The following is a 137,300-nucleotide window of genomic DNA, read 5'->3' as shown; positions in this document are numbered from 1 at the left end:
GATGTGTCCTGCATGCGGAGAGTCCTTCAGGGTCAGCTGATACACATTATATAAGAGCTCAATGGGAAAGTCAGGAGTGTGATATTTGATCATACTCTGAAAATCTTGAGACTGTGTTAATAAAATTGATTAAAAACTCATGGAGCACGGCCTTTTCTGTCTCTCCTCCCTAAGAGGCAGCTTCTGCCTTGCTCCATTCTGCCCACTACTCCTCTTCCCCCTTCTGTTTCTCTCTCTCCCTGCCTCTCTGCTCTTCTCCTCTTTCCCCTTCGCTTCCCTACCCACTAAATATCCAACCTCACTCTGTAAGGTGTGCCTATCCATCTGTCTCAACAAACTGAAATGAAGGGAAGAAAAGGGAAAAAAAACACAGGGAGTGGAGCAAGCAACGAGTTGACAAGAATTAGCCAAGGAAGAACAAAGTAGCCGGCAATAGAAAGAGGAATGCACAGGAAGGTGTAGGGAGGCACTTAGCGATTCACGGTCTTTTTGGTTTGGGATGAGTTAGAGATGCTTCTCTTGCTGGGTCTCTGTCCAAACAGGAAAGTAGACTGGTTGCTTCTTGGCCTCTCTGAGCTAGCAAGTCATCACCCAACATCTGACTCCCAAGTCTTTATTGGTAAATAGAACAAAGGAGGCTTCATTAAAACTTACACTTGGTGACTGTGGCCAAGCTGGTACCGGCGGCACCAGAAATCCCGCTAGGCCTCAGCCTATGTGGTGAGGTGTTGACTGTCAGGCCCTGGGGAGAAGATAGTAATTAAAATACACGTAGATTCAGGTTAGGCCATTAAACTGACATAAAAAAACAAGAAAAGTCTCATAAAGGTGAGCACTTGGCTTTTTTTTTTTTTATTGTTTTGTCAGGATGGGGTTCTCTGTTTAACAATCATGGCTGTCCCTGAACTCGCTCTGTAGACCAGGCTGGCCTCAAAGTCACAGAGGTTCAGCTGCCTCTGCCTCCCGATTGCTGGAATTAAAGGCATGCACCACTGTGGCCGGGCACATGGCAATTATTAAAGCTAGGAAAGTTGAGGCAGGAGGACCAGCAGTTCAGGTCATCGTTGGCTACACAGTGGCCTTGAGGCCAGCCTGTGCTACAGGAGACCCTCTCTCACCAAACCAAAAAGCAAAAGCAAACAGAAGAGCAAGGACTGCTTTTTGTCTTGCACATGATTGAGGGCCCTAGTGCTTCAAAAGTAACCTTGGCTGTGAGACACAGGGCATGGACACAAGTGTGTCCGTGAGTGTGACATCAACACCTGCGGCGGGGAGGCGGCGACCAGGCTTTTCGTGTTCTTGAAGCTATGCTGCTGTAACCTCGCCTAAGTAATCAACAGATTTACACTTTAAATGGGCCTCACAGGACACACCTAGAACCAGCTATGGGGCAAAGCCAAAGAAACTGGATGGAAGTTTACGAGAGTTCCAGCAGGACGTTCGTTCTCTGTCAATAGAACGTTCACACCCCTAAGGCATCGCATGTGCACACATTACACACTTAGTTACTGGCTGCTAGCAACTCTCTGCGAGGTCGACGCCAGCCTGGTCTACAAACCAAGTTCCATAAGAGCCAGAGTCACACTGAGAGGATCCCTGTCTGGAAAAATGAAGAGAAGATGAGATGAAAGAGTTTCCCTCTAGCCCAGGCTTGTGATAATCAGATAAAGACAGTCCTTGTCAACAAAATGCCTCCGTTTTTCCAAAGGGAGGGTATTTGGGGTGGGTCTCTGGAGTGCTGGGCAGAACATCCCAGCACTAGGTAGTTTTGTTCCAGAACATGTTCCTTGAGGTCTTTGGCCAGCAGAACTGATCCTTTGCTTCCAAATGATTATTGCCCCCACCCCCGTGCCTGATAACACACGAGCTTTAGTACTGCAATCGCCCTGCCCCCTGATAGAAAATGAAAACGTCCCGCGTAAGGCCACTTTCAGGCACACAGAAGGACAGAAGATGGTGGAGGGACCTGGTGTGCTATGTCCCACCAAGGGAAGTTCCTCTCTTCCTCAAAGAACAGGTTCTTTTAGACTTTCACTTTTTCTGTTCTTGAATCCCCTGTTCCATCATTAGCCTCACAAATGGGATCTAACTCTTACCTCTGGCCCTCTCCAGCCCTGACTTTGAACTGCCAGGAAGATCCTAAGATAACCAATTTGGAGGAGGCTTTCTGCTAGAGCACAGGCAGACATCCATCTGTGCCCTTCCTTAGGACACCATCCAGTGTGCCTGTCAGTCCTCTGGACAGGAGTCCACGTGACTTGGCCTGGACTCAAAAAGTAACTGGCTGAGTGAAAAAGTTAGAACACCAAGGGACTTGGAAGAAGTGGGCAGCAGGCGGTGAGATCGGGGGAATGTGGTCAATGCTTTCCATGTGCGTGTAGGTCAATGTCACTGTGAGAATACTCATGTTGTAGAGTCAATGTAAACAAATGTTTTAAAATGGTGAACGAAGGAATGAACCCAGAGAAAATATTAAAACTAAAGATTAAAATAGAGTAAACATCTAATTGATGCAGATAATAAAAGTTGCCCCAAATTATACCGCAGACTGAGGAAGAGAAAAAGGAAGAAAGGGTTCTGTTCAATCCTAGAAACCCAAACCTCTAAACCCCAAATCTGTGACCTTAGAAGGATACTCACTGTGTTCAGATTCAACAGCTCATATACAAACACCACGTACAACTAGTCACTTCTATCTAAATCACTACTGTTTCAACTGAAGATCAGCCTCTGCACTGTAAGGAGAGGAGGCAGCCTCAGCCAGAGCAGTTAGGCAACAGGGTTCTGTCATTGTGAGGTCAGAGCAAGAAATGGACCAATGATGGCTTGGCTTAGATCACTGGTTTTCCTCCCTTCTCTTCTCAGGACAGGGAAGGCTGCTCTGGTCAGTGGGGAGCAGCGCTGCTTACACTCAAATGACTGTCCCTAGTGTTGCCCAGTGCCCCGATTTTTCCTGCTAGGCCCACTCTCCAAGGTCCACAATTTTCCCCAAATGGTGTCACGTGGTGGGAACACTGTCCAAACACTTGATTCTTTGTGGAACCTTGACACCCCCAAACCTTAACAAGGACCCTGTCCACTTTAACAATAAAACAAGCAATCATAGGTATCACAATGAACTCCAGAGCACTGGCCCTCCCAGTTACGAGCTCTGATACTCTCTCCTTAGTAGGCAGATAGTGTTTTGCTTTTCACTTGGTCCCTAGCCAAACTTCTGTGACAAGTTGGTAAGAACTCATCATGTCTACACACAAAGTGTTCAATTTATTTTTCTTTCAACTTAGTTTGATGTTTCCTTTAGGATGGCAGCTCCTTACTACATCGAGATGCTGCGACAAAATACTGTTTTCCATGGCACCCTATGGCCTGGGACTAACATCTGTGGGGCCGAGAGCAAGATGACATCATTCATCACATGATCACTATCATTTCTGACACCTCTTACCCAAGTCCAATGTACCCGAATTCAGTAGTCTGATCAGTTTGTTCAAAATGATCAAGAAAATACTTGTCAGCCAGAACCCCACAGACAACATTTGTAGGTCATGGAGCCATATCCTGGCACCCTGGGCCCCTCTGCTCTCAAACAAAAGGTCTCAGTTGTGTCACTTACAAACAACAGAAATTGGTCGCTTGCATATCTGGACATTGGCAAGGTGAGATCAAGACGCCAAGAGACTGAGTGTGGAACAGGGCTGCTTTCTAACTCGAATTGGTACTTTGTATGTATTCCTACATGGTCAAGGAAAGGCATGAGCTCACTCTATCAAGTTCTTTTCTAAAGGCCACCTGTTCTGCTGTGTGGCAAATCCCTAGTGCTTAGGAGTCCCCAAATGTTAATACTGTTTTTTGGGTTTGAAGTTTTGACATGGACTTTGCAGGACACAGACATAGACACATACTTACATACATATTACAGTCACTCACTCACTCACTCACTCACTCACTCAGACACACACACACAAAATCAAACACGCACAACTAGATGTGTCCTGCATGCGGAGAGTCCTTCAGGGTCAGCTGATACACATTATATAAGAGCTCAATGGGAAAGTCAGGAGTGTGATATTTGATCATACTCTGAAAATCTTGAGACTGTGTTAATAAAATTGATTAAAAACTCATGGAGCGCAGCCTTTTCTGTCTCTGCTCCCTAAGAGGCAGCTTCTGCCTTGCTCCATTCTGCCCACTACTCCTCTTCCCCCTTCTGTTTCTCTCTCTCCCTGCCTCTCTGCTCTTCTCCTCTTTCCCCTTCACCTCCCTACCCACTAAATAAATATCCAACCTCACTCTGTAAGGTGTGCCTATCCATCTGTCTCAACAAACTGAAATGAAGGGAAGAAAAGGGAAAAAAAACACAGGGAGTGGAGCAGGCAACGAGATGACAAGAATTAGCCAAGGAAGAACAAAGTAGCCGGCAATAGGAAGAGAGGAATGCACAGGAAGGTGTAGGGAGGCACTTAGCGATTCACGGTCTTTTTGGTTTGGGATGAGTTAGAGATGCTTCTCTTGCTGGGTCTCTGTCCAAACAGGAAAGTAGACTGGTTGCTTCTTGGCCTCTCTGAGCTAGCAAGTCATCACCCAACATCTGACTCCCAAGTCTTTATTGGTAAATAGAACAAAGGAGGCTTCATTAAAACTTACACTTGGTGACTGTGGCCAAGCTGGTACCGGCGGCACCAGAAATCCCGCTAGGCCTCAGCCTATGTGGTGAGGTGTTGACTGTCAGGCCCTGGGGAGAAGATAGTAATTAAAATACACGTAGATTCAGGTTAGGCCATTAAACTGACATAAAAAAACAAGAAAAGTCTCATAAAGGTGAGCACTTGGCTTTTTTTTTTTTATTGTTTTGTCAGGATGGGGTTCTCTGTTTAACAATCATGGCTGTCCCTGAACTCGCTCTGTAGACCAGGCTGGCCTCAAAGTCACAGAGGTTCAGCTGCCTCTGCCTCCTGATTGCTGGAATTAAAGGCATGCACCACTGTGGCCCGGCACATGGCAATTATTAAAGCTAGGAAAGTTGAGGCAGGAGGACCAGCAGTTCAGGTCATCGTTGGCTACACAGTGGCCTTGAGGCCAGCCTGTGCTACAGGAGACCCTCTCTCACCAAACCAAAAAGCAAAAGCAAACAGAAGAGCAAGGACTGCTTTTTGTCTTGCACATGATTGAGGGCCCCAGTGCTTCAAAAGTAACCTTGGCTGTGAGACACAGGGCATGGACACAAGTGTGTCCGTGAGTGTGACATCAACACCTGCGGCGGGGAGGCGGCGACCAGCCTTTTCGTGTTCTTGAAGCTATGCTGCTGTAACCTCGCCTAAGTAATCAACAGATTTACACTTTAAATGGGCCTCACAGGACACACCTAGAACCAGCTATGGGGCAAAGCCAAAGAAACTGGATGGAAGTTTACGAGAGTTCCAGCAGGACGTTCGTTCTCTGTCAATAGAACGTTCACACCCCTAAGGCATCGCATGTGCACACATTACACACTTTGTTACTGGCGGCTAGCAACTCTCTGCGAGGTCGACGCCAGCCTGGTCTACAAACCAAGTTCCATAAGAGCCAGAGTCACACTGAGAGGATCCCTGTCTGGAAAAATGAAGAGAAGATGAGATGAAAGAGTTTCCCTCTAGCCCAGGCTTGTGATAATCAGATAAAGACAGTCCTTGTCAACAAAATGCCTCCGTTTTTCCAAAAGGAGGGTATTTGGGGTGGGTCTCTGGAGTGCTGGGCAGAACATCCCAGCACTAGGTAGTTTTGTTCCAGAACATGTTCCTTGAGGTCTTTGGCCAGCAGAACTGATCCTTTGCTTCCAAATGATTATTGCCCCCACCCCCGTGCCTGATAACACACGAGCTTTAGTACTGCAATCGCCCTGCCCCCTGATAGAAAATGAAAACGTCCCACGTAAGGCCACTTTCAGGCACACAGAAGGACAGAAGATGGTGGAGGGACCTGGTGTGCTATGTCCCACCAAGGGAAGTTCCTCTCTTCCTCAAAGAACAGGTTCTTTTAGACTTTCACTTTTTCTGTTCTTGAATCCCCTGTTCCATCATTAGCCTCACAAATGGGATCTAACTCTTACCTCTGGCCCTCTCCAGCCCTGACTTTGAACTGCCAGGAAGATCCTAAGATAACCAATTTGGAGGAGGCTTTCTGCTAGAGCACAGGCAGACATCCATCTGTGCCCTTCCTTAGGACACCATCCAGTGTGCCTGTCAGTCCTCTGGACAGGAGTCCACGTGACTTGGCCTGGACTCAAAAAGTAACTGGCTGAGTGAAAAAGTTAGAACACCAAGGGACTTGGAAGAAGTGGGCAGCAGGCGGTGAGATCGGGGGAATGTGGTCAATGCTTTCCATGTGCGTGTAGGTCAATGTCACTGTGAGAATACTCATGTTGTAGAGTCAATGTAAACAAATGTTTTAAAATGGTGAACGAAGGAATGAACCCAGAGAAAATATTAAAACTAAAGATTAAAATAGAGTAAACATCTAATTGATGCAGATAATAAAAGTTGCCCCAAATTATACCGCAGACTGAGGAAGAGAAAAAGGAAGAAAGGGTTCTGTTCAATCCTAGAAACCCAAACCTCTAAACCCCAAATCTGTGACCTTAGAAGGATACTCACTGTGTTCAGATTCAACAGCTCATATACAAACACCACGTACAACTAGTCACTTCTATCTAAATCACTACTGTTTCAACTGAAGATCAGCCTCTGCACTGTAAGGAGAGGAGGCAGCCTCAGCCAGAGCAGTTAGGCAACAGGGTTCTGTCATTGTGAGGTCAGAGCAAGAAATGGACCAATGATGGCTAGGCTTAGATCACTGGTTTTCCTCCCTTCTCTTCTCAGGACAGGGAAGGCTGCTCTGGTCAGTGGGGAGCAGCGCTGCTTACACTCAAATGACTGTCCCTAGTGTTGCCCAGTGCCCCGATTTTTCCTGCTAGGCCCACTCTCCAAGGTCCACAATTTTCCCCAAATGGTGTCACGTGGTGGGAACACTGTCCAAACACTTGATTCTTTGTGGAACCTTGACACCCCCAAACCTTAACAAGGACCCTGTCCACTTTAACAATAAAACAAGCAATCATAGGTATCACAATGAACTCCAGAGCACTGGCCCTCCCAGTTACGAGCTCTGATACTCTCTCCTTAGTAGGCAGATAGTGTTTTGCTTTTCACTTGGTCCCTAGCCAAACTTCTGTGACAAGTTGGTAAGAACTCATCATGTCTACACGCAAAGTGTTCAATTTATTTTTCTTTCAACTTAGTTTGATGTTTCCTTTAGGATGGCAGCTCCTTACTACATCGAGATGCTGCGACAAAATACTGTTTTCCATGGCACCCTATGGCCTGGGACTAACATCTGTGGGGCCGAGAGCAAGATGACATCATTCATCACATGATCACTATCATTTCTGACACCTCTTACCCAAGTCCAATGTACCCGAATTCAGTAGTCTGATCAGTTTGTTCAAAATGATCAAGAAAATACTTGTCAGCCAGAACCCCACAGACAACATTTGTAGGTCATGGAGCCATATCCTGGCACCCTGGGCCCCTCTGCTCTCAAACAAAAGGTCTCAGTTGTGTCACTTACAAACAACAGAAATTGGTCGCTTGCATATCTGGACATTGGCAAGGTGAGATCAAGACGCCAAGAGACTGAGTGTGGAACAGGGCTGCTTTCTAACTCGAATTGGTACTTTGTATGTATTCCTACATGGTCAAGGAAAGGCATGAGCTCACTCTATCAAGTTCTTTTCTAAAGGCCACCTGTTCTGCTGTGTGGCAAATCCCTAGTGCTTAGGAGTCCCCAAATGTTAATACTGTTTTTTGGGTTTGAAGTTTTGACATGGACTTTGCAGGACACAGACATAGACACATACTTACATACATATTACAGTCACTCACTCACTCACTCACTCACTCACTCACTCACTCACTCAGACACACACACACAAAATCAAACACGCACAACTAGATGTGTCCTGCATGCGGAGAGTCCTTCAGGGTCAGCTGATACACATTATATAAGAGCTCAATGGGAAAGTCAGGAGTGTGATATTTGATCATACTCTGAAAATCTTGAGACTGTGTTAATAAAATTGATTAAAAACTCATGGAGCGCAGCCTTTTCTGTCTCTGCTCCCTAAGAGGCAGCTTCTGCCTTGCTCCATTCTGCCCACTACTCCTCTTCCCCCTTCTGTTTCTCTCTCTCCCTGCCTCTCTGCTCTTCTCCTCTTTCCCCTTCGCTTCCCTACCCACTAAATAAATATCCAACCTCACTCTGTAAGGTGTGCCTATCCATCTGTCTCAACAAACTGAAATGAAGGGAAGAAAAGGGAAAAAAAACACAGGGAGTGGAGCAAGCAACGAGTTGACAAGAATTAGCCAAGGAAGAACAAAGTAGCCAGCAATAGGAAGAGAGGAATGCACAGGAAGGTGTAGGGAGGCACTTAGCGATTCACGGTCTTTTTGGTTTGGGATGAGTTAGAGATGCTTCTCTTGCTGGGTCTCTGTCCAAACAGGAAAGTAGACTGGTTGCTTCTTGGCCTCTCTGAGCTAGCAAGTCATCACCCAACATCTGACTCCCAAGTCTTTATTGGTAAATAGAACAAAGGAGGCTTCATTAAAACTTACACTTGGTGACTGTGGCCAAGCTGGTACCGGCGGCACCAGAAATCCCGCTAGGCCTCAGCCTATGTGGTGAGGTGTTGACTGTCAGGCCCTGGGGAGAAGATAGTAATTAAAATACACGTAGATTCAGGTTAGGCCATTAAACTGACATAAAAAAACAAGAAAAGTCTCATAAAGGTGAGCACTTGGCTTTTTTTTTTTTATTGTTTTGTCAGGATGGGGTTCTCTGTTTAACAATCATGGCTGTCCCTGAACTCGCTCTGTAGACCAGGCTGGCCTCAAAGTCACAGAGGTTCAGCTGCCTCTGCCTCCTGATTGCTGGAATTAAAGGCATGCACCACTGTGGCCCGGCACATGGCAATTATTAAAGCTAGGAAAGTTGAGGCAGGAGGACCAGCAGTTCAGGTCATCGTTGGCTACACAGTGGCCTTGAGGCCAGCCTGTGCTACAGGAGACCCTCTCTCACCAAACCAAAAAGCAAAAGCAAACAGAAGAGCAAGGACTGCTTTTTGTCTTGCACATGATTGAGGGCCCCAGTGCTTCAAAAGTAACCTTGGCTGTGAGACACAGGGCATGGACACAAGTGTGTCCGTGAGTGTGACATCAACACCTGCGGCGGGGAGGCGGCGACCAGCCTTTTCGTGTTCTTGAAGCTATGCTGCTGTAACCTCGCCTAAGTAATCAACAGATTTACACTTTAAATGGGCCTCACAGGACACACCTAGAACCAGCTATGGGGCAAAGCCAAAGAAACTGGATGGAAGTTTACGAGAGTTCCAGCAGGACGTTCGTTCTCTGTCAATAGAACGTTCACACCCCTAAGGCATCGCATGTGCACACATTACACACTTTGTTACTGGCGGCTAGCAACTCTCTGCGAGGTCGACGCCAGCCTGGTCTACAAACCAAGTTCCATAAGAGCCAGAGTCACACTGAGAGGATCCCTGTCTGGAAAAATGAAGAGAAGATGAGATGAAAGAGTTTCCCTCTAGCCCAGGCTTGTGATAATCAGATAAAGACAGTCCTTGTCAACAAAATGCCTCCGTTTTTCCAAAGGGAGGGTATTTGGGGTGGGTCTCTGGAGTGCTGGGCAGAACATCCCAGCACTAGGTAGTTTTGTTCCAGAACATGTTCCTTGAGGTCTTTGGCCAGCAGAACTGATCCTTTGCTTCCAAATGATTATTGCCCCCACCCCCGTGCCTGATAACACACGAGCTTTAGTACTGCAATCGCCCTGCCCCCTGATAGAAAATGAAAACGTCCCGCGTAAGGCCACTTTCAGGCACACAGAAGGACAGAAGATGGTGGAGGGACCTGGTGTGCTATGTCCCACCAAGGGAAGTTCCTCTCTTCCTCAAAGAACAGGTTCTTTTAGACTTTCACTTTTTCTGTTCTTGAATCCCCTGTTCCATCATTAGCCTCACAAATGGGATCTAACTCTTACCTCTGGCCCTCTCCAGCCCTGACTTTGAACTGCCAGGAAGATCCTAAGATAACCAATTTGGAGGAGGCTTTCTGCTAGAGCACAGGCAGACATCCATCTGTGCCCTTCCTTAGGACACCATCCAGTGTGCCTGTCAGTCCTCTGGACAGGAGTCCACGTGACTTGGCCTGGACTCAAAAAGTAACTGGCTGAGTGAAAAAGTTAGAACACCAAGGGACTTGGAAGAAGTGGGCAGCAGGCGGTGAGATCGGGGGAATGTGGTCAATGCTTTCCATGTGCGTGTAGGTCAATGTCACTGTGAGAATACTCATGTTGTAGAGTCAATGTAAACAAATGTTTTAAAATGGTGAACGAAGGAATGAACCCAGAGAAAATATTAAAACTAAAGATTAAAATAGAGTAAACATCTAATTGATGCAGATAATAAAAGTTGCCCCAAATTATACCGCAGACTGAAGAAGAGAAAAAGGAAGAAAGGGTTCTGTTCAATCCTAGAAACCCAAACCTCTAAACCCCAAATCTGTGACCTTAGAAGGATACTCACTGTGTTCAGATTCAACAGCTCATATACAAACACCACGTACAACTAGTCACTTCTATCTAAATCACTACTGTTTCAACTGAAGATCAGCCTCTGCACTGTAAGGAGAGGAGGCAGCCTCAGCCAGAGCAGTTAGGCAACAGGGTTCTGTCATTGTGAGGTCAGAGCAAGAAATGGACCAATGATGGCTAGGCTTAGATCACTGGTTTTCCTCCCTTCTCTTCTCAGGACAGGGAAGGCTGCTCTGGTCAGTGGGGAGCAGCGCTGCTTACACTCAAATGACTGTCCCTAGTGTTGCCCAGTGCCCCGATTTTTCCTGCTAGGCCCACTCTCCAAGGTCCACAATTTTCCCCAAATGGTGTCACGTGGTGGGAACACTGTCCAAACACTTGATTCTTTGTGGAACCTTGACACCCCCAAACCTTAACAAGGACCCTGTCCACTTTAACAATAAAACAAGCAATCATAGGTATCACAATGAACTCCAGAGCACTGGCCCTCCCAGTTACGAGCTCTGATACTCTCTCCTTAGTAGGCAGATAGTGTTTTGCTTTTCACTTGGTCCCTAGCCAAACTTCTGTGACAAGTTGGTAAGAACTCATCATGTCTACACGCAAAGTGTTCAATTTATTTTTCTTTCAACTTAGTTTGATGTTTCCTTTAGGATGGCAGCTCCTTACTACATCGAGATGCTGCGACAAAATACTGTTTTCCATGGCACCCTATGGCCTGGGACTAACATCTGTGGGGCCGAGAGCAAGATGACATCATTCATCACATGATCACTATCATTTCTGACACCTCTTACCCAAGTCCAATGTACCCGAATTCAGTAGTCTGATCAGTTTGTTCAAAATGATCAAGAAAATACTTGTCAGCCAGAACCCCACAGACAACATTTGTAGGTCATGGAGCCATATCCTGGCACCCTGGGCCCCTCTGCTCTCAAACAAAAGGTCTCAGTTGTGTCACTTACAAACAACAGAAATTGGTCGCTTGCATATCTGGACATTGGCAAGGTGAGATCAAGACGCCAAGAGACTGAGTGTGGAACAGGGCTGCTTTCTAACTCGAATTGGTACTTTGTATGTATTCCTACATGGTCAAGGAAAGGCATGAGCTCACTCTATCAAGTTCTTTTCTAAAGGCCACCTGTTCTGCTGTGTGGCAAATCCCTAGTGCTTAGGAGTCCCCAAATGTTAATACTGTTTTTTGGGTTTGAAGTTTTGACATGGACTTTGCAGGACACAGACATAGACACATACTTACATACATATTACAGTCACTCACTCACTCACTCACTCACTCACTCAGACACACACACACAAAATCAAACATGCACAACTAGATGTGTCCTGCATGCGGAGAGTCCTTCAGGGTCAGCTGATACACATTATATAAGAGCTCAATGGGAAAGTCAGGAGTGTGATATTTGATCATACTCTGAAAATCTTGAGACTGTGTTAATAAAATTGATTAAAAACTCATGGAGCGCGGCCTTTTCTGTCTCTCCTCCCTAAGAGGCAGCTTCTGCCTTGCTCCATTCTGCCCACTACTCCTCTTCCCCCTTCTGTTTCTCTCTCTCCCTGCCTCTCTGCTCTTCTCCTCTTTCCCCTTCACCTCCCTACCCACTAAATAAATATCCAACCTCACTCTGTAAGGTGTGCCTATCCATCTGTCTCAACAAACTGAAATGAAGGGAAGAAAAGGGAAAAAAAACACAGGGAGTGGAGCAAGCAACGAGTTGACAAGAATTAGCCAAGGAAGAACAAAGTAGCCAGCAATAGGAAGAGAGGAATGCACAGGAAGGTGTAGGGAGGCACTTAGCGATTCACGGTCTTTTTGGTTTGGGATGAGTTAGAGATGCTTCTCTTGCTGGGTCTCTGTCCAAACAGGAAAGTAGACTGGTTGCTTCTTGGCCTCTCTGAGCTAGCAAGTCATCACCCAACATCTGACTCCCAAGTCTTTATTGGTAAATAGAACAAAGGAGGCTTCATTAAAACTTACACTTGGTGACTGTGGCCAAGCTGGTACCGGCGGCACCAGAAATCCCGCTAGGCCTCAGCCTATGTGGTGAGGTGTTGACTGTCAGGCCCTGGGGAGAAGATAGTAATTAAAATACACGTAGATTCAGGTTAGGCCATTAAACTGACATAAAAAAACAAGAAAAGTCTCATAAAGGTGAGCACTTGGCTTTTTTTTTTTTATTGTTTTGTCAGGATGGGGTTCTCTGTTTAACAATCATGGCTGTCCCTGAACTCGCTCTGTAGATCAGGCTGGCCTCAAAGTCACAGAGGTTCAGCTGCCTCTGCCTCCTGATTGCTGGAATTAAAGGCATGCACCACTGTGGCCCGGCACATGGCAATTATTAAAGCTAGGAAAGTTGAGGCAGGAGGACCAGCAGTTCAGGTCATCGTTGGCTACACAGTGGCCTTGAGGCCAGCCTGTGCTACAGGAGACCCTCTCTCACCAAACCAAAAAGCAAAAGCAAACAGAAGAGCAAGGACTGCTTTTTGTCTTGCACATGATTGAGGGCCCCAGTGCTTCAAAAGTAACCTTGGCTGTGAGACACAGGGCATGGACACAAGTGTGTCCGTGAGTGTGACATCAACACCTGCGGCGGGGAGGCGGCGACCAGCCTTTTCGTGTTCTTGAAGCTATGCTGCTGTAACCTCGCCTAAGTAATCAACAGATTTACACTTTAAATGGGCCTCACAGGACACACCTAGAACCAGCTATGGGGCAAAGCCAAAGAAACTGGATGGAAGTTTACGAGAGTTCCAGCAGGACGTTCGTTCTCTGTCAATAGAACGTTCACACCCCTAAGGCATCGCATGTGCACACATTACACACTTTGTTACTGGCAGCTAGCAACTCTCTGCGAGGTCGACGCCAGCCTGGTCTACAAACCAAGTTCCATAAGAGCCAGAGTCACCCTGAGAGGATCCCTGTCTGGAAAAATGAAGAGAAGATGAGATGAAAGAGTTTCCCTCTAGCCCAGGCTTGTGATAATCAGATAAAGACAGTCCTTGTCAACAAAATGCCTCCGTTTTTCCAAAAGGAGGGTATTTGGGGTGGGTCTCTGGAGTGCTGGGCAGAACATCCCAGCACTAGGTAGTTTTGTTCCAGAACATGTTCCTTGAGGTCTTTGGCCAGCAGAACTGATCCTTTGCTTCCAAATGATTATTGCCCCCACCCCCGTGCCTGATAACACACGAGCTTTAGTACTGCAATCGCCCTGCCCCCTGATAGAAAATGAAAACGTCCCGCGTAAGGCCACTTTCAGGCACACAGAAGGACAGAAGATGGTGGAGGGACCTGGTGTGCTATGTCCCACCAAGGGAAGTTCCTCTCTTCCTCAAAGAACAGGTTCTTTTAGACTTTCACTTTTTCTGTTCTTGAATCTCCTGTTCCATCATTAGCCTCACAAATGGGATCTAACTCTTACCTCTGGCCCTCTCCAGCCCTGACTTTGAACTGCCAGGAAGATCCTAAGATAACCAATTTGGAGGAGGCTTTCTGCTAGAGCACAGGCAGACATCCATCTGTGCCCTTCCTTAGGACACCATCCAGTGTGCCTGTCAGTCCTCTGGACAGGAGTCCACATGACTTGGCCTGGACTCAAAAAGTAACTGGCTGAGTGAAAAAGTTAGAACACCAAGGGACTTGGAAGAAGTGGGCAGCAGGCGGTGAGATCGGGGGGATGTGGTCAATGCTTTCCATGTGCGTGTAGGTCAATGTCACTGTGAGAATACTCATGTTGTAGAGTCAATGTAAACAAATGTTTTAAAATGGTGAACGAAGGAATGAACCCAGAGAAAATACTAAAACTAAAGATTAAAATAGAGTAAACATCTAATTGATGCAGATAATAAAAGTTGCCCCAAATTATACCGCAGACTGAGGAAGAGAAAAAGGAAGAAAGGGTTCTGTTCAATCCTAGAAACCCAAACCTCTAAACCCCAAATCTGTGACCTTAGAAGGATACTCACTGTGTTCAGATTCAACAGCTCATATACAAACACCACGTACAACTAGTCACTTCTATCTAAATCACTACTGTTTCAACTGAAGATCAGCCTCTGCACTGTAAGGAGAGGAGGCAGCCTCAGCCAGAGCAGTTAGGCAACAGGGTTCTGTCATTGTGAGGTCAGAGCAAGAAATGGACCAATGATGGCTTGGCTTAGATCACTGGTTTTCTTCACATTCTGTCCCTAAGTACAGGAAGGCTGCCCTGGTCAGTAGGCAGGTAGAGGCCTGGGGAGGCTGGTTACACCCAGTTAGAATTCACGATATATCCCCTTTTTGTTGATCGTGTCTGTTCTTTTCATTCTTTTCTTCTTTTGTGGACCTGACACCCAGCTTCCAATTAAATTATACACAGTAGCTTCTTCTTACTTACTATGCCTAGCCTTAGCTTGGCTTGTTCCTTTCCAGCTTTTCTTATCTCTTATCATTATCCTATCCTCCTTTTCCTCTGGCTCTGGGCTTTTTCCTTTTTTCCCCTCTGTTTAACTTACTTTGATTATTACTCAGTGGCTGGGTAACTGGATAGCTTCCCCTAGCATCCCCCTCTCCTTGTTCTCTTGCTCTTTCTCTGTTCCTTCCTCTACGATTTCTCCTTCCATTTATACTCTGTGTGTGACTGACCAACCTATCCTTTCTCCTGCCTTACGTTTGGGCATTAAAATCTTCATTAGCCCACCAGGTGTTTTAGACAGGCAAAGCATCACAGCTTCACAGAGTTCAACAAGTGCAACCTAAACAGAAGTCACACACCTTAAAATAATATTCTAGGCGGGCAGTGGTGGCTCATGCCTTTAATCCCAGCACTCGGGAGGCAGAGGCAGGTAGATCTCTGTTAGTTCAAGGCCAGCCTGGTCTTCAAGAGCTAGTTCCAGGACAGGAACCAAAAGCTACAGAGAAACCCTGTCTTGAAATTCCAAAATAATAATAATAATAATAATAGTATTCTATAACACCCCATAACCTACCTTTTTCTTCAGGGCTTATTTATCAGGTTTCCACAACTTTGAAATATGGCCACATGCTAGGGGTCAGTACCGAAACACAGGATCCAAACACATCCAAACCCTAATAGAAACCCTGTCCACTTTAATAATCACAGTAGGTGGAATCATGTGAATTATAACAGGCTCTGGATGATGTCCTTCACCGGGTATGGACACTGTATACTTGCTTTCTCTTTCTGTGAAGAAACATCATGACCTAAAACAACTGGAGGAAGGAAGGTTTACTTCCCTTTCACTTTCCTATCAGAAGCTACCATGAGTGGAAGTCAGGGCCGGAAGTCAAGACCAGAACCTCGAGGCAGGAACCAAAGAGGGTACCATGGAGTAAAGCCACTTACTGACTTGCTCTCCTTGACTCTCTAAGCCAGCTTATTTTATATATACAGTCATGACCTCCAGCCCAGGGACATCAGTCACTAATTGAAGTTCCCCATAGACTTACCTATTAGATATTTAAGTTCCTTCTTCCTCAGATTACTCCAACTTGTGTCAAGTTGACAAAATCCAACTGGCACACACTGACACCCATCTATTAGTGGATGGGGAGCATGGTCCACTTCTCACAGACCCTAACATACTGTCATGACTTTTGGCTCATGGAACCCATCACATCCATCCTCAAAGCAATCAATTCCTTTTGTAGTAGACTCAGATTGATCAGAGTAGCATGGTAGCCTCTGACTGACTCTGGGATGCTGTGGCAATGCTTTGTTTCCCAGGACACTCCAGGGCAAGTGACTAACTTCTACGGGGCTGAGAAGAATAGACTTTATCACATTTTCTCCATAAGCTCCTCATCCAATTTCCTACCAGACAGAAAACTAGGACCCCAGCAGGCAGTGTGTTGATATGTTCAAAGTGATCAGAGGAAAAAAAATCCATCAGTGGTCCTCGAATCCGCATCCCTGAAGGAGGAGGCACATGTGGTTTCTTTAATGAAACCTGATCTTCTGGGCCAAAATTATAGGGAAAGTAGAGGGGGAAATCCTCCCAAAATAAACCAAATAACCACCAAAATAGTTGAGAATGCAAATGAAAAATTTAGAGCAGACCTAGGAGCTAGGGCAACTCCCAAGTAGCTTGTCTGAGTGTTTTTAGACTCCTTTAGCTCTCATGGCCCCTTTGACGATTTTAGTTCTGTTTTGTGTCTCTGTCTATGTGGATTCTAAACCCTGGAACAGTTAGTGTTGTTCTAATTCCAGGCCTTTAAGATCTCATGCCTCAGAAATACCATTCATTGCCACCTGCATTGAGCCTTCTGCTACTGCTAAGGCTCTCGTTGTCACCGTCTGACCTCCAGTCCCTCACAGCCACACCCCCACCTTCTCCAAATATCTCCACTGCCTGTTTGTCCTGCAGTCGAACCCAAGACCAAACCACAAGATCAGCTATCCACTCCCAGCTCTACTTTTTTCAATCATTTATCGTTTTTAGTGAGATATAATTTTCTCCCCTCCCCTCCCATCATCCCCCTCCCCTCTACCCTCTCCTATGACCCCCATGCTCACAGTTTACTCAGGAGTTGTCTTTTCCTACTTGCCATGTCCATTAGATCCCTGTGTGTCACTCTTAGGGTCCTCTTTGTTGTCCAGGTTCTCTGGTTTGTGAATGATTGGCTGGATTTTCTTTGCTTTATGTCCACTCATGAGGGAGTGCTTATGATATTTGTCTTTCTGGGTCTGGGTTACCTCCTTCAATATGATGCTTTTTACATCCATCCATTTGCCTGCAAATTTCAAGATGTCATTATTTTTTTCTGCTGTGTAGTACTCCATTGTGTAAATGCACCACATTTTCCTTATCCATTCATCAGTCAAGGGGCATTTAGGTTGTTTCCAGGTTCTGACTATGACAAACAATACTGTTATGAACATAGTTGAGCACATGCCCTTGTGGTATGATTGATCATCCTTTGGAGATATATATATATATCCAAAAGTGGTATTGCTGGGTCTTGAGGAAGGTTGTTTCCTAATTTTTGGAAAAATCACCATACTGATGCTCAAAGTGGCTGTATCAGCTTTCATTCCTACCAGCAATGCAGGAGTGTACCATTTACCCCACCATATATCCTCTCCAGAATATGCTGTCATTGGTGTTTTGATCTTGGCCGTTCTGACAGGTGTAAGATATTAGCTCAGAGTTATTTTCATTTGCATTTCTCGGAAGGCTAAGGATGGTGAGCATTTCCTTAAGTGTCTTGCAGCCATTTTAGATTCATCTGTTGAGATTTCTCTGTTTAGGTCTGCATCACATTTTTTACTGGAATATTTGTTCCTTTGATGACCAATTTCTTGAGTTCTCTGTATATTTTGGAAACAGCACTCTGTCTGATGTGGGGGGAGGGGGGGGTTGGTGAAGATCGTTCCCAAATCTGTAGCTTGCCATTTTGTCTTGTTGACCATGCATGTTCTCTGCTTTACAGAAGCTTCTCAGTTTCAGGAGGTCCCGTTTATTAACTGTTGCTCTCGATGTTTGTGCTACTGAGGTTCTATTTAGGAAGTGGTCTCCTGTGTCAATCTGTTCAAGTGTATTTCCCACTTTCTCTTCCATGAGGTTCAGTGTGGTTGGTGTCATGTTGAGATCTTTGATCCTTTTGTATTTGAGCTTTGTGCATGGCGATAGATATGGATCTATTTTCATTCCTCGACATATTGATATTCAGTTATGCCAGCACCACTTGTTGAATTTGCTTTCTTTTTTCCATTTTATATTTTTACTTCTTTGTCAAAAATCAGGTGTTTGTAGGTGTGTGGATTGATATCCATTCTTTGATTCAGTTCCATTGGTCCTCCTGTGTGTTCTTATGCCAATACCAGGCTGTTTTCAGGATGGTAGCTCTGTAGTAAAGTTTGAGTCAGGGATTGTGAGGCCTTCAGAAGTTCCTTTATTGTACAGGATTCTTTTGGTTATCGTGGACTTTTTGCTTTTCCATATGAGGTTGAGTATTGTTCTTTTGAGGTCTGTGAAGAATTTTGCTGGGATTTTGATAGACATTGCTTTGAATCTGTAGATTGCTTTTGTTAAGATTGCCATTTTTACTACGTTAATTCTGCCTACCCGAGAGCGTGGGACATCTTTCCATCTTCTAGTGTCTTCTTCAAATTCTTTCTTCAAAGATTTAAAGTTCTTGACTCACTAGCCACCGCTCAACCTGGAGACAGCGGCCAAAGGGGAAACTTTGTGGACCGCCTATCGATGAGCACCTGAACAGGAGCTGCTGTCCTTGGATCCGGAAGAGATCGGGAAGCGCCTGGAACTTACTGAGTGCCAGTTCAGTAACCGCCGCCATGATATTGATCCGGGGTCTTCCGGGGGACGTGACCAACCAGGAAGTACGCGATCGCGATCTTCTGAGCGACTACGAACTCAAGGACTTTTGGTGGACAAATTCAAAGGGACAGCTTTCGTGACCCTGCTGAACGGGGAGCAGGGTGAAGCTGCCGTCAAGACCTTCCACCAGAGCTGGCTTCGAGAGCCGGAGCTGTCGGTTCAGCTGCAGCCTACAGATGCTCTGTTGTGTGTGGCCAAGCTGCCGCCCAGCCTGACCCAGGCACAGTGTGAGGAGCTGGTGCGGCCCTTTGGCAGCCTGGAGCGCTGCTTCGTAGTGTACAGCGAGCACACAGGCCACTCTAAGGGCTATGGCTTTGCAGAGTACATGCCGCCGCCCCCCCACACACACTGTATGTGCATCGCACAGATGCTGGGCAGCTGTCCCCTGCCTTGTTGCACTCCCGGTGCCTCTGTGTGGACCACCTGCCACCTGGCTTCAATGATGTGGATGCCCTGCGCCAGGCACTGTCCGCGGTCGATATGCCCACTTTCTGTCAGCTGCCATGTGGCCAGGGTGGGCAGCTGAAGGGCTTTGCAGTACTGGAGTATGAGACAGCAGAGATGGCAGAGGCTGCAGAACAGAGGGCAGGTAGCCTGGCCCTGGGTGGCACTCACCTTCGTGTGTCCTTCTGTGCTCCAGGTCCTCCTGGCCGCAGCATGCTGGCAGCACTCATTGCTGCCCAGGCCACGTCTCTCAATCGAGGCAAGGGACTCCCGCCTGAGCCAAACATCCTGCAGCTGTTGGACAATCTGGGCCCATCTGCCTCCCTCCAGCTGCTGCTCAATCCTCTGCTGCATGAGGTGCTAGTGGCCAGCAGGGCCTTTTGGGTGCGCCCCCTCCATGCTACGGCTCATCGGACCTGCCCTATCCACTGCACTGCTCCTGTTAGCCCTGCACATCCAGAGCCAGAAGAGGCCTGGGATCCTGGGAGACTTCCCTCTGGGTACCCTCCAGACTGGGGCCCAACCTGTCAATTCCCTCCTTTGGGAGCTGTCTGCAGGGGGTGGGGCTGACTCTGGAACTGAAACCCGCTGAGGGAAGCCACAACCCTTACTACCACCACTGCTGGGCCCTTCTGGGGTGACCAGGAGCCCATGAGTCTGTATCCCCCAGCATCCCAGCTCACTCCACCCCCAGCCCCTGTGGGGCTCTGAGGCTCCAGTCTTAGTTAGAGGCCTCCCGAAGGACAGTGTGCCCCTGCCAACGACCCCTGGGATGTCACTGTTGGGGGAGCCCCCAAAGGACTACCGCATCTCCCTGAACCCCTACCTGAATCTACATAGCCTGCTTTCATCCAGCAACCTGGCAGGCAAGGAGACCCGGGGCTGGTGAGCATTGTTTAATTTCCATGTGTTTGTGGGCTTTCTGGAATTAGCATTGTTGTTGAATTCTAATTTTAAGCCATGGAGATCCAATAAGATGCATGGGGTATGTTAAATTTTTTGTATCTGTTGAGGTTTGCTTTGTTACCTAGTATGTGCTCAATTGTTGAGAAGGTTCCATGAGGTGCTGAGAAGAAGGTATTTTCTTTTCTGTTTGGATGGAATGTTCTATAGATGTCTGTTAAGTCCATTTGAGTTATCTGTTAGAGACACTCGCAGCTCTAAATCTGCTCTAGAAGGTGACCTTTGACTCTTGTCAGTGCTTTGACCCTGCTTATCTGTCAGGGGTGACGTGGACAGCCTTCTGGGTTGGATGGCTGGGAACAAGCCTGCTTTGGTCTCAAGGTAGAGTGGCCTCACAGCAAAACCTGCCTTCAGTCAGGACCAGAAGGGGTTAATCTTAACAAGCCTGGCTGGAATCTTCTAGGGTGGTTGCACCACAGTAGAGAATTAGACCCTCAGGAAATACTGGTCTTTATTGTGATAGTCAATGGGAGGCTCCCTCAAGGGACTGAAAAAGATGAGGGATCTAGTCTCATTTTGGGTCTTTCCTAGTTAGGTTTCCACTGCTGTGATAAACGCCATGACTGATACCAACTCGGGGAGACTGGGGTTTGTTCTTTACTACACTTCACCATCCATCAATGAGGAAAGCCGAGGTTCAAACCTAGATGCAGGAATTGAAGCAGAGACCATGGATGAAGGCTGCTTACTGGCTTTGTCTCTCTGCCTTTCTACCTTCCTTTACAACAAAACCACCTGTCCCAGGATCACATTATCCACCATAATGAGACTAGGCTCCCCTGCATGAGTTAACAATTAAGAACACACCCTGTAGTCATGTCTGCAGCCCAATCTGGTGAAGGCAACTCTTTGAGGTTCTGTCTTCCCAGGTGTGTCTACTTAATAACTGAGGCTACTACTGCAAGGTTTTATTCATTTTTGAGAGAAGGTTTCTTGTAGCCCAAACTGGCCTCAAATTCAATATTTAACTGAGGATGACCTTGAACTTCTGATCTTCCTGTCTCTGTCTCTCAAGTGTTGGAGTTACAGGTATGTGCCACCAAACCAGGCTTAGAAATTTTTATTTATCTTCCCAGATACATATTATTCCATAATGTAGGGGATCCCATGGTGCATTTAACTGTCCCTACTTTAAATTTTTACTTTTATTTACTTATCTATTTATTTTTGCAGTGGTGAGATCATATGTGCAGGACCTTGGAAAGAACTCAAGGATAGGCATGTGCCACCATCCTAGCTTGTGTGTGTGTGTGTGTGTGTAGGTGTATGTACATGTGTGGTCATGTGTGTGAACATGCACTCAACTAGTGTGTGATGCCTTTACCTCCTTCTCCCTCAATCAATCCTTGATTTTGTTTTTTGTCATTGTTTTGAGACAGGGTCTATCTGTAGTCCTGAAACTCCATATATACACTGGCCTTGAACCCACAGGGATCCTCTTGGTTCTGCCTCCTGAGTGCTGGGATTAAAGGCATGTACTGCCATATTCAACTAATCCTTGTTGTTTTGTTTTGTGGAGCCAGGATCTTACTATACAGTCCAGGCTGACATAGAACTTGGTATGTAACTCAGGCTGGCTTTGAATTTATAATCCTTCTGTCTGTCTCCCAGCTGGTGAGATTACAGGCATAGGGCATCACACGGGTTCTAGGTCCACTTGTTTGTTACTTACGACCATGTCTCATATAACCCAGGCTAGCCTCCAACTGGGAATTGTTGAGCCAAGGCTGGCCTGAGAGTTCTGATCCTTCTCCTTCAACTTAGAAGAATCAGAAGTACAAGGTCTAAGTAGTGTAAGGATCATGTTTAAGTGCTGGGGTTATAGCTACGTGTCGCCATGCCAAGCTTGGTACTGGTTTCTTTTATCGTCATTTTATTATGTGCTTATTTATTTATGAGTGAATATTTGTGGCATGGAGCATATGTGGAAGCCAGAGGACAACCCAAGGGAGTCTGTTCTCATCCTCCACAATGGACGTCTAGAGGACTGAACTCATCAGGCTTGGTAGCAAGCGCCTTCCCCCACTGAGCCCTTCAAAGTTTCTGTATAAAGCCGGATGTGGTAGCACATGGGTGCAATCCTACCACTCAAGAGACAGTGTGCCGCTATCTTGTGTGGGCTAAATTTGGAGCTTTTTTATTTTATTTTATCTATCTACTTATTTATTTTTGCTTTTTCAAGACAGGAATTCTCAGTAGCGATGGAAGCAGTTAGGACTCATTCTGTAGACCAGGCTGGCCTTGAACTCACAAAAATCTGCCTGCCTCCCAAGACCTGGGGTTTAAGGCTGTGCCACCATTGCCCAGTTATACAGTTCATTTTTAAAACACTTTCTTATTGAGAAGCAACTTCAGACTTTGCAAAGGTTGGAAAGAGGGGCGTGGGAGAAGCCTCGGTCAGTAAAATGCCTGTTGTGTAAGCATGAAGACTGGAGTTCAGATTCCTTCCATCATGTAAAAGCTGGGGACAGTTGGGACAGGCGGATCCCTGAAGCTCCTCCCCAGCAGCCTAGCCAGTCTGTGAGCTCCAGGTTCAGTGAGAGTCCTTGTCTCAAATGTAAGCTGTGGAGAAAAGAGAAAGACACCCCAAAAATTCCCTCACTTTCACACACACATGAACACACACCTACACACAAGCTAGGCTGCTGCCACATGTCTGAACTCAAAATACTGAGGAAATGGACACAAGAAAATCAAGACCAGCCTCATTCCATAGTGAGTTCAAGGCCAGCCTTGACAACATGAAATTCCAAAAAACAAAAGAAAGAAGAAAGAATGAACTGAAAGGCAGAATAGAGAAGCCCTGCATGTACAAAAGTCATTTACATTTCCCTAATTATTTACATTTCTAATCACTTCTTTTATATTCCCTGAAACATTCAAACATACATTATAGACATGGTTCTTCATGACAGGAATATTGTCTGCAGAGCAGTTTATCAGCCCAATGGGCACAAAGACCACTCTTACCCTGTAGTTTCTGCTCTGCTGGGGCTCAAACCCAGGGCTGTGGGCTTGCAACACAAGCATTCTGCTGTTGAATTCCACCTCCGGCTTTTGTTTTGAGACGGCTCTTAGGCTGCCATTGAGTTTGTGATCCTCCTGTTTGGGCTCCACAGAGCTGGGGTTATAGGCATTTATACCTGGCTAGTGCTTTCCTGTTGCTCTGAGAGTCCAAGGGATCATCAGGAAAGGCATGAAAAGGTCTTTCTTCCTAGACCTCCTCTCCAAATCACAGAGATCCACCTGCCTCTGCCTCTCAAGTGCTGCGATTAAAGGCATGAGCCACACCCACCTGGCTCTTTCTTTTTTATGTGGAGACAGAAAAATCTCACAAATCCTAGACTTGTTGAGCTTGCTATTTAGCCAAGGATAACGTCCAATAAATCTCCCTCCCTCCACTTCCCAAGTACTAGGACTAGAGCGCACACCATCTCACTTGGCAAAACTGTCTCTCTTTTCTATTTACAGGCGGTAACAGCCAGTTTTATTTTACTTTTTTTTTTTTTTTGGAGACCGAGTCTTACTATGTAGACCTGGCACTCACAGAGAGCTGCCTGCCACTGCCTCCTGAATGCTGGGATTAAAAGGATGCACCCCCATGCCCAGCCCTCCTTTTGGATTTTTTTTGAGACATAATTTTGTAGCTAATGGTGAAAGACCCTCAACAAGGACCTTTTTTCCAGGAGGAGACCTCCCCAACGCCAAGGAACAGGCTGAGACCGCAGGGATGCAAATCGCAAGAGGTTTATTGAGTAGACACAGGTACCTGCGGGTGGCAAGATCTCTCGGAAGACTTGCGCGCCTGCCAACTGGAGGGCGGGCTTTTTATAGGGAAGAGCAAAAAGCAAGTTTACAGAAGCAAAAGCGTGGTTATCGGAATGAGGCGGGGGGCATGAATGGTTTCCTCTCTCAGCATGGATGTCTGGCAACAGTCATCCTGTTCCTATCTTATAGATATCCTGTTTTGCAGTCAACCTGCTTTGTTGATGTCCTATCTTATCGATATCCTGCCTTGCAGTCTTCCTATCTCATAGACATTCTGCTCTCTCCAGCACATGGGATGTTCTTATGAGAGCAGGCTGGCTGCTGATCCGGAGAATGTTTTTTAAGCAAACAGGACGTTCCCCCGGGAGCATGCTAGCTGCGGGTTTTGAGGAGGGGGTCTGTAGGGTCTTTCAATGGTGCTTAGAACTAAAGATTACCCTGGAGCCTGTGGATTAGCTCAGTGGGCATGGTAGTTTGAAAGAGAAATGTCTTCTATAAATTCATGAATGTAAGTGCTTGGTCCCCAATTGGTGGTGCAATTGAGGAGATTCTGGAACTTTTAGCACAGTAGCCTCTTAGGGGAAGTAGGTCACTGTGGGTGGGCTTAGAGAACCTAAAGCCTTGCCCCACTTACAGATGACTCTCCCTCTCTGCTTCCTGTGTGTGATAGAGATGTGACTTCTCAGCTTCCAGCTCTGTCACCATACCTTTCCTAGCATGATAGACAAGTAGCCCAAGTAAACTTTTCCTTAAGTTGCTTGTGGTCATCATACTTTACCACACCAACAGCAAAGAGATCAGTATTGACTCGGGACCCCAAGACCAAGTTCTTAGCACAAAGGAGATTTGCCCCAGAGGAACAGAGGGCAGGGAATAAGAGACAAAGATGGGAGATGGAGAATGGAGGACAAGAGAAAAGAATCAGGGAAGAGGGGTAGGGGTAATTGTCCTGGGGGACAAAGGACTGTCTCTGGATTGAGAGGAGACTGATGTAGCCCACAGGAAGATGGCGGTTTATAAAGGGAAAAGGGGAAACCCCATGTTAGGATGAGGTGTTTAATTTTAATTGGGCATGTAAATTAGATGAGCCAAAGAGGGCTTTTGTTTGTTGGGCTTCACTGCTTTGATAACTGGACCTTGGTTGTCAGCCTCAAGAGGAGGAAGTGGCCAAATAAGGGAATAAACCTTGGGGGCTGGCTTTAGGAATGCTAACAGGTTTTAGCAAGGCAAAGGGAATGCTGGAGAAAGGCAAGGCCTGCCAGAGCCCTGCTAGCCCTGCTTGAGCTGGCCAGAGTCCCTTCAAACAGAAAAGTATCTCATAAATACCGTGGGTAAAGGCACCTGTCACCAAGCCTGACGACCTGAGGTTGGCCACCAGGATCCCACATAGTGTAAGGAGAGAACAGACTCCTAGAAACTGACTTCTACCCATGTGCCATGGCACGTATGTGATAACACACATGCGCACACACTAAAATAATTAAAATGTAAAAACATAAATAAATTGATTCAAAACTAAAGTTTCTTTTGCCTCAGCCTCCTGGGTGGAAGTAGAGGCATTTATCACTGCAGCACTGTGCCTGGGTGCCTTTGATGTTTTTAAACAGCGGTTTATTATTGTGTGTGCAGAAGAGTGTGAGGTGTGTGCACCCATGGTGCACAACTTAAAGGAGTTGTGTGCATTTGGGGATCAAGCTTTGGCCTCCAGGCTTGGAAGCAGCTGCATCTACAGCTGAGTCACTTCTTCAGTCCCGTTTTGATTTTTAAACTTTTTTCTTGCTACATTTGTTTGGTGTATGTGTGTGTATGCAAGTCACAAGTCTGGAGGGAGAGGGCAATTTGTAGGTATCAGTTCTCTGTTTCCATTGTGTGAATTCTGGAGACAGATGTCAGGCAGTCACACTTAACATCGGGCACCTTGACTATCAGGAGCCATTTCAGGCTTCCCCTTTCTCACATCTCACAGGGCCTTGAAGTAAAAATCTTGAGACAAGAAAACTTAAAGTTAGCCAAAACATTACGTGCTGACCGTGCTGACCGTGGAGACTCAAGCTCTGGAAAGCACCACAGAGCATCTTCAAGGCTTGCTGCTTATCACTAACAGCAGGTGTTCTAGCCACTGACCTTGCAACTGCCCTGCTTAGCTTTCAAACTGCCCCACCTAGGTGCCTAGCTACCGAGCCCCTCCTTCCCTTTCCCCCTTCCCCCTTCCTCATTTCCCCCTGCCCCGAGCTTCTCACTGAGGAGTATATAAGACATAAAACTTGCTTCAATAAACGGGATGCCTTGACAAGGAATACTGCTTGGCGTCCGTTTCTCTCCCCCCCCCATGTCTTTCAGATAGTGCCTCTTCAAGACCCTGGAGTAACTTAGGACCTGCTGGGCGGGTCACTTGACCCCCCCAAAACATAAATGTAAAAGCATTTATATAAATTGGGGCTGGAGAGGTGGCTCAGAGGATAAGAACACTGACTGCTCTTCCAGAGGTCCTGAGTTCGATTCCCAGCAACCACATGGTGGCTCACAGCCATCTGTAATGAGATCTAGTGTTTTCTACTGGCCTATAGGATATATGTAGGCAGAATACTGTATACATAATAAATAAATATTTTAAAAAATTGTATAAATTAATTAAAGTAAAAAACAGGCCCAATTTTATGTTTGATTGACACATAATAATTACACATATTTATGGGGCATATTTGGTGCTTTTTTATGAGTATAAACTGTGTGGCGATTTAATTAATTAGCATATTCATTAAATATTCATTTGGAATAAGACCATTCAAAATCTTGTAACCATTTTGAAATATATACATATTCATATATATATATATTAAGATTTATTTATTATGTATACAACATTCTGCCTACATGTATGCCTGCAGGCCCGAAGAGGGTGACAGATCTCATTACAGATGGTTGAGAGCCACCATATGGTTGCTGGGAATTGAACTCAGGACCTCTGGAAGAGCAGCCAGTGCTCTTATCCTCTGAGCCATCTCTCCAGCAGCCCCCCCCCTTTTTTTTTTAAATGAGGTCTCACTTCGTAGCTCTGGCTGGCCTGAAACCCACAGAGATCTGTCTGTTTATTCTTCCAGAGTGCTGATGTTCAGGGTGTACTACACATGGCCTAACATATTCCATGCTTTATGGTGCTGGAGAGGTGGTTCAGCACTTAAGAGTACTTGTTGCTTTTGTGGGAGGACCCAGCAGTCATGATGACTCACAACCACCTGTAAGTCAGGTTCCAGGGGCTCTGATGTCCTCTGCTCACCTCCCAGGCACCCGGCATGTGTATAAGTATGCATGCAAATAAAAAATAAAGAAGTCATTAAAAGTTTCTAAAGAGTGCTTAGCGGGGCACACCTTGAGCCCTACCAGCACTGTGGAGGCACCAGCAGATCTCTGTGCGTTCCAGGCCAGCCAGATCTACATAGCAGACTTTGTCTCAAGAACAGCAAAAAGAAATATTTTGTTAACTATACTCACTAAAATGTGTTCTTCTTCTCTGACAGTAACATTGCCACCAATATTTTTACTTGATTTTGTTGGGTTTTTTTTCTCATGTTATTATTTTTAGGGGGAGGGTTTCAAGGTTGGGTTTCTCTGTTGTAGCCTTGGCTGTCCTAGAACTCACTCGATAGACCAGGCTGGCCTGGATCTCAGAGATCTATCTGCCTGTCTCTGCCTTCCAAGTGCTGGGATTAAAGGCTTGTGCCACCACCACCCGGATTTTTTCTTATATTGTTATGTAGAATTGCTGATTTTATTAGCATTAAAAACAAACACCAAGGCTGGGATCTTGGGAGCTCAGTCCATAAAGTGCTTCCCTTACAAACACAGGGATCTGGGGCTGAAGAGATGGCTCAGAGGTTAAGAGCACGGGCTACTCTTCCAGAGGTCCTGAGTTCAACTCCCAGCAACTATATGGTGGCTCACAACATCTGTAATTCAATCAGGATCCCTCTTCTAGCATGCAGACCGAATACTGTATACATAATAAATAAACAAATAAATAAATATTTTTAAAAAAAGAGAGAGCAGCCGGGCGGTGGTGGCGCACGCCTTTAATCCCAGCACTCGGGAGGCAGAGGCAGGCGGATCTCTGTGAGTTCGAGACCAGCCTGGTCTACAGAGCTAGTTCCAGGACAGGCTCCAAAACCACAGAGAAACCCTGTCTCGAAAAACCAAAAAAAAAAAAAAAAAAAAAAAAAAGAGAGAGAGAGCAATCATTAAAAAAAAACAAAAACAAAAAACCCCCACAGGGATCTGAGTTCAATTCGGGGAACCCGGTGTTCAGAAAGCCGGTCATGGTGGCACGTTTATAATCCCATGCTGGAGAAGTGGAGATAACAGACCTCTGGCATTTGGTGGCAACCCACCCCTGGTGACCAGGCCAGTGAGAAGTCCTGTCTCTAAACAAATCATGTCTCATGGTTCCAGAGACAGGACACCTAAGCTGTCTTATGTTTTGTTTTGTTTTGTTTTGTTTTGGTTTGGTTTGGTTTTTCGAGACAGGGTTTCTCTGTGGCTTTGGAGCCTGTCCTGGAACTAGCTCTGTAGACCAGGCTGGTCTCGAACTCACAGAGATCCGCCTGCCTCTGCCTCCCGAGTGCTGGGATTAAAGGCGTGCGCCACCATCGCCCGGCAATATTTATTTATTTATTATGTATACAATATTCTTTCTGCGTGTATGCCTGAAGGCCAGAAGAGGGCACCAGACCTCATTTCAGATGGTTGTGAGCCACCATGTGGTTGCTGGGAATTGAACTCAGGACCTTTGGAAGAGCAGGCAATGCTCTTAACCGCTGAGCCATCTCTCCAGCCCCCTGTTTTGTTTTTTTGAGACAAGGTTTCCCATCCAGTCCTTGCTGCAGCCCAGCCAGCCCTCAACCTCTTTCATTCAGTTTTCACCAGACTTTTTTTTAAACATTTATTTATTTATTATGTATACAATGTTCTGTCTGTGTGTATGCCTGCAGGCCAGAAGAGGGCACCAGACCTCATTACAGATGGTTGTGAGCCACCATGTGGTTGCTGGGAATTGAACTCAGGACCTTTGGAAGAGCAGGCAATGATCTTAACCGCTGAGCCATCTCTCCAGCCCCCTCACCAGACTTTTTTAACATTGCCCTTCTAAAAAAAGGACCCAGAGCGGGGTGATAGTGGTGCACGCCTTTAATCCTAGCACTCGGGAGGCAGAGGCAGGCGGCTCTCTGAGTTCAAGGCCAGCCTGGTCTACAAGAGCTAGTTTCAGGACTGGTTCCAAAGCTACAGAGAAACCCTGTCTAGAAAAAACAAACAAACAAACAAAAAAACAAAAAAAGTATCCAGAGTTACACTCTGTCGTTGTTACTTCTCTCCAATTTCCTCAGTCCTTCATATTAGAAAAAATTACACATCTGTTCATTTTCTATGTGTGCACAAACCCCATGGAGTGCATAGAGCTTCTGTCATGTTGGCCCAGGGGATTGAACTCGGGTCATCAAGTTTAGTGGCTATTGCTTTTACCCAAAGTCATCTTGCTGACCTCAGTTTTTTACATTTTAAGAACTACAGGCAGGGGGGCTGGAGAGATGGCTCAGTGGTTAAGAGCACTGACTGCTCTTCCAAAGGTCCTGAGTTTAATTCCCAGCACCCACATGGTGGTTCACAACCATCTGTAATGAGATTTGGTGCCCTCTTCTGGCCTGCAAGCAGATGTGCAGGCAAAACATTGTATACATAATAAATAGATAAATCTTAAAAAAAAAAAAAAAGGACTACAGGCAGTTATCCAGATGACTTTTGTAATTTTACTGAATTATAATTGTTTTCTGCATATATTTTACCTTGATTGTTTCCCTTTTTAGTTTTTTGTTGTTATTTTTGGAATTTTGTTATGTTTTAATTTGTTGTTTTTCTTTGTTAGCTTTTTACATTTTTTAAAATTATTTTTGAGACAGGTTCTCACAGTGTAGCCATGGCTGGCCTGGAACTCATAATGTAGATCAGGCTAACCTTGAGCCCACAGAGATTGGCCTACCTCAGCCTCCATTATACCCAGCTTAGTTTATTATTAAAAAAAAATTTTTGCATTTTTCAAAAAATGTATTTTAGCTGAGCGGTGGTGGCACATATCCTTTAATCCCAGCACTCGGGAGGCAGAAACACGCTGATTTCTGTGAGTTTGAAACCAGCCTGGTCTACAAGAGCTAGTTCCAGGACAGGCTCCAAAGCTACAGAGAAACCCTGTCTCGAAAAACCAAAAAAAAAAAAAAAGAAAAGAAAGAAAAGAAAGAAAGAAAGAAAGAAAGAAAGAAAGAAAGAAAGAAAGAGTTAGTTTTAGTTTTAAGGCTAGCCTGGGATACATACAAAGATTTTGTTTGTTTTAAGTTGAAAAGAAGCAGAGAGGTTTGAGAAAACCCAACAGGGTCCTCTGGAGTCATGAGTGCCAAGAAAATGAGTCAGAGAAGAAAGGACCCCAGACAAACACAATAAGAAGTTTCTCTCTCGGTAGCAATTTTATTTGGTTTCAAGACTCACTGGCCATGGGATCATTCTCAAACAGATCTATTGTCGTGGGATTCTTCTTCTGCCTCTTACAAGGACAAGAAAGCTATGGGTCACATCATGTGTGTCAGGGCAGGGAGAACCCTGACACTGTGTCAGGCTGCAGTTTGGCTAGGAGGGAAACATGCCACATGCAGAGAGGAGCTGGATAAGGACCAGTTCTGAGGCTTGAGCTTAAGAGTAGACTTAGGTCAGGGTCAGCGCTCTGGATGAGGGCTCAGTAGCTGTGAACAGAAGACTTATCCAGTTCACTGTGCTGTTCCTTCTGGGACTCTGTCACCACCTGCTGGGGGCAAAGCATGCAAGGGGAAAATTCAGCAGCACCTTCCTTGGGATCAGCTTGCTGAGGTTACAGCTTATCTCCTCCTCCTCCTCCTCTTCCTCTTCTTGACTTTTCCAGACAGGGTTTCTGTGTGTCCCTGGCTGTCCTAAAACTCACTCTGTAGAGCAAGCTGCCCTTGAACTCAGAGATCTGCTTCCCTCCCCTCTGCCTCCCGAGGGTTGGGACCAAATGTATGTGCCACCACCACCACCTGGGTATCTACTCGTCTTCTATCTGGCGTCCCTCCCTGACTCAGCAGGTAGAGGAACTTGGCATGAAAACCTTACCACCTGAGTTTGATCCCTAAATCTCACAGTAAAGGGAGAGAACTAACTCCTGAAAACACCCTCTGATCTCCACATGAGCATATGACACAGGTGTGCCTGTACACACACACCCAGACACGCACACCTTCTATCTCCTGTCCCTCACAAGAACCATGTACTCTCAGCATCCTAAGATCTGTAGCCCATCCAGATCAGGGCTCAGAAACATTAAAAACGTGGGGTTCCGGATCAAGGGTTTTAACTCACCTCCCCATCCCGGGTCTCAATAGTCCTAATCAGAACCATCTTCCGGCTGTGGCTGTCCTGGGGAGCCTCCACCTCAGGCACTGGAGAAAGAAGGAGACAGGACATGGTTAGGATTCTCCCCTTTCAGGCTCCCACTCCCACCCCTGATGGCCAGAAATCTCACTGCATGAGGAATAGGAGTCAGTCTAGGATGAGCGTGGCCAGAGTAATCAGGGCAGAAGGTAGAGAGGATGGAAGCCAGACGTGGAGGACTCACCAGTGGTCTTTAAACTTAGGGAAGCAAAGGAATGAACTGGCACTGAGATCCTGTGGGCAAGGCACACAGCCTGATTATTCCCTTCGCTGGGCCCAATGCCCTACCCTACCATCCCTGCCCTATCCCAGTAGTCTCTCCATTCACCGGCTCTCCTCCCCTTCCAGCAGCTTCCTGTAGGTGGCGATCTCGATATCCAGGGCCATCTTGACATTGAGGAGCTCCTGGTATTCTCGCAGGTGCCGCGCCATCTCTTCCTTCAGTTGTCGGAGTTCTTCCTCCAGACGCGCAGCGCCGGCTTGGTAGCCTCCAGCCTCCAGGGCGAACTGCTCCTCCAGCTCCCGCAGCTGTCTGAGCAGCGCCTCGTTCTGGGGTAGGAGAGGAAGAAAGGGACAGTCGGGAAGCCCTTCAGCCTTCGCCCACCGGCCCAGGCAGCAGCGGAGTACTCACCGTGCCACGCAACCCGTCCACCTCACATGTCAGACTCTGGATTTGACGTCGGGACTCGTTCATCTCCTGCTTGGCCTGGCGTAGGGCCTCGTGGTTGCGGTTGGCGGCGTCGGACAGGTCAGCATACTGCTGATTGGCAGACGGGTCCAGCTGGGATGCGAGCCATTCCCAGAGTCTCCCACCCCAGGAGCCCCCAGAGTCCTCCCCCACTCTCGCACTTTGGACTTATACCACTCCTCTGCCTCCTGCAGATTCTTCGCTGCGATGTTCTCATACTGCATACGGATGTCCCTCAGCGCCGCAGTCAGCTCTGGCTTCACTGTCGCCTCCACCTCCACCTGCTGAACCTGCTGGCTCTCCATGCTCACCTGCAGATCCCGAAGTTCCTACAGGCCAGGAAAGGCGGAGGTTGTGAATAGAAAAGAATGCCTAGCTTGTAATCTCAGCTTTTGAGAGGTTGAGACGGAAAACTCACTAGTTCAAGACCTGTCTGGGCTTTGAAACCCTGTCTCTAAAGAGAGGGAGGGAGGGAGGGAGGGAGGGAGGGAGGGAGGGAGGGAGGGAGGGAGGGAGGGAGGGAGGGAGGGAGGGAGGGAGGGAGGGAGGGAGGGAGGGAGGGAGGGAGGGAGGCACTAGGCACTTGCATGAACAGAAGGGGCGCTAGGGAGTGCACGCGCACCGGATTCTGAGATCTGAGCCCAGGATGCTCTTAGGCCGGTTGTCAGGTTCAGGGTGTAGATACCTCGACCGCCAACAGGTGGCGCATGGGTGGGAGTCAAGCCACCTGTAGCCCGGGTAAAGGGTGGGGTTGTCATCACGCAGCATCCCTGTCGTCTCCGCAGCTTCAGCGAGGCCTTCTCCCAAGCCTTCCCAGACACCCCGACCACTCACCTCTTCGTGTAGCTTCTTGAGGAACTCAATTTCATCCATCAGAGACTCAATCTTGCGCTCTAGTTCTAGGCGGGACAGGGTGGCGTCGTCCACATCCTTTGTGAATGGGAATGGGTGTGCAAGAGAAAGGAGAGCTCTTCAGGCAGAGGAAGGGCCAGGCCTTCCCTTTCAGCCTCTGAGCTATGAAGTTGCCTCCCCTAACCCACCGATGCCACCCTGAAGACGCTGCTAGGGGTTCAGACGGGCTTGTGGGACTCGACGTGGCCCCCACTCACCTTACGGAAGAGCACCAGGTTGTGCTCCGCATCCTCCCGCTTGCGGGATTCTTCTTCTAACCTAACAGGCAGAGTGGGGAGACACTGAGCTGCCCAGTCACTTCCCAGCCCTCCCGCCACATCTAGCACCCCGCCCCCACCTGCTCTTGCATCTGTCCTGGGTCCAAAGCGAGGAATTCAGCCTGCCCGTCTAACGGGCTGGAAACAGAGCGGGGGGGGGGGGTCCCCTTAATAATCGGCCAGTTCCACTAGGTGCTCGAGGCATAGTGCTGAGAGGGGGCAGACCAGGATGTTACAGGCACCGGCTGGGGTTGACCAGAGGAGCCACGCCCTAGGGCTGTTGGATCCGAGGGGAAGAAAGGGAGAAGCGGAGGGAGCAACTGGAAGGCCCTCTGACCTCTGCTTGAGCGCCGCCAGGTCCTCCGCCAGCGCGTCGCGCTCCACCTGCACCCGGTCGCGCTCCCGGCCCAGCAGCTCCAGTTCGCGCCGCAGCTCCCGCAGCTCCTGCTGGCACAGCTGGTCGGCGCGCGCCGGCTCCTGGCCCCGGGCCTGGCTCAGCTCTCCGCGCAGGGCTGCGTTCTGCTGCTCCAGGAAGCGCACCTTCTCGATGAAGTTGGCGAAGCGGTCGTTGAGCTCCTGTAGCTCTTGCTTCTCGTTGCTCCTTGTAGCCAGGAACTCCTGGTTGAGGGCTTCGGCCATGGAGAAGTCGAGGCGCTCCGAGGGCAAGCGCAGGGCCCCTGCTCGAGGGGCACGGAAGCTACCCAGTCGCGCAGACGAGCTCGGGGACGCCGAGCCCAGCAGGCGGCTGCTGGAGAAGCGAGAGCTGGAAGAGTAGGAATAGGCCCCGGGGGACAGCGAGGGCGGTGGTCCGAAGGTCCGGCGGTACGAGGTGGAGCTGATGCCGGACCGGAGGCCCGACGAGTGATGGCTCATGGTGGCGGAAGATGGCATTCAGCGCTTGGCAAAGCTAGGCCGGGCGGGAAGGAGCTGCAGACCGATGCGGGGCAGCTTTATAGTCCTGCGGTCTCACGGGTGTCGGGGGTGGGGGGGCACGACAGCTCCTCCCACTGGCCTGACTACAGACGGGCTGTGTGGGGAGGGGGATGCCCCACCCTGCAGAGCGAGGACACCACCCCTTCCCTCTCCCGGTTCCTGGCACCCTGCCTACCTGCTTCCCCCTTGTTGCTGACAGAGATCAGGGATGCGACAGCGGGATGGAGATAGGCTAGGGGTCAGAGCTTCTGAGCATGACTCCAACGCCGGAGCCTAGGGTGGGAGGACATGACTTGCCCCAGGATGCCCCCTCAGAAGAGGAGGTAAGAATTAGGGAATAGGAAACTGAGGTTAAAGGGCAAGCTTTAGACTATGAGAAGGGAGATAGGTGGAGGGAGAGCTAACTTGGCCTAAACCGGGGAGTTTGCGCATCCCCCTGCCTCCTGAAGCTAGGGTTCTTTTTTCACCTGTTGTCAGCTGCCCCCACTACAACCAAGAGAAATAGGGGACAGAAGGGCTGGGGCCGAGGGGGTTGGGGCAGGGCTTATCTCCTGCTCCCCAGGGCACGGTAAAGGGCTAGTGGTTGGCGCCAGCTCTGCGGCTAATGGACTGACTGACCAGCTCCCCTCCCCCTGCTCTTGTCGGGCAGAAGTTGCCTGCTGATGTTTCCACCTTAAAGACACAGCCCCCAAATTTGGATTTAACACCTTCAGCAAGGTGGGCACTTCACAGGGGGTTGAAGGTGTCAGACTCCAAGGTGTATGCCATGGCCTGTAGTGTACTGTCTGGCCTTTACTGGATTCTCTCCCCCTCCACACTGACTGCTGCTCAGTCACCAGCCTTACGGGAACTAGAAGAATTTCCTGAAGTAGGAAGGGGAGGGGGCTGGAGGGTAGCAGCTGCCAGGGCTGAAAGACAGACAGACTGGCAGGAACCAGTCTCCAGGGCTGAGGAGGTGCATTTGCCCAGAAGGGAGAAATGATGGGAAAGCTACCCACCCAACTCCTAGGGCAGGTTCACAGACAGATGCCTTTTCCCCACTGAGCCATCTTGTAGATCCTTCCAACATGTATTGTGTAGCCTGCTCCAGATACCTGGTGTATACAGACTTTACACAAACACCCAACTACACCCCTTAACACACACACACACACACCAGGTAGCAGGAATCTAACTGACCTTTGTGTGTAACCCAGCTTTCAGAGTGCAGACACAGGCTGTCCAGGAGTGGACAGCGGCAGTCTGGGTGCTCTGCAGGAGAAAGGATGCTGAAGTCTCTCGGGTTTATTTGGAGCCCTGTGTCTGCTGGGGACTCAGGGACTCTGGACTCTCAAGCAGGACAGGTCTACCTCTGATGCCCTGAGAACGAAACAGGTGTGAGGTGGAAGAAGCAGGTTTGGGACTCAAGGCTAGATGCCTGGCTGGGATAAGGAGGGCGGCTCCTTGCTGGCCAGCTCCTTCATACTGCAGGGCAGAGAACTCCCCCACCCTCTGTGTGTCCTCTGAGATGAGCCAGAGCCAACACCCAGCCATCCTCTTCTCTCCAGGCCCCTCCTTCCTTCCGGGCTATTAGTCTCTCTCCGCTCAGCTGCCAGGCCCTGCTCCCTGATGGATCTAGTTTGGTTGCTAAGGGAAAGAGAAAAAGGATGTTGGGAAAGACGAGCAGGGTGAATAAACCAGGGCCTGCCCACCCCAGTTCCTGGGGTGGAGAGAGGTAAGGTCCCGTCTGGGCTAGGGAAAAAGGGTTGGCAGAGATGAGGTTGTGGGAACCTGGTGCCTTGGCATTTTCTATTGCAGTCCTGGGCTCTGAGCAATTGCTGCCATTGGTGCAGAGCTCCATCCGACCCAGACTCCAATAGCAAATGATGAGTCCTGGAGACACGGAGAGGGCAAGCCAGGCCACTGGAGGACCAGAACTGCCCTGTCTGCATTGGGAGCCCGCGGTAGGCCTGTGCCTTTGAGACTAGAGTTCCTGAAGTAGAGGCTGAGCAAAGCAGAGGAAGTCCTGGGCCCAGGGAGCTGCAGATGGAGTTTTGTTCAGCTCTGCCCCTCCCTTGCGTACATCTCCAGCTCACTACTCAGAGGAGAGGGACCAGAAAACCTCCCAGAAGGGCTGTGCTATGGTCGGGTGTGGAAGGGCCAGCCCGTGTGGGGGACACAGTAAAGAAAAGGCAGAGAAGGATTCGTGCCTAGTGGCAAGCAGCCAGGCCTGGGTGCTCTTGGAAGAGAAACACTGAGGATAAAAAGCCACAGGTACGATTACTCTAGCTGCCATCCTTCCCACCCCTACCGTAGAAAGTCAGCCCCCTCGCTGACCTTCCTTTGCTCTCGGTAAAACGGGAAATACAGCCTCAAAGCGCTGGAGGACTAAATCAGTGGTTCTCAACCGTCCTAACGCTGCGACCCTTTGATAGGACTCCTCGTGTTGTGGTGACCCCAACCATAAAATGATTTTGTGGCCATTTCATAACTGTAATTTTTGGGGTTTTGTTTTGGTTTGGTTTTTTGTTTGTTTCTGTTTTTCGAGACAGGGTTTCTATGTAGCTTTGGAGCCTACCCTGAAACTAGCTCTCGTAGATCAGGCTGGCCTCAAACTCACAGAGATCCACCTGCCTTTGCCTCCAGAGTGCTGGGATTAAAGGTGTGCACCACCACCGCCAGGCTAATTGTAATTTTGTTACTGTTATAAATTGGAACATAAATATCTGATACACAACCACTAGACTAAATGAATAAATAAATATACGTACACACTTAACACGTACACTGTAAAAGCTGAGAAAGTAAGTTGGTTTTACTGTTTTTGTTGCTACTCTCGTGTTGTCAGCCTCCAGGGTCAGAAGGATCTGGGCTGCCTTTGGATTGCCCTTACTGGTGGCTAAGAGCAGTGCTGGACCCCAAATAGAAGGAGCCAAGTACCCCTTAACCGATGGATGGAGGGGAAGGTGAACACGTCCTTCCTTAGTGTGTTGGGGCTCAGTATATGACTGTTCAATCTAATGTGCAGTCTGCTTTGGGGTTTCTTGAAGGGTTCACCCCATTTTCTTTATTCCACAAATAGGAATGCTAATAATAGCAGCTAATTCATATCATTGAGTGGATTCGGTGAGCTATAAAATGCGAAGCACTTAGTGCTTGGCCCGTGTCTTTATTACCTTCTCTGCTGCTGTGGCTGACCTGCCGGTTTATAGAGAAATGGCTGGATGCACACACGGAGTCACACAAAAGGTGAGTATCGACACGTACGTACCCACGAGAGTATCAGCCAGCTCTGTGCTGTGGACCCTGTCCTGGGTTAGGAGAGGAGTGTGAGGCAAGTGAAGGTGGAAAGTAGATGAGGGGAGAGTCTGCTGCTGGACCCTGGCGAGACCAGACGGTAGGTGGCGCACCAAGGAATTGCCGAGGCTAAGGTGGGGTTAAGGGAGTGGTCCTGCAGAAGAGTTCAGGCCACCAGCACAGACATCGACCGGCTGCCATGTTCTCCTCTGGAGGACAGAGCTGGTGACAGTCTCTGGTGGCACCAGAGCAGGTGTTCAACAATGTTGCTCACATTCTTCAGCCACAGGACAGATGAACAGAAACACAGGAGCAATGGCATATGTCTAATTCCTAGTAACCAAGTATTAGCTGGAGGCCTTTCCGGTGCAGATCCAGGGCTGGGGGACATCTTCATTCTATGTCCCCAAGACAGGCCAGGGTCCTTAGTGAGCCTCTGCTAGTCAAGTTCCTTGGCTCACATCTAAGGTCCCAGCAGCAGTTGAAGAGGGCGAAACAGTTGATCTTAGAGATTCAAAGTCAACTTGGAAAAGCAGGTTGTGTGATATTTTGCTCGTGTTCTGACAAATAAAGCTTGCCTGGAGATCAGAGGTCATAGCTAGTCACTAGGCAACCATAGAGGCCAGGCAGTGGTGGCACATATCTTTAACCCTAGCATTTGGGAAGAGGAAGCAGGAAGATCATGAGTTCAGGATGATTTTTTTCCTAGTTCCATTCATTTGCATGCAAATTTTAAGATGTCATTTTTTTTTTTTTAGCCACTGAGTACTCCATAGTGTAAATGTACCACAATTTCTTTGTCCATTCTCTGGTTGAGGGGCATCTAGGTTGTTTCTAGGTTGAAGAATGGGAAGAGTGAGAACATGATCAAAAAGGTCAAGACCCACTGAAACAGCTTACCTGAGCTAATGGGAGCTCACCAACTCCTGCTGGGCGGGGAAGGAACCATCACACGACAAAGCTAGACCCTCTGTAGGTGACAGTTGCATGGCTGGGGCAGACTGCAGGGTCCCTGGCAGTGGCACCAGGATTTGTCCCCGCTGTTTGTACTGGTATTTTGGAACCCATTCTCTTTGGAGGGATACCTTGCTCAGCCTGGATATAGAGGGGACAGCCTTGGACCTTCCCCAAAGCAATGGGCCTTACCCTCTCTGAGGAGTGGATGGCGGTGGGGTGGGAGGGAAGGTGGAAGGAATGGGAAGAGGGGAAGGAGTGGGAACTGGGATTGGTTTGTAAAATGGAAAAGGATAGTTTGTTTTCTTTCTTTTTTTTTTTAGATTTATTTATTTATTATGTATACAACATTCCTTCTGTGTGTGCCTGCAGGCCAGAAGAGGGCACCAGATCTCATTATAGATGGCTGTGAGCCACCATGTGGTTGCTGGGAATTGAACTCAGGACCTCTGGAAGAGCAGCCAGTGCTCTTACACTGAGCCATCTCTCCAGCCCGTTTTCTTTAAAAAAAAAAAAAATTTAAATCTTTAACAAGTTTTTAAAAAAAGGCTAATTAGGGTCAGGCTACACATGTGGGTACCCCGCCTTCACGCTTCGTCTCCTCAAGTCCCCAAGTGCCTGCTTCCCTTACTATTCAGGTCACATGACTCCAAAGGCGTCCTTTCCTCATCGCTTAAGTAGGACCTGAAGCTCAGCGGGACCAAGAGTCTGCAGATGTAGTAGGAGTCTGTGTGTGGACGGGCACAGGCAGGACTTACAAGGTCCTGCTGGTGCTCTGGGCTCTAGCATCTGGGACCAAAGAGACCTCAAATAGAAATGGGATCCATGATCCCACTTTCCAGGGGAGTCTCCTCCAGTCAGACTACAGGGTTCCAAGCCGGACGGTGGTGGCGCACGCCTGTAATCCCAGCAGTCAGGAGGCAGAGGCAGGCGAATCTCTGTGAGTTCGAGGCCAGCCTGGTCTACAAAGGGAGTTCCAGGACAGGCTCCAAAGCTACAGAGAAACCCTGTCTCGGAAAAAAAAAAAAAAAAAACAGACTACAGGGTTCCCATCTACACAGTTCCCCCAAGACTGAACTCTTCCCTCTGTATCTCTGCTCCAGGGCTCCACCCCTCCAGCTAGGGAATATCCCAAGTCATCCTCCCACCCACCCCCACCCCCACCCCAGCTGCTTCTCTCGGCATGCTTTATTAGCACTAACATCTAGTCTTTGACAAGCATTTGACACATTCCATCCCATCCTATCGTCACAATATCCTACCGGATAGCTGTAGTTATTGTTCTCAGGTTACAAAATAAATTGTGTGTAGGGGGCTGGAGAGATGGCTCAGTGGTTAAGAGCACTGGCTGCTCGTCCTGAGTTCAATTCCCAGCACCCACATGGTGGCTCCCAGCCATCTGTAATGAGGTCTGAATCTCTCTCTGGTCTGCAGGCAGAACCCTGCATACATAATAAATAAATCTTTAAAAGATTAAATGAATAAAATGTGGGTGAGGCTGATGAGAAGGCTCAGCAGTTAAGAGCGCTGGCTGCTCTTCAGGAAGACCTGTTCTCTTCCCAGCACCCGTACAGTGGCTCACATCTAACTCAAGAGAATCCAACGCCCTCTTCTGGTGTCTGTGGGCACTGCATGCATGTGGTCCACAGACATGGGCAAAACACTAGCACATAAAGTAAAAAATGAATAAAATTTCAAAAAATTAAATAACATGAAGGTAAACAGATAAAGCGACTTGCTCATGCCACACAGCTACAAAACCCATGTATTTTAGGTCTGACTCCCTCATGCCGAGATCCATCCTGAGAGCATATGTCAGACTTTACTTTGTGTTTGGGTTGTCTAGCTTCGGACCTATAGGTCAACAGAATGCCTATAAGGTACTTGAGATTCTCTCCTTCCCCTCTTTCCTCTCCTCTGGGCCCAATTGTTTGGTTGTTCTGAAAAATAAAGGTGTTGCTGCCACCGTCTGGTCAGAAGTCAGAATGGCATGTCTACAGTCTGAGTTTGTTAATCCTTTGGGATTGTGGGATTGAGGTTACTTCAAAAGCTCCTTTTTCACAGAAGAGAATTGCCCAGGGAAGTATAAAACGGAGTCATAACAGTATTAGATTTAGGAGCTTTTAGCCCTGGATCCATTCTTCCCTGGGTTCTGGCCACTACTTATTCTTATTACCCCAGCAGCCAAGGGCAGGGTAGATGCAGCGAGAGCTTTAATCTCAGCACTTGGGAGGTATATCTATAGCAATGAGTTCAAGGCAAGTCTGCTCTACATAGAAAGCTTCAGAATTCTGGGACAGCCAGAGCTACATAGTGAAACCCTTTTCTTTCTTTCTTTCTTTCTTTTCTTTTTTTTTTTTTTTTTTTGGTTTTTCGAGACAGGGTTTCTCTGTGGTTTTGGAGCCTGTCCTGGAACTAACTCTGTAGACCAGGCTGGTCTCAAATGAAGAGTCCAAAAATAAGAATATAGAAACGTAGATTCCAGAAATAAAAATGAAGAAATAAAGAAATATAAAGTTGTAAGCCTAGGAGAATGAGAGCAGGCTGTCAGCAGCTTAAGGGTTAACTATTAACAGTGGGTTACTCTGCTTTACAACCCAGAGCTCTGTTTGGAGGCTGAAGCTGCCCTCTGCAAACTTAGGGTCACTCTGCAAACTGAAGATCAGCTTTTAGACAACCCCCTGGCCACTCATGACCAGCAACTGATGTGAGCTGAGGTAACTTTAAATGATGGGATGGACGTGACTTTTGACTTTTTTGTTTTATATTTTCCCATACCCTTGCCTGCTATATGAAACTGGCAGTGTCAGGGGAGGTGCAGAGCCTTGGTAAACTCTATCAAGAAATGCCAGGGGAAAACAATGGGCTAAATGCAAACACGAAATAAAAACAACTAAATACAAACACTAGCTTAACTGGAAAACTCTGTTAATGGAAGTTGCAAAAGAAAGGGCAATTTGTATCTGAGTTTTACCTTGAGATTATAGAAATTTTGATTTTTTTGTTGTTGTTGTTGTTTTTCGAGACAGGGTTTCTCTGTGGTTTTGGAGCCTGTCCTGGAACTAGCTCTTGTAGACCAGGCTGGTCTCGAACTCACAGAGATCCACCTGCCTCTGCCTCCCGAGTGCTGGGATTAAAGGCGTGCGCCACCACCGCCCGGCGAGATTATAGAAATTTTGGAGGGGGCTGAAAAGATGGCTCAGAGGATAAGAACACTAGCTGCTCTTCCAGAGGTCATGAGTTCAATTCCCAGCAACCACATGGTGGCTCACAACCATGTGTAATGAGATCTGGTGCCCTCTTCTGGCCTACAGGCATACATGGAGGTAGAATGGTGCATAAATAAATAAATAAATGAACATGTAAAGTAAATAAGTATATAAATAAAGTAAACCACAGATGTCAGGAGCCAATTTCCTCCTAAAATCATTGCAGGAACCGTCACCCTGGGGAGTCTGCAGAGAACCCCACACCCCTAATTGTGTTAGGAATCATTCTATTGACAGAGCCTACCCCACACCCAAATTGGCTGTTAATGAGAGTTATCTGTTAGCAGAACCCACCCCACATTCCAAACTATCTAGGGAGCTAGGTGTGTCAACTCGTGACTTCCTGGCCTACAGTGACCTGACCAAAGATAACCTCCTGCCTACGTGACCAACGAGGACCATATGACCAACGTGAACCACGTGGCAAGAGCCCAGGCCCCTGTGCCCATCCCCCAACTCTTTACCATATATAAGCTGTACCCCATCTGTAATAAACGGAGGCTTTGACAGGAACCCCAGCTTAGCCTCCTTCTTGTCTCCTAGCTCATATCTTCCAGATAGTGCCTCTCCGGGACCCTGGAATAACTGACTGCAGGGTGGGTTACAACCCCTAGACTGAGTAGTCCACCCAAAGGCAATCAACACACAGACAATCCTATGGAAGAAAATAAAATAAAAATTCTTTTGTTATTGCCTAACGCTTGCTATAAAAGGAGGAGTTGGGAAACTGGCCTTTGCAGCCTTACTAGACAACTCTGGCTGTGGTTTCAGCTTTTTGTGTCCCATGGAGATTTATTTTTTTAATTTTTTTCATGGAATAATGTTTTCTTCTGGTTTACTAGACTTTGGTGGTTTATCTGAAAAACCCTACAGACCCCCTCCTCAAAACCCGCAGCTAGCATGCTCCCGGGGGAACGTCCTGTTTGCTTTAAAAAAAATTCTCCGGATCAGCAGCCAGCCTGTTCTCATAAGAACATCCCATGTGCTTGAGAGAGCAGGATGTCTATGAGATAGGAAGACTGCAAGGCAGGATATCAATAAGATAGGACATCAACAAAGCAGGTTGACTGCAAAACAGGATATCTGTAAAGATAGGAACAGGATGACTATTGCCAGACATCCATGCTGAGAGAGGAAACCATTCATGCCCCCCCCCCCCGCCTCATTCCGATAACCATGCTTTTGCTTCTGTAAACTTGCTTTTTGCTCTTCCCTATAAAAAGACCTCCCCCCAGTCTGCAGGCGTGCAAGTCCTCCGAAAGACTTGCTGCCCGCAGGTACCTGTGTTTACTCAATAAACCTCTTGCTAATTGCATCCTGTGGTCTGGACTCGGAGTGTCCTGGTTCTGGGGACTTCATTGGAGGAAAAGGTCCTCTCTGAGGGTCTTTCAATCTCCATCTTTGCGCGACCCCCCTGGACCCCAGAAAACTCACAGAGATCCGCCTGTTTCTGCCTCCTGAGTGCTTGGGATTCAAGGCGTGTGCCACCACCGCCCGGCTATGCCCCACACTCTTAACTCTCAAGAGTCGAGTAGGACTATCTAGAAGTGCAGGCTGTGTGTCCACTGGCAATCTCCCTCCCTTCCTCACACAGCTCCGCTGAGCTCTTCTGCCTAGAACTCCAGGCTAAAATGGGAGGGGACCCGAAATGGAAGCCCTGCACTGGCCGTGCCTGAGATGAGGCAGGGCAGGGGCTCATGCCCCCCAGCCCAGTCCCCCCACCCTGCCCTTTGCCAGCGGCAGAGCCTGCCGACAGCTGGAGGCCATTTCAGGAATCTTGACATCTCCTAGGTAGAGGGGTCTGATTGTCAGTGTGTTCAAGTTTGGATCAAGACCATCCCCCAGAGTCTCCTGTGTTGAACTCTTAGCCTCTAGCTGGAGGCAAGAGGAACTTTAGGAGGCAAGGCCTAAGGCCTACAGAGAGATGGCTCAGTGGTTAAAAACTTGTGCTGATCTTGAACACTTGAGTTTGATGCCCAGCACCCATGTTGAGGAGCTTGCAGCTGTCTGTAAATGTAGCTCCAGAGACCCAACACCTCTGGTCTCCAAGGATGCCTGCACTCTTGTTGCACATCCCCCCTCCCCCACAAACACACACATTTGTATTTTACTCTTTAAGAGGGAGGAGGGAGTGAAGGGTCTCCAGGAAGTAGGTCACTTGAAGTCCTATCTGAGGGAAGATCTTGCTCCCAGGCTTCTCTATTGTTTGACTTCCAGCAGCCTAAGAGGAGGATGGGGAATAGAGGGGAGAGAGAAATGGAACAGGAGGAGGTGAAGGTGGTAAAGACAGACTACAGGAAACAGATGTGCCAAGTGAGATGACACCAGCCTGTCCCTCTCAAGAGCCCACAGTCCCCAAATGAAAGTACACCCCACTGAGGATTCTTTTGTTGTTGTTGTTGTTGTTGTTGTTGTTGTTGTTGTTTTTTAGTTTTTCGAAACAGGGTTTCTCTGTGGTTTTGGAGCCTGTCCTGGAACTAGCTCTTGTAGACCAGGCTGGTCTCGAACTCACAGAGATCCGCCTGCCTCTGTCTCCCGAGTGCTGGGATTAAAGGCGTGCGCCATCACCGCCCGGCTCTTTTTTTTTAATTTATTTATTTATTAAAGATTTCTGGCCGGGCAATGGTGGCACATGCCTTTAATCCCAGCACTCGGGAGGCAGAGGCAGGCGGATCTCTGTGAGTTTGAGACCACCCTGGTCTACAGAGCTAGTTCCAGGACAGGCTCCAAAGCCACAGAGAAACAAACCCTGTCTCGAAAAAGCAAAAAAAAAAAAAAAAAATTTCTGTCTCTTCCCCGCCACCGCCTCCCATTTCCCTCCCCCTCCCCCAATCAAGTTCTCCTCCCTCCGATTTCCCTCACCCTCCCCCAATCAAGTTCTCCTCCCTCATCAGGCCAAAGAGGGATCAGGGTTCCCTGCCCTGTGGGAAGTCCAAGGACCACCCACCTCCATCCAGGTCTAGTAAGGTGAGCATCCAAACTGCCTAGGCTCCCACAAAGCCAGAACATGCAGTAGGATCAAAAACCCATTGCCATTGATCTTGAGTTCTCAGTAGTCCTCATTGTCCACTATGTTCAGCGAGTCCGGTTTTATCCCAGGCTTTTTCAGACCCGGGCCAGCTGGCCTGGGTGAGTTCCCGATAGAACATCCCCATTCTCTCAGTGTGTGGGTGCACCCCTCGCGGTCCTGAGTTCCTTGCTCATGCTCTCTCTCCTTCTGCTCCTGATTTGGACCTTGATATTTCTGTCCAGTGCTCCAATGTGGATCTCTGTCTCCTTTCATCGCCTGATGAAGGTTAATATTCAGGAGGATGCCTATATGTTTTTCTTTGGGTTCTCCTTATTTAGCTTCTCTAGGATCACTAATTATAGGCTCAATGTCCTTTGTTTATAGCTAGAAACCAAATATGAGTGAGTACATCCCATGTTCCTCTTTTTGGGTCTGGCTTGTCTCACTCAGGATAGTGTTTTCTATTTCCATCCATATGCATGCAAAATTCACAAAGTCCTTGTTTTTTTACTGCTGAGTAGTACTCTAATATGTATATATTCCATACTTTCTTCATCCATTCTTCCATTGAAGGGCATCTAGGTTGTTTCCAGGTTCTGGCTATCACAAACAATGCTGCTATGAACATTGTAGAGCATATACTTTTGTTGTATGATAAGGCCTCTCTTGGGTATATTCCCAAGAGTGGTATTGCTGGGTCCAGGGGTAGGTTGATCCCGAATTTCCTGAGAAACTGCCACACTGCTTTCCAAAGTGGTTGCACAAGTTTGCATTCCCACCAGCAATGGATGAGTGTACCCCTTTCTCCACAACCTCTCCAGCAAAGGCTATCATTGGTATTTTTTATTTTAGCCATTCTGACAGGTGTAAGATGGTATCTTAAAGTTGTCTTGATTTGCATTTCCCTGATCGCTAAGGAAGTTGAGCATGACCTTAAGTGTCTTTTGGCCATTTGAACTTCTTTTGTTGAGAATTCTCTGTTCAGCTCAGTGCCCCCCCACTGAGGATTCTTATCCCAGGCTCTCAGCTCCTGGCCTGTAAGTCCCCCTGCATCACCTCTAGTCTAAAGGAGAACTCAGCGGAGTCTGAGAGCTGAGAAAATGGGACGCTCAACTCAGAAAGATTTGGGACCACCCTGGGCTCAGGCTCACTTTGGTAAGAGGAAACAGTTCCTTTGGACCAGGCCTTCTTGGTTTACTACGCACCTTGGTCTTAGAGCTGGGCTATGTACTTTGGTATGGGGAAGAGGAAGAAGGTGGCACATTCCAGATGCCCGCGGATGTTCTCTGTGTTCTTTGATTTATAGTTTGAGTTGGACCAAGGCTCACAGGAAGACTGGAAGGAACAGGTCAGTCTGTCTTACCAGGAACCATAGTTGAAGGCACCTAAAAAGAGAGGAAGGGAAGCTGACAACGGGATCAGTATTCTCCCGGGGCAATGCTAGAAGCAAGATGGGTTTGTGTTTGCAAGGGCCTCTGGCCCCTGGAGTGGAGGGTAGGGTGTGGTTGGTACATGCCCCAGCACCAGTCTCCACACACACACAAAACACACACACACAACTGGTCAGATAACTTGACCTGAGTTCAATCTCTGAGACCCATTTGGTGGAGGAAAACCAATTCCCACAAGTTGACCTCTCTCTGACCTTCATACCAACTCACACATAAATAAGTATTAAAAAAAAGGTAAAAATTTCTATGAATGGTCATGTAGGATTTTTATGTGGGAATACCTTTGGCCAGAAAGAGAATCTCCCTCAACAAGAAATCAGAGGCAGAGTGTTACAGGACCCGGGGAGTCAGGGGTTCGAAATACTACCAGGAATCAATTACCTTTTTATTTTCCTGCTGTGTCATGGTTAAGATGTTAGCTTCCGTTTGTTCCCTTTTGGTCACAAGATAGTTGCAGCAGCAGCAAGCAGCTTGCACAAGTATCGTACACCCATGCACTGTCCAAAGGTGCATGCAAGAGAACCCTTCCCCTGGCTCCTTTCCAAGAACAAGATTCCTCCCGCCCCTCCCCCACGCCAGTAGACATTACCTCATCTCTCATTTCCATAATGATGTCACTTGCTGGTTCCTTAACCAATCCCCAGCAATGGGACTAAAATTACCTTGATTAGTTTAAACAAAGGTTCACCCTGGTGGTGGGAGGCCCTGCCTCTGGCCCACAGAAAGTCTAGAACCTTAACAGAACCAGTTGTGTTAGTAAGAGCAATGCCCTGGAGCCGGGCCAGTTAGCCCAAGTCTATAATCCAGACACTCCAGAGACTGAGGCAGGAGGATTGCTGTGAATTCAAGGCCAGCCTAGGCTACTGTGATACTCTATCTAAACCTAAAACCAAACTGTGTGCGTGCACACTCAAGTGTGTGTTCTCACACTTCTGTAGTGGATTCTGCTACACAGTGTGTAATGTTTGGGGCTTTGTCATTGCTTTTCGAGACAGGATTTCTCTGTGTAGTCCTGGTTGTCCTGGAACTTCCTCTGTGGACCAGGCTGGCCTCGAACTCACCAAGATCCGCCTGCCTCTGCCTCCCAAGTGCTGGGATCAAAGCTGTGAGCCACCCGGCCTGGCTGCCCTGGACTTTCTATGTACAACAGTCCAGTGCCCTGTTTCCAGAGGGCTTGGACTGCAGGCATATGGCCATATGGCACCACTTCTTTTTTGAACTTTTTAAAATTAATTTTACTTATTTGTGCTTTTTTATTTTTTAGGTATGAGTGCACTGTCTGCAAAATGCCAGAAGAGGGCATCAGATCCCATTATAGGTTATTATGAGCTGCCATGTGGTCGCTGGGATTTGAACTCAGGACCTCTGGAAGAGCAGCTAGTGCTCTTAACTGCGGAGTCACTCCCCAGCCCCCGTGGCACCACTTCTGGCCCTCAAGTTTATTTAATTTCTTATAAGATAGGATGTTATTCTAGTCCAGGCTGGCCTGAAGTTCACAGCAATCCTCCTGCTTCAGTCTTCCAAGTGTGTGAGCCACCTTGCTTGCTGTCTGTCCTAGTTTTAAGAAGAAATCTTCTGGAGGCATGTGAGGTGGCTCCCAGGAACCAGTTGTCCTGACTGCCACATATTTGCCATCGGCACAGGTGCCCACACACTTACATCATGCATCCATACACATAATTAAAAGAAACAGCCGGGCTAGGGGTATAGTTAGTGCTAAAATGATTGTCTAGTTGTGTGTGTGAGGCCTGGAGTTCTACATCCAGTGCTATAAAAACAAGGAAAAAGGGGGAGAGGAGGGCAGTGGGGATGGGGAGGAAGGAAGGAAAGAAACTGGTAGTGGGATAAGTCTCTCGAAGTACTTTCCGTCTGTCTTAATGAGATGTGTCCAAGGGCCAGAGAGATGGCTCAGTGGTTGACTCATTCGAGATCTCCTAGAGCATCCGAGTTCGGTTCCCAGCACCCACAACCCACACAGGGTGGTCCACAACCACTTGTTACTCCAGCACCAGGAGACCATCCGCCCTTTTCTGGCCCCCATGGGCATACACAGAACCCCCCACACACACACACACACGCACACATAAATAATTCTTTAAAGAGATGCTGTAAGGTGGTAGATTCCCTGCCTCACCAAAAAGAAACATGTCCAGTTCTGCCAGATGTTGGCTTGTGACACTTCTCTCCAGCTGCAGATTTCCAGAGCACAGGAGGAGGAATGAACCATTTTCCCCAAACCTGCACAGGGTTGACCAACTCTGAACACAAGTTCCCGAAATGAACGGGGTGGTGACAGATTGAGAAGGGACCAACCTTCTCCACATGCTGCCCACAAGCAAACAAGGTCTTCAGCTTCCGCTGCCAGGTCTCCTGGACGTGCCCCAAGCACCATCTGCCAAGGTCATCCCAAGGTGCCCCATCTGGTGACCCCGGCTAGGGCGATATTCCAGACCTGAGTTCACCTCAGGGTGTCTGCCGCTATTTCGGCAGCAGGCGTTCAGGTGGGTGTCAGAATCCTCTCGCGAGAACACCATCTCTCCCTGAGATCTGAGAATTTACAAAGATTCAGAGACTAAGAAAGCAAGGCAGAGGTCTGAAGACTAGACTCTTCAGGCTGAATTTTTAATTTGAATTTTACGTGTATGAGTGTTTGTGTGTCTGGAGCCCACGGTGGCCAGGAGCCACCTCTGGAACTGGAGTTAGAAATGATTGTGAGCTGCCATGACAGTGTAGGGAACCAAACCCTGGTCCTCTTCAGGAACAGCAAGTGTCTTTAACAGATTTCCATTGGTGTACAGACGTTAGCTAGCAGCTTCCTGCACACTTGAGGTGTATAAGCTCACAGGCAGGCTCTCCCCACTCTTCCTCTGCTTCTTCTCACAGAGTTTTGTCTCGGCCCACTTGCCCCTCGGAGCCATCATGAAAACCCTGGTCCAGACAGTGAGGATGTGAGCACAGCCCACCTCAGAAGCCATTCATCTGTCCATTTATCCCATCAGACCTCCAATGCTGAGACCAGACTTTCTATTCGTGCTCAAGGGCACTGTGGCAGACCTTGGGGTATATTTGTTCTTGCTGCAGGCTAACTTCTGGGCACTTTCCCACCAGCACAGGGGGGGAAATTATCATTACAAGGACAGATTCCTCCCCGACCAGGGCACTTTGCTCTTCAATTCCCCAGCCTCTCCTCTGAAACATTTTTTCCTCAGCAAAGCTATCTTTCCCTCACCTTTCTTCACCCCACGGCCTCTGGCAGCTGAAAAGTTTCCCAGCTCCTTACATCTTGGCTCATGTATAAAACTCATCCAAAGGCTTACTGAGGGAACTAGCAAAGGCTGCTTCTGGCTAGGGGTCACTGCTGGGGGTGAGGGTGGGGGCTTCAGGCTCCACCAGGTCCTTCCTAATGCTGAGGGGACCACAGAAGGGCCTTTCAGAATCCTCCAGGCACTTTTAATGGGAAAGGCAGACTTGGATAATGAACCTTTTAGGTAGGCTGGGGCTACCCTAAAATTGATTTATCTGCTCCTCTTACTGACTCTCCCATTCTCTCCAGTACAAACAACTAGCTGTCATCGTAGCTAGCTCACCCACCTGTGCCCCAAGTTTCAGTCTGATAGGTGATGCTCAGCTCAGCAGCAGGCACACAAACCACAGATGCTGCTCATAGGGTCACCGCAAAAATGGCTCAGGCAATGCTAGAGAGATGGCTCAGAGGTAAAGAACCTGCTCTTCCAAAGGTCCTGAGTTCAATTCCCAGCAACCACATGGTGGCTCATAACATCTGTAATGGGGTCTGGTACCCTCTTCTGGCCTGCAGGCATACACACAGACAGAATATCATATACATAATAAATAAGAACTTAGAAAAAAGGAATTTGACAATTGCTTAATTCAAAACATACCAACATGACTGGTCCCTGAATTATAACCAGGTCATAGGACCCATACCCTCTTCATGCTGGGCATGTGTTTCTAGACTATCAGACTTTTCAAACAACGAACCCCAAAGAATTAAATTTCTGCCATACTATGAAAAGGGCTAATCTGATGCCCTGGTGCACTTCTCACAACTTATAGGACCACCTTGATAGCAGATGAGAGCTGGAACAATGTTGACCAGTCAATAATGGGTCAATCAGTTAGTAGCAGGGCGGTGGTGGCACACTTTTAATCCCAGCACTCTGGAGGCAGAGGCAGGTGGATCTGAGTTTGAGGCTAGCCTGGTCTACAAGAGCTAGTTCCAGGGCTGGAGAGATGGCTCAGAGGTTAAGAGCATTGCCTGCTCTTCCAAAGGTCCTGAGTTCAATTCCCAGCAACCACATGGTGGCTCACAACCATCTGTAATGAGGTCTGGTGCCCTCTTCTGGATTGCAGGCATACACACAGACAGAATATTGTATACATAATAAATATTAAAAAAAAAAAAAGAGCTAATTCCAGGACAGGCTCCAAAGCTACATAGGAAACCCTGTCTCGAAAAACACCATATTTTGATGGGTAAGCCAGTTAGTAATGCTTCTATTTAAGCCTAACCCCAGGGGCTCAGCCATCACTGAGCTCCTCTTCCCAATGTCGGCACATTGAATGTTTTGACTAGTCATCTTCTAAGGCAACATCTCCCGCATTTAAGCTGGCTTCAAATGACCTTGAGTTTATTGCCAGGCCTCCACCTCCACCTCCACAGTGCTGGGTTACAGACCTGGGGCTTTGCATACTGTCTGACCCCAACCATATTAACTGGTGTAGCAGGACTTCCAGCTGAGCCTACATTGTCTGGGTCCAGGGTGTGGTCTCTAGCAACCCCACATTTCCAAGACAGGATTCCTGTAGTCCTGCAATCCAGAACACTACCTCTGCCTGTTGGGTGCTAGAATTAAAGGCACGTGCCCCCACCATCTGACCTCTACTAACATTTTTCTTCTTGCTACAGGGGCTTGAGTTAGAGAGTTCAAATTATGACTATTCACAAACACTAGTCTCGAACTCACAGAGATCCGCCTACCTCTGCCTCCCGAGTGCTGGGATTAAAGGCCTGTGCCACCATCGCCCGGCTCCGATTCCCTTCAAACATCCACAATCTATTAGGAAGGTCAAGCACCACAGCCTACCAACCCATAAAGATCTCAGCCAAGCCTACTTCCCCAGCCAGCAATTACACTCAGTACATTTGTACTCCTGGGTTCTGGCACATGGAATAAAAATCTGCCAAAAAAAAAAAAAATGGATCGCGGTGGCGCAAGCCTTTAATCTTAGCACTTGTGAAGCAAAGGCAGCAGGCTCTAAAGATACAGAGACCCTGTCTTGAACTCCCAAAACCAAACAAACTAGTAAAACAAAGCCCCACTCCAGAGTCAGTCATTCTGCACAAAACATCTGTGATACCATAGCTGCCCTTGAGTTCAACTGGCAGAGACTCTGACCTTTGACCTAAAATCAGATTTATGTTAAGCACAGAACACTAGTAAGCATAAAAACAATCGGCGGGCCGGGCGGTGGTAGTGCACGCCTTTAATCCCAGCACTCGGGAGGCAGAGGCAGGCGGATCTCTGTGAGTTAGAGGCCAGCCTGGTCTACAAGAGCTAGTGCCAGGACAGGCTCCAAAGCTACAGAGAAACCCTGTCTCGAAAAAACTAAAAAAAAAAAAAAAAATCAGCGAATCACTAACCTCAAATGGACCCACTAAAAGGGGTCACTCGTGGAGGCAGAGGAGCAAGCCAGCTTGGACTATCTAGCAAGATGCTATCAAGGGGGAGGGAGAAGAAACTGAAGCAAAAGCCAGTTTCCCACTTGCACTGGAAACATTTTTATTGACAATTTAGGACAGTTACACACAGACAACAAAGAAAAGACAATGAAGGGTAGACAATGCACCACGGGGCTAATATTCTTCACCCTCATCATCTCCTTCAGCACTATCGGCCCCAACCTCTTCATAATCCTTCTCCAGGGCAGCCATGTCTTCACGGGCCTCAGAGAACTCCCCCTCCTCCATACCCTCACCCACATACCAGTGCACAAAGGCACGCTTGGCATACATCAGATCAAACTTGTGATCTAGGCGAGCCCAGGCCTCAGCGATGGCTGTGGTGTTGCTCAGCATGCACACAGCTCTCTGGACCTTGGCCAGGTCTCCACCAGGTACCACAGTGGGAGGCTGGTAATTAATGCCAACCTTGAAGCCAGTGGGGCACCAGTCCACAAACTGGATGGTACGCTTGGTCTTAATGGTGGCAATGGCAGCATTGACATCTTTGGGAACCACATCACCACGGTACAGCAGGCAGCAAGCCATGTATTTACCGTGGCGAGGGTCACATTTCACCATCTGGTTGGCTGGCTCAAAGCAGGCATTGGTGATCTCTGCTACTGTAAGCTGCTCATGGTAGGCTTTCTCAGCAGAGATGACAGGGGCATATGTGGCCAGAGGGAAGTGGATGCGAGGGTAGGGCACCAGGTTGGTCTGGAATTCTGTCAGGTCGACATTCAGGGCTCCATCAAATCTGAGGGAAGCAGTGATGGAAGACACAACCTGGCTAATGAGGCGGTTAAGGTTAGTGTAGGTGGGGCGTTCAATGTCGAGGTTCCTGCGACAGATGTCATAGATGGCCTCGTTGTCCACCATGAAGGCACAATCAGAGTGCTCCAGGGTGGTGTGGGTGGTGAGGATGGAGTTGTAGGGCTCAACCACAGCAGTGGAAACCTGGGGGGCTGGGTAGATGGAGAACTCCAGCTTGGACTTCTTCCCGTAATCAACGGAGAGCCTCTCCATCAGCAGGGAGGTGAACCCAGAGCCAGTTCCCCCGCCAAAGCTGTGGAAGACCAAGAAGCCCTGAAGACCTGTGCACTGGTCGGCCTGTAAGAAAGAATAAAGTTCATTTAATGTTGAGAGACGTCTTGTGAAAGTTGCAATGGGTATTTCCAGAGTCTGTGACTAACTACTGATAAAGTTCTGGAAGAGTAGCCGGCCAGAGTAGTAAGGAACTGCTCAGTGACTCAGAGGGACTTCTGGGGTCTGAGGACATTTCCTAACTGATTTTAAAATCAACTACTTCCATCTTCATTAGGACATCAGATCTGAACACACAGCCGACTTTAGTTGCTGGGAGACCAGGCTCTGGTGACCAAGCTGTGGGTCAGACCACAAGGGCACCTTGAAATCAGCTGGAATTTCCAGAGGGCTGGATTCAGACCTCTCATGTGTTGCCAAATCTGTGAGTGAAACATCTAAGCTGAAACACAGGACGGCCAAGTTTCACTACCCAGGGTAGTGTCAGGCCATAGGTGGGTGGGTCCCACCTCACGTGGGACAAATTAATTTCTCTATCTCACTTATTAAAATAGTGACCTAGCGCAGGTTGCAAATTAAATGAGTACCTGGACTAATGCTTGGCACAGTAGACACTCAGTATGTCGGGGTGTCTATTCATTCCGGGCAAGGTGAGTCCCTTTCTATCAGCACTCCACTAGATACCTCAGGTCACCAGGGCTCCCCGCTCCACTCAACTGGTCTACCTACTACTAGCAAATTGTTCCACAAGAGCAGGCCAAATCTGACCTCCGCGTACTTTTTTCTGGTCGTGGAGACAGAACCTGGTACACACTAGACAAGTACTCTGCTGCTTGGCTCCCTCCCTGTGACCTTGCAGATAGAGCAGGCCACTGAAACTCTTAAGTTTGCAGACTTTACTGATCCAGAGTTCAGGCATCCTATGGTCTAATGTCATGCCCATCCTGCAGACAGAGGCACCAAGGTCAAAGGCAATTCTAGTAGTGATCATCTCAGCAGGGTAGTGGCTTTTACTAGGTTTCTGTGCCCCTCAATACTCAGTGTAGCTCAAACGTCATTTGCATTGGAACAATTAACCCAATCCCAAAGGGAAGTCAAGAAAAGCATAAAGTTATGAGGCAAGCCCTGGCTTTAGGAGACCAGCTGTGGTTGGACTTAGCATGTGGTTTCCCCAGTAAACAGCTTGCTGGCCTATGGGCCTGCATGTTAATCACTGACAAGCCTGGCAAAGGGTGGTCATCTGATTAGGTGGCTCAATAAAACACATTTACCAGCTTTCCCGATAGGACTAGAGTTGCTTAGGTCCTTTCAGCCAGAGCCAGTTGGCTGCCCTGAATGCTAGGCAATTACTTCTCTGGGATTTCTGATCTTGGACCTTCAGGTTCCAACAATTACCTGCTTCCCCAATAAGGAATCTCTTGACTCCACCTCGAGCTTTGTTGGAAGACTCTTCTGCAAGCTCTAATTTTACTTCATGTGTGTGGTACCCACAGAGACAAGAGCGCACGGGACTCGAGTTAGACAACTGTGAGCCACTATATGGGTGCTGGGAATCAAACCTAGATCCTCTAGACAAGCAAGCTAGTGCTTTTTGCTTAACTGTTACGCCATCTCTCCAGCTGTTTCTAAGTGGCTCACATGGACTTCTTGGACCTGAAACCTTGTTCCTTTGGTGATGAGGACTGAAACCAGGGCCCTGTAAATGCTGGGTGACCACACTATGAAAGAGCCGCAGCCATGGCTGAGCCTTCACTGCTAGCTAACATGAGAGCCTACAGATTTCCAAATGAGCTTTATCAATTAGTCACATGCAAGTGTCAGCCACCTACTCAGTGTGACTAAGAGGATCAAAAGAGGGGTGTGAACGTCTGAGCTGGAAACAGAAGCTTAACATAGTCTTCACTGTCGGGGGAATGAGAAACTTGCTGGTTTTCACCTGGACAGCTGAGTGTCCTCGTTGAATTACCATAATGCCCAAAATTTTGGTAAAACCATCCATAGAACTTCTTCCCCATAACACTGCACTTACCAGCTTGCGAATTCTGTCCAAAACAAGGTCAATGATCTCCTTGCCAATGGTGTAGTGACCACGGGCATAGTTATTGGCAGCATCTTCCTTGCCTGTGATGAGCTGCTCAGGGTGGAAGAGCTGGCGGTAGGTACCAGTGCGAACCTCATCTGGAAAAGAAGGACAAGTCAGCCACCCGCCACCAACACTGGCTCACTCATCCTTCAGCGTCTGAAGAGAGGTCTGAGGATGTGACCAGGGCAGAATGCCTCAGGGAAGCCCCTGGTCCACTTACCAATAACCGTGGGCTCCAGGTCTACGAACACTGCCCGGGGCACGTGCTTGCCAGCGCCTGTCTCACTGAAGAAGGTGTTGAATGAGTCGTCTCCTCCCCCAATGGTCTTGTCACTTGGCATCTGGCCATCAGGCTGGATGCCGTGTTCCAAGCAGTAGAGTTCCCAGCAGGCATTGCCCATCTGGACACCAGCCTGGCCGACGTGGATGGAGATGCACTCACGCTGTGGAAAGGGGGAAGAAAATGTCAGAACAGGACAAGTGAGGAATTAGGGATGGCTCACATCTAAATGACAAACCTTCAAAGACATCATTGCCCCTGTATAGAACATTTCACAATCAAAAGATCTAACTCAGGGGAAAATGCTTTCAGGTAGGCATTAATGCTATTGACCTACTAAGCAAGGCCAGGCCCGTCCACCGACTGGATCCCTAATAGTTCAGGCTCAGTTCCCGCTACTGTAAAATGGCACACAAGATGATGCTAGAATCCCCAGCTCCTGAAGCAGGCTGCTGAGTCCTTAACCTAGACAAAATCCTCCCTTCCAGGGCTGAGTCACTTGACTAGTCACTCTGAGCTCATTGTGGTTCCTCTTTAATCCAGTTCTTTAGGAGACAAAACTTCCTCTCCCCTGTAAAACCAGCCTAAGCCAGTCCCATGATTCAGAGAAAATGCTAGGTAAGCAGTTGACTCTAGTGTGGCCAGAGGCAGCCTTTCCAACAGTGAAGACTCTAATCTGTAAGGAAAGCATTTTCCCTCCACTGTCAACCCATCTGCTGGGAGGAAAGGATGCTGTGAGGGCCAGACAGCTCCCGAAACTTCACCACACTAAGAAATGAAGCTGGAGAGTGGGGAGAGAAAGGAGAAATTAGTCGTTCCCCAGGGGATGATATTGTACGTTTCTGGCACTACGAAAAATTGAGAGAATCTAACGGTGGGGGAATATTTTTCATTCCTTCCTGATCACAGTAATTCTGAAGCTACCAAACCCATGTTCGATTAGTCAGTGAAGCAGCCCTGAGAAGGAGGAACCCATGCTCACAATTCCTAACAGAGGAGACTTAGAATCTGGCAGAAAGCCTCATCGTTCCTACTTTCTTGCTTGCATTTATTTATCTTGGTTCTTTAGAGACAGGGCTTGTGTAGCTCTTCCTGTCCTGGAACTTGTTCTGTAGGCCAGGCTGCCCTTGAACTCAGATCCATGGGACTCTGCCTCCGGAGTGCTGGGATTATTTAAAGGCGTGCGCCACCACTGCCAGGCCTCTGGGTACTTCTATGAAGCCATTTCCGGAAGGCCACCCTGGGTGGGTAGCCCTGTTCTAAGAGCTAAATTCCAAATTAAATAAAACATGCAAAGCACCTGTGTCAGCTCCCGGGCAGGAAACGATAAGTTTCACAGCCCAGGATAGTGAAATAAGACAGGACCAACAACCTTTGACCTGGCCTTTCCTTCTGTGCTTCCCATAAAACAATCAAAGGTTCTGACCACAGTGAGTTCAGTGTCTCCTGCCCTGAGGACTGTGGAGGAGGTGCAACTCTTGTTCAAATGACCTTCACCTGGACTTTTGGAACCTCCAACAGTCCCGGAAGCTAGAGAACTGCCTACAGGTCCAGGAAGCCACCTCGTTCCTACATCTTCCTGCCTCAACTCTCAAGTTTAGAAATCAAAAACTATTTGTTGAGCAGGGCGGTGGTGGCACACGCCTTTATCCCAGCACTCAGGAGGCAGAGGCAGGCAGGTCTCTATGAGTTCGGGGCCAACCTGGTCTACAAGAGCTAGTTCCAGCCAGACGGTGGTGATGCACGCCTTTAATCTCAGCACTCGGGAGGCAGAAGCAGGCAGATCTGAGTTCGAGGCCAACCTAGACTACAAGAGCTACTTCCAGGACAGGCTCCAAAACTACAAAGAAACCTGTCTCAAAAAACCAAACAAATAAATACTTTGCTCTATCTTTATAAAAAAAAAAACTAATTTAGCTTAATATACCCCTGAGCTAGAAATAGGCTGGATTAGGGGATATTGGACGGCTGATTGTTCCCTTTCACGGAGGAGCTCGCCTTCCCAGGTGCACAGCTGGTAGGTCCCGGGATTGGTCACAGGTGACTCAGCAGCGAGTCACAGGGCTGGGGACGGTGCCCGGAAGTGTTTGCTCAGTCCGTCCGGAGCGCACGAGGTCCTCCGGGGTACCCCAGCTGGGAAAGGGACATCATTTGAGAAAAAAAAGATACCCTTTAGTCTCTCCACTCTCGTGGTCAATGTGAAAGCTCCCTGCCTTTCCAGGGGCGGCCAGCGAAACAGACGGGATGTTCTCCTCCCAGTGCCGTCAAGAGGGAAGAACGCGATTCCAGACCAAAGCGATTCAGTCTGGTGGACTAGGCTTTCCCACCCCGGTCGTCAGAAACCAGCCGAACTGGAGGCGGCCGTCGCGGGGCTGTCGCAGGCACAGATCCCCGGGCAGCCCGCAGTTCCTGCGGTCCCTTTAGACCTTCCCATCCCGGCCCCACAGCCACACTCACCATATTTAGTCCTTGAAGTGATCCGCGAAAACTGAGTCGGAGAGGGTGATTAGGACCTCCCTCTAGAAGACTACCAAGGAGTCCGAGGGAGCAGCAGTGAGAGGTCCGCCTCCGGGAGAGGTCTTATATACCCTGGCCCAGACCCGGCGTCGGGAGGGCGGACACCAGACCCCGCCCCGGGCCGCACCGAGGGCGATGATTAGCGAGTTCGAAAGTTCAAACCAAACTCTGTAGGCGGAGTTGGATGGAAACGCCCAGTTTATTTGACGGCACAGTGGGAGGGGCGGAGCTGAAGTTAGCAGCCGCCGAGCCGCCTTACAGCTGCCCGGGTGCGGCACCTGAAGACGATCTTGTTTCCTAATCTTGCCGCCACTGGGTCCTAAATACTTCACCCATCCTCCCTCCCTTCTCCCACCTCCAAGTACTGGATTTCTGCCCGCGCAACCCCAGCGCTCTTTCCACAGGTTTTATTTTTGAAGGCCGAGTCTGCCTCAGCCTTCAGTTCTAGTCCTCTTTAAGTGAACCTTCCGAGTCTTGAGAGCCTTAGCCTCGTAGGTATTAAAGAATTATTCGGTCCACTATAAGAGTGACTGCTGAACCGAGCACAAATCCCAGTACTCGGGAGGCAGAGGCACGTGGATCTCTGTGAGTTCGAAGCTAGCCTGGTCTACAGCGTGAGGTCCAGGACAACCAGAGAAACCCTGCCTCAAAAAACAAAAACAAACAAACAAACAAAAAACAGAAAGAGAGATTTGTGGGGCCTGAGGAGATGGTTCAGCTGTTAAAAGTACTGGATGCTCTTCCAGAGGACCCAGGTTCAACTCCCAGCCACCACGTGGTAGCTGACAACCATCTATAGTGGGATCTGTCATGGAGGCATACGTAAAAATAGAGCGCTCACTCTCTTGAAGGATGGGTTTCCGGCTGTGGTGCTCAAGCTGGTCTCAGGTGATTCTGTGGGATGCAGAATTGACTGTTTACTCCGCATCACCCCATTTGATCTGGTCCAAGAACCCGGAGGCAGCTGTCCCCGTTTTACGCAGCTGTCCCCGTTTTACACATGAGAGCTCATGGAACCGTGTGGAATTAGCAGCGCTTTCCTTCAGCACTAAGCAGACTTCTTCTTCTTTTTTTTTAATATTTATTTATTCTGTATACAAACTGTCTGTGTGTATGCCTGAAGGCCAGAAGAGGCCACCAGACCTCATTACAGATGGTTGTGAGCCACCATGTGGTTGCTGGGAATTGAACTCAGGACCTTTGGAAGAGCAGGTAATGCTCGTAAGCGCTGAGCCATCTCTCCAGCCCACTAAGCAGACTTCTGAACGATTCTGCAAAGCGGATTCTCAGACGTACCATCTAGCTGGACCGAGGAGAAGTGTGAGATCCCTGGCCACTGCAGTGGGGCCTGCCTGTAGCACTCACACTGAGGAGTGAGAGACAGGAAGACCCTGCAGCTCAAAGGCCAGCTGGTCTTGCAGTATCAGAGGACTCCAAGTTCAGTGAAGAACCTTGTTCAAAAAATAAGGGTGAAGCCGGGCGGTGGTGGCACATGCCTTTAATCCCAGCACTTGGGAGGCAGAGGCAGGCAGATCTCTGTGAGCTCGAGACCAGGAACTCTTGGTCTACAAGAGCTAGTTCCAGGACAGGCTCCAAAACCACAGAGAAACCCTGTCTTGAAAAAAAAAATAATAATAAGGGTGAAGATTCATAAGGAAGACAGCACAGATTGACCTCTAACCTTTGCATACACCAGTGCACACACACACACACATACACACACACACGAATGTCGTACACTCACACACACATATGTATCACAAGTTAAAAACACCAGTCTTAGCTGGGCGATGGTGGCACACGCCTTTAATCCCAGCACTCAGGAGGCAGAGGCAGGCGGATCTCTGTGAGTTCGAGACCAGCCTGGTCTACAGAGCTAGTTCCAGGACAAGCTCCAAAGCCACAGAGAAACCCTGTCTGGAAAAACCAAAAAAAAAAAAAAGAAAACAGTCTTTATTTGGGTGTGGTGATACATACCCGTATTTGGGCACTCAAGACCAAATGGAAAATTCCATCAAGGTCAATGAACCCTATAGGCTATTCTGTCTCATACATGCAGGCAAAACACCAATGCACATAAAAATAATTTTTTTTTTTCAAAAATGTCCTCGGGTGAGCTCAATTGCTCCTTGGTCGCCCATGTTACTACTGTTCGCTGACAAGTGTGATGATCTAAAGTCAAACCCAGTACCCACATGGTAGAAGGACAGGCCATCTCCTGCAGCCTTTCCTCTGACCTCCACACCCACTCTGTGGCCTGTGGGTTTCCAAACACATACATGATAAGGGAAATTTTTTAAACATAATCTTGCTTGTAATCCTAGTATTCTGGATGTGGAAACAGAAGGCTTTCTGAATGTTCACAGTTATCCTGGTCTAGATAGTGAGTTCTAGGTCAACCAGTGGTATGCAGGAAACCCTGTCTGCCCCTCTCCAATACACATACAAAACTCCTCTCCGGCTGTGAAATGATTGTATGATATAGGTTTAAATTTGCTGCCCCCTGCTGGAGATTTTTGGATATTGGCTGGTAGAGTTTTTGCTTAGCATTTCTCAAGGCTCCTGCTCTCCCGCTTGGCCTTTTTCAGCTTCCCTAGGAGCTCCTCTCAGGCCCAGATATCCAAAAGAGCAATCTGGGGGGCACTGAACAGCATCCTCCCTGAGAATTTTTCCAGCCTTGGCATTCTGGCGATCCTGCTGTTCTCATGGACAAGGTTGGGGACTGTTCTCATGGACAAGGTTGGGGACAGGCGTCATCCAGTCTTTCAAGAATCCCATTCCTCGGGGGCTGGAGAGATGGTTCAGTGGTTAAGAGCATTGCCTGCTCTTCCAATGGTCCTGAGTTCAATTCCCAGCAACCACATGGTGGCTCACAACCATCTGTAATGAGGTCTGGCGCCCTCTTCTGGCCCGCAAGCATACAAGTAGACAGAATATTGTATACTAAATAAATAAATATTTAAAAAAAATAATCCCATTCCTCAATGACTGCCTGACTATCTGAGAGTAAAACAATCCCACTGGACAGCCTTACAGACCAGATTATGGTAACACATGTCTTTAATCTCAGTAGCCATAATGACACACACCTTTAATCCCAGAAGACACACTAGTTGCCATAGAAACTAGGCGGTGCGTGCCTTTAATGATGGAGGTGCAGGATTTTAATCCCAGCCCTAGAGAGGATTATAAAAACCGGGAAGACAGCTGTCAGACGTGTCATTCTGAGATTCCTGGAGGCAGAAAAAAAATCACATTCCTTGCTGGGCAATAGTGGCCCATTAATCCCAGCACTCGGGAGGCAGAGGCAGGCGGATCTCTGGGAGTTCGAGGCCAGCCTGGTCTACAAGAGCTAGTTCCGGGACAGGCACTAAAGCTACAGAGAAAAGATTAATTATGTGTACTGTTCTGCCTGCAGGCCAGAAGAGGGCACCAGATCTCATTACAGACGGTAGGTTGTGAACCACCATGCTGCTGCTAGGAATAGAACTCAGGTCCTCTGGAAGAGCTCCCAGTGCTCTTAACTGCTGAGCCATCTCTCCAGCCCTCACATAGATGAAGAACTATGATTCCATCTTTAGGCAGCCAGTGGCTGGTCACCATCTTTGCTAGGGTTGGAAAAGATGGATGTCATGTGACTTCACTGCCATCTTAAAGGTGGCCAACGTGGAATGGACCTACCAAGAAGGCAGCAACAGGTCTCCAAGATATTTTTAACTAGGATAGATTTTTAAAAACGATAATTCCTGTCTTGTAAACAAGGTTTATGAAAGATAGGATTTAAAACAATGTACGTGTAGCAAGGTCTTAAAGCTACACCTGCAGGCATTCATATGGAAGAATGTATCTTGCCAGCTGGGCGCTGGTGGCATACGCCTTTAATCCCAGCACTCGGGAGGCAGAGGCAGGCGGATCTCTGGGAGTTCGAGACCAGCCTGGTCTACAGAGCTAGTTCCAGGACAGGCTCCAAAGCCACAGAGAAACCCTGTCTCGAAAAACCAAAAAAAAAAAAATGTATCTTGCCCTGGTTGTCGAACTTTGTAACATTAGGAGTCCTCCAGGTGAGATTGGTTTGAAGACAAGAAGGCAGCACAGGAAACAACTGAGGTCTGTTAGTGGGAGGCAGGGTTAGAGTTCCTAAAGAGACAAGTTACAATGAAGCTCCTAGCAGCTTTGAAGATGTTGCCATATGATTGTCATTAGAAACGCAAGCCACACTTAAATGGAGCAGGCTGGGATCTAGAAGGCAGGCTGGAAATGCTGCCAAGGCTAGGGCCAGAGGTGACCTGAGCCCCTTGGGAAAGACTGTTTCCACTGTTGGAGCTTGGTTTTGCCTAGTGTGTATTGTGGTTAAGCCCTAAGTTTTCCTATTGAAGTAAAAAAAAAAAGGGTGCTTTATTTTTGAGAGATTTTAAACTGAGACAGTGTTTCTCTGTGTAGCTCTGGGTGTCCTAGAACTCACTCTGTAGACCAGGCTGCCTTGATCTCACAGATATCCGCCTGCCTCTGCCTCCCAAATGCTAGGATTAAAGGCGTGTGCCACCACTGTCCGGTTTAGTATGTAATCTTGATTGACAGGTTGCTGTGACAGCAGCAAACACCCAGCTCCTTTCTATCCAAAACCACATAGAAACCCTGCCTCGAAAAACCAAAAAAAAAAAGGTCTGAGGACATGAAGAAAGCGACTTAAGGTGTGTAAATGCAAATTATACAGGTCTGATGGCAGGAAAGCTTGGGCTGTGAGCATCTGAAAATGTTTTTTTGTGTTTTGTTTTGTTTTGTTTTGTTTTTTGGTTTTTCGAGACAGGGTTTCTCTGTAGCTTTGGAGCCTGTCCTGGCACTAGCTCTTGTAGACCAGGCTGGCCTCGAACTCACAGAGATCCTCCTGCCTCTGCCTCCCAAATGCTGGGATTAAAGGTGTGCACCACCACCGCCCGGCATCTGAGAATGTTTTTTTGTTGTTGTTTGGTTGGTTTTTAGAGACAGCATTTCTCTGTAGCTTTGCTGCCTGTCCTGGAACTCACTCTGTAAACCAGGCTGGCCTTAAACTCTCAGAGATCTGCCGGCCTCTGCCACACGAGTGCTAGGATTAAAGGCGTGCGCCACTACCGCCCGGCCCTGAGAATGTTTTGAGGTGTGTATCTACAACTTGTGAAGGCATAAAAACATGGCTTAAGGTACACGAAAAATGGTTCAGGTTGTTTCCTCACTATGCTATTGTTATATTGGGACTGCAAACCTGGTAGATCAAGAAAGCAACTGAGGAAAGACTAGCTGACCTCTCTTTACCTGCCCAAAACAAAAAGACAGAGAATCTCTCCAGGCCCCACCCTATCTCAGTCTTTCAAAAGCTCTGGGACCGATTCCAGTCAGCTAGTCAAGGACTCCACCCCTCGATTCAAAGTTGAACTTTATTGACAGTCTGGGTGTGTCACAGTACAGTCTGATCTCCCCAGCAGCCTTCTCTGCTCTGAGCTGTAGTTCGGAACTTGCCCCCCCCCAAAAAAAGGAATTTGCATAGACCATACTAGCTCTGCACTCTGTAGACAGGCAGGTCTTGAACTTGAGATGTTCTCGTCTAGGCCTCCCTAGTAGCTGTCCCACCAAGTCTGACTTTGCTAGCTCCATTCTGGAAGATAGCTACAGAAAAACAGTTTTCATATCTGAGGAAACAATGTCTTCTATTTCCGTGTTCTAACACAACAGACAAGCTTTCTTACTCAAGGCTTCTAGTTAGCATATAAGGAGACCTTAGGTTTAATCCTGAGAACTACAAACCACCACCACCACCAATGGAAATCCCTTTGACCCCTCATCCCTTTAGGCTGCATAGTTAAAATTCTTTTGCGGAAAGTTAAAAATACCTGCTCACATTTCTCAGTTAATCTGCATTATTATTCCATTAAGTGTACTGTACCCTGGGGTCTGGAAACTTCCCTATTTATAGCAATGTTTATTTAATAATTGTATTTATTCCCATAAGTAGAAAGTACCCAGGCAGCCCAAAGTGGAATGCCCCTGAGGGTTTTTGTTCCTTGTGTAACTGCTCGACACCAACAGAAACGGGGCTGGTTTTGAGGGTCCTTAACTCTCAGGATAGCTTCCCCCTCTGTAGACATGGGAGTGGCTCAAAAGCTGTGCTGTGGCCAAAGGCAGTTATTTCTGTGAACGTTAGTGCCCAACCCAGAAGACACAGACTACTCTCAGCGTCTGGGAGCCGCTTCTTAAGGAAAGTGGGTATCTGACACTTGGCCTGGACAGAACAGCCCAGGGTGGGAATTTCCAGGAGGCCCCGTTTCGCAGACAACCTGGGCTAACTGCATGTCTTTCCCACGGCCTGAAGCCTCTGCTGCCCTCTTTACCCCCTTCCCAGGGTCCTTCTTTTAGTTCCACCATCGTTAGTTCGGCCAAATTGTTGCTCTCTGGATTTCATGCTTTGTTTACGGCCTTCGTACTTACTCACAAGCATGAATAAAGCATATGACCAACCCACCCCCATCTGTTAATCCGTGTATTGTCAGTTAGCCTCATAGCTTAAATTCTAGAACCTTCTGCAGGGAAAAGTAAATGAAAAAAAATCCTTAGCGAGCGTATCACTCTGCCCCTACTTCTACCCTTGACCAAGTTAGGTTATTTTTTTTAGTTCTTTTACTGTTTGCATCAGTGGTCTTTTTGTTTCAAAACCTGGTTCATTTCACTGGCTTCAGGTTGAATCCCATTTTCACAGCCGACTAAAGCCGGAAGCCCAGGTTGGTTCTTCCTGAAGCGGCTTCGCTCTTCTTTCTCCTAATCAGCTCCTTCAGGAGTGTGTTTTGGTTTTGGTGCTGGGCATTGAACCCAGGGTCTCCACATTCTAAGCATGCATTGCTCTGTCTCTTTGCTGTATCCCCAGCCCTCTTTCCCCCCCAAATCTTACACTGCTCCCCCTTCACCCCAGCCCTCCACAGTAGTGCTAACATCACCCACTGGGCCTCCGATTGTTTATTCTCATATTTATTTTGGCTGTTTTACATGTTTGTTGACAGGGTCTCGCGTAGACCAGAGGCTTGAGTTTCTCAGTAGCCCACGATGACCCTGAACCCTGCTGCTTCCACCTTCTAAATGATGAGATTACAGGACTATGGCACCTGACAAAGATTTTTTCTTTTTTATTTCGTTGGTTTTTGAGACAGGGTTTCTTTGTAGCTTTGGAGCCTGTCCTGGAGCTAGCTCTTGTAGACCAGGCTGGCTTCGAACTCTCAGAGATCCGCCTGCCTCTCCCTCCTGAGTGCTGGGATTAAAGGTGTGCGCCACCACTGCCCGGCTTCTTTTTTGTTTTTTAAGATTTGTTTATTTATTATATACACAATATTCTGTCTGCATGTATCCCTGTGGGCCAGAAGAGGGTGCCAAATCTCATTACAGATGGTTATGAGCCACCAGGTGGTTGCTGGGAATTGAACTCAGGACCTCTGGAAGAGCAGCCAGTGCTCTTATCCTCTGAGCCATCTCGCCAGCCCCGATTTTTTTTCTTTTTTAAAATGATTCATTTATTTTTATTTTATGTGTATTGGTGTTTTGCTTGCATGTATATTCTGTGTGAGGATGTGAGCCTGGAACTGGAGTTACAGACAGTTGGGAGCTGTCATGTAGCCAGTGCTCTTAATTGCTGAACCATCTCTCTAGCTACACCCCTTTTTTTCTGCTTCTTTGTTTTCTTCCTCTATCCTTTACCTTTGCGGGGGCAGGTCTTATGACCTTGAACTCTAGATCCTCCTGCCCCTAACTCTCAAGTTCTAGATTATCTATGATTGTGGGTTGCCACCACCATGTTGGTTTTTATTTGGGGGGGGCAGTTGCTCATTGACCTTGAACTCACTATACAGACCATGCTGGCATTGAATTTGTGGTGGTCCTCCTGCCTCTGCATCTTGAGAGCTGGAATTCCATACACGTGCCACAGTGCCTGGCTGAGACCAGGTTTTGCTATGCAACCCTGGCAGTCCTTCTACCTGAGCCTGCGAGCTTCAAGGAGTAAGCTAATGCCCAGTGTGGGTAATGTCAGAAACGTAAGTGCAGGCAGGTCTAATAAATGTGCTATAACCACATCCATTTCCCCAATCATCCAAACCTAGAACGGTCCAGCCCCTCACAAGGTACGGTCAATGAAGGAGCCTTTACTTTGAAAGCTCTTGGCTGTTTTATCTTGTACAGCAGTCCGTGTACTTTTTCCTTCCCCTTCAGCATATTTTGTTCCAACCGAATCTGGAATATAAGCTGTTTAGAAACACTGAGAGGTCTCATGTTTCTGGTTGATCCAGATTTCCTCATTTCCAATGCCTTAGCTCTCTGTTTTGGTAAAGCTGTGGTCCCTGCTGACCTGTAAGTGGTTGATGTGGAACAGCTTGGAACTACGAAAATCAACTTACTCAGGTCCCTCTCCAGCTCCGCAGATTTGTGTGGAGCCCAAGGGACAGAGCCTGGCTCACAGACTGTGGAGGGGGAAATTTTCTTTGTGTTCAAAACAAAGAAACAAGCTTAAAATTCAGGTTGTTTGGCCATCTCGCGCCTTATCCTGACAAGCTCTGAAACCCTGCTTTCTTGGCGTTCGTTTGTTCCTTTGTTCAGGGTCTTGAGGGTCTCTTGGCCCACTGGCCCAACTCCAAGCACATTGTTAGGGAATCATAAAAAGAGAAGTAAGGTTGATGGGGAAGGCTGCTTTTTCACTGGACTCTGCTGTCCCTGAAGACAAGGCAGGGACAGGCACTGTGGGGCAGAGAGAAAGAGGAGGGCAGAAGCCAGAGGCCAGGGGAGGTGGCTACAGTGAACACTTTCCTAGCAAGCAGGAGGTCTTGGGCTCCAGCCAGACACAGTGGCCACACCTGAAATTCCAACAAAGAGGCAGAAGCACGCATATTTGAAGTTCAAGGTCATCTTCAACTATATAGTGTATTCCAGACCATCACACACACACACACACACACACACACACACACACACACACACACACGGTGAAGAAAAAGATGGCTGAGCAGTATGTGAGAGAGAAAAGAAGATGAGACCAATGGGGCCACGATTATGCAGATTCTGTGAGATTGGGGCATTTTCTGTCCTAAGACAGAAATCTAGCTGGGCGGTGGTGCACACCTTTAATTCCTGCACTAGTGAGGCAGAGGTAGGTGGATCTCTGTGAGTTCAAGGCCAGTCTGGCCTACCAAGCCAGTCCCAGGATAGACTCCAAAGCTACCTAGAAACCCTGTCTCAAAAAACAAATAAACGAACAAAAAGATAGGAATCTAGTGGAGGGTTCTGAGAAAACACAAAAGCTATTGTTTCAGCAAATTCACACTCATTTCTGCAGATGTTCAAAGCGCCCTAAAACACTAGCACCCAGAAATCTGACGCCTCTGGCTTCCGAGGTTCTTATGCTTGGAGGGCCCTGGTCTCCCTTATTCCTGTGGTGCATTCGCGGGGACAGTTTATGATCAACTAACTAAGCTTCCTGTGTGTTTCTGTGCTATGCCTGCCCCGCCTAGTGGTTAGCTGCAGGGCATTTACTCCATTGTTAATATGGTAATTTCCCACCTGCCTGGGTGGAGATCCTTGTGCTGCTGTCAGGTAGATAAGGACTCCCCCAATGCTGAATAAAGTGGCATTCGGCTGATCTCCTTTCGAATGACCCTGGTCTCTCTGTGTCTTCTTTTCAATCTCCAGGCCCTTGCCCGACTCGCGTTTGGTACAGTGGCGCGCAAACTGTACCGAGGGTGTAACACCAAATCGGGTGTTACATATGCTGACATGCACATTCTCATACTCATACACATGACCAAAAACAAAAACAATGTTGTAACAGATGCTCTATCACCCAGGAAATTCTGAGCAGTTTAGGAGTTCAGTACCAGGAACTTGGCAGAGAGATTAAGTATATGTCTTATTTTCTTTTTCTTTTCTTTCTTTTCTTTTCTTTTTTTTTTTTGGTTTTCAAGACAGGGTTTCTCTGTGTAGTCATGATTGTTGTGGAACTCAGACTGGCCTCAAACTCACAGAGATCCCCCTGCCTCTGCCTCCTGAGTGCTGGGATTAAAGGCGTGCGCCACCACCGCCCCGTTCTTTTTACTGTGTTTTTTTTTTGTTGTTGTTGTTGTTACTTTTAAAATATTTCCTTATTTATTTGTTTGGGTGTGCATGCATAATTTAAGTATGAATGTTATAGGGCATTCATGTAGGAATCAATTCCTTCCACCAGGTGGATCTTAGCAATCAAACTCAGGTTTTTGCTTGGTGTCAAGTAAGTGCCTTTCTTTTCTTCTTTTTCTTTTTGTCCTTCATCTTTTTAGGGTCTAATGGTCTCCTTTTAGATCTGACTGGTCTTGAACTCTCAGAGATCTGCCTGCCTCTGTCTTCCAAGTGCTGGACTGAAGACATGGAGCCAACTCTTTTTTTTTTTCACTTTTTGTTTGAAACAGGTTCTCATCAACCACTCCTAACTAGATACTGATATACCAGGCAGGACTTGAACTTGTGAACCTCTTGCCTCAGAAGCCCAAGTAGGCATATTATATACAACACCAGGCTCAGGATTTTTTTTTATCTTGTTTCAGAGACGGGTGTCTTGCCTGCTGCTTGGGGTGTCCTTCAACTCCTGCCTCAAGTGATCTTCCCACCACGGGTATCAAAATAGCTTATCTCTAGTATCTTAAAACTTCAATTTAGCTCAGAGAATAGCCATAAACTCTCAAACCCCTATTACAGAATGAGCCAGACGTCAAGGGAAAGGTCATCTCTAAAAACATTTTCCCTTGCTTGTTGCCAAGCACAAATATCTGACTCTGGTGAGTCCAATTGCTGAGCCTTTTACAGGGAGCTCTGCAGACACGGTGCAGGGAGCACTCCTGGGGCATCCGGAGGAGAGTGACTGGCAGCTCGTGTGGGTGTGGCTTGTTTCCTGGGGCATCTGGAGGAGTGGCTGGCAGCTCCTGTGGGTGTGGCTTATCTGATATAAGGAACAAAGATTTTAGAGGAATCTTTTTTTTTTTGAAAGATTTATTTATTATGTATGCCCACGTGCCAGAGGAGGGTGCCAGATCTCAGTACAGATGGTTGTGAGCCGCCATGTGGTTGCTAGGAATTGAACTCAGGACCTCTGGAAGAGCAGCCAGTGCTCTTAACCTCTGAGCCATCTCTCTAGCCCCTGGAGGAATCCTTTTAAAAAGTGTGCTTGGGTCTGGAGAAGGAGAGGTCACACCCCAATTCCAGAGTCAGCTTTTTTTTTCTTTTTTTGGGATTTTTGAGACAGGGTTTCTCTGTAGCTTTTGGTTCCTGTCCTGGAACTAGCTCTTGTAGACCAGGCTTGCCTCGAACTCACAGAGATCCGCCTGCTTCTGCCTCCGGAATGCTGGGATTAAAGGCGTGCACCACCACCGCCCAGCCTCAGAGTCAGGTTTTAATTGAAATGGAATAGCAGAAAACGCTCTAATGCCACTCATTCCTAAAAGACACCCGAATCCAGTAAGCTAAGACCAAAGAAGGCTTAAAGATAGGAGATTTTAAGCCGGGCAGTGATGGCACACTCAGGAGGCTGAGGCCGGTGGATCTCTGTGAGTTCGAGCCAGCCTGGTCTACAAGAGCTAGTTCTAGGACAGGCTCCAAAGCTACAGAGAGACCCTGTCTCGAAAAACCACACACACACAAAATGGAGATTATGTTTTGTTTTGTTTTTTCGAGACAGGGTTTCTCTGTGGTTTTGGAGCCTGTCCTGAAACTAGCTTTTGTAGACCAGGCTGGTCTCAAACTCACAGAGATCTGCCTGCCTCTGCCTCCAGAGTGCTGGGATTAAAGGCGTGTGCCACCACCGCCAGGCCCCAAAATGGAGATTTTTGAGCCCTGCACACAGACACTGCCGGAGGGAGCTGAGAGATGCACCAGCCAGAGAGCTGTGTCGTGAATGTCACATACACTGGTCTCCCCTTCTGGGTCCAGCTTCCAGCCTCCACTTTGCAACAAGCTTACAGAACTATCAATGGTAACTTAATAAAAGATAGGTGTGTTGGGGAGGGGAGACATGGAACGGGAAAGATCAGATAAAAAACAAACTGGGCAACTAAAAAAGGAAAAAAAAAGCAAACTGGGGCAGGGCAGTGGTGGTGCACACCTTCAATCCCAGCACTCAGGAGGCAGAGGCCGGCAGATCTCAGTGAGTTCAAGGCCAGCCTGGTCTAGAAGAGCTAGTTCCCTGACAGGCTCCAAAGCTACAGAGAAACCCTGTCTGGGGGATGGGGGGATAACCCTGGGCTTTGAGTGGAGAAAAGAGAAAACTTGAACATAAGAGAATGGGAATCTCTCTCCTTTTCCCCAATCACTCACTGTATCCACAAAGGTGCCACTAAGCGACCATTTGGATGAATGGGAATCTCTCTCCTTTTCCCCAATCACTCACTGTATCCACAAAGGTGCCACTAAGCGACCATTTGGATGGATTATCTAAGGGTGCAGTGTGTAGAGGCTGGAGATTCCCTCAGCAGCATCCCAAAGGGGAAATGAGAGGGTATGGAAGACACGTCCCATGGATGACAGAGAGACAGGAAAACGTGGCTGCAGCATGTACTCGTGGGTGTCCCCCGGACTCAGAGAGGACCAAATGATGACTAGGCCTTACCTGGCTCAGCACCTGGTATCAGGGCTTTTGTAGAGATCAGAAGGCATATACAAAAACCGAGCTCTATGAAGGAGGGGTGATCTCATCCACAGGAAAGGGTCAGGCATGAGGTGGCAGAAGCCACAAGGGCCTGGAAAAGCTGTAGGATTGTGGGCAGCTCTGGGAGAACGATGGGAGAAGAGGGCAGGAGGGGCCACAAGAGCCTAGTTGGGCCCAAGGAAACTGCAGGATTGCTGCTCCAAGGGTAGGGGATGGGTCAGGTGACTAGGGCCAGTGGTGCCTTAAAGACTGTAACTGGGGGTACCTCAGTACCAGAGGGGTGCCCTCCCTATACTCAGTGGTCACTTCCTTGGACTCAGGGACACATTTACACTGACCAAAGGAGAAACTTACCCAATTGGTGAACTGGGTGCTAAATGATCAATGAGCAAGAAGGTGAGCCTGTTGCCAATGAACTGGGGATGAGGGACAGGGTCCCAGAGCAGCTCAGACCACGGTGGGGAGCACAGGCACCAGGAGAGCCTATCAGACTCGTGACATCAAGGGTGAGGACTGCAGCTCGGATGGAAAGGTATCCCAGCAGTCGGGAGCCAAGGAACACCACAGAGTCACTGTAAGCACAGCAGCTTATAGCCCTGCTCCAGGGAAGGGTTTCTCTGAGATTAAGCCAGCCTGGTCTACAAAGCAAGTTCCAGGACAGCCAGGGCTACACACACAAAAATACCCATCTCAAAAATAAACAAACAAACAAATAACTAAACAAATAAGGTAAAGAACAAGATGTGAAACTGGGTGATGGTGGTGCATACCTTTAATCTCACCACGTGGGAGGCAGGTAAGTTCTGCAAGTTCTGTAAGTTCAAGACCAGCCTGGTCTACAGAGTGAGTTTCAGGGCAGCCAGGGCTACACAGAAAAACCCTGTCTGCAAAAAAGTAAGTGTAAATACATTAAAAGAACAGGAGGAGGGCACATTTCCCTGCACATACATAAGGATGTCATGTACACACATATACCACACACATACACACACAATTTTTTTTTCCTTTTGAGACATAGTTTCTCTGTGTAGCCCTGGCTGTCCTGGAACTCACTCTGTAGACCAGGCTGGCCTCAAACTCATAGAGATCTGCCTGCCTCTACCTCCTGAGTGCTGGGTTTAAATTATTTATTTATTTACTTATTTATTTATTATGTATACAATATTCTGTCTGTGTGTATGCCTACAGGCCAGAAGAGGGCACCAGACCTCATTACAGATGGTTGTGAGCCACCATGTGGTCTCTGGGAATTGAACTCAGGACCTTTGGAAGAGCAGTCAGTGCTCCCAACCGCTGAGCCATCTCTCTAGCCCCTGAGTGCTGGGCTTAAAGACGTGTGCCGCCACCACCCAGCCACACACAAATTTATTTATTTAGGTTTTTCAAGACAGGGTTTCTCTGTAGCTTTTGGTTCCTGTCCTGGAACTAGCTCTTGTAGACCAGGCTGGCCTCAAACTCACAGAGATTCGTCTGCCTCTGCCTCCTAAATGCTGGAATTAAAGGCATGAGCCACCACCGCCTGGCTCCACACACAAATTTTTAACTGTAGCTTATTTCTGTCTACGACTCTCAGGAGACAAGAATGGTAAATTCCAGGCCAGTCTGGGTTTGGCTACTGTGTTATAAAAAGAAAAGTGAATAAAGAGAGAAGTCAGTGGGCAAGAGCTGCAACAGAACAGGCTTCACTTGCTGTGAAGTTGGAGGTACAAATAACAACTTGAAGGTCATGGCAGGGGGAGGAGACAACGTGGTAGAAGAATAGACTCAGAAATCCCCAGTCACAAGGAAGCCTCTGGAGAGATGGCTCAGCGGTTAAGAGCACTGACTCTTCTTCCAGAGGTCCTGAGTTCAATTCCCAGAAACCACATGGTGGCTCCCAACCATCTGTAATGAGGTCTGGTGCCATCTTCTGGGGTGCAGGTACACATGCAGACAGAACACTGTATACATAATAAATAAATAATAAAAAAACAAAACAAAAAAAAACAAGGACGCTTCTACTTGTTTGTGGGTATAAAACAAGCTGCCCAGAAAAGATGAGCAGGCAGAAGCCGGACCTGGTGGAGCCTGGTGGAGCCTGCCTTTAACACACACAGCTGCTCAAAGCCTGATCACTGTGTGTTGTTGACATGAGCGTGGCCACATCAAGGCTGCCAACACCTTAGACCAGTGGCATGGCAAAGCCTTCCCCTGGCTGGTGTGTGTACAGATGCATTAGCTGCAACTTCTTTCTCCCAGGTGTTTGCATGCCTCGTTTGCAGGCAGCTGCTGGTGGTTTAGGTCTCCAGCAGAGAGCATGGCCCATTTCTTTTGTCTATATGTCTTTCTTCATTCCCTTGTCTCCCGAGTCAGGTTCCCAGGACCCATCTGGAGATCCACTTGTGTGTGTGTTTGTGTGTGTGTGTGTGTGTGTGTGTGTGTGTGTGTATGCTGTATGTCTTAGTTACTTGTCTATTGCTGTGAGGAGACACCACAACCAAAGCAGCTTCAAAGGAAGGCAGTTAATTTGGGGTCTGCTTACAGCTCAGAAAGTTCATGAGATCACGGCAGGGGGCATGGCAGCAAGCAGGCAGGCAGGGCACTGGGGCAATAGCTGAGAGCTGACATCTGGTCTGCAAGATGATGGAAGGAGAGAGAGAGAGAGAGGCCTAGTCCCCCTCCCTAAGCCCATTAACAGTGACACACCTCCTCCAACAAGGCCGCACCTCCTAATCTTCCTAAACAGTCCACCAACTGGGAGCCAAGTATTCAAAGCCTGAGCCTATGGGAGTTATTCTAATTCAAACCACCACATCCCACTCCCTGGCACCCATAGGCTTGGAGTTAAATCATAATCCAAAAATGCTCTCAATCCAACTCCAAACATCCCCATAATCCTTCACAGTCTCTGTTTCAAAGTCCAAAGTCTCTCCTGAGACTCAAAGCAATCAGTTAACTGTAACCCCGGTCAATTTGAAAAGTAAATTCCATTCTGCCAACATACAATGGCACAGTGAGGAACTCCTGGGACCAAACCCAGCAGGGCACACTCCTATATGGCTTCTGTTGCTGAACAAGCTGTTCTGTCCTCAGTAGGACAGTTGTGGCTCCAACAAGACTGTGCCCCATCCAGACTACAGTCGCGCACTCTCCTGGGCACCACCTCCAGCTGCAGGGGATGTGTACAGGAAACGGAAGGTTCACTGAAGCTACACAGCTTTCGGGAGGTGGCTCAATGGGTGGTATCGTGAGCATATATGAGACCTCAAAGTTCACCTCCAAAGTGACACCCTTCCTCCAAAACGCCACACCTCCGAATAGTGCCACTCCCTTTAAGGGTTATTTTCTTCCAAACCAGAGACAGCCCTTCCTCTGCTTCCCAAGTGCTGGGGTCACAGGAGTGTGCCACTGTACCCCTTTCCCCAACCATCATTTCCTCTCTTCCCTTCTCTCCCCCCCCCCATTTCCTTTCCTACGTGAGATCAGATCATAGGGCCCCTTCTGGGGAGCCTTGGACAAGATTATAGGTCGATAAGATAAAACATAGGCCTAGTCGTGCGAAATTCTTCTTTTAAGATTTAATCTGGGGTTGGAGAGATTTCTCGGTAGCTAAGAACACTAGTTGCTCTTGCAGAGGACCCAGAGAATGAATCCCAGTTCTCATATGGTGGCTCACAGCCATCCCTAATTCTAGTTCCATGGAATCCAACCCCTCATCTGACCACTGTAGCAACCAGGCACACACACGCTGCACATACATGCATGCAGGCAAAACACTCGTAACATAGATAAATCTTTTGTAATAAAGTACTCTCATACTGTAAAACAGTTGTAAGCGTTGAGACCTATGCTTATGCTTGGCTGCCCCCTGCTGGAATCTTTTGGAAGAAAACTCCTGTTAGTGCATTCAGATAAAAGTAACCCTGGGTGGACAGTTAGGTGAAACTCACCATAAGCCTGTTTGTTACTGCCGAGATGGGAGACCTGCTCATGTTTTTCCACTTGACCTTTTCAGATTCCCTAAGCTCCCATCGGGCCCGGCTTTCCACAGGAGCAACCTGACGGCACCAGGCAACATCCTCTCTGAGAACTCTTCCAGCCTGGCATTCTGGGACACCAGGCCTTCCAGTTCCTGCTGTCCACGTGGGCAAGGGTGGGGAAGGGCTCATTAAATCTTTGAAGAATCACACTCCTCCCTGGGCGGTGGTGACTTAACCCTTTAATCCCAGCACTAGGGAGGCAGGAAGATCTGTGAGTTCAAGGCCGCCTGGTCTAGTTCCAGGACAGCCAGGCTTACACAGAAAAACCCTGTCTTGACCCCCCCCCAAAATAAAGAAAGCAAAAGAAAAAAATCACACTCCTCAGAAAACTCGGATAAGCGGTTCTGGAACCTTCCAGTCTCCAGTGAGAATCCCTGGCAGACCTACTCTGCCCGCGAAATAGGTCACTCAGCAGGTCCACAAGACAGGGGAAAAGACTTTCGACCAATGGTTCTCAACCTATGGGCCTTGACCCCTTTGGTGATTGAACGACTTTGGGGGGGGGGCAGGTACTTACATTACAATTCATAACAGTAGCAAAATTACAGTTGTGAAGTAGCAACGAAAATCATTTTATGGTTGGGGTCACCACAACATGAGGAACTGTATTAAAAGGTCACAGCATTGGGAAGGTTGAGAACCACCAGTCTGGACAAAAACTGAGAAAGAAGGATCACAGCAAGTTCCAGGTTACCCTGGGCTGCACAGAGTTTGAGGTGTACAGTGTGAACACACAAAACGAGTTTCCTCCAGCCGAGCTCCTGCCTGGGTGGCCTACTAGAGAGTCTGGGAACACCTTGGAAGACAAGGCCCAGGCCAAACAGAAAGGGATTATGGTCAAAACCCAGAAGTGTCTTTCAGAGAATTTCACCAAAACAAGTTCAAGCCACTTTCTTCTAAGCACCTGGGGACCATGTGCTAGCACAGTCTCCCTGTGCTGCTGAAGATCCCTCCCCACTCCACAGAGGGAACAGAGCAAAAATAAACCAGATCTCTGCTGTCTGCAATCAAGCTCCTGGGGATGAGTGTCCCGAGCTGCGACACTGTTGACAGAGAGCTGTGCTCATTCATGTACAAGTTACCTGTCACAAGCAAGGAAGGACAGGGACACCTGCAGAGTCACATGGCCAGATATTCGTTTTCTCTTTTACTTTATATGGTAGTTTGGATGTAATTGGCCCCCAAAAGCTCATAGGAAGTAGCACTATTAGGAAGTGCAGCCTTGTTGGAGGAAGTGTGTTAGTGTAGAGGTGGGTTTTGAGGTCTCATATGCTCAAGCCTTGTCCGGTGTCTCAGTTCACTTCCTGTTGCCTGCAGGATCAAGATGTAACTCCTCCATTCAACTCCTTCTCTAGCACCATGTCTGCCTGTATGCCTCCATGTCCTGCCATAGTAATGGACTAAAGCTCTGAAACTGTAAGCCACTCAATTAAATGCTTTCCATGATTTGCCATGGTCATCCTGTCTCTTGACAGCAATAGAAACCCTAACTAAGATACTTTATTTCATATGAAAATGTGTAACAGCCATGTGGTGGCTGTGCACACCTTTAATCCCAGCACTCACGAGGCAGAAGTAGGCATATTTCCGTGAGTTCAAGGCCCAACTGGTCTAAAAACATGTAAGAAAAAAATTTAAGATATATTTTAAATTAAAAAGAAATTCTGTGTATGAGTGTGTGTTTGTGGGTGGGCACTTGTGCATGCAGCACCTGCGGGGGCCAGAAGAGGGCATTGGATCCCATGAGAGTAAAGTTACAGGGTGTGTGAGCTGCCCTCATGGGTGCTGGGAACCGAGCTCTGGTCCTCTGGGGAGTAGCTGTTCACCTCTGAGTCATCTCTCCAGCCCCAGATTTATTTTATTTTTAATTTATGTACCTGTGTGTGGGCATGTAGTCATGGGTACAGGGGTCCTCAGAGGGCAAAGGCATCAGAGCCCCCGGATCTGGAGGTAGAGGTGGTCGTGAGCCATCTGATATGGGTGCTGGGAATGGAGTTTGAGTTTTTACAAGAGCAGCGATTGCTCTTAACTGCTGAAGCATCTCTCCATCCAAATACAACCAAATATATTCTATTCTTTTTTTAAATATTTATTTATTTATTATGTATACAATATTCTGTCTGTGTGTATGCTTGCAGGCCAGAAGAGGGCACCAGACCTCATTACAGATGGTTGTGAGCCACCATGTGGTTGCTGGGAATTGAACTCAGGACCTTTGGAAGAGCAGGCAATGCTCTTAACCTCTGAGCCATCTCTCCAGCCTTATTCTATTCTAATAGTATATCCTAATGGGTTTTTTTGTTTGTTTGTTTGGTTGGTTGATTGGTTTTTCGAGACAGGGTTTCTATGTAGCTTTTGAGCCTGTCCTGGAACTAGCTCTTGTAGCCCAGGTTGGCCTCGAACTCACAGAGATCTGCCCACCTCTGCCTCCTGAGTGCCGGGATTAAAGGCACGTGCCACCACCTTGATTTTTTTTATTGTTTGTTTGTTTTTGATAAACTCTCCTATATCAGAGTGGAAGATGACCTCTGACTCCTGACCCCACCGGCTGTCCCCTAGCACCACAGCTGTACACACATTTCCACACCTGATTTATTTTGTGCTAAGGATCTAACTCTGGACCGGGTGTTTGCTTGGCAGGTATTCAAATGCTGAGCCACACCCTAGCTTTCCTGCTAGAGGGTTAGCATGCGTGTGAGTGTTTTGCTTGCCTGTGGGTCAGCACCATTTGCAATCGCTGTTAGAGGAGACCAAAACAAAGTACTGGGTCCCTTGAAACTGGGGTCATGGACAGTTATGGAGTCATGTGGGTGCTGGGAACAGAACTTAAGACCTCTGCAAGAGCAGCAAGTTCTCTTAACCACTTGCCATCTCTCCAACCCCCATGACAGAGTTGCTTGTTAGTAGCCCTGCCTGTCCTGGAACTCGCTTTGTAGATCAGGCTGACCTCAAACTCATGGAGATCAGTGTTGGAATTAAACGCATGCACTTCTGCTGCCTTCCTAACTGTGACCCTTTAATACAGTTCCTCATGTTGTGGTGACTCCCAACCAGAAAATTATTTTTTTTTAAATATTTATTTATTTATTTATTATGTATACAATATTCTGTCTATGTGTATGCCTGCAGGCCAGAAGAGGGCACAAGATCCCATTACAGATGGTTGTGAGCCACCATGTGGTTGCTGGGAATTGAACTCAGGACCTTTGGAAGAGCAGGCAATGCTCTTAACCTCTGAGCCATCTCTCCAGCCCCAGAAAATTATTTTTATTGTTTCTTCATGACTGCAGTTTTGGTACTGTTATGAATCATAATGTAAATACCTGATATGCAGAATTCTTACTCACAACCTTCAAAGGGGTCACAACCCACAGGTTGAGAACCTCTGCTCTAAGCCGGGCGTTGGTGGCGCACGCCTTTAATCCCAGCACTAGGGAGGCAGAGGCAGGCGGATCTCTATGAGTTCAAGACCAGCCTGGTCTACAAGAGCTAGTTCCAGGACAGGCTCCAAAACCACAGAGAAACCCTGTCTCAAACCCCCCCCCCCAAAAAAAAGAGAACCTCTGCTCTAAAGGAACCAGGGATGTGAAATACAAAGTGGTATCTCTTCTCCCCCTCCCCCCATTTCGAGACAGGGTTTCTCTGTACAGCCCTGTCCTAAAATTCACTCTGTAGACCAGTGTGACCTTGAACTCAGATCCACCTGCCTCTGCCTCTTGAGTACTGGGATTAAAGGCCTGCGCCACCACTGCCCAGCTAGGGTTGTCTCTTCAAAAAAAAGAGATTTATAAACTGTTTTCAGCCCAGAAGGCCGAAATGTTAACAAGATGACCTCTGCTCTATCTGTATGACTGACATCACACCAGATCCTCCCCAGCCTGTAAGATATCCACGGAACACATCCTTACGGTGACATGTACCTGAAGAGTTTTATTATGCACACAGGATTGTGTTACATGAGGAAACTTTTTTCTAAATTGTACTGCACTCAAACATGCCTGAAATAAACTGCCCTGGGTCAGACCCTGGAAGTTTGAATCCTGTTAAAGCAGACTTTCTTCTTGCCTCCCAGGGACAGTGTTTGCAGAGATTCCCCCCACACACACACACACACAAAACAATCCATCATGTCCCAGAAGTCCAGATCGCAGGAGCTTGAAACAGGGACATTGCATGCACAGTCAGGAAAAAGCAACAAATGCAGGCTGCTGCTTAGTTCCTTTTCTCCACTTACACAGTCCAGGATCCAGCCAGGGACCACACACACACACACACACACACACACACACACACACACACACACAGAGTAGGTTGGCCTTCCTACATCAAAGCAACCAAGATAACCCTCCAGAGGCATACCAGCAGACCTATCTTCTAGGTGACTATAGATTCTACCTAGTTGACATTTAGCATTAACCATCACAATGACATTTGTATATTTATTTATTGTGGTACAAAGGATGTGTTTTATCAAAACCACAGCAAATAAGTGGGCTTTTGTCCATTTTTCTTATTTTTCTATTTGAGGCATGGTCTCACTCTATAGACCAGGCTAGACTTGAATTCACTGTGTAGCCACGGACGGCCTTAAACGCCTTTGCCTTACTCCAACTGTGTGCCAATGTTCGTGGCTTGTGTGATGTTTGGGCTCAAACCCACACCTTCTTGCATGCCAGGCAAACTCTCTACCAACTGAGCCCACATCCAGTCCACCCAGTACAGTCCTTAAAAGTTGCCTTCTATAGCGGAGCAGCAGTTGTTAGGAATTTACACAGACCGCACTAGCTCTGGTCTCTGTGGCCAGGCAGGTCTTGAACTTGAGATCTCCTGCTGTAACAGGGCCCCAGACCTCAACACAATTGATTCCATGATGGAAGAACCATGCAGGCCATAAAACTCAGTGTATAGACAGCACCACCTGCCAAAACAAAAACAAAGACCTAATCCATCAAAGTCCATACATAGTTCTAGGAAAGTATCTAAATGTATAAACCTTGCCTTTTGGCTTCTGTGGTTCTGTTTCTGGCTAACTGTTCTTGCTAAATGAAGTATGTCAACCCAGGACAAGGTTTTTGTGCTCAACTGCTCACCCTGAGAAAGGCTTGGCGCTACACTGGGATCCCAAACATCCAGTATGAGCCGGGTGGTGGTGATGCATGCATTTAATCCCAGCACTCAGGAGGCAGAGGCCAGCCTGGTCTACAAGAGCTAGTTAGTTGTAGGTCAGGCTCCAAAGCTACAGAGAAACCCTATCTCGAAAAACAAAAGCAAACATTCAGTATAGTAGCCAGGTTGCTAATAAAGATTTTCTATTGGCTCAAATCAATGTCTGAGCAGTGTTCTCTGGTGGATACCCTACAATGCTGCCTCAGCCTCCCTAGTAGCTGAGACTAGAAGCCTGTTCTACCAGGCTTGGCTTCGCTAGCTCCATTTTGGAAAATAACCAGCCACATAATCAATCACCTTTCATCTCTGAAATCGCATGAGATGTCATTTGACTTAGTTCTGATCAGCCCTGTATGTTCCCCAAATTCGATGCATTTGGATTCAGTCTTCTTCCTCAAAGCTGCTACCTTCCCTGGAATCAAGAAGCACTTCTGAAGCTGGGCGATGGTGGCGCACGCCTTTAATCCCAGCACTCGGGAGGCAGAGACAGGTGGATCTCTGTGAGTTCGAGACCAGCCTGGTCTACAGAGCTAGTTCCAGGACAGGCTCCAAAGCCACAGAGAAACCCTGTCTCAAAAAACCAAAAAAAAAAAAAAAAAAGGCCGGGCGGTGGTGGCGCACGCCTTTAATCCCAGCACTCGGGAGGCAGAGGCAGGTGGATCTCTGTGAGTTCGAGGCCAGTCTGATCTACAAGAGCTAGTGCCAGGACAGGCTCCAAAGCTACAGAGAAACCCTGTCTCGAAAAAACTAAAAAAAAAAAAAAAAAGAAGAAGCACTTCTGGGGCCTGGAGAAACAGTTCAGCATCTCAGCATCTAAGAGCACTAGATGCTCTTCCAGAGGACGAGTTCGATTCCCAGCACCCACATGGGGGATCAGAACCATCTGTAACTCCAGTTTTAGAGTGTTCAACAGGTGAATAAATAATAAAATGAAACCTTTAAAGGAAAAAAAGCCATTTCAGATGGAGAGAGGTCATGTAAGGTCCTAGGTTTGTGCCCCACATCAAAAAGAAACAACAAAATCCCTCTCCTCCCTGTCCCTTTAGGGCACATGGGTAAAAGTGTTGAAGAGAATTAAAAACACCTCACATTTTCAGTTATCTGCATTATTATTCCAGCAAGTGTACGATACTCTAGAGTCTGGATCCTTCTCTACTTATAACAATATTTATTTATTCATTTGTTTGTTTTGGTTTTTCGACACAGGGTTTCTGTGATTAGCCCTGGTTGTCCTGGAATCCACTGTGTAGACCAGGCTGGCCTCGAACTCAGAGATCCACCTGCCTCTGTCTCCTGCATGCTGGAATTAAAGGCGCGCGCCACCACTGCCTGGCTAGCAATGTTTATTTAATAACTGTATTTATTCCCATACGTGGAAAGAACCCAGGCAGCCCACAGTGGAATGCCCCTGAGGGTTTCTGTTCCTCTGATAGCTTCTTGCCATCCACAGAAACACCGCTGGTTTTCTGAGGTCTCCGGCTGTCAGGATAATCTTTTCCCCTTTCAGGTTTTCTGGCTGCCTCTCTCTGCTCCATCCGCCCACGGCACAAAACCAGCCACTTTCAAGATCACTGTGCAGTTGCTGTGATACATAGAATAAAGAATTTATATAAAGTGCATAATTTATATAGTTAGACAAGATATGTGCATATATATGTGAGATATGCATATATACACATATGTATATAAGTGTATGTATGTATATAATTTACAAGGCTGAAGCAATAGTGCCAAGTTTGAGATCAGCCAGAGCTACATAGAAAGACTTTTAAAAAAACAAATGGGGCCGGGCGGTGGTGGCGCACGCCTTTAATCCCAGCACTCGGGAGGCAGAGGCAGGCGGATCTCTGTGAGTTCGAGGCCAGCCTGGTCTACAAGAGCTAGTTCCAGGACAGGAACCAAAAAACTACAGAGAAACCCTGTCTCGAAAAATCCAAAAAAAAAAAAAAAACAGATGGGGGGAGGTGTGAGAAGAGGAGGGAGGGGAAACTGCAGCCAGTATGTAAAATAAATGAAAAAAATGTTATTTAAATTTTAAAAAATCGACAGTGGGCGGAGATATGGCTCAGAGGTTCAGAGCACTGGCTGTTTTTCATCTATAGTGAGATCGGCGCCCTCACTTGGTGTGCAGGCAGAACACTGTTTACACAATAAATACTATAAAAAATCGACAAAACCATGCTCCATTTTCTGACACAGTCCATCCAGGGCTTGCTATAGGGAACTTTCATTTCTTTGTTTCCTTGGTTGCTGTAGTATCTTCTCCAAGCACTCTGGAGACGGCTACCTCTTCTAGCAGTAGGACCAGACGGTCTCTCCCTGGAGGGCTTAGTTATTGAAGAAATGTAGGAGGCCCTTAGAATACACTGAATATGGAAGTCACCTGACATGGACCCCAAGGATTTTGTAATCAGCCAGGCTCCGGTAGGCCACATGGTTGATCAAGCCATTTCATCTCTTTCAGAAAAAACACTGAAAGCTCATTCCAGAATACAAAAACTAGTTTTGTTAATAGCTCCGTGGGGTCAGAGCTATGTTTTGTTAATGTGTTTCCATTACTAAGGCTTCTGCTGTGGAACCTGATTTTCCCAGGTGGGTGGGCCAGTCGGACCCTGGTCTTCATTCTGCTGTTGGCCAGTTCCCCCAAGAGACTTCAGAGTGCAGTGCGGGTTATAGCAGCGTTGCAGCAATGCTGAATGGACTGTTTCAATAACCGCTTCAAACAAACAATGTTTCTTTGAAAGCACATATATAAATGTGTTTGCAAATGGGGTTAGTCCCTCGTGTGAAAAGGGTCTGCAGCTGCTAAATAGAAAAATCTTCAAGTGAATCAGAAGTGACTCTAGAGGTTGGAAAACGGTGGCAGGGTTTCGCGATCTCGTATCAAACCCCGCCAGGGCTACATCTGAGCACCTTCCAACCCCCAGATCGATTTCTGTTTCTGTCACCTTTCACCTTTCGAATCATTTCCATTCAGCAAAAGCAGTCCGCTCAGGAGAACAAGGGCAATGTGACTTCTGTCCCCGAAACCCCCTGTGTGCAGCGATGGAAAACAACGTTTTAGTTTTTAGCGAGTGCCCAGCATGGATGCAGGTAATGAAGAGGATTCTGCCTTTCCACAGCAGCCCTGGGCTTTCTGTGTGGCCATCAACCCCAGTTCGTTCAGATCCAAGTGCTTCTCAACACAGAGACTCCTTTCTAGCAAAGGGTCCGTTTAGTGTTTTTTTTCGTTTGTTAGTTTGTTTGTTTTTGGATGAGCAGACGGAATGTATCCTTGTCTTGGCACTAGTTTCCTGGGCAAAAAGCTAGGTCTTCACTGACAACCCCAACATCTTTGTTCAATCTACGGGTTCCTGCAGTGTCTCCGAACGTCCAGCAGATGGCGGCGCAGCTGAATTTTCTCGAGGTCTTGTGCCTGCCACGCTGGCAGAAGGCCGGGGAGCTGGGGGGAAAAACCAACAAAACAGGAAGGAGACTTTAAAAAAGAAATTCTAATGTTCGACATATATTGCTTTTTGTTGCTGTTGTGTCAGTCTCTTTTTATTAGAATTAGTGGAATTAAAGCTGAAGTCTTTAAAAAAAAGTTGACTCTTTAAAAAAAAAAGTTAACTACAACTCAATATATGTATGTGTAGGACCCAGCCAAGATGAGCTCAGTAGAGGCCCCCTCTTGGTAGGTTTTTTTTGGGGGGGGAGGGGGTTCGAGACAGGGTCTCTCTGTAGCTTTGGAGCCTGTCCTGGAACTAGCTCTTGTCTTGTAGATACCAGGCTGGCCTCGAACTCACAGAGATGCACCTGCCTCTGCCTTCCGAGTGCTGAGACTAAAGGCCTGCGCCACCACTACCAGGCTCCCTTTCAGTAGTTTACCATGAGGCAATACTGGTTCCAAGAAACGTCACAAACTGAGACCACCCAGGCACCACCCAGGAACAGACCATCCAAGGAAATTCCTAACATTTCAACTTTTGTAGCTAGGATCACCTGCCAGCACACACCCGCGGCTTTCAACAGGACGGCCCAAGACAAATGTCAGCCAATCAGGGGTCCTGAACCTGAGCAATCCCTCCCCCCAACCTTTGCTATTATAAACACCCCCACCCCACCCTCCCGACTGAGCCCAGGGCTCTCAGAGCGAGCCAATAGGATGGCTATGCAGAGTCTGCCTTCTGACTTGAACAAGAGCAAAGCTTCTTGGCTTTCACTTACAGGACTCCTAGTTAGTTTTGGGGGGACACTGTGATCTGGGCATAACAATATGCAGGCTAGTTTTGGTTTGTTTTTGTTTTTAGAAATATTTGCTCTTTGTTCGTTATGTTTTGCACTTTTTAAAAAAAGGATCTATTGCCGGGCGGTGGTGGCACACGCCTTTAATCCCAGCACTCGGGAGGCAGAGGCAGGCGGATCTCTGTGAGTTCGAGGCCAGCCTGGTCTACAAGAGCTACTTCCAGGACAGGAACCAAAAACTATGGAGAAACCATGTCTCGAAAAATCCAAATAAATAAATAAGGATCTATTCAAAGCAATACCCAGCAAAATTTTTCAAAGACCTCCAAAGAACAGTACTCAACTTTATTTGGAAAAGCAAAAAACCCAGGATAGCCAAAACAACCTGTGTAATCAAAGAACTTCTGGAGGCATCATAATCACTGACTTCAAACTCTACTACAGAGCTACAGTACTGAAAACAGCCTGGTATTGGCATAAAAACAGACAGGAGGACCAATGGAACCGAATAGAAGACCCGGATATCAATCCACACATCTTCAAACACCTGATCTTTGATAAAGAAGCAAAAAAAAAAAAATCACATGGAAAAAAGAAAGCATATTTGACAAGTAGTGCTGGCATAACTGGATATCAACATGTAGAAAAATGAAAATAGACCCATATCTATCACCATGCACGAAACTCAAATCCAAATGGATCAAAGACCTCAACATAAAGCCAGCCACACTGAACCTTATAGAAGAGAAAGTGGGAAGTACACTTGAATGCATTGGCACAGGAGACCACTTCCTAAATAGCATTTAAAAAGAATTTTTTTAAAATTATTTATTTATTATTTTTATTTATGTGTTTGTAACTCTGTGAGTTTATGTGTACCACCTGCATACGGTGCTTACTGAGGCCAGAAGGCATCTGAAATCTTAGAACTGGAGTTACAGGCAGTTGTGAACCACGTGAATGTCGGAGCAGGAATCAAACTTGGTCCTCTGCAAGATCAGTAAGGCCTCTATACTGCTGAGTTTTCGCTTCAGTCCTAAGTTTCTCTCTTTTTGAAAAGTACCAACAGGCAAGTTTTAAATCTGTCTGTCTGTCTTATTTGGGTGGGAGTACTGTGGAGGGTAATGTACCGTTGGTACTTGCAATATCAGTAATCTCTTTCCAAGTGTATTCGAGGAATCAGTCTCAATCAGCAGGCTTGAGCTGTTAAATACTTCTATCCCCTGAACAATTTGGCCTGGCCATGTTTTTAAATAGCAATCGTCATGAAAGCACCATGGGACTGGAGATACAGGTCAGTAGTAGAATCCTTGGCTATGGTGCACACGGCTCAGGGCTCAGGCGCTGCAAAACCCACAGAGAAGTAAATAAAATGTAAGGGAGATAATAGTGGATAGATACAATGAATACATGTTGTATAAATGTATGAAACGTTAAAAGAATAAAATGTAACATTTTTAAAAGGCAGGATGCTTCGGAACTAAAGAAAACGGGATAGCGACTCCAAAGGCGTGGCGGCGGCGGGCTCACCCGCTGCGACGGAAATGGCCTGGTGGACACCGGGCAGTGGCCGCAGCGTCTGGACAGCGCCGCCTGCTGGTCAAAGCGGTAAAGAGCACCGCGCTGGGCAGCTGCCTGCAGGGCGTGGACCCTGCGCATTGCAGAGAGCCCATTCTTCACTAAGCAAGAACGTAAAAAGCTGAGGACATAGCCAGAGAGGTCCTTCTGCCGGGAAGAGAAAACTGATGCCTGCTATAGTTTGGGAAAGCAATGTCCCTGAGGGCTTTAGCAGCTTTAATGCTTCCAACAGTTAAAAAGGATGGGTTTGATTTTTATGATAACATTGCCATTTTAGACAACTCTAGTGGAGAATGGAAAAACGGAACCTGATAGGGGTCTGCTTTAATTTTATTTTACCTTGTATTAATGGGACTTACTAACTATTAAAAGAGGTTATAAGGCAGACTTGAAATATGAACAGGGCATGGCATTCTAAGCGTGGAAGTGCTAATCATTTCTGCCTGTCATTTTTATTCTAGAAACGGTGCGGTGAGATCTCTGGAGTCCCGCCTCCTCTCCCCACTTCCGTTTTCTCCTCACTCATTTGACAGGAGCCTCTGCACTCATCTCCTTAGAACACGTCATCACCATCCACTGGAAGAGTGGATTGTGGTACCACCTTTTCCCCCTATGGCTGAAGCCGGCAGAAAGATGACGGGCTGCTATCTGCTCTTGAGCCGGCCTGGTTGTCGGGAACCCTGCAGGATGAAGCCAGAGGAGCTCCTCTTTCTGTTGACGTCATTGTGCAGGTGCCTTTTCAAGCACAGCTTTCGCCTGGTCCAACGATTCAGTCTTCCTTAGAGACTTCCACTACGAGTTTTGAGTTTTAAGAATCTTACACAATTTCATTTTAGTTCCAGTAAGAGAATGCAGACCCACAGATGGGCGCTTCCATTGGACACTAGAACCTGCAATCGTGCAGTTGGCCAGGGCTGTCAGCAATATACCAGGGATCGGGGAGGCCCTTGAGGCTGAACTCTGACCACGAATGCAGCCTGGAAGAGAGGCAGCATTAGCTGTATACCCACCCAATCCACCGTGTTCCAATGAAAAGTAGCAAACGGTTTAGGTCACAAAGGCACCGCTGGTTAACCCAGTGGACCACAAAACAGAACCAATAGACAAAGGTGTGGGAAAGGGAGGGACTCTAGATGAACACCAGGAGTCCTTTGTTTGGAGGACGAAAGCAGATATTTAGTAACTTTTAGTGAATAAGGCAGATAAACTTTTGTTTATCTGCAGAGAGGAAGAAGGGAATGCCTCCCTGTAACTCTACTGAAAGCGTCCTTCAGGGAGAAGATACGAGAACAGAGCAGCTAAAAACTAGAAGACAACGCAGGCACACATCTCCTGATTTGACCCTGGACTACTGAACCAAAGGTCACTAAACTAAGGCAGGACAGGGCTTGAGCCTCCCTGGAGTCCCCAGAGGAAGTCTGGCTCACACAAAGCCAAGCCCTTCTTCACTGAAGGGGGGAGGGGAGCCGCTTTTTCTTTGTTGTTGAAGGTCTCTTCCAGGACACCCTGGTCTACAGAGCGAACTCAAGGACAGCCAGGGCTATATAGAGAGAAACCTTGTCTGTCTCGGAAAAACAAAAAACAGGAAAAAGAAAGAAAAAGAAGAGTTCTCTCTTCTCTGTCTCTCTTCCTCCTCCCTTCCCCCTCTCTCTCACCTCCTCCTCCACCACCACCAGCTGCTCCCAAGAAGGAAGGCAAAATAAATTCCTCACTGATACCGCTCTGAGCCTTGAATCTTCCGGAGCCCTGAACTCTGACAAGCAAGGTCTAACCATATTAAGAATTCTAACCTGCTGTGCGATCTGCTTTTCTCCTTCAGGAGTGCAAAACCCAAGGCCTTGTGCTCACTGCAGCCATTTTAATCCCCCACCCTTGGCGATTTTAATCTCAACTTCCAGACAAATTTTTCTGTGTCCTTCTCCTTAAAATGAAGTAAAATACAAAGCTCACCGTTGGAAGAGGCAATTCAGCCTTGAGTAACTCGAAGCCTCAGCAGGAGAGAAAGACTCCAGCCATCACACGCATTCCTTTTTCCATGTGCAAAATTAGTGAGTTGAGGAGTGCAGGAGCCTAAGCGAACCTCAGAGAAAAAACCTGTTACACAAGGAAGAGCTCTGGCAGATGCAGAATGGGTGGGGACCCCATACCACACAATTATTATTTTTTTGGAAACAGGGTCTCTTTAAATTTTTTTTTGAATTTTGTTTATTGTTATTGTTTGTGTATGATGTGGGTGTCAAGAGTAAAAAAGAAAAAAAAAAGTTAAACCTCCAAAATCCCAGTTAGGGCTAGTCAGGTCATTTAGCCAAAGACCACCTCTTGGCTCCACCTTAGCTATGATAAAAAGACAGGAATCATAATTTAGTGAGAATTCGTGTCCCTAGTGCAGCAGCTTGCAGGGCTGGGCCACCACAGCCACGTATTCTTGAAAAGCTGCCGGGCAGTGTTGGTGCACACCTTTAATCTCAATATTTGGGAGGCAGAGGCAGGTGGATGGATCTCTGTGAAGTTGAGGCCAGAGTGAGTTCCAGGGCAGCTAGGAACCCTGTCACAAAAACAAGTAAATAAAATAAAAAATAAAAAAATGCCCAGTGAACCATCTTCATAATCCTGGAGGAACTGGCAGCCCCTTTTGGGGCTCTTAGTCTCCTTAATAAGATAACTTCAGAATGGACTCAAATGTAAGCTCGGGAACAGTTTTATTAGCAGTTACAACCAAAGCAAGGCCAGGCAGACAAGCTGTAAATCGGATAAACACACACACACAAAAATCCATTTGAGTTAAGCTGACATGGAGGTCAGAAACAACAGCAGCGAGGCAGACACTTAGAGCAAGAGAGAGGAGAAAAACCTTTCCTAAGTTCAGAGAAGCAGGTAGGCTTTGAAAGGAAACTTGGCAGCTCAGGACCCCAAGACCAAGTTCTCAGCACAAAGGAGATTGCCCCAGAGGGACAGAGGGCAGGGGTGAGGGATGGACGGGAGATAGAGGGTGGGAGACAAGGGAGAAGGGGCACCGGGGAAGAGGAAGGGGTATTTGTCGGGGGGGGGGGGGGGTGGCGACAAAGACTGCCTCTGGACAGAGAGGAAACTGGTGTGGCTTACAGGAAAATGACCCTTATAAAAGGTAGGCGGGGAAGCCCTGCCTTGGGATGAGGTGTTTAATTTTAATTGGGCATGTTAATTAAGTGAGCTGAAGGGGGCTTCTGATTGCTGGTCTTCAATACTTTGATAGCTGGACCTTGGTAGTCAGCCTCAGGAGGAGGGATTGGCCAAATAAGGGAATAGACCCTGTGGCTAGCTTCAGGAAGGTAATCAATGCAGCGGGAACTGGGGGAAAGGGCAGGCCTGCCAGAGCCACTGCTCCTGTGGGATAGTGAGTGTCTCTTCTGGTTTATGAAACTGGCTGGGTGTAGCCCTGCAACTACCCTGCTGAGGTAGGAATTCTGGGAAGGAAAGGCACATTATCTCATTAAGGTGTATTTATTCTATCTTCTCTTTAGAATGGCGTCTGGTGACCTGCTTCCTAGAGGTGGTCCTGGAGCCAGGTCATTGGCCCACCCAACAAAAAAGTCAGGTCTCCAGTCAGGCCAGAGCTTTCAGCCTCTTTGGTCCTTTCTTTTTGCTGTGTCACTGCCTCAAAATGGAGGATCTTTGTAGCCCCACATCCTTGATCCAGACTTAAATTCAAAATTGTCTCCCAGCCGGGCGGTGGTGGCGCATGCCTTTAATCCCAGCACTTGGGAGGCAGAGGCAGGTGGATCTCTGTGAGTTCGAGGACAGCCTGGTCTACAAGAGCTAGTTCCAGGACAGGCTCCAAAGCTACAGAGAAACTCTATCTTGGAAAAAAACAAAACAAAGCAAACAAAGTAATTTAAACTGGGCATGACGGGGCACACCTGTACCCAGCACTCTGGGCGCCAAGGCAGGAGGACCTCAAGCCAACCTGGCCGCAAAGTGAAACTCTGTCAACAAAAGAAAAGAATGGAGAATGCTTGGTGGGTAGGACCGAGCTCAATCTCTAATGCTTCAAATAAATAACACACAAAACCAAAAGACAAGACAAAAAGGAAAATGTAGCACTGCCCCTTTAAAAGAAAAGCATTCCACATTGTTTCTCTCTGAGCTAAGCCTGGAATTAAGGCGAACCGGCTGGCTCAGGCCTCAGAGTCACCCAGCCCAAGCTCTCTGCCCATCTGCTGCCTGACTGGTTTTCAGGCCGAAATTCACAAGTGGCTTCCAACAGCTGAAATGATCTTTTTTTATCGAATTGGAATTTCAGTTTGGGGCTGGGATGAGTTGAGTCGCTTGCACACACCCTAAAAACAGGTTCTGTAGATTAGAGAAAGAGTTCTCTGAGTGGAGAGGGCTTAGCAGCCAGTTCTGAAACCACACAGGTTTGTTTCCTGAACATTACCCACAAATCAGGCTCTTTGCGTGAATAGCACAGCTAAAATAGTTCTTCCTGGATTTCACCAGCCAGCTAAATATCCGCTTGTGTAGTGCTCAAAACAATGGGATATCTGCATACTGCGGGCGAGCTGAGGGCGGGGACGGAGCAGCTGCTCGGCAGCTGCCTCAGCCTCAGGCACGACCTGCTGGTTAGCCCTGGAGAGACCCTCCAAAGGCTCCCTTTCACAGGGGAGGTCCAGCTACAACAAACGGGCAGATGTCATGGGTTTATATTTACCTTTGTAGTCAAAGGAAAATTTAAACAGATATTGAGCATGAATGTTCATAATTCTGCCTGTGTTGGCTGAAGTCAGTTACCTCTACAGTGGGTCTCTAGCAGAGTTTTCAACTGTGGGGCTCAAAATTCTAAAAATATATTACCTCATATTTAAAAATCAAAATGATAATTTTATGAACAAAAATCTCTGTTTTAAACTTTTTCTTTCTTTCTTTTTTTTTCTTTTTTTTTTTTTTTGGTTTTTTTAAGACAGGGTTTCTCTGTAGCTTTGGAGCCTGTCCTAGAACTAGTTATTGTAGACCAGGCTGGCCTCGAACTCACAGAGATCCATCTACCTGCCTCTGCCTCCCGAGTTTGGGGATTAAAGGAATGTGCGTAGATATAGATATAGATAGATATAGATATATCCAGCCTGTGCTTTATATTTTCCACATATACAGCAAGGCATTAGACATGCAGCAGGCACCCCAAGAAGTTATGTTTTGTAAAAACACATTAGCCAGGTGCAATGGCACACACATGTATTCCCAGCATTCAAGAGACAGAAGTAGGAGGATCAGGAATTCAAAGACAGCCTCAGCTACTTGAGACCACGTCAAAAGAAACAAGAGCTTCCTGGCAGTTTGTTAGGGGTGATAGGAAGACTTCATTGTATGTCATGATGTATTTGATTGTGAATGACAAAAAGTAAAATTGTTTTTATATAAAAGAAAAAAAAAAAGAAACAGAGCAACTCACAAAAGCATTAAAGGGACCGTGAATGCTCTACCCGGAGTTTAGACCACACGTCTGCACAGCCTAGCAGCACACACATCATTACACCCAAACTGTGCTAAGTACTTTCCGTTCCTGTGTCCTCTCTTCCAGAATTGCAGGCCACAGAGGGCAGCTGTGAGGGCTGAATGAGGTGGGGCTTGGAAAAGGCCACACGTTCCTGTTACCCTTATTTTATATGAGACAAACATCACCCCAGCCACAGCTAATCCACATCACTGAGCAGCCAGTCTCTCCTTCCTTTAGTATAGTTTTTGTCTGTTGCTGTTGTTCTTGCTGCGTGCTGTGTGGCGTTTTGCTTTGTTTTGTGTTAGACAAGGCTGGCTTCTTCAGTCTCCCGAGGGCTTGGATTACAGGTGCGCAGCACTATGTCACCTTTCCAGGGCGTCCGGGTCATACCCATAGCTCCGTTTGAAAGGAAAGGCCGTCTCAAGAGAAGTGCAAGCACAATTCAGTACCCAGGCTTGCTGGTCTTTCTGTGTGCTACTTCACATCAGCGTCTCAGCACCACCCTTGGGAGTCCGTTACTAACGTCTCAGACACAGGAACAAATGACTGGGCAGTGGTGGGTTAACAATCGGGAGGCAGGGGTATAACAAATGCACAGGCCTGGGGCTCAGGGTGCCGAGATGGGTTCCTTCCATTCCTGTCTGTTGCTAGTAACTCTCTGATCAGCCATAAAGCCTGTTCCAACCTGCCCCGGGGGAACACAAACCCAGTTAGGTGTTGACTTACGCCAAGAAGTCATTTCAAGAGCGCAGGCACGAGGTTGAGTAAAACCAAGCGAGGGTGGCCACTGACACCCTGTGCGGCAGCCAGAAGGAATGAGATGCAAACAACCCATGAAAGGAGCTCCAACGGAGCAGACAAAAAACAACAAGTCAAACAGAAAGTACTGCATGGAACCGTTTCTGTTTCTAAGGGTCACACAAAACAGTGAGGGCACGGCACGAATGCACGGACATCCTTGACTACTGAAGCCTGGACAGGCTTGAGTTTATTAACGTAATGGGTGTGCAGAAGAAAAGGAACAAAGGATGGGGGTGGGGGAGCAGACACTGTCAGAAAATAAAAGATCAAAATACATAAATTCTAATAAACTTTTTTTTAAAGAAAATAAAAGATCACCCACACGCGGTAAAGGAAATGGTGTGAACACACCAGGCTAACAGCCTCGGCCTCATCCGTATCCATGGAGACCGAGAGACCAGAAGACAGACATCGGGTTAACACCTTATTATGAATTCAGTGGTTTTGAGTATTTAGTGTTTCCTATCTCAACCGGAGGAGTTCTTACATTCTGGGCTCTTGGCTGCATCTCTTTGTGTTGCTGGACTAATCTCCTTCACCACTGAGTGGAGAGAATAGAAATGCGGGCCACCGAATGCCGTGACAACAGGGACAGGCAAGTTCCACTCTGCTGCTTACTCTTCCCTGCTAGCTCTTCCTCTTTTACCTTTAGGACACCTGTATGCCCCACACTACGCTGTACTTTGCTCACTACTAAATTCCCACACCAGAGATGGCCGCATTAAATTAATAAAGCATCGGAATTTGGTATATTAGCTTAACAGATAGGCCTTGCTTATTTGAAATATTAGATTGTGCAAATGTATATTTTTAAGCATCAATTGTGTAATTCATTTTTAATTTAAGAAACACACTCAACAGGATTTTAAAAAATAGATCTCTCTTCCCCCCACGAAACCCAGTTTTGATACAAGAGATAAATCACCCTGATGAAAGAGGCCATTTAAAGTACAAATCAAAACTACAATTAAATACGTTTGCATCTTACAATGTGTTTACTCTTGACTAATAAAATTTCAGGTGGCTCTAAAGTTTCAGCAGCTGAATGGTAAGCTCGTATTACAGGACTTCAAAGAGAGAAATGCTAATGTCACTGGGATACCTCACACAAAGAAGAACCTAGCAGCGTGCACACATCGCCACGTCCAAGCCACTCACGATGTAACCGAATCCTGCGTCAGCCTCACCTCGGAAACAGACCCGAGCTCTCTTCTGCCATTGCTGGACGCCCACGAATTTAAAAAGCCAAGAGATCTGGAGATTTCTGGTGAGGTAAATGAGAATCCGGTTAGACATGTCTTACACGTTGAGTTGAAGAAAGAATTGATCGGAAGGACCCACTTTCAAGCACAGGAAACACACATCCCACCTGACTCCTCCACCTCGTTAAATGGACTGTCAGTTAGGAGCTGGGCACCACTGTTCACTGTCTTCTCCTCTAACTAGATCTGACAGATTGCTCTTTCTGGCATGACCCCGCCGTAATGCCTTTGGGATCAGAACCCCTCATCCTAGTCAACAGATGACAGAAATATCCCCATGGGCTTCCAATCTGTTCCCTGCTTTCTTTGGCTCTTTTTGTAAAAGCTCCTGGCAGTCCGAGTTTCCTTATCCTCAATATTGTGAAACCGAACGCCTGAGCAGGCAGGCTATGGGACTATTGTTTCGTGATACTTTACGTTGTTCATAGTTAACACTGTGACTTTTGTTTTTTTCTGCAAGCCTCCGAGGGAGTAGGTGGGCACACTCTCCCCTCTTCTCTTCTTTCTGTCTTCCCTTTCTTTGTTTCAGCAGGGTCTCTTGTACCTCAGCTTCCCTTTTCAGCACTGCGGCTGAGGACGACCTTGAACTGGGAGTGTATGCGCCACAGCCAGTTTTATTCAAGCGTGGATCTAACCTAGGGATTGTACGTGCTAGACAAGCACTAACCTAGTCTCAAACCTGCAAGATGGCTCAGTGTGTAAGATCACTGCCTAAAGATGCGAGTTCCATGCGCAGACCCCACATGACGGAAGGGAAGACTACTGTCCCGCACACTGACTACACACACACACACACACTGACTACACACACACACACACACTGACTACACACACACTGACTACACACACATTGACTACACACACACTGACTACACACACACACACTGACTACACACACACACACACACTGACTACACACACACACACACACTGACTACACACACACACACACACTGACTACACACACACTGACTACACACACACACACACTGACTACACACACATTGACTACACACACACTGACTACACACACACACACTGACTACACACACACTGACTACACACACATTGACTACACACACACTGACTACACACACACACACTGACTACACACACACACACTGACTACACACACACACATACACACACTGACTACACACACACACACACTGACTACACACACACACACTGACTACACACACACACACTGACTACACACACACACACTGACTACACACACACACACACACTGACTACACACACACACACACACTGACTACACACACACACACACACTGACTACACACACACACACACACTGACTACACACACACACACACACTGACTACACACACACACACTGACTACACACACACACACACACTGACTACACACACACACACACACTGACTACACACACACACACACACTGACTACACACACACACACACACTGACTACACACACACACACACACTGACTACACACACACACACTGACTACACACACACACACTGACTACACACACACACACACACTGACTACACACACACACACACACTGACTACACACACACACACACACTGACTACACACACACTGACTACACACACACACACACTGACTACACACACATTGACTACACACACACTGACTACACACACACACACACTGACTACACACACACACACACACTGACTACACACACACACACACACTGACTACACACACACACACACACTGACTACACACACACACACACTGACTACACACACACACACTGACTACACACACACACACACACTGACTACACACACACACACACACTGACTACACACACACACACACACTGACTACACACACACACACACACTGACTACACACACACACACACACTGACTACACACACACACACACACTGACTACACACACACACACTGACTACACACACACACACTGACTACACACACACACACACACTGACTACACACACACACACACACTGACTACACACACACACACACACTGACTACACACACACTGACTACACACACACACACACTGACTACACACACATTGACTACACACACACTGACTACACACACACACACTGACTACACACACACTGACTACACACACATTGACTACACACACACTGACTACACACACACACACTGACTACACACACACACACTGACTACACACACACACATACACACACTGACTACACACACACACACACTGACTACACACACACACACTGACTACACACACACTGACTACACACACACACACTGACTACACACACACTGACTACACACACACACACTGACTACACACACACTGACTACACACACACACACTGACTACACACACATTGACTACACACACATTGACTACACACACACTGACTACACACACACACACTGACTACACACACACACACTGACTACACACACACACACACTGACTACACACACACTGACTACACACACATTGACTACACACACACTGACTACACACACACACACACTGACTACACACACACACACGGTGGCATACACAGAAAATAAATAACTGAGTAAAAACATTATTTTGAGAGCTGGGCAGAGGGGGCGCACACCTTTAATCCCGGCACTCAGGAAGCAGAAACAGGCAGATCTCTGTGAGTTTGAGGCCAGCCTGATCTACAGAGGGAGTTCCAGAATAGGCTCCAAAGCTACAGAGACAGCCTGTCTCGGAAAAAGACAAAACAAAACAAAAAAAAGACAAAACAAAACAAACAAACAAATATTATTTTGAGATAAGGTTTCACTATGTAACTCTGGCTGACCTGGAATAATCTATGTAAACCAGGCTGGCCTAGAACTCAGAGAGTCACCTGCCTCTGCCCCCCAAGTGCTGGAAGTGTGTAACACCACAACATCATGACCCTACCAAACACAGAGATGTATACACACATATATAATCGCATATGCATATATATACACATATACATGAATATATATGAATGAGATCATCTAATCTAACAGCTTCATGGGGGGTGGGGTAAGCAAATGTGGGGTGGAACTGACAAGCCAGAGGCAGTTAAATTAGCAGCCACTAAACCCTGACACTGAACAAGAGCCTGCTGATTCCTGAGTCCTAGCCTGACTTCCTTTGGTGTAGCCCCATCCCAGACTGGTCAAGAAAATCCTTCTTTCACCGAGGAAGAAATTCTCAGGCGAGGACAGTATTTTCTGAACTACTTTCCTTGCAGAGAGCTCTTACAATAGAGGCTGAGTCACCAAACAGTGCTGGACTCTTGGGGACAACAGGCTCAGGAGTGGCCCTGGATGGCTGTGACCTTGGCTTGAGGAACTATAAGCAAGAGTCACTATTAGAGCCTGAATCTCAGCACTCTGGAAGCAGAGGCAGGGGGATCTCTGGACAGCCAGGGCATCAGAGACACACTGTCTCAAACAAACAAACGAACAAAACAAAACAAAAGTGGGAAGAGAAAAAGAAAGAAAAGAGAGGAAGAAGAAAAGAAAGAGAAAAACAAAGTAAAAACCTCAGAAAAAGAAGATTGGTGAAAATATGAAAAGTGGGGAGGATGGCGCACACCTTTAATCCCAGCACTCGGGAGGCAGAGGCAGGTGGATCTCTGTGAGTTCGAGACCAGCTTGGTCTACAGAGCTAGTTCCAGGACAGGCTCCAAAGCCACAGAGAAACCCTGACTCGGAAAAACCAAAAAAAAAAAAAAAAGAGGGGAGGAGTCTGATTGGGGCCTCATAGGAAGCAAGGATGTACATGATCCAAACTGGTTGTTTGGTTGTTTTTCTTTCTTATTTATTTTGGGGGTTTGTTTTGTTTTGAATGTCCTGGAACTCACTCTGTAGACCAGGCTGGCCTCGAACTCACAGAGATCCACCTGTCTCTGCCTCCCGAGTGCTGGGATTAAAGGCGCGCGCCACCACCGCCCGGCTTTTTTTTTTTTTTTTTTTTTTTTGCATGAAGAAGAGCCATTTAATCCTCCAGGACTGGAGTTAGACAGTCTTGGAAACCAAACCCAGGTCTTCTGCAAGAGCCTTCCCCGCAAGCCCTGAAGATCGCATCTGTTTCTCTGTATGTACGTGCACAGCATATGCCACAGCACATGGAGGTCACAGAACTCCCTGAGGAAGTCTGTTCTCTCCTCTAAACATGTGGGTCCCAGAGAATGAACTCATGTCATCAGGTTCAGGTTTGGTAACAAGAGCTTTTATGTGCTGAGCCATCTCACTGTCCCACCAAATTGCATTTTAGAACATTCTGGTGCTAAGGCAGGCCATGGCTTAGGAGCCTGGCCAGAAAGGGACTAGCCACAAGGCAAAGACTAAAAGAGAACAATGCCAAGATAACTTTTCTCTTCTATTTTCTTTTCTTCCTTCCTTCCTTTCTTTTTTTAGACGAGAGTCTTACTGTGTTGTTCATGGAATTCTTGAATGCCTGGGCTCAAATGACCTTTCCCTTCTCTCTGTCTGCCAAGCAACATGGACACCAGCAATGCCATGTGCTCAGCTTTGATACCAACATTTCTGTTTTATCTATTGAGACAGGAGTCAATCTGTGTATCCCTGGCCTGGAACCTGATATGGAGACCAGGCTGGCCTCACACTCGCTATGTTCCTGTTGCCTCTGCCTTCAGATCACAGGCCTGTGCCATCGTGCCTGACTCTGACTGAGGAGTGGGAGACTTGAGAGTGGTTCAGGTGGTAAAATAGTTACGTAGCATGTGCAGTCTCCTGTCACAGAATATTCTCTTACACTGTGTGAAGATGTGTCACTGTGATTGGCTGAATAAAGGACAGAATGGTCAACAGCTCAGCAGGAAAAAGAAAGGTGGAGTCACCAGCCTGGTGCAGAGGAAGCACGGCATGCAGGAGATGCAGGAGGAGAGGTGAAAGGCAGGAGCCACATGGCAGCACACAGATGAATAGAAATGGGTTGATTTAAGTTGTAAGAGCCAGTGGGACAAGCCTAAGCTATAGGCTAAGCTTTCGTAGTTAAAGATAAGTCTCCATATCATTTTTTTTTTTGTGAGCTGTTGGTCCCCAAAAAAATCCATCTACGAGCCCGGCGGTGGTGGCACATGCCTTTAATCCCAGCACTCAGGAGGCAGAGGCAGGATGATCTCTGTGAGTTCGAGGCCAGTCTGGTCTACAAGAGCTAGTTCCAGGACAGGCTCCAAAAGCTACAGAGAAACCCTGTCTCAAAAAAACAAAACAAAACAAACAAACTAAAAAAATCCATCTACAATCCTAGTACCACATGAAGGTGTGACAGTCAATTGTAACCCAGAATGAATAATTACATTGGGTCCAGAAGACTCAAGATATAGTTGTCCTATGACCTCTGCATATGCACTGTGGTATACACATGCTTGCACAACACACACACACACACACACACACATTATAATATTAAATACTGTTCTGCGGCTGGAGAGATGGCTCAGAGGTTAAGAGCACTAGCTGTTTGTTCAGAGGTCCTGAGTTCAATTCCCAGCAACCACATGGTGGCTCACAACCATCTGAAATGAGATCTGGTGCCCTCTTCTGGCCTTCAGGGATATATGTAGGCAGAACACTGGATACATAATAAATTTTAAAACATTAAATTATTTTCTGGCTGAGGTCTTCTACCTAAACTCAATTATTTGTATTTAGGTTTCTTTCTCCCTCTTCCTGTGCCCTCAGCAACAGGTTGATCTTTTTGAGCTCAGCCTGGCATGCAGGATTCTCTCTAACACCAGACCCAGTGCCTTTGCCAAGATGACGACTTTCACTAAGAAAGCCAATTGTGTCAGAGACCAGCTCATGTGTCACCTCTCCGGGCCTTTCCTTTTCCCCTACTCTGTGGTTTCGGGCTGGCCACGGTTTGCAGCAATCCTCTTGGGTCAGCGTCCTAAGTGCTGGGTTACAGATCTGAGTCACCAAAGCTAGCAAACAAACACATGCTCTTTGAACACCCTTCTGTTGCATTGCTCCATTGATCCAGGTCTCTAGTGACGGTTTTCTTGTCAGTGCTGTAAGCTTAAACTCTGCCTTACAGGCCTTTGAAGCTGGAGCACCAGTCCCACCGGCTTCCCCCAGCAGGGAAGGACGGCAGGACGGCTGCTTCATCCTCTAGGGCAAGGTCCTGTTCACCCCTCTTCTACCACTTTCTTCAAGCACATCTCAAGGTCATTCAAAGCCAGCTTCAAGGTCATTCCTCCCTAAGATCTTGCTTTCCCAGTCCACATTCTCCTGAAGCCCTCAGTCGACAGCATCTAACTTAGCACTTAATTATATATGCTTGTGTTACATAATTCACTGGGCTTCTGATGATGTGGCTTAGTCATGTTTCCCTCAACTAGATTATACATGTATTGAGAGTAGGAACATAATTAAGTCATCTTTAAGTCATAAGTTCTGGGACTCAGCTACACTCCAGTCCCAGCTATCTCTCCGTCATCAAGCAAATGGCTCATCTCTCTTGTCCATGTCTTAACGCCCAAAATTAACATAGAAATAAAATTTCAAGCCTTCCTGGGTTATAGGGTGAGGCTCTATCTCAAAAAGAAAAACTAGCAGAAACATAGAAAACATGTAACGTGCCTACTTCTTGTGAATGGCATGTAGAGCTTCAGAGAGGCAAGAGGTCCCAGGACAGTTCCAGGCCAGCCTGGGCTACAGTGTGAGATTCTGCTTCAAAAGGCAAAATATAATTTTAAAAGTAACAACAGCTGAGTATACAGCTCAGCGGTAGAAAGCTTGCTTAATATTCTTGAGGCCCTAGGTTCAGTCCCTAGGATGACACAACACACACACACACACACACAATAATACTAATAAAAATGGCAGGTTCTTTTCAAATACATAAGAGATTTGGAAACTTGGCTTGAAGCAAGTAGTGTATCTGGGGGCTGAGGATCTAGACAGCTTAGCTGTTAAAGGCACTTGCTACTTCAGAGGGCCTGAGTTTGCTTCCCAGCACCGCAACAGGAGACTTACACCTGCCTGTAACTCCTGCTGGGGGCTGGTAATTCAGATCTCACTTCTGGCCTCTTTGGGGACAAAAGCACACACTCACACACAAAAATAATAAAATCTTAAACAAACAAACAAAACCCTAATGTGCTTACATAGATAATTATTATAAAATATTTACTGGGAACATTAGACTTCCCAACATTTGAGAAGCATCCTAGCACTTCCTGTGGAGCCCAGGTGAGGAACCATGAGGGTTCCTTTGACAGTGTAGGTCTCCAGAAACAAGCACTGACGATTAAACAGAACAGAGATGCCTACTCTGTGTGCTGCTACCAGTAACTTACCAAGAACCAATAGGAGAAAGTCCCCGAGGCTCAATGGCCAGGTGCACTGGCTGCTCTTTCAGAGGTCCCAGGTTCAATCCCCGGCACCCATGTGGGTGGCTCACCATTGTAACTACAGCTTCAGGAGACCTGATGTCATCTTCTGACTTCCTCAGCTACCTCGCACACACATGAAGCACACACGTACAGCAGGCTAAACACTTAGACACAGGAAATAAAAAGTTCATAAACCTTTCCATAAAAAGTTGCAATTTGTGTGGTTTTTCTTTTGAATGCATGTTCTCAAAGGACAAACAAAATTCCTGCACCCAAAGCTTCGTAGCTGAGGCGACAGTGTGTCTAAGACAATAATAAAGGTGAAGAGAGAGTAATTAAAGACCCAAGGCCAAGCTCCAGACACCCTGTTATTACATTTTACATTAAGTCAGTTACCATGGCCCTCTCCTTATTACTTTAAGCAGCATCGACCAGCTTGTTTTGAAGGGCAGAAGTCTTTGTGTCTCATGTGGTTCCTGGACTGCATCCTATGAAAATCTCTGGGTCTCGGGGGTTGCTATGGAGAAGAGGAATTACTGCTGTCCCCAGGAGTATGTGACTGCGGTAGCTGACAGTGCCTGCACAGGCCGTCAGGCTGTGCAGGACCCACACCACCATCATAAGATAAACATACTTGCTTATCTGTGAGATGATAACCCACCCCCATGCCTACTCTCTAGTATGCTTAAATATCATATTTCCAAAGGAAAGATTAAAAATTAAGAGCTGATGGGAAAACAGATGTGTGGTTTTAGGATGGGCAAGACACCGCGCTGAGTTCCAGCTCTCTCTGCTCTGTGCTTTCCTTTGTCCAGACCGATAACGTGCTGTAGCGAGTCAGTTTCAGCTGAGGGGTGAACATGCCTGGCTTCCAGCCTCTCTCTGTCACCACCGGATTCTGCCTCTTTGGACTCTGCTCTTCTGACCTAAGATTTCTCATCAGTAAGATGACCACTGAGGATTAGTTAGGAAAGCATCTCGAACTCTTTCTTCCTTTGCCCTGTGTGCCCACCGACCCTTGCCTCTGACTTTCAGTTCTGGCTATACAAAAACAGTGGTTTTCTTTCGGGTGGTGGTGCTGGTTTTTAAGACAGGGTTTTCTGTGTATCCATGGCTGTCCTGGAACTCCCTCTGCAGACAGCGATCCACCTGCCTCCGCTTCTGGAGTATTGGGATTAAAGGCATACACCACCACCGCCCAGAAAAAGCATTGTTAAACCTAAATTTGCCGGCTAAAACGATGTGCTCTTTATGTCTTCCCCACCCCCATGAAGTATCTAGGAAGCATTTGGGGATGTTTGGATCCAAATCAGTCATTTCAAAGGCACAGGGAGAATGGTGACACCGAATGTCTGGCCGTGTGGAGCTGTCTCAAGAAATGTCCCACCCAAGCCAAACAGTCCTTCCACGGAGAGCTGATGGATACACCATCTCTCTTTCCCTTCTATTTTGTCAGAATTCAGATTGCTCTGGAGTCGCCGTGATAGCTTTTAAGCATACTGGGCCTTTCAGTGCAGCTCTCTGCTAGACTTTGGGAGCCAGCAGTCAGCGGTGAGAAAAGGCTAGGTCAGCTCTCTGTGTGTCGGTTGCTAGGCAGCACCATTCCCCTGGGACGTCTCCTGGCACCCACCCAGCCTCGCTCTCAACATCAAGCTGCTCTCTGTGCTTCCAGTAAGTTATACGAAATCTTCTCCCTTGCGCCTCTTTTCTGGGAGACCTTCGCCCATGCCTCTCAAGCCAGGATGAAAAGGAAACATACCCAAAGGTTTAGGAAAACAAATTTTAAATGCCCACCAAATAATCGTCCCTTTTCATGGTTCCCAGCTCACACCATTTAAAGCATAATTTGAATTATGGCCCCTTCAGTTTGTGAGGCTTCCTTACATTATGTTAATTGCCTTTTTAAAGCGGTCCAGCCGTAAGCAACTGGCCTCTGTGGAGAATATTCAGTTGAAGAACGAAGGGAAGGTATGCCATTCCCGGGGCAATGCCACATGAAGGACTGGCTGTGGCTGCAGAGACTCAGAGACTCAAACAACGTTCCCCGAGAGTGCCAGGCACCAAGTCAGCACTAAAACAGAGCAAAACAGAGGTTCCTATTTAACCAAACAAGACAATAGTTAACCTGAATAGCAGTCCAAACAGACACGGTATTGCTGACAGGAAAACCTCTGAAATGCCGGGCCTCTAGTTACAGTCCGAGGGAACACAATCCCACTTCCCAGAAATATGCAGGATGAGGTCAAGCATGGTGTTCTCTATGGCAGTCACCATTCCAGTCACAGGCATCTGCTGAATTCTGCACAGTGGGCCATTCCAGTTGATTCGTCACCGAGTTCATGCAAGCCGCATGTGTCCTAGGGCTTTAAAATTAAAGCAGGGATTTCCCCTCTCATATTCTACTGGTGGGGAAAGAGACCCAGAAGGGCCAGAAGTGAGTACAATCAGAAAGTCTCAAGCTTTGACTTCAGTCCCTGTCAAGCAAGAGAGGTTCCTCTTTGGTGATAAATGCCTGTAACATCAGAACTGGAAGCCCAGGTATTCAAAGCTAGCACCTGCTTTATATGAAATTAGAACCAACAAGAGCTACATTACATAAGATCCTTACTAAACACAACAACAAAACAAGGCCGGATGGACAGTTCACCTGGTAACTGCGTGTGTTCCAGAGCTTGAAGATCTGAGCTCCGCGCCCAGAACTGACATGGTGGAGAGAACCAGTCCCCAAAATATGTGTATTTGAGATGAGGGCTCACTAAATTGCTAAAGGCTTGTCTCAAGATGCCGTCTTCCTGCTGCAGACCTCCGGGTACAGCGGATTGTACCACCCTGGGCCTGGCTGTTCTCACACACAGTGGCAGGCAAAGCTTCTGTAAAGCAAAGGACACGATCAACAAGACAAAACGACAGCCTACAGAATGGGAAAAGATCTTCACCAACCCCACATCAGACAGAGGGCTGATCTCCAAAATATACAAAGAACTCAAGAAATTGGACACCAAAAGAACACATAATCCAATAAAAAAAAATGGAGTACAGACCTAAACAGAGAACTCTCAACAGAGGAATCTAAAATGGCTGAATTTTGCAGGAAAATCGATGGAACTAGAAAACATTCTTTTGAGTGAGGTAACCCAGACACAGAAAGACAATTATCACATGTACTCACTCATAGGTGGTTTTTTTTTTTTTTTTTTTTTTTTGGTTTTTCGAGACAGGGTTTCTCTGTGGTTTTGGAGCCTGTCCTGGAACTAGCTCTTGTAGACCAGGCTGGTCTCAAACTCACAGAGATCCACCTGCCTCTGCCTCCCGAGTGCTGGGATTAAAGGCGTGCTCCACCACCGCCCGGCTCTCATAGGTGGTTTTTAAACATAAAGCAAAGAAAGCCAGCCTACAAACCACAATCCCAGAGAAGTTAGATAACAATACGGACACTAAGAGAGACTTACATAGATCTAATCTACATGGAAGTAGAAAGTAGAAAAAGACAAGATGTCCTGAGCAAATTGGGAGCATGGGAACCTTGGGGGAGGATTAAAGGGGAGAGGGGAAAGGCAGGGAGGGGAGCAGTGAAAAATGTAGAGCTCGATAAATATCATGGAAAAAATATAAATATATAAATAAAAATGTAAATTCTAAAGGCAGTTTCTAAAAGGCAGCTGGGGCTGGAAAGATAGCTCTTGCAGTGGACCCGTATTGTATTTCCAGCACCCACAGGGCAGTCCACAATCTTATCTAGCTCCTGTTTCAGGGGATCTGATGTTTTCTTCTGTCTTTCTGCGGTACCAGGCACACACAGGATGTACAGACATATGTGCAGGCAAACACTCATAAACATTAAAAAAAAAACCTGTTTAAATGAAGGAATGAAAACTCAGAGCAGAAAGCCTATGGCAGTTAGAATTCCACTGTGCGGGCTTGAACTCTGCCTCTGTTATTTACTTGGTGACTTTTGGCGAAATATCTAAACCTTTATGCCTCAATTTTGTCATCTTCAACAGGGGTGATTATAGATAGTATCAAATTCCGAGAACTAACAAGAATAGGGTAGCGCACATGAAGACTGAATAGGGTCACCTAGGCTTACCTTGGTGAGCGCTGCGTTAAGAAAACTTCTTGGGGGGGGGGGGTCCTACTGCTGTGGCATGTGCCTTTAATTCCAGCATGCAGGAGGCAAAGGCAGGTGGATCTCTGTGAGTTCAAGAACAGCCTGGGCTACACACACACACAAAAAAAAACTTTCTCAAAAAAAACAAAAACAAAGCAAAATAAATAAATACATAAAAGAAAAAGGAAAACAAAACATTTGCATATAGGTGTAGCACATCTGCAATGCTAGCACTTGGGAGGCAGAGGCAGGAAGATCTCAAAGCGAACAAACTGGAGTAAACAGTAGCCAGTTCCGGGCCAACCTGGGCTACACAGCAAGACTGTCTTAAACACACAAACAAAACAAAAACTACAAAACACGCTAGGCCCCTTGACACAATCCTGTATAGCTGAGGTAAAAAGGTCATAAATCTAAGGACTGCCTGGGCTACAGAGCAAAATGCCTGGTACAGAGTCTGGTACATAGCAATTACTTAAAATATGTTTATTAACATCTGTCTGGGTAGAGAAATAGCTCAGTGGTTAAGAGCATGGGCTACTCTTCCAGAGGACCTGAGTTCGGTTCCCAGTGCCCACAGGTTGATCACAACCATCTGTAATTCCATTCCAAAGGGTCCCACCTCCTTTTTTGGCCTATTCAGGGCCAGGCACACATGTGGTACACAGGCATACAGCAGGCAAAACACCTATACACATAAAATAAAGTAAAATACAATTTAAAAAAGAAATGTTGCTGGGCAGTGGTGGCGCACGCCTTTAATCCCAGCACTCGGGAGGCAGAGGCAAGTGAATCTCTGTGAGTTCGAGGCCAGCCTGGTCTGCAAGAGCTAGTTCCAGGATAGGTTCCAAAAGCTACAGAGAAACCTTGTCTCGAAAAACCAAAATAAATAAATAAATAAAACAAAATAAAAAGGAAACGCTTATTACTGTGCTGGGCATGGAAGTACACATCCCCACCACACACAAGTTCAGAGTCCTTTTCCCCCACTACATTTATTTATGTTATTGTTGCTGTTGTTTTGTGTGTGTGTGTGTGTGTGTGTGTGTATGGTTACACTGGTGCTCACATAAGCACACATATGGCACAGCTTGCTTCTGGAGATCAGAGAACAAATTTTGTGCTGTGGTTTCCAAGGATCTAACTCAGTTCATCGGTGTCGGCAGCAAGCATTTTTATACCCCCTCCCCAAGTCGGTGTTCAGACTCTTTCTTATGCTTTCGGTTAAAGCCAGCAGCAGCAGAACATGTATAATATCTTAATCAATCTCCTTCCCAACATCTTCCCATTGCTCTCCAGTGAGGACTTACATTAGGGACAAAGATGTTGCTGAGCCATTTATGTGAGGCCACCATTTTACACAGATTGTCAATGAACACAAAATTGATGGCCCGCATAAAGCCACTGGGGATAACAGAAGCTGGATGTTTTGCAGTGATTTTTATCTCTGGTGCTTCTGACACTGGCTCTGGGTTTAGGCAAACAGAGGCTCTGAAGGACCTTGCAACAGTATCCCAGAGCTTCCTGATTGCTAGCAACAGTAACTACATAGAGCCCCAGAGAGTCAGTCTTTTACAGGGTACTAGGAAGCCTGGAGCTGGGTTTCTTATTTCAGACACAACTGAGGGAGAGGGCAACAGCTGCTTCCTTCCTGTTTTCTTGGCACCCATTTATTTACCTACTCATTTACTTAATTATTTAATCATAGGTGTGGAGGTGGAAGGACAACTTTGGTGAGTTGATCTTCTCGTTCCACCATGTAGATCACTGAATTGAGCACAGGCTTGGCAGCAGGTGACTTTCCCACTGAGTCTCATCTCGATTTCCCCTACCCTTCTTTTTAATTTTAAATAGTTTTTTTTGGTTTTTTGAGACAGGGTTTCTCTGTGGTTTTGGAGCCTATCCTGGAACTAGCTCTTGTAGACCAGGCTGGTCTCGAACTCACAGAGATCCGCCTGCCTCTGCCTCCCAAGTGCTGGGATTAAAGGCGTGCGCCACCACCGCCCAGCCTTAAATAGTTTTTTGTATATGATATATTTTGATCATGTTTTCCCTTCCCCCAATTCTTCCCAGATCATCCCCACCTACCTAACTTTATGTTATTTCTCTTTCCAAAACAAACAAAAACAATAAAACAAAAATGCCAAAACAAAACTAAATTATTTTATTTATAAACTTTATTATATTTATATACTTTATTATATTTATAAAGTGTCCCCCCACAAAAACAAATAGGGAGTCCATTTTGTGTTGGCTATTTTTGGGCACCCTGGAGTGTGGTTGATATACCCAATGACAGGCCATTGGAAAAAATTGATTTTCCCTTTACCAGCTATTGGTCTTTGCAAATAGCTTCTTGGTTAGGGATGCGATCCAGTGTCCACATCCCCCCTCCCTGTGCTAGAACCCTGTTTGACTTGAAGCTATGCAGGCCCTGGGCTTGGATAGTCACGTGTTTCCCAGGAAGGTCTCAAACTCAATTTGTATCTGCACCCCAGCTATCACCCCTTCTCCCTGCTGCCTCCCCCTCTCCTTGCTACCTCCCTCCTCCCTGCTGCCTCCCCTCTCCCTGCTGCCTCCCTCTCCTGGGTGTGCCCTTAGTCTGGTCTAAATGGTGTTGCGGACTGAACTAGTCAGGCAGTCCGCGAGCCAGGCTGCAGCCTCTAGACTTGCCTTGGGCTTTTTAAAGCACCGCAAACAGCTTTGTAATTGTCAGTCTTCTATGAGCACGGCTATTGCTCTACTCTCCTGTATACATTTAGGAATGGGAACTGGAAGATTTCTCCCAAATTCTTCCTAATTTGTTTTTCAGATAAGGCAGAAGTATGCAGAAGATGAAATTCAGAGTGGCAGTTTAAGGTTTTTCCATGACTCATGCAAGGAAATTGCATTGGAACTTCTCCTTGCAGCCCACACTCTCCCCTCCAATCCTTCCTAGCTGCTGCTTTCATTCCAGGACCACTGGGCTCCTGGCTCTCCCAAACCTTTTTATCTGACATGAACTGTTTTCTCCTTTGCCTGAAGCTGTCAAGTCAGGTGACAAGAAAGGTAGGGTTAAATTGAGAATTACCCCCAACCTTGCTAGCTCATCTCCTAGCAACTGTATGGTTTGTTGCTTAGCAACATGAGAGGTGAGAGAGCAACTGCTCTTACCAATCTAAAAATACCAAGAAAACAGTTTTTAAAAAGAAGCAGTGGGCTTCTTTACTAAAATATCCTGAATACAGAAATAACCTTAGAAGCTTGCCTGGGGAGAAACCCTGCACCTCTGACGATGTTCACCCTGGAACAATCTGCTGTTCACAGAAGCAGGGGACAAACATGCAGCCATTTAAAGTCTCTCTGTTCAGTGTGTCCATAACCAGGGCTTATGAACCTGGGAGGGGAGAGCTGCTGAGATGGCTCCCGAGATAAAGGCACTTGCCACTAGACCAGATGATCCATGGAACCCACAGCTATTCCTGGATCTCTGTGTGGGTGCTATGGACACACATGAAACCCTCACACATTAATTAAATAAATGTATTTTTTGTTTTGTTTTGTTTTTCAAGACAGGGTTTCTCTGTAGCTTTGGAGCCTGTTCTGTAGACCAGGCTGTCTTGTAGACCAGGCTGGCCTCACACTCACAGAGATCTGCCTGCCTCTGCCTCCCGAGTGCTGGGATTAAAGGCCTATGTCACCACCAACCAGCTTTTGTTTTGTTTTTAATTCAAGTTCAGGGGCTGTAGAGATGGCTCAGTAATTAAGGTCACTGGCTGCTCTTGAACCTGAATTCAATTCTTTTATTTTGGTTTTTATCCTCCCAGCCACCCACTTGAGACAGGGTTTCTCTGTGTAGTCCTGGCTGTCCTGAAACTCATTCTGTAAACCATGCTGGTCTCCAATGTAGGAGCCAGCCATGATAAACTAAATATAAACAGACCACCCAAAGAAAGTTCTTACTTCCAACTATTATCACCTGCCAGTGTAGGACTCAGCCAACCTGAGTCTCAGTAGTTTACCCTGAAGCAGTACCACGTTGCAAGAAGAACCACAGAAGCCGGGCAGTGGTGGCACACGCCTTTAATCCCAGCACTCGGGAGGCAGAGGCAGGTGGATCTCTGTGAGTTCGAGACCAGCCTGGTCTACAAGAGCTAGTTCCAGGACAGGCTCCAAAGCCACAGAGAAACCCTGTCTCGAAAAACCAAAAAAAAAAAAAAAAAAAAAAGAAGAACCACAGACTGAGATTACCGGAGCACCACCCAAGAACAGACCATCCAAAGGAAATTCTTAAGGTTCCAACCGGTGTAGATAGGATCACCTGCCAGCACACTCACCAGGACAACCCTAGAAAAAATATCACCCAATCACGGGTCCTGAACCTTAGAAATCCCTCACCCCCACCTTTACTACCATAAAAACCCAACTCTGCGCTCGGGGCTCTCCGATTACTCCAATACATTGGACATATGGAGGGACAGAGTTTGCAAACTTGCATAAAACAAAGGCTCTTTGCTTTTACATATGGGACTCAGTCTCCTTGTTGGTTTTTCGGGGACTCCAACTCACTGAGATTCTCCTGCCTCTGCCTCCTGAGTGCTGGGATTAAAGGTATGCATCACCACCACCCAGTCCCAGCTCCATTCTTTTTTTAAAAATATTTATTTATTTACTTATTTCATATGTATACAATATTCTGTCTGTGTGTATGCCTGCAGGCCAGAGGAGGGCACTAGACCCCATTACAGATGGTTGTGAGCCACCATGTGGTTGCTGGGAATTGAACTCATGACCTTTGGAAGAGCAGGCAATGCTCTTAACCACTGAGCCATCTCTCCAGCCGCCCCCCCCCCCGCCAGCTCCATTATTAATCTATTTTTAAATCTAAAAGAAGATGGAGAGGGGGCTGGAGAGATGGCTCGGAGGTTAAGAGCACCTGCCACATGGCTCCCTGCCTGGGATCAGCCGCCTTTGGAGACCTATGGCATGGTCTTGTGGCATGCCCATCTGTCTGTCTCTCCTTGTGAGGAAGAACTGGAACTCTGGACCACTCCGACACCATTCAGAAGCATGGCCACTGTTTGAATTTTCATATTGGTGAAGGTTGGAATGATAACCAAAAGCCTTGGGTATTTGAACTCTGGTCCCCAGTGTTTGGCTTTGGCGCTGTTTGGGGAGGTTATGGAAACTTTACAAGTATGGCCTTGCTAGAAGTCCCTGGGCTTTGAGCCTTGCCCCACTTCCAATGGGCTTTGCTTCAAGTTTGAGGTTGAAAGTGTGACTTCTCAGCTTTGGTGTCTGCTGCTATGCCTTCTGGCCATTGGGGCTCTTCCTCTGCAGCTAAACCAAAATAAACCCTTTCTCTATGTGTTACTTTAGGTCCTGGTGTTTTTTCACAGTACCACAAAAGAAAACTAACACAATGTTTAAAGAGGTCAAAGATGGACCCCAAACCAAACATTCTGCCACACTGTGTCTTCCACTGAGCCCTCTGACTAATAAACTCGGCAAGCTTCACAAGTTCCTCATTTGCTCTTCCTGCATTTTTTTTTTTTTGATATTTTTGGGTTTTTTTTTTCGAGACAGGGTTTCTCTATGTAGCCCTGGCTGTCCTGGCACTCGCTCTGTAGACCAGGCTGGTCTCACACTCACAGAGATCTGCCTGCCTCTGCCTCCCAAGTGCTTGAATTAAAGTTGGGTGTGCCACCATCACCCAGCTCCGCAAGTGTTCTTTTTTTTTGGTTTTTCAAGACAGGGTTTCTCTGTGGTTTTGGAGCCTGTCCTGGAACTAGCTCTTTTTTTTTCTCCGAGACAGGGTTTCTCTGTGGTTTTTGGAGCCTGTCCTGGAACTAGCTCTGTAGACCAGGTTGGTCTCGAACTCACAGAGATCCGCCTGCCTCTGCCTCCCGAGTGCTGGGATTAAAGGCGTATGCCACCACCGCCCGGCCGCAAGTGTTCTTAAGGTGATCTTTAGATATAGCTGACAGAACTTAATATTGGTTGGGATCAATTTAAGCAAATATAATGACATTTTTTCCATAGTGCAAGGAAGGGGCTGGGGGACGACTCAGACAGTAATGTGCTTGCCACACAAGCAGGAACACCTAGACCATAAAGCCAGGTCCAGTGGCACATGCCTGTAATCTCAGCACTGGGGGAGTAGACACGGTACGAGAAGAGCTTTGGGGATCATTGACCAGGCAAAGTTTGGGGAGGAATGTGAGAACCCAGTGCTGGGTGTGGGGGAGGGGAGTCTGGCCTTGCCTTTGATTACAGTTAAATCCCTGTAGCCAGAGCACCATGGCAACCTTCCCAGTCTGCTACCTAATTTCCATCTGCTTTGCAGAACAAAGGGAGCCAGACAAAGGTGGCTCAACACGTATTCTACAAGTGTGCATAATTTAAGTCAATGAAGTGCGACTAAATTATAAATTGTGTTTTACAAACTGGGATTCCAGCTGGCTGGGGAAACGGCTCAGCTGGCGAGGTCCTTGCCTCTGCTGCAGGAATCTCTGAATTTGATTCCCCAGCACCAAGTAAAACTGGGTGTGGTAGTACAAGTGTGTAACCGCGGCACTCAGGAGCGCAGATGGGAGGTTCAGAGTTGTCCAAGATTATCCTTGAGGCTAGCTTGAGGTACCGAGGACTCGCAAGAAGATAAGAAGAAGGAGGATGGAGAGAATGGAGAGGGAGAGGAGGAGGACGAGGAGGAGGAGTGGTTTAGTTTATAAACTAAAGGAGAACAGGGAACAGTTTAAAAGAATAGAGTGGTTGCCGGCAGTAGTAGCGCACGCCTTTAATCCCAGCCCTCGGAGGCAGAGGCAGGTGGATCTCAAATTCGAGGCCAGTCTGGTCTACAGAGCGAGTTCCAGGACAGCCAGGGCTACACAGAGAAACCTTAAGGGGTGAGGGTGGGGATTAGAGTGTAGTTTAGCACTGACTGCACCTCAGTGAGTGACTTTAAGAGTCTTTTTAATTTTTATTTACTCATTTGTTTGTTTGTTTTGGTGAAAATGGCTATTTCAGCACTAGTATGATTCAGATGACAGTTTCATTTTGTGCTGGGAATGAAACCCAGGGCATTGTCATGGAATATTAGCTGTTTAAAAAAAAATGAAATCATGAAATTCAAAAGTAAATGGATGGGACTAGAAAAAAAAAGTCATTCTGAGTGAGGTCTAGCAAACCCAGAAAGACAAATATGGTATGTATTCACTTATATGTGGATATTAGCCATTAGGTCAATGATATTCAAGCTACAATCCAATCCATAGAACCACAGAGGTCAGGTACAGAGTAAAGGACTAGGAGATGAGAACAGACACATCTCATCAGGAAAGGGAAATAGAGTAGTTGCCATGCGGATGGTGGCACACGCCTTTAATCCCAACACTTGGGAGGCAAAGGCAGGTGAATCTATGTGAGTTTGAGGCCAGCCTGAACTACAGAATGAGTTCCAAGACTGTCAGAACTGTTACATAGAAAAATTCTGCCTTGAAAAACAAACAACAAAAACAAATAAAAGGGATAGTTATGGATGGATGGAGGACAGAACAGGAGGGTAAAAAGGGAGGAGGAGGGGTTAAGGGAGAATAATATGGGGAGAGGTAGTAAAATTAAGGGTCATTTGAAGAGTAGTATGGATACCTAATACAGTAGAAACTTCCTAAAATATATACCTCTATGAAGACAAGCTAAATGAAATCACAAAAAAAAAAAAAAAAGGGAGCCGACCCCCTACCTGATATCTTTTGTCACAAGGACTGGGTTACATCTAATTGAGTTGTTGGTCAAAGGGTACCATGGGAATCCCCTTACTATGTGACTAAGACTGACGACCAGATCCCATTGCTGAAGACAATGCCTACACAACTCATTGAACATGGAGAAGTCAAGCTGGTACCTCCATAGAGTCTTCATCCCTATGTTCTAGCATCTTTGATACACTCTCAAAAGAGACATGAAAACACCACCTAGTGCCACAAACCCTCTGATCTACGACGTTGTCCTGCCTGCAAGATGTACTAGACAGTGGTTCTCAACCTTTCTAATGCTTCGACCCTTTAATACCGTTCCTCATGTGTGGACCCCCAACACAGATTTATTTCTGTTGCTACTTCATAAGTAATTAGCAACTGTTATGAATCATAATGTAAACATCTGTGTTTCCCAATGGTCTTAGGTGATCCCTGTGCAAGGATCATTTGACCCATGGGTTTAGAACCACTGTGCTAGGGCAATAGTACCACAAAGCTTGTAGAAGTATCCAACCAGTATCTGACTTTACTTAAGGTCTACTTCATGAGGTGGAATCCATACCAGACATTGTTTAAGAAATCAAGAACCGCCGGGCGGTGGTGGCGCACGCCTTTAATCCCAGCACTCGGGAGGCAGAGACAGGTGGATTTTTGTGAGTTCGAGAACAGCCTGGTCTACAAGAGCTAGTTCCAGGACAGGCTCCAAAGCCACAGAGAAACCCTGTCTCGAAAAACCAAAAAAAAAAAAAAAAAAAAAAAAAAAGAAAGAAACCAAGAACCTGGGATTAGCCGGGCGGTGGTGGCGCACGCCTTTAATCCCAGCACTCGGGAGGCAGAGGCAGGCGGATCTCTGTGAGTTCAAGGCCAGCCTGGTCTACAAAGGGAGTTCCAGGACAGGCTCCAAAGCTACAGAGAAACCCTGTCTCGGGGGCTGGAGAGATGGCTCAGAGGTTAAGAGCACTGGCTGCTCTTCCAGAGGTCATGAGTTCAATTCCCAGCAACCACATGGTGGCTCACAACCATCTGTACTGAGATCTGGCGCCCTCCTCTGGCGTGCGGGCATACATCAAGGCAGAATGTTGTATACATAATAAATAAATAAATCTTTAAAAAAGAAAAAAGAAAACCAAAAAAAAAAAAAAAAAAGAAATCAAGAACCTGGGATTAGATAATCCAAGGACCTAGGGTAAAACCAAATACCACTGGTCTTCAACAAAACAAAGCCAATTACAATAAAATGACAGCTAATTTTGTCATTTGTTGGTGCAAGCCTTGACTCCCAGCACTTAGGAGGCAGAGGCAGGTGGATCTCAGTGAGCTCAAAGGCCAGCCTGGTCTACCAGAGCGAGTTCCAGGACAGCTAGGACTATCACAGAAAAAAAAAAGACTCCTAATGATATTTTGCTATATTTGTACTCAGTGCCTTGCTCAGCCATCATCAGAAAAGCTTCCTCCTGAGGCTGATGGGAACAAAGACAGCCAGACATTATGTGGATTGAGAGACCTAGAACACTGAGCCAACAGCACATCTCCATGAACTCTGTCCCCTCAGGGCTCAGGGAACCCCATGGAAGAGGAAGCGGAGAGTATGAGAGCCCAGAGGGGACGGAGGACACGGAGGACACCAAGAAAACAAGGGCCTTTAAATCAACACGACCAAAGCACACTGGAATTCACACAGAACTGCACAAATGCTGCTAACTGGCTTGCTCCTTCTGGCTCACTCACTTACCTTTCTCTTGCCTATGAATGGGGCCACCCACAATAGGCACTAGCAATTAACAAAATGCCTCACAGATATAGATAACCACTGGCCAATCTGATTAAAGCAATCTTTCCGTTGACATTTCCTCCTCCCTGTGACTCTAAGTCCATATAAGTTGACAGTTGAAGATAACTATGACATTCCACCCCACTCCCATCCCAGTCAACCTTGACACATAAACACGGCACTTCAAACCACAACCTTTCAACACTCTAAAAGTCTAAGATCTCAAAAAGAGAAGAAAATAAAATTAAATTTAAAAAGCCCAAAATCTTTTTAAAATTCTAATGTCTTATGCTCAGCGATAGTGGCACACGCCTTTAATCCCAGCACTTGGGAGGCAGAGACAGGTGGATCTCTGGGAGTTCGAGGCCAGCCTGGTCTACAGAGTGAGTTCAAGGACAACCAGGGCTGTTACACACAGAAACCCTGTCTTGAAACCGCAACCCCCCCACCCCCGCAAATTCTTATGTCTCTCAACTGTGGACTCCTGTAAAATCAAAAAGAACAAAACAAAACAACAAAAAAAATCAAGCCTCCTAACTCACGTCTTTATTTATTTATTTATTTATTTATTTTGGTTTTTCGAGACAGGGTTTCTCTGTGGCTTTGGAGCCTGTCCTGGAACTAGCTCTGTAGACCAGGCTGGTCTCGAACTCACAGAGATCCGCCTCCCTCTGCCTCCCGAGTGCTGGGATTAAAGGCGTGCGCCACCACCGTCTGTCCGGCTCTTAACTCACGTCTTTAATCCAAGAATTTGGGAAGCAGAGGCAGGTAGAACTTTGTGAATTCAAGGCCAGCCATGGTCTACAGTGAATTCCAAGATAGTTAATGCTACACAGTAAGACCCTGTCTCAAAAAAATATACTTTCTTATTCTAACAGGAAAAAACAAGAGCAAAGCAAAGTCTCTCTGCTCTGATTCTGCCATCCACAGCACACTTTGTCTTATTCAGGCTGGATCCATTCTGCAATTGCCTGCCACTGTCCTTGGTGAATGCCCCATGGTCCCAGCATCTCCAGTATCTTGGAGTCTCCACTGCAACTGAGGCTGCTCCTTCACCAGTGCCTATTCTGGCCTTGCATAGGGCCAAGTCTCAGGTCCTTTCCATAGCTCCTTCAATCCCCCGTCCTCTACTCAGGTCCTTTCCACAGCTCCTTCAATCCCCCGTCCTCCACTCAGCTCCTTTCCACAGCCCCTTCAATCCCCCGTCCTCCACTCAGGTCCTTTCCACAGCCCCTTCAATCCCCCGTCCTCCACTCAGGTCCTTTCCACAGCCCCTTCAATCCCCCGTCCTCCACTCAGGTCCTTTCCATAGCTCCTTCAATCCTCCGTCCTCCACTGCACCTACCATTTTCCACACCGATTTCTAGAACATTTATTTAAAATTGAATGTAATTTAAACTCAGGTGTGCAGCTAGGGATGCAGCTCTGTTGGTAGAGTGCTTGATCGGCACTCATGCAGCCCTGGGTTTAAGTCTCTAGCACCGCATAAAAGCAGGCCTGGTGAGCAGGGCAGTGGTGGTGGTGCTGTACGCCTTTAAAACCAGCGCTCGGGAGTTCGAGGCCAGCCTGGTCTACAAGAGTGAGTTCCAAGACAGGCTCCAAAGCTACACACTACACAGAGAAACCCTGTCTCAAAAAACAAAAACAAACAAACAAAAAAAAAACCAGGCCTGGTGTTAAAGGCCTATTGTCTCAGCACTTGGGAACAGGAGGATCACAAGTTGAAGGCTGAAGGTCATTCTCAGCTGTTTTGAAAGTCTGAGGCCAGACTAGAATCGATGAGACTTTGGGGAGATGGCTCAGTGGGTAAGATACTTGCCATGAAAGTGTGAAGACCCAAGTCTGGGTCTCTAGAAGCCACATAAACCTGGGAGGTTAATAGCAAAGAAGACAGAGATCCTGTCCTAAAGGTGGAAGGTGAGGGCTCACACTTCAGGCTACCCTCTGACCTCTGCATGAGTATATGCTTTTAAGGGTCATTCTTATTCAAACCACCAGTGTGTGTGTGTGTGTGTGTGTGTGTGTGTGTGTGTGTGTCTGTGTGTGTGTGTGTGTGTCTGTGTGTGTTTGGTAATTTCATACATGAATACATTCCAACTCTGGAGAAATTGGAATTTCTTCTTACAAGTTCACACACATACATGCACACACAAAGAAATATGTGCAATAAATGCAGTAATTTTTAATTGTGACAATATTTTCAATAAAGTATTTATCATGTCCTATCTTCTCTATGCCATTTTTTAAATGAAGCAGAGTTGGGTTTATTAAAGGGCTTTAAAACAGATTTTAAACGTGAGAGTAAGGAGAGAAGCAGAAGCAGTCAGAAAAATACCCAAGAGCATGGGTGTGGCCTTCTTAAGAGAGAGAGAGCAGTCTGTGAGCTGTGGGCTGCTCTAAGACAGAGCAGGGGTGGGGGCTGCTCTAAGAGAGAGCAGGGGTGGGGGCTTACTAAGACAGAGCAGGGGTGCGGGCTTCTCTAAGACAGAGCTGCTGTCATTTAATTCTTATCTTTGCTGAATGTGCTTACAGAGTAGAAGCAGTTAAATCATCTTTGCTCTGGTTTCTTTACTAAAATACACTTTTATTTCCTAAAATGATGGACAGGGTAGGAATTGTTTCTCCTATGAAATATGCAAGAAGTAAACAAATGATTCGTGTGTGGGTTTTATTGATATGGAGATTTCCACAAGACATTCAAACAAGAAAAGCAGAGCTGTGGATGGCAGGCTGGAAGAATTCGCAGCCACCATTGTTACCTCACAACCTGCAGCTGCTCGCTTCCCAAGGCTCTCCCTCCCACCCCTGCTCCTTGCCAGCCCAGCGGGAATGAATGGGCTCCGTAGAGCAGTGGAAATAGTGCTGCTGACAACCAAGGCTCCGCTACTGAAAACTGAAAGGGAAGTCATCTGTCAAAATCCAAATTTTAGCTTGGCACCCAAACAAATATCTCTTTACCTCTGAATTTTTATCCAGCAAATGTTCAGTGGTCTGCAGCTCAGAGCCTTTCTCTAGATGATCCTCGCTGATAATGGAGGCTTTCTAAACAGCAGAAGAAAGGCACTGTAATCCATTTCCTAGGGGTGAAAGCAAGGCATTTTTGTCCCAAGAGGTGACTGAGCAACAACCACAGTCGCCAGCTGAATAGCAGTGGTGTGAGCAGCTACTGTTCCCACAGTTGGGTTTCCACCCAACTGCAGAAGCGGCTATTTACGGAATTTAGGGAACTACGGAAAACGAACTGCAGTCGGGCTGACATTGCACAGTTGTCTGGGGATGGAAACCACGTTACAAAATGGTTTCCTTTTATATTACATAATTCTCCTCTTTTTAATTTGGTGTCTTGGTTATTTTTTTCTTGATATCACCCTTCCCGCAAAAAGAGCATTGCAGAAATAAAAGCCCACATGAAGAAAGAGCTGGTTTTTAAACTCAATTCTTTCTCCTTATGCTTTCTGAATCTTGTGTTAGAAAGAATGGCTCATTTCTAGGGATAAGACATCATAGGCTGGGGTGGGGGATGGGGTGGTGGGAGTGGGCATGGAGGAGTGATGGAATACTATCAGTAAAGAAAGTTCTCTAGTAAACTATTAAATTCTGTTTTTATGTTATTTCTGTTTTGTTCTCTTTTGCTTCTTGAGACATGACCTAACGCTATAATCCAGGCTGGCCTCAAACTAGTTGCAATCCTCCAGCCTCAGCTTTCTCAAGGTTGGGATTTATATGCTTGAGCCACTAAAGCCGGTTAGGATGACCTTGAATTGCAGATCTTCCTGCCTCTGACTCCCAGGTGCTGTTGGAGTTACAAGGGTGACCTATTCATCCTGGGCTTCTGAATTTTGTTCCGATAACAGCAATAATTGTAAAAATCAGCATTTACCAGGCCATTTTGACCATCGTTCCCATCTTCTCTGCTATTTTTTAAAAAGCAATTAAAGATATTGGATCCTGATAGAATGTAGTCAAATTTAGTGTATTATGAATGAAAAACTGTAATTTTCCATTAAAAATCTCAATATAAATTCTGTGATTAAGTGTTGGGGAAAACCTTAGATTATTTTAACTATAGTTTAAGGTTTAAACCATGTATAATCATCCAGCCCCTATTTTCTTTCTTCCCTTTCCTCCCCTCCCCAACCCCACCCCATAATGGATGCTCAGCTAGTTGCCTTTGCTCAGTCTTTGTCTGAAGGATGCAAAGTCTACGGATGCTAGGGGGAAGGGGTGGGGGAGAGATTACCTCATGCCATGTCGCTTGCACCAATCACCACTCTCCTGTCACGGCTTCTCTGGGCAGACGGAGGGGTCTGGACCAACAGGAAAAGGCCAAGGCCCATCCCCACGGTGACTGAGCTGTATATAAGGAGCTGCATCCGCCCATGTGCCGCAGGTTCTCTTACATCGACCGCCTAAGAGTCGCGCTGTAAGAAGCAACACCTCCTCCTCGTCTCCGCCATCCTCCGGGAAGCAGAGAAGCAGCAACCATGGTGAGCCACCTTCCTAAGCACTTGGTAGCGGGAAGGAGTCAGTCGCCCGAGATCTACAAGTCACCCCTGAGGGGAAGGTGGTCTCCATGCCTGTTAAATTAGCTTGGCACGGAGTCCGTGAGTCCCGCCGCCGCAGTGCGGGATAGGGAAACGCCCAGACCCGGGGAAGAACAAAGGCGCTAGCGAGTGCTGGTTCGCACTGCCTGGGGTCGCTGGGGCCGGGGCTCAAGCGCGGGATGGGGGGGATGCGCTGCGGCGGGCAAGTGGGCAGGGCGGCGGCCGAGCCCGCACTCCAGAAACGCCGCCCCACTTCTGGGAAAATGGTTAGTTTGCGTCGGAACCATGGCAGCCGGTGTCAGGGAGGCGCAGGGGCGGGGTTGTTTGTCTCCTGCTTCCGTGGCGTTTTGGGAGGGGTTCGCCCTCTTTAAACTTCCCTTGGAAGCGGATTTGTATTTCTACGTTTTAAAAAATTGTTGTGGAACTGTAGTCTTACAAGAGGTTTTGTTTGCTTGAGTATCAAAAGTACGATTTACTTAATAACGGGGACATCTCTCTTGGGGGAGGGGTCTGGATGGTTGGTGGAAGGACAAAGCCCACTTTGTGAAGGCTGGAGTACCCCGATTGTCAAAACCCGGGGAAACGCCCTTCCCCGCCCCCACCCCCCGCAGACAATGAAAGCAGTAGCTATAAAGGCGATAGAATAATAATATCTCTACAGACTGCAATAATAGTAATATATTATGTGGTATGTAAAGACTTACCGAATAAAAATACCATTTTCTAGTTTTAAATGTTATCTTTATCGTTAGGTCTTGTTTCTAACTTAGCTTTAAGGATATTTCTGTTCTATATAGTAGTAAAGAATCTGGGAAGCCTTCAGAAAATGATGAAACTGCTGCAAAGAAAAAAATTATAGCTTGTATCCGACTGTCTTTTGTTCTAACACATTTTCAGTAATTCACTAATTCAGGCAACTGGCCCAGACAGGGTCAGGAGGGCTAGGAGACTGAAAGCAGCAAAGAGATCGTATAGACAGCTGCTGGAAATAGAGCTTTCTCTGTTAAATAATGAAACAAAGGGCGCAGACCAGCACCAGGCACAGAAAACGCAGCAATGCAGAAGTCACTTTGTCTAGCTTCTAACCTCCGAGTACTGATGGGTTCTGAAGATACTCTGCAGAAGGGTGTGGCTCTGGCCTCAGCCGCAATACAAATTCCATGCTGAAACACCATATCCTATAAGAGGAAACATTCATGTTTACTCATCAGGAAAAGAAGCAATTAAAGTAATGCCAGACAATTATCTTATTTTACAGAATCTGTACTTTTAATATTTTTAAGCTATTCAAGTGGGAACAATGGGCTTGCAGTATTAAGGTGACATTGCTCAGACCACACCCATTTGCAGTGTTTGTAGCAGGTACTCTTATTGTTTCTGTTATATTGGGGATATGACTCCAAACATATTTCAACACTGTTTGTATTATTAGAAACACTTTAGAAATCTATTAAAATCTAAAATAGAAATACAGTTTAATTTGTTTTTTTCCACAGCGTGAGTGCATCTCCATCCACGTTGGCCAGGCTGGTGTCCAGATCGGCAATGCCTGCTGGGAACTCTACTGCCTGGAACACGGCATCCAGCCTGATGGCCAGATGCCAAGTGACAAGACCATTGGGGGAGGAGACGACTCCTTCAACACCTTCTTCAGTGAGACAGGCGCTGGCAAGCACGTGCCCCGGGCAGTGTTTGTAGACCTGGAGCCCACGGTTATTGGTAAGTGGACCAGGGGCTTCCCTGAGGCATTCTGCCCTGGTCACATCCTCAGACCTCTCTTCAGACGCTGAAGGATGAGTGAGCCAGTGTTGGTGGCGGGTGGCTGACTTGTCCTCCTTTTCCAGATGAGGTTCGCACTGGTACCTACCGCCAGCTCTTCCACCCTGAGCAGCTCATCACAGGCAAGGAAGATGCTGCCAATAACTATGCCCGTGGCCACTACACCATTGGCAAGGAGATCATCGACCTCGTCTTGGACAGAATTCGCAAGCTGGTAAATACCATAGATGGATACATTTAAGATGCAGTGAGAGGGTTGTGGTGTTGAGTGTGCCAGCCAATTCAATATCTTTCCTTTTGCCTTACAGGCCGACCAGTGCACAGGTCTTCAGGGCTTCTTGGTCTTCCACAGCTTTGGCGGGGGAACTGGCTCTGGGTTCACCTCCCTGCTGATGGAGAGGCTCTCTGTTGATTACGGAAAGAAGTCCAAGCTGGAGTTCTCCATCTACCCAGCCCCCCAGGTTTCCACTGCTGTGGTTGAGCCCTACAACTCCATCCTCACCACCCACACCACCCTGGAGCACTCTGATTGTGCCTTCATGGTGGACAACGAGGCCATCTATGACATCTGTCGTAGAAACCTCGACATTGAGCGCCCCACCTACACTAACCTAAATAGGTTGATAGGTCAAATTGTGTCCTCCATCACTGCTTCCCTCAGATTTGATGGAGCCCTGAATGTCGACCTGACAGAATTCCAGACCAACCTGGTGCCCTACCCTCGCATCCACTTCCCTCTGGCCACATATGCCCCTGTCATCTCTGCTGAGAAAGCCTACCATGAGCAGCTTTCTGTAGCAGAGATCACCAATGCCTGCTTTGAGCCAGCCAACCAGATGGTAAAATGTGACCCTCGCCACGGTAAATACATGGCTTGCTGCCTGCTGTACCGTGGTGATGTGGTTCCCAAAGATGTCAATGCTGCCATTGCCACCATCAAGACCAAGCGTACCATCCAGTTTGTGGACTGGTGCCCCACTGGCTTCAAGGTTGGCATTAATTACCAGCCTCCCACTGTGGTACCTGGTGGAGACCTGGCCAAGGTCCAGAGAGCTGTGTGCATGCTGAGCAACACCACAGCCATCGCTGAGGCCTGGGCTCGCCTAGATCACAAGTTTGATCTGATGTATGCCAAGCGTGCCTTTGTGCACTGGTATGTGGGTGAGGGTATGGAGGAGGGGGAGTTCTCTGAGGCCCGTGAAGACATGGCTGCCCTGGAGAAGGATTATGAGGAGGTTGGTGTGGATTCTGTTGAAGGAGAGGGTGAGGAAGAAGGAGAGGAATACTAAATTAAATGTCACAAAGGTGCTGCTTTTACAGGGAAGTTTATTGTGTTCCAACATAAAAAATGTGGTCTGATCAGCTAATCTGTATGTGGCAATGTGTACTTTCATACAGTTACTGACTTATGCTTTAAAATGAAGGATTTGTCCTAGACCCAAGCCGTCCATTTCACTGATGGATTTTAAATAAAATACTCCCTGTCTTAAAAGTTGTCTTGTGTTTTACATTTGGGTATGTCCTAGTTTTCATTCCTTTGCTGAGATAAACATCTTGATCGAAAGCAACTTGGGGAGGGAAGGGTTTATTGTATCATACTGACCCTTAAGAGAAGTTGAGGCAGGATCATTGCTCGAGCAATGAAGGTGTGCAGTGCTGCTTACTGGTTTGCACACCATTACTCTGTTGCTGGTTTATTCAACCCAAGACTCCTGCTGGGGTGGCACAACCTTCAGGGCCGGTAATCAAGAAGATGCCCTCAGATGACCTCTTTTGGAGGCATCTTTTCCCCTCCCTGTGACTCGACCTTGTGTGAAGTTGACAGATAAACCACCACAGGATATGAAAATTCAGGATTTTGAGAAGACAAAATAATGAACAATATAAAGATTTGGTATACCTTGCTCATCCTAGATAGAGGGGAGAGGAGGGCCTTGGTCTTGCTTGAAGTGAAGTGTCAGACTTTGTTGACTCCCCATGGGATGGAAGCTTCACCCTTTCTAAGGAGTGGATGAGGTGAGGGGAAGGTAGGGAGAAGCCAGAGGAGGGGAGGGAGTGGGAATGGGGATATTATGTCAAATGAGAAGAGATTATATTAAAAAATTCTTAAAAAAAAGATTTGGTGTATGCCTGTAGTAGCAACACTTGGGCGGCAGAGGCAGGAGGACTAAATGGTGACCTGTATAACAAGTTGCAGGCCAGCTTGAGCTACATGAAACCTCAAAAATCACGTTGGAAAATAAATATAAAATAAAAATAAGCAGACATGGTGTACACCTTTAATCTTAACACTTAGGCAGAAACAGATGGATCTCTGAGGCCTGCCCACTCCACCTAGCAGGTTCTAGGCCATCCAGGGCTGCAAATGAGACCTGACTTTTAAATATAAATGATAGAATTGCTGCTGGTATCTTATGTAAATGCTACAGTTAATTTTAAGTTATCTTAATATAAAATATATATGTAGTGATTATCACTAGAGGGGAAAGAAAAAGAAAGAGCTAATTGGGAACAGGGCAGTGAGAACAAAGTATGGCAATGCCAGCCACAGCACACATGAGGAGTTCAAGGTCAGCCTGGTCTACAAAGCAATTTTCAGGACAGCCAGGTTGTTATGCAAACAAACCCTGCCTCAGCAAAAAAGAAAAAAGAAAGACAGAAGGAAGGAAGAAACGAAAAATGGCATCATAAAGGTTAAAAGATTACGATAAAAAATAAAACATTGTTTTCACTATTTACATTTTCACCTCATTAAAGTTACATAAACTGGCAGGTGGTTTGGTTTCTTCTCCCCGGCCAATCTAGGCAGCACAACTGTCCTTCAACTGTAGGTCTGGACTCCTCAGGCTCCTTGAGCGCACTATTGAGCAGTAACTTTCTGAGTTGAAAGTTGCTAATTCACAGTCAAGGTATTGGTTAACTGCTGACCTTATGCCACTAACAGATGAAATGGTGACTTTTGCAAATGTGTCCTGGGTTTTATAAGCTACTTTCCACACTCCCAGGATTCCTCAGCATGTGCCTCATGCCACATGCTTCTGCTGCTCACATTTCCCAAAAGACGCCTGTTCTCCAAGCAAGCGCCTCTTCATTTGACCTAAGTCTTTAATCTTTTTTTCCCAAACCCATCTCTAGCTGACTATCATGTTGAAAACCTAATGAATCTATTCAATCTAATGTTAATTAAATCTGAATAACTCTCTAAGGATGTTCTTTTTGCAATACAGGCCAATAAATTCAAAGAAGAAAAGCAGTGCGAAACGTCAGGCGTCAGCATCACCGTTCCCAACAGCTGCGTCGGAAAATGACATTTTATTTATTTGTGTGCATGGGGCCGTGATGTTCATGTTGCAGCAATGTGGAAGATAGAATTCTCCCCTTCAGTACGTGGTTCCAGGGAGTGAGCGCAGGTTGTTGGGCTTGGTGACAGACATCTTCATCTGCTGAGCCATCACACAATCCTAGAAACAGTTTTAGAGTAAGGATTTCTCCAAAAATTGAGCCCTACTGTCTATCCAACTGGGCAGAAGAGCATGCTATCCCTAATACTGTTACATTTCTTTCTGCCCTGAGAAAGTGTATTTTTGTATCGATTGCCCTTTGAATGTACTTTTATCTTGACTCTACCAACTAAGAGGGTATAATTGGTAACAGTTACTCAAATTCTCAGCTGTGTATTCATTGGTGAGCCCTTAGAGCTTCAGTAGGTAGCCGGATTTTGTTTGTTTGTTTGCTTGTTTTTATTTTCTCAGACAGGACTATCTTGAACCTCACTATGTAGACCAGGTTGGGCCCAAACTCACAGTTATCTGTCTACCTCTACTTCCTGAGTACTGGGATTAAAGGTTTGTGCTCCCATGTCCAGCCCAAAGGCTAGTTCTGAACCAACATTTATACAAATGGCCTTGGTTAACTTCAGTGGGACACAAAACACAACACGCAGACATGAATGTGAGGGCCAGAGAGGTGGCTCAGTAGGTTAAGGTTTTTTTTTTGGTTTTTCGAGACAGGGTTTCTCTGTGGTTTTGGAGCCTGTCCTGGAACTAGCTCTTGTAGACCAGGCTGGTCTCGAACTCACAGAGATCCGCCAGCCTCTGCCTCCCAAGTGCTGGGATTAAAGGCGTGCGCCACCACCGCCCGGCTTAGGTTAAGGTTTTTATCACAAGTCTGGTGGCCTATGTTCTTTTCTCAAGACCCATGTGGTGGAAGGAAAGAACTGGCTCCTGAAGATTGTCCTCTGACTTCCACACCTGCCCACATACACACAAAATAATTAAAGTGCAGAGAGGCTGGACATGGTGGTGCACACCTTTAATCCCAGCACTCAGGAAGCAGAGGCAGGTGGTTCTCTGTGAGTTTGAGGCCAACCAGGACTACATAGTGACTTCCAGGACAGCCAGGACTTTATAGAGACCCTATCTCAATAAAACAAAACAAAACAAAAAAATAAAGAACAATGAAAACAGGTTTGCTAAATGAATGTAGGAAAGGGATTTATACAAAGAAAAGGAGATTGACAGGATAGGAGGGAGGTATACAAGGGAAGAGGGTAAAGTAATTAGAATGCATTATATACAATATGATATTGTCAAATGACAAATTTATTGACATGCTTCTGAGAAGCCCATACTCTTGGGTGTGCCTCACTTTCTCTCGGAGCACCCTGTACTAGAATCTATTTTAAGAAAAAAACCTCCTAACTTACATAGATCTAATCTACATGGGAAGTAGAAAGTATAAAAAGACGATCTCCTGAGTAAATTAGGAGCATGGGAATCTTGGGGGAGGGGGGAGTAGGAGGGGAGCAGAGGAAAATGTAGAGCTCAATAAATATCAATAAAAACTTTATGGGCTGGAGAGATGGCTCAGCGATTAAGAGCATTGCCTGCACTTCCAACGGTCCTGAGTTCAATTCCCACAACCACATGGTGGCTCACAACCATCTGTAAAGAGGTCTGGCGCCCTCTTCTGGCCTGCAGTCATACACACAGACAGAATATTGATACATAATAAATAAATAAATATTTTTAAAATTATTTATTTATTATTTAAAAAAAGAAAAAACCTCCTATTAATAAATTTCAGTTCTGTTTTAACAAAAAAAGTGAGAATTTTAATGTTGTTTGTTTTTTGCTTTGTTGTTCTTGGTTTTTTGAGACAGGGTCCAACTAGGAAGCTCTGGCTGGCCTAGAACTTGGACCCTGGCTTGGACCTTACTGTCTTGAACTCACAGAGATCCACCTGCCTCTGCCTCCTGAGTGCTGGAATTAAAGGTGTGCGTCATCACGCCTGGTAAGAGCAATTTTAATTAACAACAACCAAAAAGGGTTTGTTTTTTTGTTTGTTTAAGCTGGGAATGGTGACACACTCTTTAATCCCAGCACTTGTGAGGCAGGGGCAAGTTATCTGTGAGTTCAAGATCAGTGTGGTAAACAAAAACAATATCAACAACAAAAATGTAACATTATTGAAGTTTAAATTTAATCTGTCAATATAAATATTGTAGTAGCCAGGTGTGGTGGTGCACACCTATAGTCCCAGCACTTGGGAGATAGAGGCAGGCAGATCTCTGAGTTAAAGGCCAGCCTACAGAGTGAGTGCCAGGACAGCCAGGACTGCACAGAGAAACCCTGTCTTGAAAAACAAAGCAAACATAAAGTAATGCATTCTAAGAAGTAGGCTGAAGTGAAGGGAGGTAGTGCATGTAACTGTGTGTGCCTGGTACCAAGGATAACAGAACTGGAGTTCGGGATGTTTGTGAGCCACCATATTCAGTACTGGGAACTGAACTCAGGTCCTCTACGACAGCAACAAGTGCTCTTTCACCTTCGAGACATCATTATAGCTCATTCAAAAAAAATCATCTGATTGTATGTGTGTGTGCCTGGTAACTGTATACTACATGCATTCAAAAGCCTGGAGAGAGCTGGGCGGTGGTGGCACATGTCTTTAATCCCAGCACCTGGAAGGCAGGGGCAGGCGGATCTCTGTGAGTTCGAGGCCAGCCTGGCCTACAGAGCTAGTTTCAGGACAGGCCCCAAAGGTACAGAGAAACCCTGTCTTGAAAAACCAAAAAACTAAAATGCAGAAGCCTGGGGAGGTCAGAAAAACATACTGGATCCCCTGGGATGGACCGTTTGTGAGCCATCATGTGTGTATGGGAACCACACACTTCTTAGAGTGGTAAATTCTGAACTGCTGAGAGAGCTCTCTAGGCCCTTTTAAAATTTAACTTTGGTTTGTTTTGAGATTGGTTTCATTCCTTTAGGTCAGGTTAACCTGGAACTCACTATATAATTCAGGCTAGACTCTAACTGGAAGCAATCCTCTTACCCCCAACATCCTGAATTAGCAAGCTAAACATTTTAATAGCTATATGATAATTGTACATGCTTATTTAGTACAGTGTGATAGTAAAAGTCAAAAGTGGGTGCAACGCTGGTAGTACATGCCTTTAATCCCAACATTTAGGAGGCAGAGGCAGGTGGATCTCTGTGAGTTCAAAATCAGTCTGGTCTACAGCATGAGTTTCAGGACAGCCAGGGCTACATGGTGGTGGGGGGACAAAACCTGTCTCAAAAAAATCAAAAACAAAAATAAACCAATAAATAAATAAAAGTTGAATGTGGGACTAAGAAGATGTGGATAACATGCTTGTATAAATATGAGGACTGGGGGGCTGGAGAGATGGCTCAGAGGTTAAGAGCATTGCCTCCTCTTCCAAAGGTCCTGAGTTCAATTTCCAGAAACCACATGGTGGCTCACAACCATCTGTAATGGGGTCTGGGGCCCTCTTCTGGCCTGCAGGCATACACACAGACAGAATATTGTATACATAATAAATAAATAAATATTTAAAAAAAAGAAAAAATATGAGGACTGAATTCAGATCCCTAGAACCCTGAGTCTTGCCTGATGGCTAGTCAGTACAGTGGAACCAAAGAACTCCTGGTTCAGCAAGAAGCCCTGTCTCAAAAGCTAAGGTAAGAAATGCTAGTCATGGTTGTTTGGGGGATATGTGTACATTGTGTGAAGATGTAGTGCTGTAATTGGTGTAATCAAAAACTGAATGGCCAATAGCAAGGCAGGAGATACAGGTGGGACTTCCAGACAGAGAACTCTGGAAAGAAGAAAGGGGCCACCAGCTGAACATAGAGAAGAAACAGAAGATGCGAGAGAGGTAAGGCCCCACCACAGAATGTGGATTAATACAAATGGGATAATTTAGGCAAGAAGAGCTAGTTGGGACAAACCTAAGCTAAGGCCACGTTTTCATAATTAATAATAAGTTCTGCTGCACGTGGTGGTGAAGGCCTTTAATCCCACCACTCTGGACTCAGAGACTGGGGGATTTTTGTGAGTTCCAGGCCAATCTGGGCTACAGAGTGAGATACTGTCTTTTATTTTCATTTTGTGTGTGTGTGTGTGTGTGTGTGTGTGTGAGAGAGAGAGAGAGAGAGAGAGAGAGAGAGAGAGAGAGAGAGAGAGAGAGAGAGAGAACCTGAGTATGTGTTTGTGTATGTGTGCATATATGTGTATATGTATGTATGTATGGGCATATGAAAGCCTGCAGAAGGCAGATTCCCTGGGATTGCAGTTACAGGAAGCTGTGAGTCACCTTCTGGGCCATGGGAACCAAACCCAGGTCCTCAGCAAGAATAATAATTTCTCTTGATCACCAAGCCATCTTTCTGGCCCCATGAGAGCCTATCTTAAACACGCACACACCTGGATACACATAGGCAATGAACACACACCTAACAAACTGAAAAGAAATGAGAAAAAGGGAGGACCACGGTGTAAAAAACTTCAGGATGTAACTTGTTTTATTTTTGTTTGTTTGTTTGTTTGTTTTTGTTTTTCGAGACAGGGTTTCTCTGTAGCTTTGAAGCCTGTCCTGGAACTAGCTCTTGTAGACCAGGCTGTTCTCGAACTCACAGAGATCCGCCTGCCTCTGCCTCCCGAGTGCTGGGATTAAAGGCTTGCGCCACCACTGCCCAGCTTCAGGATGTAACTTGCTTTGCTGGCCACTCCCACGTTTTGACTGTGGTTCCAGGGTTCAAGGGGTGCTGTGGGTTGTTTTATCCTTTTGGCTTTTTGCGGGGCCTGCCACCCAACTCCCAAGTAAACACACACAGAGGCTTATAAACTCCCAGCCTTAGCTTGGCGTGTTTCTAGTAAGCTTTCCTTAAATTATCCCGACTACCTGTTGCCTCTGGACTTTTTTCTTCCTCTGCTTCTGTATACCTTTCTTCACTTCTAACTCTATGTATGGCTTGCTGTGTAGCAGAGTGACTCGGCCCTGATGTCCTCCTCTCCTTGTTCTCTTGCTCTTCCTCTTCCTCAGTTCTTCTATTTATCCTCTCTGCCTGCAACCCCGCCTACCCTTGCTCCTGCTTTACTATTGGCCGTTCAGCTGTTTATTAGCATCAGGTGTTTAAGACAGGCAACGAATCACGGTTCACAAGTCAAACAAATGAAGCATAAACAAAAACAACACACCTTAAAATGATATTCCCCAACAGTAGTTAACGTAGTTTTTTATTTGTTTGTTTTTTCAAGACATCTTTCCCTGTGTAACAGCCCTGGCTGTCCTGGAACTCACTCTGTAGACCAGGCTGGCCTCAAACTCACTGATATCCACTGGCCATCTGTCCCCCAAGTGCTGGGATTAAAGGTGTGCACCACCACTGCCTGACTTGGATGCTGTTGTTTTGATCTGGAATGTCCCAAAAAGGTCTTGTGTCCTCAGTCCACAGTACAGGGAAGTAGTACAAACATAACAGGTCAAGATGTATTAGAGGGGTTTTTGTTCTGTTTTTTTGTTTTGTTTTGAGATAGGGTTTTTTTTGTTTTGTTTTGTTTTGTTTTTTCGAGACAGGGTTTCTCTGTAGCTTTGGAGCCTGTCCTGGAACTAGCCCTTGTAGACGAGACTGGCCTCGAACTCACAAAGATCCACCTGCCTCTGCCTCCCAAGTGCTGGGATTAAAGGCGTGCACCACCACCACCCGGCTGAGATAGGGTTTTTCTGTGTAGTCCTGGCATTAAAGGTGTGTACCACCACCACCTGGCTTCTTGTTGGTGTTGTTTTAATACAAAACATTAGTGCGTATGTGTTTGTGCACATGAGTGCAGTATCCATGAATGCCAGAAGAAGGTGTCATATCCTCTAGATCTGGAGTTACAGATGGTTGTGAGCTGCTTGGGGGTGCTAGGAATCAAACCCATGTCCTCTGAAAGAACTGCAGCTGCTCTTAACCAGTGGGCCATCTCTCTAGCTCCCTCTCCCCAAATAAGAGGTTTTATTAGTTGCTTTTCTTTGATGAAATATTTAACACAAGCACTTTGAGGGAAGAAGGATCTATTCTGGTTCACTGTTAACAGAAAAGTCTCTGATGTTGGGGAGACACTGAAGTAAATGCAGCTTATGGCTGAGCAGCAGAATGTGAGGCATTTGGTTAATTCACATGGATAATCAGGAAGCAGACATTGGGCTAGAATCACAGCCAGTTTGTATCTGCCAGTTCCCACACCAACAGCTCCATGTCTGCTGGGCAAATGGACCCTGCATCCAAAAGATTCCACAGTCTCCCATGTGGTGCCACCAGGTGGTGACCAAGTGCTCAAACATATGAGGCTGTGGGGAATGTTTTAATCCAAACTATAAGAGAGGTGGCTGTGGCTGTGCCTTTGAAGAGAGTAATGAGACCTAACCCGTTTTCTTTTACTTCCTAGCCATGAAGTGGAAAGCTTTGCTCTGTCTCAAAATCACCAGCCATATGCTGGTGTGCCTCACTACAGGCACAAAAGCAATGGGACAAGTTAAGGATGGCCCGAAATCTTAAAAACTTTGAACTAGGGCCTGGAGAGATGGCTCAGAGGTTAAGAGCACTGCCTGCCCTTCCTAAGGTCCTGAGTTCAATTCCCAGCAACCACATGGTGGCTCACAACCATCTGTAATGAGATCTGGTGCCCTCTTCTGGCCTGCAGGCATACATGCAGACAGAATACCAAGAATACTGTATACATAATAAATAAATAAATTTAAAAAAAAAACAACTTTGAACTAAGGAAGTTACCCCTACAGAGTTCAGTTTCAGACAAAGGAACTGGAGAGATGGCTTGGTGCGTAAACTACTTGCTGTTCAAGCATGAGGACAAAGTTTGGGTTCCCAAGCACCCATCTGAGAGTCACTTATGGCAATGCTAAACCCAGAGCTGAAGAGTCACAGATAGGAGGGCTTGGAGGAATTCTCCAGCTAACAAATCACAGAAATGGCAAGCTCTAGGTTCAATGAAAAACCTTGTCTCAAAAAAACATAGTTGGGGGGGGCTGGAGAGATGGTTCAGCAGTTAAGAGCATTGCCTGCTCTTCCAAAGGTTCTTGAGTTCAATTCCCAGCAACCACATGGTGGCTCACAACCATCTGTAATGAGGTCTGGTGCCCTCTTCTGGCCTGCAGGCATACACACAGATAGAATATTGTATACATAATAAATAAATATTTTTAAAAAACCAAGTTGGAGCCGGGCGGTGGTGGCACACACCTTTAATCGCAGCACTCGGGAGGCAGAGGCAGGTGGATCTCTGTGAGTTCGAGACCAGCCTGGTCTACAGAGCTAGTTCCAGGACAGGCTCCAAAGCCACAGAGAAACCCTGTCTCGAAAAACCAAAAAAAAAAAAAACCCAAGTTGGTTTTGGCTCATATATTTGAATGCTTGGTCATTAGGGACTACTTGAAGAAAGTGTGCTCTGTGGTTTTAGAAGCCCAAGCCAAGCCTAGTGTCTCTCTCTTTCTGCTCCCTTGCAGATGTAGAGCTCTTAGCTCCTTCTCTGTCTCTTTGCTGTTGCCATGCTTTGCATCATGCTGATAATAAATTAAACCTCTGAACTGTAGGCTGGCCCCAATTACATGTTTTTCTTGCTGTGGTCATGGTGTCTCTTCACAGCAACAGAACACTGACAAAAGACATTTTTTTCACCAAGATGGTGCTAAAAGAGGGAGACTTGTGTTGCCCCACTGCTCCCAGCCAAAGCCAAGCAGAAATGAAGACAGTGAAGGCAAAAGAGACAGTGCAGAAAGGCACCCACAGTCACAAAAGATCCCACCTTCTGGTGACTCACAGTCCTGTGACTTGAGAGACAGCCCAAGTACCCTCACAAGACCTCACAAGAGTATTCCAGAAAGACATGACTGACTGCTATGTCATCACCAAGTTCCCCTGACCACTCAGCCATAGAGAAGACAGAAGGCAGCATGCTTGTGTTTATTGTGGATGTAAGGCCAGTAAACACCAGATCAAAGAAACTGTGCAGAAAATCTGTGACACAGATGTGACCAGAGCCTACACCCTGCTCAGCCCTATGGCCCCTGACTATGATGCTTTGGATGTTGCCAACAATACTGAGATAATCTAAACCATAAACTAATAATAATAAAAAAAATACAAAATTAAAAAAGCCTTTAATCCCAGCATTTGGAAGGCAGAGGTGGCTCTCTATGACCCAAGTCTGGTTTACATAGTGAGATGGTCTCAAAAACAAACAAATAAACAAAGGCTGGAGAGATGGCTCATCTGTTAAGAGTACTTGTTGCTCCTGTAGAGGAACCAGGTTTGATTACCCACATGATAGTTTATCTGTCTGTAACTCCTGTTCTAAGGGAGTCTGATACCTTCTCCTGACCTCCTTGAGGACCAAGCACATACACTGCCCACATACATACATGCAGGCAAAACACTCATGCATATAAGATAAAAATAAATCTTTCATAACAAAGCAAGGTTGATGCAGGAGGTTGGCATGATGTCTCTGCAGGTAAAGGCCCTTACCTGCAAGTCTGATGACCTGAGTTCAATCCCTGGAACCCATGCAAAGGTTTGGAAGGAGCCGGGCGGTGGTGGCGCACTCCTGTAATCCCAGCACTTGGGAGGCAGAGACAGGCGGATCTCTGTGAGTTCGAGGCCAGCCTGGTCTACCAAGGGAGTTCCAGGACAGGCTCCAAAGCTACAGAGAAACCCTGTCTCAAAAAAACCAAAAAAAAAAAAAAAAAGGTTTGGTTTTTTTTTTTTTTTTTTTTTTTTTTTTTTTTTTTAATTTTTCGAGACAGGGTTTCTCTGTGGTTTTGGAGCCTGTCCTGGAACTAGCTCTGTAGACCAGGCTGGTCTCGAACTCACAGAGATCCGCCTGCCTCTGCCTCCCAAGTGCTGGGATTAAAGGCGTGCGCCACCACTGCCCGGCAAAAAAAAGGTTTGGAAGGAGAGAACCAGCTTCACAAATTATCCTCTGACCACATGTTCCCACACACATACAGCATGTACACACACACAATTAAATTAAAAAAATAAAAATAAATAACTGAATAGAAAAAAAAACAAGCAAACTAGAAATCAGAATCTATCCCTCTCTCTTTGAATCCAGACTACTTTGGAACATGGTGGCACAGGCCTTTACTTCCAGCACTCTGGAGGCAGAGGCAAGAGAATCTTTGTGAGTTGAGGCTAGCCTGATATAGATAGTAAGTTCTAGACCAGTAAAAGTTACATATTGAGACACTGTGTCAAAATAAAGTAAAATCCCCCTGCCTTTATGGTTGCTCCTTTGTTTGTGGCTTCAGGGGCGGAGTCTCGGCTTCAGCAGCACCAACAAGCACAGCTCCCCTACCTGTCCCAATATGCCAACCAAAGTGGCAAATAATGTGAAAGTCAGAGAAGAGACTTAATGGATGCATCGGGAAGAAGGAACAAACTTTTGGTTCAAATAGAGGAAGAACTGTTGGGCTATAAGCAAAAAGTATGATAATTAAGCCGTCTTGATGAAGGTGTGGTCCCATCTGTATCACCTTAACTCCAGTCCAGGAGGATGGTGGATAAACTATTAATCCGCATCACTGTTTTTCACAAGATGATTATGTCTGTTCTGAAGTGCAGCTTACCCTTATAAGTAATTGCTCTCATCTGTGTAGAAGGCGGGGGTGTGAGGACTGTTATAATTCCCCTTGTGTTACAACAGTTCTCAACCTCGAGGGAACTGGGATAGCTGCTAACCTGGCTCTCTAGGTTCCTTAGTGTAAGCAGAGACTGCTCATTTGTTTCCAGGTTGCCCAGACCCAAACAACCACACAGAAAGTATATTAATTACAGCACTTATTTGGCCAATGACTCAGGAATATTTCTAGCTAACTCTTACATCTTAAATTAACCCATTTCTGTTAATCCGTGTATCACCATGAGGCTGTAGTTTACCAGGTAAAGTTTTGGCGTCCGTCTCCTTCAGCAGCTAAATGGTGTCTCTTTGACTCTGCCTACTCTCTCTATATATACCTCTGTTTGGATTTCCTGCCTGGCTTTACTCTGCTAAGCCATTGGCTGAAATAGCTTTATTCATTATCCAATAAAAGCAACACATATACAGAAGGACATCCCACATCACCTTTGACTAGTGATAAACTAGGCCACAGAGGCTGGAGCATACAAGCAAATAAAAAAGTACTAATTACAGGAAGTAGAAACATAAAAAGATTTATTGTTCAATTTTCTATGTTAAAAGTTTAGATTCAAGCTTGCCTGAGCCTAAGACATCAATTGCTTGAACTAGGTATGGTAGAGCCAGAGAAATGACACTCAAGTCCCTTTGGAGCCCAGAGGACTGTGAGTGGGTGCCAGACAAGAGGAAGGGACTTTACACGGCTCCTGCCCTGACTTCCCTGGATGACAGACCACAAGCGGTAGCCTTTGGTACCAGCGTTTTGTCACAGAAACAGAAACGAAACAGGAACACTTGTGAAAGCTTGTAGAGACAGGATCCGTTTCTTGCTCCCAGAAGACTGTGGGGCCATGAATGTCACAGCACCCACCACAGAGCAAATGGTGGAACTAGGAACAAGATGGCAGGCGTCACCATCACCCAGAAACAACGGCTTTCAGGGTTTTCACAAGGAAGGAGGTTTTGAAATGAAAAAATTTAAAAAAAAATTAGATTCAGGCCAGGTGTGGTGGTGCTGATACCCACCCTTTAATTCTAGCACTTAGGAAGCAGAAATCACTTTTAATCCCAGCACTCAGGAGGCAGAGGCAGGAGAATCTCTTGAGTTTGAGACCTAGCTGCTTTAGATAGAGAGCATAAGAGTCTAGTTTTATATCAGTGTCTTCCAACACACACACACACAAAACAAAATAAAAACAGAGCTTCCACCTCAAAGTGAATCAGAGTTTATTCTGAAGCCAAATATGATCTATTATTGCACAGAAATATGGATTTAGGTTACTCCCAATACCATGTTTCAATATGGTAACAGTATTGCCAAAGTTTTACAATAACACAACCAAGAAAGCCATAAATGGAAATTCTTCCAGTCAGGTGGTGATGGTGCACACCTTTAATACCAGAACTTGGGAGGTAGAGGCAGGTGGATCTCTGAGATGGATGCCGGCAGAGTGAGTTCCAGAACAACCAAGGTTACACCAAGACTCCCTGTCTGGAGAACAAGAAAGTAGGGAAAAGAGAAGGAAGAAGAAGTCCCTATAATAAAAGTAATCTCTGCCTGGCCTGCCGCATGCGTGCATCTTATGTAAGGCCGCCCATTCCTTTTCGTCGTGCCGAGCCTGCTGAAGAGCCATGAACAAGCCCCCCCTCCCAGAGCTGAAGAATGGAGTTAAATGGTGGCAGACATGTACAAGGAATACTTCACGGCTTTGATCCCTTTATGAATCTTGTGATTGATGGGTGTGTGGAGATGGCAACTAGTGGACTCTATCATCCAAACACCGAGGAGGAGTCACCCCCAGGACCACCTCACACACCACAGCCGATGCAAAAGCATGAGGATTTTATTAATTCTGTCATGACAGGGTCCCTCAGCATTCGGGAAGCCGAGAAACCTCGAACAGCTGGCACAGGCTACTTTTAAAGGAGAAGACCACAGAAGCAAGGGGGGTTGTGATTGGCTTATTCAAAAGGGCTATTATCAATAATTGACTGGAGAGCTGTTGCCAGATCAGATGAGGTAAGAGGTCATTTTGACCCCGTTTCCCAGGGGACCAAATCAAAACATAAGTATATGGATAATTGTTCAGGTACGTGCATGTGTGGCTGTTAGGTCCTTGGTTCCCAGGGGACGAGGGGAAGCACTATGGCACAGCGGCTGAGAGGATTCAGAATTGTCAGAAATGGCTTCAGAATTGTCTTAAAGTCTTAGAGCAACTAGTGGACAGCAGAATGACGTGGGCTTGGTGGTCACACGAGGAAAAGCGTCATCACGGTAGAGCCTTGGAAAGAGCCTAAACAAAGGCTGATCAGCAGTTCACATCTTCCCCAAAGGACTGTGCTTGGGTGTAGAATTGGGTCATGTACATTTTTTTTTAAAAGAAACTTTTTGCTAAATAAAATTTTGTTTATTTATAAATAAAATAAAAGTGATCCCTACATCTATATGGACCCATTCAATCTTTCCCGGGCATTTAGGACTACTTGTTACCAATGGCTTCACTGCAAGGTGTGTGACTCACCTAAGCTGTAAGTGGAGTTTTAGAGCAGAGGCCTCAGCTCCAGCAGCTCTAACAAGCCAGGCGTGGTCACTCATCCCAAAGTAACAATTAAGGCAGTGAACAAGGGTGTAAAGCAGGGAAGAAAGATTTTATCGCTCTTAGGGAAAGGATCACATAAAGGGGGCCATGGCTCCAAGTTCATCTTCAGGGTGCTATAAAAGCTTTGCTTTAAACAGAGATACATACAGAACTAAGAGGCCTGGTCAGGAGTGGCCCTTGTCCCCCACTGTCTCAGCTCCAGTACTACAAGGCAGTTGGTAAACTGCTAACCTGATCTTTTGTTGTTGTTAACCTGTGAATCACGGATTTCTATGAGAGCATTGGCCTCATCTGATCTGGTGGAGGGGGCTCATCTTCAGCTTGGTTCTTCCTGGAGGTGTAGGACAATGACCTATCCCTGTGCTCTCAGCCTTGAGTCTAACCAGAGCCAAGCAGCTTCCAAGCGCTTGCTGCGCTTGCCTTAGATGGCAGCAGAAGAACATGTGTGCCAGATCCAGGTCAAGCCCCAAAGTTGCCTGGTGGCTTCGTTTTCATAAGCAAGTCACCCTACAAAGAAGCTCCAGCTAGATTAACAATGGGTAAAAGAACATGTGGAGAGAAAGAAAGGTCATGTGGAAGAGAAGCACCGTATCTCACCCAACAGAAAACAAAGCCCAAGCTGTCTGTCATCCTAGACCTCCCAGCTGGGTGCGGCTGCTGAGGCCAGAGGACACCGAACCAAGAGAAATCAAACACTTTTTCTTGTTATAAATCAGTGTTTGAAGTTGTAAGTTTTCAGGTGGTTGGTTACATACACAGACTAGGTAGCTGAAAAGGGCTTACACGCATGTGAAGAGACAATAAACACACTGATACCATAGGTTCTCCAAAAATTATTTCCACTAATCTAGATGGAAATTATTTAGAAAAGAACTCTTAAAAATGAAGCTCTGTCTCAAAAAACCAAAAAAAAAAAATGTTGTAGTATGAATAATAAAACCCAGAGATAGATATTGGGGTTCAACCTGAAGGTCAGAAAAGCAAAACAGTCAGTCTCTGGCTCTTGCCTCTACCTCAGCTTGAAATGGTGATCCTGCCTCCAGGAATCTCTGTCCTGGACTAACTCTGTAGACCAGGCTGGCCTGGAACTCACAGAGATCTGCCTACCTCTCTGTCTTGAGTGCTGAGATTAAAGGCATGCACCA

General features: G+C 46.8%; 3 protein-coding genes and 1 pseudogene across 5 annotated transcripts; 2 read left to right on the top strand and 2 right to left on the bottom strand.

Annotated features, from left to right (window-relative positions):
- Window positions 1-13,806: 13,806 nt before the first annotated feature.
- On the top strand, window positions 13,807-20,326 carry LOC142844104 (ribonucleoprotein PTB-binding 1 pseudogene; annotated as a pseudogene).
- A 10,371-nt stretch (window positions 20,327-30,697) lies between these two features.
- Window positions 30,698-34,464, bottom strand: Prph (peripherin). Of its 2 annotated transcripts, none has more exons than XM_075963552.1 (9): window positions 33,845-34,464; window positions 33,448-33,508; window positions 33,173-33,268; window positions 32,500-32,667; window positions 32,282-32,407; window positions 31,979-32,199; window positions 31,835-31,884; window positions 31,579-31,658; window positions 30,698-31,009 (listed from the first exon to the last, which is right to left on the bottom strand). In XM_075963552.1, the coding sequence occupies exons 1-9, from the start codon at window positions 34,396-34,398 to the stop codon at window positions 30,941-30,943; spliced, it is 1,425 nt and encodes a 474-aa protein (XP_075819667.1). In that variant the 5' UTR covers window positions 34,399-34,464; the 3' UTR covers window positions 30,698-30,940. The 2 variants fall into 2 exon arrangements, with proteins under 2 accessions (XP_075819667.1, XP_075819668.1); XM_075963553.1 differs by having other exon boundaries at window positions 30,698-31,006.
- Window positions 34,465-52,179: 17,715 nt separating this feature from the next.
- Window positions 52,180-118,547, bottom strand: Tuba1c (tubulin alpha 1c). 2 transcript variants are annotated; one of them, XM_075960595.1, is made up of 4 exons: window positions 118,489-118,547; window positions 55,491-55,713; window positions 55,217-55,365; window positions 52,180-53,253 (listed from the first exon to the last, which is right to left on the bottom strand). In XM_075960595.1, the coding sequence occupies exons 2-4, from the start codon at window positions 55,669-55,671 to the stop codon at window positions 52,279-52,281; spliced, it is 1,305 nt and encodes a 434-aa protein (XP_075816710.1). In that variant the 5' UTR covers window positions 55,672-55,713; window positions 118,489-118,547; the 3' UTR covers window positions 52,180-52,278. The 2 variants fall into 2 exon arrangements, with proteins under 2 accessions (XP_075816710.1, XP_075816709.1); XM_075960594.1 differs by lacking the exon at window positions 118,489-118,547 and adding an exon at window positions 58,008-58,166.
- Window positions 118,548-118,596: 49 nt separating this feature from the next.
- Tuba1a (tubulin alpha 1a) lies at window positions 118,597-122,063 on the top strand. Its single transcript, XM_075960591.1, has 4 exons — window positions 118,597-118,735; window positions 120,289-120,511; window positions 120,637-120,785; window positions 120,880-122,063. The coding sequence occupies exons 1-4, from the start codon at window positions 118,733-118,735 to the stop codon at window positions 121,858-121,860; spliced, it is 1,356 nt and encodes a 451-aa protein (XP_075816706.1). The 5' UTR covers window positions 118,597-118,732; the 3' UTR covers window positions 121,861-122,063.
- Window positions 122,064-137,300: the final 15,237 nt, after the last annotated feature.

This window comes from Microtus pennsylvanicus, chromosome 2 (assembly GCF_037038515.1).
Source record: "Microtus pennsylvanicus isolate mMicPen1 chromosome 2, mMicPen1.hap1, whole genome shotgun sequence".
NCBI classification, from domain to species: Eukaryota; Metazoa; Chordata; class Mammalia; order Rodentia; family Cricetidae; genus Microtus; species Microtus pennsylvanicus.
This window is presented reverse-complemented; position numbering and strand designations above follow the sequence as displayed.

Bases quoted from the DNA above. Each gene is read 5' to 3' on its own strand.
- Prph (XM_075963552.1), bottom strand. From the start codon at position 34,398: ATGCCATCTTCCGCCACCATGAGCCATCACTCGTCGGGCCTCCGGTCC. The intron at 32,408-32,499 runs GTGCGAGAGTGG...GCCAATCAGCAG, and splicing joins AGGAGTGGTATAAGTCCAAA to TATGCTGACCTGTCCGACGC. The intron at 31,659-31,834 runs GTGAGTCCTCCA...TTCTTTCTCCAG, and splicing joins CCTAAGTTTAAAGACCACTG to TGCCTGAGGTGGAGGCTCCC.
- Tuba1c (XM_075960594.1), bottom strand. The intron at 55,366-55,490 runs GTAAGTGGACCA...CTTCTTTTCCAG, and splicing joins CCTGGAGCCCACGGTTATTG to ATGAGGTTCGCACTGGTACC. The intron at 53,254-55,216 runs GTAAGTGCAGTG...TCTTTCTTACAG, and splicing joins TGGACAGAATTCGCAAGCTG to GCCGACCAGTGCACAGGTCT.
- Tuba1a (XM_075960591.1), top strand. The intron at 120,512-120,636 runs GTAAGTGGACCA...CTCCTTTTCCAG, and splicing joins CCTGGAGCCCACGGTTATTG to ATGAGGTTCGCACTGGTACC. The intron at 120,786-120,879 runs GTAAATACCATA...TTTGCCTTACAG, and splicing joins TGGACAGAATTCGCAAGCTG to GCCGACCAGTGCACAGGTCT.